Source organism: Coptis chinensis, chromosome 8 (assembly GCF_015680905.1).
Source record: "Coptis chinensis isolate HL-2020 chromosome 8, ASM1568090v1, whole genome shotgun sequence".
Classification (NCBI taxonomy): Eukaryota; Viridiplantae; Streptophyta; class Magnoliopsida; order Ranunculales; family Ranunculaceae; genus Coptis; species Coptis chinensis.
Window position 1 is genome coordinate 35,189,740 of NC_141463.1, and position 144,179 is coordinate 35,333,918.

Genomic DNA, 144,179 nt, shown 5'->3' on the forward strand with positions numbered 1-144,179 from the left:
TGTGTTGTGCTAACTGACCTCCTATTTCCACTCCTATTGCCACGATACAACTGAAATCAAAGAATCGCCCAAGTCAAGTTTCCTTTCTGGCTTTCTAAAAGCAAACAATCAAAATTCATTGGATGCAATTTTACAACATGACTTTCTTCTTCTCAAAGTTATTATCATAATTAATTGATACAAACTATTTGCAACAAGCCAACAGAAACTAACAATAAGAACCAATAGAAATCAGGTACCTCGCTAGGGAGTCCAACTAATAGTTTCTTGCGAATTGGATCGAATTAGTTTTGCACTCGAAGTGAATCATGGTGATAATTTCCATCAACATGTGTGAGAAACTTTTAGTTATGAAGTTACTACAAAATAATTTTTTACTTTTTCTCTACTTTAATATAGAGAGAGGTTATGTACCCCGAGTGTTTTATTAATTAGTACCAATTGATTACATCTTTTGGTTATTTGTTTCTTTGTTTCCGTATCCGATATTATCTCTCATTGATTTAGCCTTGGACTAATTATACTCAGACCCCCATTATTAGATTGCCTAGGGTCACAATTCAATCACGTGTGTTGTGGCAACTGACCTCCTATCTCCACTCCAATTGCCACGATACAATTGAAATCATAGAACCGCCCAAGTCAAGTTTCCTTTCTGGCTTTATAAAAGCAAACAATCAAAATTCATCGGATGCAATTTTGCAACATGACTTTTTTCTTCTCAAAGTTATCATAATTAATTGATACAAACCATTTGAAATAGGCCAACATAAACTAACAATAAGAACCATTAGAAATCAGGTACCTCATTAAAGAGTCCAACTAATAGTTTCTTGCGAATTGGATCGAAATAATTTTGTACTCAAAGTGAATCATGGTGATAATTTCCATCAACATGCGTGAGAAACTTTTAGTTATGAAGTTACTACAAAATAGTTTTTTACTTTTTCTCTACTTTAATATAGAGAGAGGTTACGTACCTCTCGAGTGTTTTATTAGGACCAATTGATTACATCTTCTGGTTATTTGTTTCTTTGTTTTCGTATCTGATATTATCTCTCATTGATTTAGTCTCGAACTAATTATACTCAGACGCCTAGGGTCATAATTCAATCACGTGCATGTGTTGTGCCAACTGACCTCCTATTTCCACTCTCATTGCCATGATACAACTGAAATCAAAGAACCGCCCAAGTCAAGTTTACTTTCTGGCTTTCTAAAAGAAAACAATCAAAATTCATTGGATGCAATTTTACAGCATGACTTTCTTCTTCTCAAAGTTATCATAATTAATTGATACAAACCATTTGCAAAAGGCTAACAGAAACTAACAATATGAACATTAAAAATCAGGTACCTCGTTAGGGAGTCCAACTAATAGTTTATTTCTTGCAAATTGGATCGAAATAATTTTGCACTCGAAGTGAATCATGGTGATAATTTCCATCAACATGGGTGAGATACTTTTAGTTATGAAGTTACTACAAAATAGTTTTTTTTTTTTTTTTTTTTTTTCTACTTTTCTCTACTTTAATATAGAGAGAGGTTTCTACTTTAATATATAGAGAGGTTACATATATAGTTTCCAAGTTCGACTTCTACAAAACACCTATTATTTGGTAAAATATGCAGGAAGTAGAAACATACTCAAACTCTCCGAAGAGATTCCACGTGGCATTGTAGGCTATTAGAAAAGGTTATATATCTTTGATATTAGAGTGCCACCTAGGAGAGAGAAAAATCTCTCTTAGAGGGCTCTGCTTTAAAACTCTCCAACGAGGTTCCACTTGGCATTGTAAGCTATTAGAAAAGGATATTTATCTTTGATATTAGAGTGCCACCTAGGAGAGAGAAAAATCTCTCTTAGAGGGTTCTGCTTTGCTTTAGTATATAGATAGTAGATATATAATGAGAAAAGCTAAACCCTAAGTCCCCAATAAATACTCTCTATGTATGTGTGATGATGAATCACCTGTGCATTTATTTGTATAATGTACGTTTGCTAGAGTTGTATGGTTGGGGCTTGGCTTGTCGGTTTTAGTTTCTTACTTTAATGTCGAAAACATGAAAGAATGGCTACAACACCTGATAAAATGTTTAGAGACTGATGTATCATCAAGAAAGTGGAACACTTGGGGATGGTCTTTGGTCCATATGGTTGGCAAGAAATGATATCAGATTCACTGGAAAAACACAACATCCTGTTGGTTGTGTGATAAAAGCTAAGAAGATGACAAAAATAATGGATGAAATTGATGGCACTAGTTCACAAAAAGGTTCGGAGAATATAGAAATAAATGTGAAGTGGGATACTCTTCCGAAAGGCTGGTTCAAGCTTAATACTAATGGATCGTCGCTTGGGAATCATGGTGCAACATGAGCTGGTTGCTTGTTCAGAGATGAAAATGGTAAGTTCATAATTGCAATAACTATTCCTATTGCTTTGTCTTTGGCTTTTTTGGCAGAGGCCATTGCATTGAAAATGGGAATCAAAGCAGTGAAAGCCTTAAACCTTACAAATGTGATGGTGGAAATGGATTGTCTTATGCTCCATGAGTTCGTGACTAAGAATTCCTATCGAATACCGGCAATAGCAAAGGATTTGATAATGGAAATTCGAGAAATGGTGAGTTAATGAAGGAAACTTTGTGCTGAAATGGAACCAAAGAGAAGCAAATTATGGGGCTGATGCATTGGCAAAATTTGCGGCTCATCAGGTAGAATCGATGGACTGGGAAACATGCAAAGACCAAGCGAATGTAGTACAAGATGGCTGGAGGCAGTGGCTCCCTAAGTTTTCTTATGTTTGGAATGTAACTCCACCTCCTTTCTTAGGATGCTGGATTAATCATGATATCATGAATGATTGTACTACGAGAATGATTTCCAGATAATACCATATCTTTACCAAAAAAAAAACCACCACAGTTAAAAAAAGATGTTCCTTATGCTTTCTCTAAACCCCCCAACAAAAAAACTATGGCTGAAAAGTTGAATAATTGATTTCTATCTCTCACTAACACTATGTGCAGCTAGCACATCTTCTGCTCTCTTCTTCCCCGATTTCCAAGGTGAGTTTGGCAATCAAAATAGGTTTTTCTCTCATCATCAATCTTTTTAAAGATTTTTTGGCTAAATCATATTTCAATATTAAATTGCTAGGTTTTGTTGTGATAAACTTGATACATATCATACCAGTTTGATTAATCTCCATATATTCCTTGCTTTGGTATTTTTTTGCGCATCCAGGTGAGTTTCCACTACTCTTTAGTGCTTAAAGCTTTATAAGTTAAGACTACTCTAATGAAAGAACAATAGGTTTGTTATTTTTTGAGTTTTGTAAGCATTGCCCATTTGCAAGGCATGCTATATTTTCTCATATAGTTAGTTATTTCTCCTGTTAACTTCAATTCGCCTCTATTATTCTCAGGATTTATACTTCCATATTTAGGTGAACCGTGAACCCCGCCAACTTCCACCACAATTACTCTCTGGAATAAGAATTTACTCTCTTGAGTTATCTCATGAATCTTATGTTTATTGTTCTGATTAATTTATTACTGCTTTGATTTTTGTTCTTTCTCATTTTTTCGGGGGCTCCTGGCATGAAAATTCTTTTTCTCAAGCAATCAAAACCAGTTGGGAATACCACTGTAAATCTTATATTTTTACAGTATTACAAGTGAAAATTTTCTTTCCATTGGTGTTGTTTTTAGTGTTGTTGATGTTGCTTTATTTGTGTTGCAGGGGTCTCAACAACAGTCTTAGCGATGATGGTGGATTTGGAGGAGGGTGTAGCGACTAGCGACTGATGCAATAGAAAAACTATAGAGTGGTTAGCTATAAATTATTTACATATTTCTTATTTGTTTAATCAAGCACAAAGTTAATTTTCTTAGTTTTTGTTGGGGAGACAAGGAATGAAATCTCTTATTGTTTTTCTTATAATGATATTGTGGTTTTAGTATTGGTTTGCTTGGTTTCATTTTTTGTACTGTCACCACCAAACTCAAGTTGCCCAGGAAAGACCCATCAGTGCTGAATTTCACATTCCTGACGCGACAACTATTAAGCAGGATGACCTTCTTATTGCTTGCTCAATCAGAGCATGCTACAGCCAATTGCAGGTGCAATTTTCTTTCCATGGGTTGCTCATTTTTTATGGGGTACACGACTGAGCAAACTTGCACCCACTATTGGAGTTTGAAGAAAGAACAATGTAGAAACAAATAGCATTTCAATGAGGTACCTGTTTTATCAATCGAGTTTGATCTTTTTTTATAGATTTAAATGGTACACTATTCTTATCAGTCCACTTTTTTCAAAAGACATTTTTATTTTTTGCAGTTTTTAAGTTTTAGTGAGACTGCATTTTGCAATAGCATTCCAATTACACTTATAACAACTTTTATTCTCTATCATTTTTGCTCTTTTAAGTCGAGGTTGGTATAGACGACCTTTCTTGGAAATAATTAGCAAAGTAATTTCACTGACACTTGGTTTCAACTCAGCCGCCACTTATACGATATTTTACAATTAAGAGTTGAAGGATGTGTTGCACACAGTGGTAATTTGTGGTAGGTGTGAGTGTGTGATGCCAAATATTAATATTTTAATTTATACAAGACTAAATAGGTTAATTAATGTTGTATCTTATTCACCTTAGTTATAATATTACAGAAAAATGAAAAAGAAAAATGTAATAAGTACACATTTGCTCCTATGCACTCTAAGATTTGTCAATTATGATTTTTTTTTTTACTTAAAGATAATTGATTAATTAATAAAATAGAAAGTTACAAAATTTCTACCTATACAAATACAATTGATCCTCACCAAGTGTCATCTTTCTTTTTAAGTAACAAATCTAAAATAAGTGAGATATGATTTTCTACTCTCAAAAACTTTGGCCTCACATCCCACCACCTATGGATTATGGATACGTAGTGTTGCACCAAACTTTGACATGCAATCTGCAACAAAGTTAACTTCTCGCCAAGTGTGAGTGATGTTTATCCATGAAGCCTCTCTCTTTAGCTGCTCCCAAGTGTCCTTCATTGACCAGTGAACCTTGTTCTGCTGAAAAGCTTGAGTCATAGCCTTCGAGTCTGTCTCTACCCAGACGGATGTCCATCCCAGCTCCAGTGCCTTCTTGATTCCTTCCAAGATCACAGCTGCCTCTGCCATTTTATTTGTTGTGATTCCTAGCCCTCCAGCTGCAACTCCCAGAATTTTGCCCATTTTGTCTCTGAATGTGTTACCCCACCCTGATCTTCCTGGGTTCCCAACTATGAATTCTCTTAATCAGTTGTATGTTCTAATCCAAGTATTTCGTAAGGTTACATAATAAAGTTATGAGATTAAAGGCAAATTTGTGGAGCCTTGACTCCTTTTGAAATGTTTTTTTTCTTGGATTTACTTTATTATTATATTTATCTTGCTTAAGACACATGTAGGCAGTATATACCAGGATACATGCAAGCTATACAGGTTTCGGTTATATGGGCATCTGCAATTAGATCAAAGACAATAGGCATTTTAGATATACATTTACAAAGGTAAGTAAATCAGTGATTAATTAGGACTGTAAGAAGGTGTCTACCTGAGAATGTATGTGTGAACGACATGACTGGAGGACATCTTTGTAAACAATTTTCTTGGTGAATGTTCCAGTATATCCATCTAGTACCCCTTTCTTAACTAAAATTTTAGTTGATCTTCTGCATACTCCCCGTTTTGGACAAGGTTATGAACTTGATATTCAATTAGTGCCACTACTTTGCAGCTCACGTGAAGATGGGTGTGAAGACGTCTCCCTTGGAATCGTTAGTTGCCTAGACAATGAATCCAAACTTTCCTACAAGAAAAAAGAGATAAAAACAGTAAGGAAATATTGTATAGAACCATGCCAATACAAAGGTCATGCCAAAACTAAATACTCCATTCATTTATTCATTGCTCAATTAAAAGTAGTGAACCCCCACACGCTAAAGGATGAACTAACAAAATAGGTAATATTCAAATGATCTGATATGATTTCGGATTTCCAATCAAACTACACAAGCCACACTCTACTTCATTATCATAATTCAAGCAAACACGACTTAACAAAGTGAAACAAATCTATGGAGCGGTCGACGGACAGCAAGTATCTTGTTGTGATCGAGCATGACCTGCACCACCAACTAAGTCAATAGAAACAAAACCAAGCACAACAGTGTCCTTGTTGTTCCAGGACTGGCTATTTTTCTTTTTAAATACTGTACTGGAAATGCATATTAGCTCTTCATCCATCATATCCTACTGGCCAGTACAACTGTATATTCATCTTAAAAATTATGTGTCACATCTACACACACTTCGTTGTGACAAATTTGGTCTTACTAATCACTTCAAAGCTATCCTGTCTAAACCAACACACATGCCATACACAAAAGAAATGGCAACCAATTAATAAAGCACACATGATATCGATAGTTTACAAAGCACACCCTTGCTTCCATTGCATTAACTTATGACACTTTAGAACGTAAGGATAGATGCACCAAACAAAACACCCTTGCTTCCATTCCATTAACATAGGACACTTTACACAAACAAATGACAGACACACAAAACAAAACTGTGATCATGCACAAGAAAATGTCATATGACTTGATTAGGGTAAAGAAAAATACAGTGAACACACATTGACTAGTGAGTGTAATGTGGGAGGTATTCAGGTATCTGCTAATGCTATTATGCATATTGTCTTTTTGTTTAGACGTTCTGTCCAAGAGAACAGGCCATATGAAACCAAATATCCGCAAACAATATATAAAATCAATCATCAGCAACATAAATTCCAAGGTCCACAAGCATGTATAACACTAGAAAGATCAAGTACAAATACTACAGCTACAAATACGGTCAAAACAAGTAAGTACAAGTTCAGCACAAAAATTCATAATCTATACCAAGCAGCAGTGAATTGTTTGTAATCAAAATCAAGATAGGTTTAGATAATGGTTCTTTTTCAAATGACTTGTACAAAGTGACATTTAATAAGTTCTAGTAGCAACAATAAAATTCTCTATTGTTTTGAAGCCCAGCTCAACAGCTGGTAGACAGAGGATTATATTTCTCCTCGTCTTTGGACCTGGAACTTACCAAAGCCATACACCCAAACAAGAAACAAACCTTCTCACTTGAGCATGAAGAAGAAATGTTGGTAGAGAAAGTGGAAGCTCGTCAAAAGTGCATAGAGTAACGATCAGTCCTGATGACATCGTCGAGCCAATCAGGACACCGTCTCTTAATGATGATAAGACAAACATCATCTACAACTGTAAGACTTAGCCGCCACGATCATCTTATTGGAACTTTGGGGGGAATGGGGACAGAAAGGCAATATACTTCCAGATGCTAGAATCAAAACCAAATGAAAAAAGGGGACCGCTACAACGAACCTAAAGAAGAATCAGGTTTTCTTTATTAGACATGAAAATATCATGGTGGCCAACATTATCTGTAATTTCTTGAATCCTATTGTCACTAACTCACTAAGGGGCCATATAACCTCTTATAAGACCTTGAGGGCTTATAACCTCTTATAACAGTTATAAGATGTGGCCTAGTGATTTTGGACATTTTTTTTTGTCTGTTTTTTGCCTTTTATAAGAGGCATTTTACTATAAATGTCTTATAAGAGGCTCCAATTCTGTAAGTACCAAAATTAGATCTACTTCAATTCTATAAGTCTTATAACTCGAAAAATGACTCAAACACCCCGGCCCATATACCCCAAATTTCATTTATCTCTTTTATTCCATTTTCATTATCTTATTTTCCAAATAACTCCATTACCCTAACCACCACCGACTACCACCACCACCACCACCACCACCACCACCACCACCACCACCACCATCATTACCCACCACCACCCATCAACTATTAAGACTATCACCACCACCACCGGCTATTTAAAACCACCACCACTACCACCGCATTTATTAAGACCAATATCATCACCTCCACTACCACCACCACCGTACTATTAAAACTATCACCACCACCGTACTATTAAAACATCTACCACTTCTACTACCACCACCATCACCATGCTATTAAAACCAATATCATCACCTCCACTACCACCACCACCGTGTTATTAAGACCACTACCACTACCACTACCATGCCAATTAAGGTAGTTTCCTAAAATTGATATTCTAATTATCAAAATTGATTTGAAACCTAAAATCAAACTATACGTTTATTTCAAATTAATATATTCAAGTTAAATGTGATGTAAAGTAGGGTTATATTTGTCAAATAACCATCTATAAGATGTCATGTATTTGTTTTTTTTATTTTTACAAGTGCTTATAAGAGGAACTTAAAATTAAAAACAAACCACTTTATAAGACCATCTTATAACACATGGTCTTATAAGACCCTCTTATAACTTAAACCAAAAAAACAAATAGCCCCTAAAAACTGAAAAAAAATGTCAGACAGGGAAGAAAGCGGAAAAATGAGGAAGAATAAGGGCCGAACTGAAATTGTTTTCAAGGACCTATTATTAGCTTTTCCAGAATCTCGTTGGGCTTTGAATAACAGATATCAAGAATAGTTGCAGCTAATTTAGTTTATCACTTATATCTTGGTCAATTTGAAAATGCCTACTTAAAAAATCATCCCAATTGCAATTATCTTTTAAAGAAAAATCCCATCAAAGTAAAAAAATAAAAAAAGTTAGTATTCAAGCAACACTTGCAACACATTTTCAAGCTACTAGTGCTATTGTAGTGTAACAAAAATGTGTCACTGCCGAGGTGAAAGGAGTTATATACACCTAGGTAAGGGGTAATATAATCTACTTTTGACTTTTTATAACAACATCAATATGAGGATACACGTGAATGGGCAAGGAGAGATCTCCCAATATATCATCAAACTAGCAACCATAATTAATATACACCTCACTTCAATTGTCGCATTTGGAGGAATCTCCTGGACTCCTTTACTTCCATAAGCTAGCTCCGGAGGAACAACCAACAACCTCTGTGCAAGTATATCATATCACAAGTTGATAAATAATTAAATATCTAGAGAGTACAAACCAGGCATGCCAAGTACAAGAGAAACCAACATTGTTCAGTGTTAATCATGCTCCCAAATACTAATGAATCGATCAACCAATCAGAAGCCAGTAAAGTTAGCTTACTTATACGCATTGACAGGATTCACAAATGACAAGTACTGTGGTCATGAAACATTGGCGAAAACCCTGTGCTTCCTTTCAGTCTCTTAGTCTCTCGGTGTCGCCATCTCTCACTGTGAAGACTCTAGCAACTTGGCTGTGCCAAATCAGAGATCCGGCACTAGCAACCTCTTTGGGAACATTAATCCTCCAATGATCTACTAGTGGACACCGATATAGGAACAAAACAAGACCAACGATAAAGTTTATATCTTACAGTTTGTAAATATCTAACATCCTCTCGGCTATCTGGAAAACATCATTGGCTCCCCAGCCTTTTGTTGTTCTATTTGATTTTGTGCACTATTAATTGAATTTAAACTATTTGGTTCTAACTTTTTAACAAAAATACATACATGGCCACTGTGATAACCAATTGTATCTGGTGACATTAAAGTCTGAGGGTTAAGAGGAAGATGGTAGAAGAAAACCAGTTGAATTGTAAGATTTCGACTGAAAACCTTGCACAAATATGCGAGAGATGTCAACTGGAGGTGTAAATGTGTAATTACAAAGTAAACAACTAGGATAGTAGGAAGTTTATTTTTAAAATGATCTAATCATTAGTAATCCATGATTCCATGGTAATTAGCAGCTCACCTGCTCTCCCACATGCATCCCTTCAACACCCACATCAAAACTTAACGACCAATTGCCACGACACATTTGAGTATCTTTCGAGTTCCAAAAAGAGACAAATATGGAACCTCGGTTCTTTTTGGGAGAGTGCCATCTGTACAAGTCTGCTTATGCCACGTGCGAGGATTAAAAGTGGCTGTCTTGTCCCTGTCAATCACAATCTTGGACTAGATAATACAAGAAATCGCTAGGATGGCATGTGGACCCTAAGCCAAGTTCACAGACCAAGGTTATCCATCCTTTACCCTTTAATTTAGGGTTATTTAGATTTTGGTACCACTTATTAGTATGATATTAGGAAATAGTACCACTTTTTAAAAAAATTAGGAAATAGTACCACTTTTTTTCTTGACCGTCAGTTGACCAAATTGACCACGGTCAAACTGGCAGTATTTTCAATATAGCAATATTACCCCTCTCGTGCCTCTCACGTGTTTGATGTAATTAGATTTTGGTACCACTTTTTAAGGTGTCTCAGACACCACGTGTTACAATCTTAGCGGTTGCGCGATGTATTGTAATCTTGGCCGTTAATTTGGTTTTTTGTTGATCCCGATGAATTAAGGAGGGAAACTCCCACTGGACATAAAATATGTTAGTTAGGCTTTGGTACCACTACCACTCTATCGGTAAACATCTTCATCGTCTCTCTCTCACTCATTCACTCACTCTCTAACACTTAGTCTATAACACTTCTCATTCACTCACTCTCTAACACTTAGTCTCCCATCATTATCCCTCTTCAAATTTCGTCATCAATTTTGAGGATGGTTATTGCGTGGGCTTCACAAACCGTTGAACAGAACTGATCGTGGTGATATTTGAACTGATCGTGGGTCTTGATCGTTGGATATCCATTATTTGTCATTATTAAAGGTTAGGTTAGTTTTAATGCTTAGCTTTTTAGTTGTTTTGGTAATAAAAATCATGTTTTTATATTATTGCATAATGTAAGATGAAAAATCGCGTTTTTATTTGAATAACGTATGTTAGATTTCATTTCATTCACTAAAACTCCAACACATGTATAAAGTAAAGGGACACATTACTTCCCTTTGTTTGTTAATCAATGCTTCCACAACTTTCCTTGTTTGTTGCATGCATGTTGTTGCACTCTTGTTGCATACGTCATAAATTTGTATTAAAAACTAAATTTATATTAAAAAGTATGACTATAACCTAATTGATAATTACCAGCATTTGGAATTTGGGGGTTCTGTTTGTGATTGTATGTGTATAACCCTTTGTTTTGCAGTGAACTATGGCTGATCCTAAATTGGTGTTAGGCTTGAAAGAATTTGTCATTCATTATGATGGTGGTTGGGGAAAACTCAAAGCTGGTGAAATTAGGGGCAGTGATTACAATGGTGGTGAGAAAATGGAAATCGAAATGGCTGGGCATGAATTTTGTTTGGAATATTTGAAGACGGATGTGGAAGAATTGGTTGGTGAAGGAGTTATATACCTGATTGATTGTATAATTGATGGGTTTATATGTAGGATAACACATGATGCACATATGACGCATGTATGGGATGAGCTTCAGCCTGAGAAAGACAAGAAATACCATTTATATGTGTCTCAACCTCCAACACCTCCAACACCCAAAACAGAAACCATAAACCCCAAATCAATTCCCACTACTTCAGTTCCCTCTCAAAACCCTAAATCAACTCCCACTCAAAAGACTAAACCAGTTGGCACTAAGAAAATAAAACCTAAACCAATGACACCTGTAAGAAGGTCTGCAAGGCTTAACAGACTAATTACTAAACCAGTGCTAGGACCTAATGGAAAGCCAATGGTCCTTGAGATTTCTGATGATGACAAGAGTGAAGAAGATGCTCATGATGAAGTAAATATCTCAGAGGACCCTATCTTAGAAGATGTTGTTCATGAAGGCAATAGTGAAGAAGATGTTGTGATGCCAGATAGTAATGTGATAGAGTCTCAGTTAGATCCCATAGATGATGACCTCTGTACTCAGAATATTCATGCCTATATTGAAGAATTGGAGGCTCATGTAGAAGATCATATGGTTGATAATACCCTTGATAATAGTGATGTAATTGAGGATTTAAATGTTGGTGATGGGGGAAATGATATACTAAAGAACCTGGATGTTGGTGGTGATAGGGGAAGTGACACTGAAGATGATCAGTATGAGTATGGTGATAAGGGAAGTGACACTGAAGATGATCAGTATGAGTATGGTGATAGGTTTGGACCTGTGTTTGGCAATAAGAAGGATACAGACTATAATAGTTGTGAAAGTGATGATGCAGATTATGATTACATTCCTACAGATAGTGATTGCTCATATAATGAGTTAGATAAAGACATTGATCCAATTGTGGTGGATGAAGAAGTTAAAAATTTGGAAGAAGAAATACAAGGTACTGAGTTGGGCAATGTTGTGAAGTTAAATAGAAACATTTATGAGGTAGAGGAGATGGCAAAAGTTGTAGACCCAGTGGTGGAAGAGTTTGGGATATGTGAGTTGAAGCCTAAGATGTCATGGGCTACTGTTGAGGTTTGTAGGGACTTCTTCAAAACAATGGCAATCAAGCATAAGTTTAGTACCAAGCAAGTGAGAAATGACAGACTTAGACTTGAGTTGATGTGTAAAGTTCCTGACTGTGATTGGGCTATAATAGCTAGTGTTACTAAAAAAGATAATCACACATTCATCCTCAGGAGTTATAATGATGAACATACATGTCAAGCAGATGAGAAGAACCTGAACACACAGGCTAGAGCACCATGGGTTGCTAAAGCACTTTTAGAAAGAATGAGAGACCATCCTGATTACAAGCCAAAGGATATAATGAAGGAGATGTTTTCACAGTTTGGAATTAACATATCCCATCGGATCGCTTGGAATGCTAGAATGCAAATGCTTGAAGCAATCCATGGAAATTATGAGAATGGTTATAAACTAGTCCCAGAAATGTGTAGGCAGATTATGAGAAGAAATCCAGGTAGTATTTCCAAATATTTTGTGAACCAAGACAGTCATAATTTGATTGGTGTTCTGGTTGCATTCAAAGCATCACTAGATGGGTGGAGGAATGGGTGTAGGCCAATAGTTGGTCTTGATGGTTGTTTTCTCAAAGGCAAGTATGGAGGGTGTTGTTTGATAGCTATAGGACTTGATGCCATGAATGGAATTTTTCCTCTTGGTATCTACATATGCAAAGCAGAGAACAAGGATACATGGAGGCAATTTTTATGTGAGATGAAGTCACATTTAGACATGCATAAGGACAAGCTGACATTCATGAATGATAGACAAAAGGGATTATTAGCTAGTGTAGCTGAGTACTTTCCAGACTCAAATCACAGGTACATGCATGCTCTTAATACATATGATGTGAAGTCTTAATACATGTTTTATGATGTAAAGTTTTATAATATTGACATAGTTTGACTGATGTGAAGTTTGATACATATATAGAGTTTGATACATAGTTTGACTGATGTAACTGATGTCTTAATACATATGATGTGAAGTTTGACTGATTGGTGCATATGTTGTTGTAGATACTGCTTCAGACACATGTACCAGAACTTTAAAAAAACTTTCCGTGGTGAGTTGTGGGAGAATCTGGCTTGGGGAGCAGCAGAGGCATACAAGGTACAAGAATTTACAAGGATATTGGGTGTCATTAACAAAACTGATAGCAAAGCTTTGGATTGGTTGGATAGGGAGCCAAGGAGTTGTTGGGCTAGGGCACACTTTGATTGGACAGCAAAGTGTGATCAATTGACAAACAATTTTAGTGAGTCTTTCAATTCATGGATACTTCACATAAGAGATAAACCCTGTGTCTGTTTTATTGACCAATACAACCTAGATTTATTGAATTTGATGTATACTAGAAGAGAGCTTTCTATGGAGTTACTTGAGGGTGATGTTGTTCCAAATGTATTATTCATGATAAAGAAAAGGGAGATGAGGTACAATTGGTATGAGGTAAGGGTTGTAAGTGATACTGAATACTTAGTAGTGAATACCAAGAAAGGGTCAAGGTACTCAGTTGACTTAGTGAAGCTTGAATGCACATGTATTGAGTGGCAACTGTCTGGAGTACCTTGTGTACATGGAATTGCTGTCATCAGACAAAGGAGAGGGGATAAGTGGGCTAGGTAAGACACTTGTTTTTCTCTTTTAATTAAATCATTTCCTATTTACAATGTTTACATTAATTTACTATTTACTATGTTGGCAGATATTGTAGTCCATACTTCAGTGTTGAGGCTTTTAGACAAACTTATTCAAATTACCTTTACCCACTTGATAACATTGCGGAATGGCCAGAAATAGTAAGTCAACTAGATTTCCTAATTTATGTACTCTTTATCCTTTATTATAAGTACACTTGATAACTTAATATTGATGTTGGTACTATTTCTCTTAACAGGAGGACCCTGAAGAGTTGGTCCTGCCTCCTGAACTAACTAGAAAGTCAGGAAGGCCAAGAAAACAGAGAATCAGGGGAGAAGATGAACTAACCAAAACAAAAAGGAAATGCAAAAAATGTGGAGAACTTGGTCACAATGCAATCACATGTGCACTAAGACAGAATGGCCAATATGGAAAGAACTCTAAGAAAAGGAAGGGTAAGTTTAATTCAATGTTTTGTGGATGTATATGTTTTGTGGATGTATATGCTATATTAATTGAACTGTCTCAGTGCAAGATGAAGCAACATCTGGACATCAAGTACCAGTGCAACAACAAGAAGCCCCAGTGCAACAACAACCTCCAAGTCCCAGAGGAAGAGCAACACAACAGCAATAAGAACAAGTTCAAGAGCAAGCAGCAGCCCAAAGCAAAAGAGGGAGAAGAGGATCAAGAGGTAAGGCTAGAGGAGGAAGAGCAAAGACAACAAAGAACAAGAACTAGTTCAAGAGCAAGTAGCAGTCCCAAAGGCAAAAGAGGCCGAGGAAGACCAAAGACCAGGGGAGGGATAGGAGCAAGGACCAGGGGAGAGAGAGGAGCAAGGACCAGGGGAGAGAGAGGAGTTAGAGGAGGAGGAGAAACACCTTCAACTCCTCCAAGAAATGCAAGTACATCAGCATCAGCCCAAGAGCCACTTAGCCAGACACAGTAGTTGGTCAGTTACTGCTTGCATATTTTGGTGTTTTTTTGCATGTTTTGCTTGTTTTGGATCATGGTTATGCTTAGGTGTTTCCCTTATGCTTATGATGTCACAAACAAATGGGATATGATGTCACAAACAAATGGTTGTGTTATGTGTACCTTATGTGTTATTGTAATCCAGTACTTGTGTTATGTGTTTATGTCCCTTATGTGTTATGGAATCCAGTACTTGTGTTTGTGTGTCCCCATCTATTTTAATGGAATCCAGTATTTAAGACACAATGAAGAAACCAAAAAAAAAACAAGAAGAATGCAAGCAGAGAAAAAAGGGAGCACATTTCGTAGTGATTATACTTGGGATCCCATTATACTTCTGTCCTGTATACGAGATGGACGCCTGGTAACAAATGCTTAACTCATTTCATTTACTTTTGCTTGTTACTTTAAATGCATTATTATATAGTTAGGCAGGTTAAGAACATAGCCAACTTGATACTACCCATGCACTAAAGTGGTAAAATATTATTATTTGATTTATTTCTAATGTTCTACTGTACCTGATATATATGATATAATGTGATGACATGAAATGGGGGTTTTTATAGACTGTGGAGGGCCCTATATAAAAGTAATATAACCATTATAGTTGTTAATATCTAGTTGTTACCCTTGTTTTAATAGGGGAGAGGGGGATGGTTTCTGTAGCATCAAAATGGAGTTTTTATGAGTAAACTTCACATTATTTTTATAACTCCTACTTTCTGTGCTAAATAAGCTAGAGTTTTATCACTTTATGTGATACATAGCATGAAAACTACTACTTTTTGGTTACATATATATGCACTTGTTTGAATATCCAGTCCTTGTACTTTGAAGTCCTTATTTGTTTGAAAAGTACACCTTGGATTCTAGCAGTATATCCTCTTATGTCTTGGTAGTTGTAGTCTTTAAGTCTGCCTAGTTGTAGTCTTTAGGGTACCCTAGTCTTTAAGACCCAGTATTTAAGTTACCCTAGTTAAACCTTCTTCAACCAACTCATTAAATGATTTAGCCTATAAAACCACAGCCCTAAACACTCAGTCCACCACACACAAGACTCAAGTACAAAACATCAATATTTGACCTAAATGGCTAGGAGAAAGCAAACATCCATGGGGAAGGGAAAAAGAAATTGCAGTAGAGTCACCTACACCTTATCCTCATTTATATAAAAGTGGGTATAACAACTTTGGGGCTCAAGGAAGAAAGATCTGCAAGGACTTCATAGATGAACATCTAGGCTGCACACAAGATGAGGTCCGCCAACATTTAAGTGCTGTGGAAGGGAGTAAGACTTTAGAGAAGAACAAAGCTATTTTAGAGAAGAGCAAAGCTGCATTGGAGAAAAGCAAGATTGCTTTGGAGAAGAATAAGAAGAGCAAGGCTGCTTTGCTGGAGCAGAACAAGAAGGCTGCAATTAGAGTCGTGGTGCAAGGTTTAAGGGTCGCCCGGCTTAAATTGTAGGGACTTCTATGTTTATTAGCTTGTTTCTGGGGTCCCTTGTTTCTGTCTTTTGGTTTAATGATTAGGTTTGGTTATGTGTTTTGCTACTTTGTTATCTAGCTAGGTTCAGGTTTGTTTATGTGTCTAGGTTCAGGTTTGCTACTCCTAAGATTAGGTTTGTTTATGTGTCGTTGAAGTATTATGGTTAGTGTTGCAGTATTATGGTTTGGTTTGAAGTATTATGGTTTGTTTAAGATGGTTAGTGCTGTAGTGGTACTGTTGAGCTGTTGATATGATTGGTTTGAAGTATTTGGATTTGTTGCAGTGTTGCAGTGTGTTGCAGTGGTACTGTTGAGGGGTTAGTGTTGCATTCAGATTTGTTGCAGATATATCTTATTAGGATTTATAGGAACTTCACTTTTATATTATTAGAAAAAAGGGACCATTACATAAAAGGTCTTATATAAACACACACCATCACTTAGGATAATCAACAACACACAGTTGATTTCCACACACTTCACAATCTAGTACAAGAGTAGTATTCTTCTCAGTAGGCACCATTGGTGGGTTGGAGAATCAGAAATCATCTCCTTATGGAAGCACCCTACCCACTCACATGAAAGCCACATTTGAACTATTTTGCCAGAATCATCAGAACCTTTGCTTAATTTCATAATGCCTCTGCACCTATTGGGAGAATAAGGGGAGCTGCTGTTGCATCTCTTATAAAGGTAGGCACAAGCTAGAGCTGTGTGGCCTTCTTGCTCACACAGCTGACATATCTGTGAAAAAAATGAACCCAAAAATGAATTAGAAACCGTCATAATGAATTAGGCTTTAATACCAATGTATTACTTGAAATTAGGCTTTAGTACCACTATTCTGCCATTACAGTTTAGTTAGTTTAGCAAATACCTCAAGTGCAACAAAACTTCTTACAGGAGCTCCACCCATGGCTTCGTTTATTTGGCTTCGTTTATAAGTTTATTTGGCAAAATACTGTTTAAAGATGATTTGCAGAAAGGGAAGAAGATGACTTGCAGGAAAAGGGAAGAAGGGTGAATATGACTTGCAGGAGAACTCGATGTTATATGGGGGTGGGTCATAAAACCCCCCAACGACTCTATTCTTTGAACCGTTGGATTAAATTGTGATTTTGACACGTGTTTTGGTTTTTTTTCAACAGTATTTTGCCTACTCACGTGATAACCACATTGAGGGTATTGTGGGCATTATGAAAATACAAACAGATTGAAACAGTTTGACCGTGGTCAACTTGGTCAACTGACAGAAGTGGTACTATTTCCTAATTTTTTTGAAAAGTGGTACTATTTCCTAATATCGTAATAAGAAGTGGTACCAAAGTCTAAATAACCCTTTAATTTACATAACCATGATCTACCAGGATTTTATATCTCATTTGTTACCAAGGAACCATCTAGCAGATTTAGAAAAGGAGGTGATGAACTTAGTGTTGAGTGGAAATACAGTCATATACCTTGCAATATGAGTGGATAATATAGTATTCTGTTACCAAATACCAAGGAACCATCTTGCAGATTAAAAAAAGGAGGTGATGAATTTAGTGCTGAAAATACTGTCATATACCTTGCAATATGAGTGAATAATATAGTATTGACTGTCATATGGAAAGAGTATGCCCATTTCTATCGATATAAAGCTAAGTGTACAAACTCTAAGATACCTACAAAGCGTAATAATCTAGTACTCACTGTTCCACCACCAACTCCAAGTCCTTGCCTACTAGTCATAAAGGTTATGCCCTTCCACTTGGCAACGTAATGGATCTACAATATAAACATCCCAAATCAATTACTTTGAAAAATGGTTATAGCAACACAGGAAAAATAACAAACTTCATAATATTCATTGGATACAATGTCATATTAAAAGAACACATTTTGCTTCTTTCTTTGTAATTGTAAATTCGCATCTCCCTCTAATGATCATACTCTTACAGAGTATTGAATCTCATGCTTCGTTTTTTAAAAGGTACAGGTAGGGACCTGCCTTATCCCATAACTTACTAGAAAAAAATAAATACAAACATGTTTTGTAGGTAAGATATGCTAAAGGGGTACTTCTATTTACTGTAAATCTCTTATGTTTTAGCAATATCTCATGACCATCTTATTCTGTTTTCTAAATGCTGTTTTTTAAAAAGAATTCACTCGCTCTTATAATGACCTCAGACTACACGCAAGATAAATTATCAGAACAGACGTGTCTGAGTGCTAGGTCACCACTTCAAAGTGGCTGACAGTACCCCGATCCCTAAGCACCACCCCCACCCCAGCCACACATACTCACAGACACACAAACTCAACGTAGTACTTAATTAAAGAAAAGTCAATACAGGAAGGAGTTGCATTTGGGACTCTCAGACATGTAGACTGAGAATGATCACTGTGAGACAGCTGAACCCTATTACAATTGTATGGCATCTATTGTCTTATGTTTAACACGTCTATGATTTATATAATTTAATGTTTTTTGTTAAATTATCAATTTCTCCAAAAACTCAAGTTTATGTGAATGGTCAATTTTATTAATATAAGAGAAGGTTCGGCAGAGAAATAGGCGGGACACACCTAGAAATTAGGGTGGAATAATCTTAACACTCCCTCATAGCGGGACACGCTGGAAATAAACACAGGTGGGCACAACATAAACTCCGATACCATGTTAAATTGTCAATTTCTCCATAAGCTCGAACTTATGTGAAGAGTCAATTCTATTAATATAAGAGGTGCTTCGGAAGAGAAATAGGTGAGACACACCTAGAAATTGGGGTGAAATAATCTCAACACTTTTCTGAGTACTAAATTATAGCCATATAGTTGAAATTTAACTGGGTAACAAGCATAGTTCGTGATTCCGAACGAAACTCCGGAATTCCGCCCGGAATTTCGATTTTTCAAAAAAACGGAATTCCAAATATAGAGTCGAAATATCCGAAATTCCGAAAATATCTGAAATTCTGAATATAACAAGGGTCGAAATTTAATAAATTTCGGTTTTTGAATTTGTCGGAATTCCAAAAATTCCGAAATTCCGAACTATGGTAACAAGTCACAACTGCACTGTAGTAGCCGTTTTCATAGATGGACCATACCATGTATTGGGCCAAGAGATATGGTCCAGACCACAGTCTATATTGGGCCAAGAGAGTGGGCCCAAGACCACACTGTGGCCCATGAAGTAAACCTAAGAGAGGGATATAAAAAGGAAGAGAAGAGAAGAGCAAAAAAGAGAAGGTGGAGGTGAACTACGGCGGCTTGATCCCGAAATAGGTACGTAGGCAACCTAATTGGTGCAGCCGATCCAAAATACAGAGGGAAGACATGTAAAGTTAGAGGTCGTGGTAATGGGTGCGACAAATGGCGCCGTCTGTGGGGATCGAAACAATTGGGCAAAACGAGAGTGGAGAAAAAGAAGACGAAATCTGCTTCAAGGAAAGAAGAAGTGGTACGTGGGTAAACTCGACCTGCTCATAGAACGTATCGATGTAAGTTTTCTAAGAAGAAAAAGAATACAAGTGAAGGCGAAAAGCAAGGTTCCAAAGAACTCAAAAGATGGTTCGAGTCAATGTGCTGATATTCCTTAGTCACTTGTCGAAAGAATTTGCATACAAGTAACACTCATGGTCTCTGCTCAGTCAGAGTTGTGTTGCTTCAATTTTGACTCTACACCAGTCAAAATTAACTACTGTTTCCATCATTCTTGATACGAATGCCTCTTAATGCGTGGATGCATTTTGATTTCACTTAAGTTGAGAACCCCATTGAGTAATACAATTGTTTCTTGTAGATGCTTAATGGTTACCACTGTTATAGTTAAAGGGTTTTCGATGGTGATAAAAACCGATTGGTTAGTAGGGTGTGGTGGTTGATTCGGTGGTGACCGACTGGGTGTTGGCGGAAGCTGTTGAGGAAGGAGAAGGAGACTACAATCCAGTGCTCCCAAAGGCTGAATAACCTTATTTAGGCAGTTGGGCTTGGTTTAGTTGGGGGCGATTCTTAAGTCGTTGTGGGCTGGGCCCTTATGATTTATTGTGAAATCTCTGTTGAGGAAAAAAAAAAAGCCGAGGCCAGAGAGAGTTTCAAGAGAGCGCCACCTTCTTCCCCGCCTGTGAGTATTCCAAAGCTAGTACCAAAGGTTGAGTTGCAATTGGGTCGGGGTGGAATCGGTTTTGGTTTGGGTTTTGAATGAGGGATGGATGTGTTGTTGGGTGTTAAAGGTCAGGAGGTTGGGGTTGATGAATATTGGTGTTGGATTGGGTGGAATAGAGATGTCGGCCTGGCTGTAAATCGAGATGAAGTAAATTGGGTCTCAAACTCCATACTTAATCATATCTCTAGAATAAGGTTGGAAGCAGTGCGGTGAGCTGAGACTTCTCCAATAATGAGAGGGAGAATATTTGTTTTAATCTTCTTTTGTTGGGCTTTTGTCGCTGTAACACTTGTTAGTTTGTCTGCCTATGCAAAGATCAGTTCCAAAGATGAAGATGGGGTACACGGCAAGGCTAGGAAAATGACGAGGAGTACATATGTAAAACAAAAGTTTGGAATTGGGGTTGAGATTAGTTGGGTTGTATGACATGGGGCTGGAAATCGGTGGTGTAGTGGGTTTGATGATTAAAGGAGGTGTGGTTAAATTGGTGGCGGTAGATTTGTTTGTGGGAGACGTTGGGTTTGTGGAAAGATTTGTTGGTGACGGTGAAATTGATTAGTGGCAATATGAGATTGCAATGGTAAATTGCATCGTTGGTTTTGTGCAGGAATAACTTGATGATTTTGGTTTGTTGGATGCTGGAAAGTTGTGTTGTTATTCAATGTTACGTACATTGAAGTCGTAGCTTTGTTCTTGTAGCTTTGTACTAGACTTTTTACGTACAGTGGTTCCTCAAGTGGTTATGCACGGAGGTTGGGACTGAGATCAACAACTTGGAGCGGCCGAATATGGATGGTAAGATGATTACAGAAAAGGGTGGCCAGAGAGACATACACTACGGCAGGTAACTCGTTTCTTTTATCGTTATGTACATAATTGACGGACGAGTAGTGACTCGGCCATCAGCCATAGTTACACTGGGGGCAAGCAAGCCTTGTCCCTGTCCTTAGCAGAGATGTATGTGGGAACAGATTGGGATTGTCCCCAGACCTCGTGGTATTCCGCGAACCTATTCGCTCTGGGAGGTCGCGGACCATGAATGAGAAACGTGGTTGTACACCTCAGGGTAAAACGAATAGTACACTGTCTGGAGCACATGATCGCCATTTTATTTATATGCAAATACATATGCAGAATTAATATTCCTCGTTAAAACTCACGTGTTACTTGTGAAAACTCAAATATGAAAGGTTTAGGTTACAGAGAAAGAGAAAGACATGCGGTACCACAACAAAATTACAACAAATGCGATTGGATATGTTGTTACACTTTCCGAAGGAGAGGGGAAGGGTTCGAGAAGACCCTTCACGGATATGTCATGGGGCTATCCGAATGAGTACGGGGGGGAAGAGCCCTCAGCGGATCCTCGTGTCCGAATCAAACATGGGGCAGGCTGAGCTGTTCCTGGATGTGCATTCCGAAGGAGAGCGGTAGGGTTCGAGAAGCCCCTTCGCGGATATGTCATGGGGTTATCCGAATGAGTGCGGGGGGATAAGCCCTCCGCAGACCCTTGTGTCCAAATCAAACATGGGGCAGGCTGAAAGCTGTTCCCGGATGTGCATTCCAAAGTAGAGCAGAGGGGTTTGAGAATACCCTTCGCGGATATGTCGCGGGGCTATCCGAATGAGTGCGGGGGGGATGAGCCCTCCGCGGACCCTCGTGTCCGAATTAAACATGGGGCAGGCTGAGTTGTCCCCGGATGTGTATGCCGAAGGAGAGCGGAGGGGTTCTAGAAGACCCTTCGCAGATATATCATGGGGTTATCCGAATGAGTGCGGAGGGGACGATCCCTCCGCGGACCCTCGTGTTCGTATCAAACATTGGGGCAAACGGAGTTGCCCCTTATAAGTCTCCACTCCAGAGCATAGACAACGAGGGGATGAGCCCTCCGTGGACATGAGATCTGAATCAAACGTGGGGGCAAGCTGAGTTGCCCCTCATTAGACTACACTCCAGAGCTTAGACAACGAGGGAGGGGGATGAGCCCTCCGCGGACATGAGATCCGAATCAAACATGGGGGAAAGCTAAGGTGCCCCTTATCAACCTCCACTCCAGAGCATAGACAACGAGGGTGATGAGCCCTCCGCAGACATGAGATCTGATTTAAACGTGGGGGCAAGCTGAGTTGCCTCTCATCAGACTACAGTCCAGAGTATAGACAACAGGGGGGATGAGCCTTCCGCGGACATGAGATCCGAATCAAACATGGGGGCAAGCTGAGTTGCCCCTCATTATCCTCCACTTCAGAGCATAGACAACGGGGGGGATGAGCCCTCCGCAGACGTGAGATCCGAATCAAACATGGGGGCAAGCTGAGTTGCCCCTCAACAGACTCCACTCCTAAGTAGAGACAGTGGGGGGAGCCCTCCGCGAGCCGGAGTTCTGAATTGCAATTGGGAGCAAGCAACATATTCAGAAGGAACAATACCATTGAGTTCTACAAAAGAGAAATAGAGGGGATGAGGCCCTTTGCGGACGGGATATCGAGTTCCATGAGTAAGTGCAAAGGGGATGAGACCTTTGGCGGATACAATGTTGAGTTCTATGAAAGGGAAATGAAAGGGTGAGACACTTCGCGGATATGGTAGTGATTTCTATGAAGGAGAGCTTATGGCTAGGCCGAGGCACTCCGCGGACATAACAGTGAGTTCTGTGAAGGAGAGCTTATGGCTGGGCTGAGACACTCCGCGGACAGGGTAGTGAGTTTCGAGAAAGAGAAACGAAGGGGACGAGACACACCGCGGATGTGGTAGTGAGTTCTATCAAAGAGAGATGGTGGCTGAGGTTAGACACCCTGCGGACATGGGGGCAAGCTGAGTTGTCCCTGGATATGCTTCGTGCTTTCCGAATGAGAGCGGAGGGGATGAGACCCTTTGCGGATACACTGCTGAGTTCTACGAAAGATAAACGAAGGGGACGAAACACTCCGCGGACATGGTAGCGAGTTCTATGAAAGAGATATGGTGGCTGAGGTTAGACACTCCACGAATATGGGGGCAAGTGGAGTTGTCCCTAGATATGCTTCGCGCTTTCCAAATGAGAGCAGAGGGGACAAGACCTTTCGCGGATCCAATGTTGAGTTCTACGAAAGAGAAATGAAGGGGACGAGACACTCCACGGACATGGTAACGAGATCTATGAAAGGGAGAAGGTGGCTAAGGTAAGACACTCCACGGACATGGTAGTGAATTTTGTAGAGGGGAATGGATAGCTGGGTTGAGACACTTCGCTGGCATGAGGATTGAGTATGAAGAGTGAGAGTGAAGGGGATGAGACCCTTCGTGGATACGCTAATGAGTTATATGAATGAGAATCGATAAATTGAGATACTTCGCGGATATGATGATTGATGTGGAAGAGTGAGTGCCAAGGGAAAGAGACCCTTCGAGGACTGATAGTGAATTTTGTAAGAAAAGCTAATAACAGAAAGAGAATGAGGATTTCGGGTCACGCGACCAAGGACGTTTAGCAGAGAAAACACTGCGAAAGTAAGACGTCTTCAGTCCCAGACTATAGAAAGGGGGATCACGGAGTAGAGTTTATTTATGGTTGACGTTCGCGGAACTATTGGAGGTTTGCATAAATAACCATAACAAAGAGGCTAGAGAGATAGAGAAAGCGTAACCAAGGAAAGGGATTAGAAGAGATGTAATGCACTTACATATAACAGAAGCTTACGGAGATCTGAGATACACATAATTTATCGACTGAGGTTGGAGAACTCGGGTAAGTAGTGGTGAAGGAAGAGCGAGACGAGGGGAGGACTATAATACAATTCGCGGCCAACAAAGTCACAGAGTCAAGAAAAATGAGAGTGCAAAGTGCAAGAGTACGCGGACAGAGAATAGGGACTGAGTACTTTACAAACATACGATCCAGTAGCACATGGGTAGGGAACGTCCCGAAGAGAAGAAGACTGCATACAATCTCAGGATACTGCGGATATCTAGAGTTCAAAGAGAGAGACAAGGAAGTTCATAGACTTCTCGGGCCCGCCGTCGTCATCGCCGCCGAACCCGAGAGGGGGCAAATGTAGTAGCCGTTTTCATAGATGGACCATAGCATGTATTGGGCCAAGAGATATGGTCCAGACCACAGTCTGTATTGGGCCAAGAGAGTGGGCCCAAGACCACACTGTGGCCCATGAAGTAAACCTAAGAGAGGGATATAAAAAGGAAGAGAAGAGAAGAGCAAAAAGGAGAAGGTGGAGGTGAACTACGGCGGCTTGATCCCGAAATGGGTACGTAGGCAACCTAATTGGTGCAGCTGATCCAAAATACAGAGGGAAGACATGTAAAGTTAGAGGTCGCGGTAATGGGTGCGACATGCACTACAACACGTGATCCTTTCACAGCTTTGGTCCCACCTCCAACCTTCAAATCATAGTACCTGATTGAAAGGATACCATCATCAGAAAAAACCAAATGTAATTGACTAAGTGCAAACCCATGTAATGGAATGCCCAATGTTCAAGCTAAACACACACACAAACACAGACACATAACACCTGTAACAAGATTGTTTTTGAATTTTCCACATAAATACTCTGCGTGATTTTTGAACCAAAATGCCCTGCCCCACTATGGAGTCAGAAACATGGAAGTTTTAAGAGTTTATCCTTCGGGAGAGACAATTACAAAGACCCAAATGTGAAAGACTAGGTTATTTGTTTTTTATATGAGGGCTTCTTCAGTGCGAGATGTACCAAAACTCTCAGTGCGCGCGATTCCTGGCCACACAATTGAAGGGTAGAACCGGAAACCACCGGGACAAAAAGTTATTAATGAACTAAAAAAAAATTGATTTCCACCTCCCGCGGATTACTGGAGTTCTCAAAAACAAACAGAGTTCGCCCTATGGGTCGTGCGATCTTTCTCTCCCGCTAAACCAACCAACAACAATTGAAATATTTGTTCTCGAATCCGATAAGTTAGTTTTTGTTCTTGTTCTATTCTGTTTAATATGGAAAGAAGAAAAGAAAGAAGAAAGAAGAAAGAGAAAAGAGAGGAGAGGACTCAAGGTCCAGAAGAGTGAAGAGAGAGTTATAGAGAAAAAGAAAAGGAGAAGAGAAGGAAAAATGGAGTGGGGAGAGAGGTGAATCCCACGGGAAAGAATTAAAAGTAATTGAGGGAGAAGATGAAGGCGATTTTGTCCAAGTTTGGAGCTCAGGAACTCTGTCGATTGAAGATTTGGGAAATTGCTATTAGGTGAGTAATCATTTCTTTCCTAAACCCATATTTTATGTGTATGGTTGACTGTTCTTAGAAATTTAGAAATTTTGAATGGTTAGAGAGTTGTTGTTCATTGATTATTGTTATGTGAATTCAATTGCATTCAATTTGTATGTATTAAGTGAACTTGGGTGAATTGGAAATTTAAGTGTATTGAAAGCTATGGATTGATTTTGGGAGGAATCCAATCAATTCGATGTTGCATAATTTAGTTCCGTTGTTTGGGGTCATCTTTGTATGGTATTTACACGTGATTGTTCATTCGATTAGGGGTTTATTGTTCTATGAATAGGTTGCGAGGAAAATACTTCAACAAGCTATTTGTATTAATTTAGAGTTTCTAGCTATGGTTATGGGAGAACTTGTAGGTCGGCGAGTGGATGGTTATATACGTGTTTTACATATTCTTAGGATTTAGTAGAAAAAGTACTAGGTGGCATGTTTCTCTACTATATTTCGAGTAGGGCTTCTTCAGTGCGCGAGATGTACCAAAACTCTTTGTGCGCACGATTCCTAGCCACACAATTGAAGGGTAGAACCGGAAACCACCGGGACAAAAAGTTATTAAGGAAGGAAAAAGAAAAAAGAAAATGATTTCCATGTTGTTTCCCCTTCCCACATACTACTTTTTGAGAGAGTTCGCCCCATGGGTCGTGCGAAATCAGCCCAACTCGAAAAAGAAAAAAGAAAATGATTTCAAACAACAATTGAAATTGAAATATTTAACCAACTCGAATCCGGTAAGTTAGTTTTTGTTCTTGTTCTATTTTGTTTAATCCGGAAAGAAGAAAAGAAAGAAGAAAGAAGAAAGAGAAAAGAAAGGAGAGAAGGACTAAAGGTCCAGAAGAGTGGAGAGAAAAAGTAAAAGAGAAGAGAAGAGAAGGAAAAATAGAGTGGGGAGAGAGGTGAATTAAAAGTAATTAATTGAGGGAGAAGATGAAGACGATTTCATCCAAGTTTGGAGCTCGGGAAGATTTGGGAAATTGTTATTAGGTGAGTAGTCTTTTCTTTCCTAAACCCATTTTTTTTGTGTATGGTTGATTATTCTTAGAAATTTAGAAATTTTGAGTGTTTAGAGAGTTGTTCATTGATTAATGTTATGTGAATTCAATTGCATTCGATTTGTATGTATTAAGTGAACTTGGGTAAAATTTTGAGAAAGCTTAATGCTGGACTGATTTCGAGCGCAATTTGGATTTAGTCTTGAACATGAAAAAATAAGATATGTGAGTATGTTTTTCAACCCAATTGGCCTGATCGCATTCCGAGGCTGGTGGAATTAGTTATGGTGTCTAGAAGTTTGGTTGGCAGAAAACCGCGTGCCAGAAATCAGTTTCTGCGCACTGTGTTCAAGCCCAGTTTTCGCATATTTAGAATTAGATTTAGAATTTTTGTAAAATATAAGAAAATAAGTTTTGTGTGTTAGCTTTTCAACACAAAAAGCCTCATTGCTTTTGGATACCTGTGGAAAGAGTTGTGTCATTCGGAAGATAGCGTGTGAAAATTTTAGTTTGCTGAAAATTAGGCTTTTTACCAAGTTTGAGCTATTTTTACTTCTAGATGGTATGACATTGGGACTTCGAGTTATGTATAAAAAAGTAAGTTTGCATATCCTAGTTTCTAAATAATCAAGTGGTGTATTATTTGGATGAATGTAGGGAAAGTTATAACATCGACAAAGTGGCTAGAAATCCTAATGTGGTATCTTTTTATATGTATGAACCCAGTTTGGGAAATATTCATAGTAATGAACAAAGCATTTTCATAAACTTTTCTTGGGGAATATATGAGATTCCGAATATGAATGTTTATATAAAGTAAGAGCTACGTAAAGTTTGATTCCAATCTTGAAAGATTGGATACGTAGGCAGCCTTAGTTGACGGTGCAGCCGCTATAATATATATTATATCTTTAGTTTTTGCGATTAATATATGTGTTTGATGGATGTTGTATCCGTTTATGATTTTGTGTTTTACTTACGGGTCAAGAACCTATATGCCTCTACTTAAACGAGAAACTATCCCGTGAGTCTCAAAAAGTAAGAGGAACTACTTGTCTTGATGCATGTAAGGGGTTAAATAGTATTGTTGTATTCTCTTGAACTATTTAAACTAAATGGTGATCATGTGGTATCATATTGATATGTGATTGTGAGCACGCTCGATTTTTAGAACTTTAATATTTATTGGTGGTGGTGTGTTACCCATGGGAACTTAGGGTTTCAAGATGATATAAGAAATTGAAATGGATGAAGCTTGTGTTGTTTATTAATAAGTGGATATTATGGTATATATCCTGAAGAGCTTTGTACTAGTGTTGGTAGTGACTTTTCATTTCCGTTTTATTTTAAAATGATTGATCGACTCCTGGGGTTTTGGATTTACAATTAGTTTGCTTAAGGGCATGGTATAAGTTGTATATTTTTCTTTTGTAAACTTTTATTTCACTTATAAGAAATATTATATGTTTATGTGTAGTCCCTAGTCCGCCATGACTCCTGGTTTATTTTGATATTGTATTTATATATTGGGTTTGGCATTAATGAGAATGTCGGATAAAATTTCTTGTTAAGTTCAAGGTGTTAGAAAAATTCTTTGGTTGATCACCAAGGTGGATAGGTATTACCCGTTAGCCTAAGAATGGTTGTTTAAATCCTCGACCTCAAGAATAGGCGAGAGATATGATATATAGCGCCAGAATGCATAGATCCAACCTTCTCAGCCGCTTTGTGTGCCTCGATCGCCTCGAGTCTATATCCCGACTAAGACGGTTGCCTTTAATCTTGAGAGTGGGGATTGGTTATGCAAGGAGACACGATGGATATATGTGTCACCAGATAGGTGACTATTGTGGCCGTGGCTAGGGATATTTGTGTGTTATATTATAATGATTTTAGACTATGTAGTTAAGTTTGAATTATTATATATATTAGCTAGTTTTACTCGTTTAAAATATGTTTTGCAGAATGGTAAGTATACTAACCTTCTTACAGGGGTGGATGATCGTATAATGATTTTGCAAAAGGTAAATTTATTTTATTTGTTAGTTAACTTTGCTAAAAGGACGCCTCACACTGTATAGAGGAACTAACAATCCTGATGTAAATTATACAAGGTTTTTAGTAGATTTTAGATGCGCAAGAGAAACTAATGCGTTCCGAAGGAAGGAACTAAATTGTCTCGAGGCGTAAAGGTTACTCAGCAATTGCTTAACGGTCAGTTACTTTAATGTTCTGGCATTTGTGGAGACGATTAAGTAGCTGGGTTGAGCAATGAGATGTATATTATTATGATTTTCAGGTTTTGACAGGATTTATGTTTATGAAATGTTGAAAATACATAGGAGACTTTGTCGAATTTTTTTTTAGAATGTGATATTTATTTTTTGTTTTAGTTTATTAGGTTATAGTTAGTGGGTATTTTAAGTTCCAGCCTGGACTCATGTGAGTCAAACCCACTCACGTCCTGGTTTATTAGATTGTTGAATATTCAGATTGAGCTCTTTTATCTAAATATTCAATTGTATGAAAAAAAAAATTAGGGCGTGACAATTATATTACTATTCTAGAACCCACCCACCCACATACACACACATACACATCTCAAGGAGCCATTCAGAAAGAGAGCACTGAGTGACCAATCTATATGACTTGACTACTAATGAGAGTTTATACCCACAAACTTGGAGTGTGTTGGGAATCAGCCTCCAACTACTGGTTACTTTTTTATGTTGTAATTGATTTGGCAAGTTGCAGGTCCTTATGGGATTCCTCCTACACAGCAAAGCGTGATCTTTTCATTGTATACCAAACTACTCTATATCTTGTAGAAAGAATCAGGTCATTTTATTTGTTTGATCTTTACACTTACCAAGGGTTATGACATAAGCCATATTATATTTAGAAACTATAATCTGGCAAGAAACCACTCAAGCTAGCAGGTGACATTCTCTCTTTTTTTTTTACTCCTTTCACTACAAGAAAATGGACTTTTTCCCATGGTTACCTGGTATTTTTTCCCACGGTCATAAACCTTTGCATATTCTCCCACAAATTTTGACCGTAGCAAATAGGTTTCTCCTTATTCTGTAACTTTAATACTTTTACCCACGGTTTAAATGTTTACTTGGACCGTTGGTGTAGCCACAAAGAGAAACCGTTGGTACTTTTTTTTAGATCTGGACGAATGTTCCATGCGTTTTGACCGTAGGAATAGGGGCTCCAAAATATTTTAACACAGAACAAAATAATTCCAACACACAGAAATTAAGTTCCCCCACTTAGCTTCGCCCCCACCGCCAATTACTTTTTATCTTTCCCCCACAGACAATTGTTTAATTTTTTTTTTTAAAAGTTAGGATTTTGATGGCTTTCTTTTCTTCTATATATGTTCTTTTTCTCTAATTGTGTTGTTGACGTGCAGATTTGAAGAGGATATTTGGGCTGATTTGAAATTCTTTTTGCAAGCCTTCTTAAATTCTCAAACCAAACGTTATGAGATCGTTTTCATCAGTTGTAATCTTCTTGTTTCGTGCTTCACAAGATCGTGTTGCTTCGCTTTTCGATTTTCATCATTCTCGTCCGTAAGAATTTGGTAAAAATTTATCGCTTATACTTCAAATTCAAAGTGTGTTTCTTTTATTACGATCTAAAGTCTATTATTTAAATTTCTCATTTTCAATTCGAAAGTTCCGTGATTTTCTCTTGTTTTGTCCATGTACAATGCGCTGGCTTCTCACTGAGTCCAACCCGACATTGTGACGCTTTAACACCTTGATAAATTGCTACTCTTATATGGGTCGGGTGGATTTCGGTTTGCTTGCTTTGGGGAATATTTTAAAATGTGGATTTCAACTCGATGCTTTTACTTTTCAGTTCTCTTCTTAAGGGGATTTCGGGTGGATTGTTTGATCCATCTGCATTCACAAATTTAGTCCAAATTTTCGGGAAATCGGTTCCAATCGAATGAGCTTGAAGTGGCTCGCACCAACCTTTGTATTCCATTTTCTTTATTTGTTTTGATTCCTTTAATCTTTGGGTGCAATTTTATGTCATTTGATGGACTTTTTATTGGATTGTCTTTGAGGTGCCCGATGCCCGATTGATCTCACATCATACCAAACACCTCTTTTTAACTCCCATAGTTTGATGGTGATTTTTTAAGCATTGTTCTTATACAGGTTGCTTGTTATCCGAGGGAGCAGGAAAGGTTTTTGTTGCTGTTAAAGTAGCTGGAAAGAATGTCATGTCGACAACATCAGTTGTGACGATTGGGCTGGTTTCTTACAAGTAGGTTTCAGTTCACTACATTGATGTTCCTTTTAAAACTTTATGTATTACAATTGAAGATATGTCCAAAAGGAGCATCTCACTGAATGTGGTAACCTTCAACATTCTGGTTTATGCTCTTTGCAAAGAGGGTAAGACCAACGAAGCACTTCAAGTTTCAGAATTGATGCTTCAAAGAGGTATAATACCTACTGTCGTTACATTTAATGCTTTGATCCATGGCCTCCTTTGCATTTATTAATGCATTGGAGTGGTGTGCTTTCCTCTGAACATCGATCTTATTTTGTCGAGTGGTGTGCTTTATTAATGCATTGGAGTCGTCCTCATGGCTTATTGCTTCCATGCTGCCAGTGGATCTAAAATCTGAAGTCTCTCACCTATTTAGCGATAATTATCCAAGTTGATAATTAATTGAATGAAGAGAAAGGAAAATGGAAGTCATGATAAAGATTGGATATCATGCTCATTTTGTTTAAGAACCGACCTCCCCGTCAGAACTATTGTGTTATCGGCTAATGCTTCAACATCTTTAGCAGCAACCTCTTCGTCTATGGCCTGTTTTTCTATGTTCTCATTTTCACCAGCTCTCTCAACTCGGTCAGGCATCGATTACAAGAGTTAAAGCTTCAAGAAGTAGATCACAAACGAAATATATAGTGGATTGACAACAACATATATCTATATTTCATTTTACCTCGTTATTTACAGTTGTAGTTAGAGTGCTGATTTATTTCCTTTTATCTTGTTTGTTAAACTTCTTGACATGTTGGGGTTTTCAAGCTTGGAAGCCTTGCATGTAAGTTTGGATGTGCACTCCTCTTGTTTGCTTGCCAAATCTCCTTGCCATTCCCTAATTTCGATCTATGGATATTGATGTGGAGTTCTCTCAAGCAAATCTCCTTGCCATTCCCTAATTTCGATCTATGGATATTGATGTGGAGTTCTCTCTCAAATTCTTGCTGCTGTAATTCTTAAATTTGCTCATCATCTTGTTGGTTTTGGAGTGGGTTTTCTTGAATAGCTCGTTGGTTGCTCAAGGTTGAGGTAGGTGCTCTACTTCTTGTTTATTTCCATCATATTAAGAGCATGCTAAGGATTTACCTTAAGACTTGATTCATGTGTTTCTTGTGTTAGACTTCACCTCATTTTATTGAGTTCTAGTGTATGTATGGTGCTGAATTTCATAAACATGTTTAATCCATGTTCTAACTAGTATGGTTTTTCGACGCATATTGAAGTATGGCTCACAAAACTTGTTTAGATTACTGTAAATCCATTTTCATTGCTTGTAGTAGTTTAGTTATTAATTGTAAATATGTATTCAGCCATAAAACTTGAACTGCAACAAGTCTTAAGATCCAAAAATTGCAAAATTTTAGTAAGAGGTTCGGATTTGGTGATTTTTAGGGTAAAAAGAGCTATACACCATTTATTGTCATAACTTTCTCGTTATGACTCTATTTGTGGAACCATTTTCACCGTTGTCTATGTGATTTCAAAGGAGCATCTTTTAGAACTACTTGAAATGCTTAGAGCTGGTAATTTAGTTCTATCAATTGGCCAGCCCTTTGTTGTTGGGTCGAATACATCGAGACTTGGTATGTTGGTTCTGAAAATGTTGAGTTTAAGGTAATAGAGAACAGAAGTTGAATTGGTATACTGGTGATTCCTATGGTGTATTAGTTTTAATCTTGTTACGCATATCTTTTGTAGGTTATTGGTTCGACTTTCCTAAAAAACACAACTAAGACTGTTTTAAAACATTAAAACACCCTAGCACTAAATATAAGATTTATGGTTGCTATGAACCCGAGCACCCTTTCTTTGCCCTCAAAAGTTGTCACATGTGTGTTTACTAATTATTTCTTTTTTGTAGTGGACACTAGGTTTTGATGGCCATGAATTTATTGCAGATGACTTTTAAGTGCTTGGATTCTTGTGTATAATTTCTTTCCTAAAGTGTATTAAATTTGTAAAGAGTAACTCTAATTCTAGTTATTTCAGTCGTAAATGCAACCTCATCTAGATTTAAGATTGATTAAAGGAATGAGAGCTTCTTGTTTTCGTATAATGTTTTTGATTTTTTTTAATCTCTTATTCAGTTAGTTTTCACTTAACAGGATGTTTCTTCACGAGTATGCAACAATGGTGATCTCGACATATTATACGTCACAACCAACGAACTATACTTCAACAATGGTGATCTCGATAGATTTAACAAGGTATCATAAGTGTTTAGTTATACGATTTCTAACCTGTACCTGTCGTACTTTTACTTTTTCTTTATTTTTTAATTACAATTATTTCTTTCATAAGGTGATCAAACTTTGATTATTCATGGCTGAATGTTCTTAGGACGAGAATGGCAACATAGAGGAGAATGTTCTTGGCCGGTGAAGTTATTGAGATTTTCATTTTTTATCTTTTGTAATTTTTTCATTGCAATATATTACAATGTAGAATACAGAACAAGATGGAATAAGTTGGTTTCGAGGTTCTTTATAATATATTGGTATTGATTATAATTTGGATTTTTGATTACTAAAGTATAATACTATAAAGACATGCACTGAAGTTAAGGGTATAGTCAATTGGACTGACCTAGCATGCTTAGCATTAACTTGCATGCATGGATGATTAATTTTTATATACCTAGCATGTTTGTTTTCGAGATCTTGGTTAATTCAATCTTTGGTTTTGCGAGTTTTCTTTTATATATCTTTTGGGATAATTAATGAGGTGTAGGATGGTTATGGTGATTGGTGGTTATTTGTAGGTGTAAGACTTTTGCTAGGTGATTCGTGGATTGCAGGTGAAAAGATCTAAGAATTAAAATATCAATTATTATTATTATTATTTTAAAATGACTGCCACGGTCTAAAGCCGTCTAAAAAAAACAGATCCCAAGAACCAAAATCGTAGGAAAAACTGACCTTTTGCCACACGCAAAGACCGTCGCTATTGGTAGGTTTTACCCACAGTCATGGTTGTGGGTAGACCATTTCCGATGCACAAAAAGCCCACGATCCTGCGACAGTCCAAATTCGTGGGAAAAGATTTTGGACCGTGGAGTAAAACCTGTTTTCTTGTAGTGTTTGTTTTAGTTGTTTTTTTTAATGGGTGTGTTTAGATTCAGACTTTGCGTTGCAGACTGTGTGATGATGTGTGACTTGCAGATTGGTGTTATGCTGTGCGATATGATGGAGATTGGTGTTGCAGACTTGCATAAACAAACTAGTATTGATAAGGCGTTGGTGGGATATATATCAAGTTTTTAGAGGTAGTTCAAGGTTTACTTGCTTGGCTAAAGTGATGGTTGTCCTTGATCGATGTTTAAGATGAAACATACATAATCTAGTATATATTTCAAGGGAGTATGATACGGTCGTCCAATTCCACCAAGGTCTTTGCAGTACTTTCATATAATTCTCCATTTCAAGACAACTACTAGTAAAGTGCAAAACTGGTATACATGGTAGTCTTAGAAGATAAGGTCGCATAGTCGTAGGAGAAGATGAGAAAATCTACTCGGGCGTCTTTAGAAATGTAATCTTGTTGCATACATGCATGAATTTTTTTCCAACGCCAAGTTTGACCCATATGCCATTTGGAATGACATATATTTTGCTATGCCATTGGAATGACATATAAAAAATTGCTAGCATTTAAAATATTTCAAATTTAACCACATAAGATTCATTATAACATTCCACAACAATATCGGACCACGATAGTCACATCTACCTTTGTTGTGGTCGACACATATATCCATCTGTCTCCTCGCGATAACCCGACCCACTCTCGATAACAAACACCCATCTCAGTTGGGATATCAACTCGAGCTCACAAAACTGAGAGAGTTGGATATATCGTTCGGCGTGCTACATATCATATCTCTCGCCTACTTTTGATGTCGAAGATTAAAATAACCACTCTTGAGTTAACGGGCTATACTTGTCCACCTTGGTGATCAGTCAAGGAATTTTTCTAACACCTTGAACTTAACAAGAAATTTTCAACAGGCATTCTCATTAATGCCAAGCCCAATAAAAATATATTAAATAAAATCAAGAGTCGTGGTGGACTAGGGACTACAAACAAGCATACAAATTATTATCTTTAGGCATATAAAAGTTTACAAAAGAAAATTATTCAACTTATACCATGGCATTAAGCAAACCACCACTAGGAAATTCTCAAGGAACCAAAACAGTATCACAACTGAAAATAAAATGAAACCAAAGTACACTAAGGCAATTACAAGCCTCTTCAGAGTATACCTTACAATACACATTTATCAATACACAATCCAAGCTTCATCAAACTTTTTTAGGTATATCATTCAATACCCATTTATAAATAATAATAATACAAGCTTAATCCATTTAAATTCTTATACCCTTTTCAGAACCCCTAAGTTCCCGTGGTAGCACCACTGCACCACCACCAATAAATATTAGATTTCCACAAAATCCGAACATGACCACCATCACATATAAATACAATACCACAAGACCACTGTTTAGTTTAAACAGTTCAAAGGAAAACAACAATACTATTTAACCCTTACGTACATCAAGACGAATAGTTCATCTTACTTTCCGAGACTCACGAGATAGTTTCTCGTTTAAGTATAGGCATATAGTTTCTTGACTCGTATATAAAACACAAGATCATATATGTAAAACACAAGATCATATACAGATACTACATCCATCGCATGCATATGTCGGTCACAAAAACAAAAACATAATATATATTATAGCAGTTGTACCTTCAACTAAGGTTGCCTACATATCCAATCTTTCAAGATTAGAATCAAGCCTTATGTAGCTCTTACTTTATATAAACATTCATATTCCGAACCTCATATATTCCCTAAGGCATATCTAACACTAGCACAGTAAAAATACTTCCAAGTTCAATCAACATTCGTTATGAATTAATTGTCATATTTCAACAAGAGAACTTATCTAGAGCTCTCTTAATAACTCTAGGGTACAAAATAGTCTCCACGACATCCAAGCATAAAATTCCTCAAGCAATAAAGCAAATCCGAAAGCAATATGCATAAATCTCATTATATTTACAAATAATAAAACCAGCGGCTTAGATCATCTAAAAATAGTTACAACAAGTTCCAAATACTCCGACAATAATATATATAAAATTTCAGCCTTAATGATGCACAATGAACCTATAAGTCAAACTTGCTCAAAAATGAATTTTACTATACCTTTGGGTCACAAAAAACTATCTTAAGAACCATGTCGTTCAAAATAAAAACCATTTGTTACAAACAGCGTACAAAACACCCAGGAATGATTTAAGAAGCTCTTAGTTCATTTCGATAAATATTCCTTAAAATAGGTTCGGGCACCTAGAAAAAGGACATTGTATGTTTTCTAGCCAACTTGCCAAAGCAAAAACTTACCCTACATTTATCCAAATGATACACCACTTGATTATTTAGAAACCAGTATATGCACACTTACTTTTTCGTGTAGAACTCGAAATCCCAATCTCATTCCTATCTAGGAATAAATATAGCTCAAACTTGCTAAAAAATCCTAATTTCAGCAAACTAAAATTCTGACGCAATATCTTCCAAAGAGCACAACTCTTTCCACAGGTATCCAAAAACAACAAGACTTTTTGCGTTGAAAAGCTAACATACAGAACTTACTTTCTTATATTTTACAAAAAATCTCAATCTCGTTCTAAATATACGAAAACTGAACTCGAACTTAGTGCGTAGAAACTGATTTCTGACGCACTATTTTCTGCCATCCAAACTTCTAGACATCATAACTAATTCCATAGGCCTCAAAATGCGATGAGGCCAATTGGGATGGAAATCAGACTCACTAAACTTACTTTTTCATGTTTTCCCGAACACCTAACTCTCATCCCAACTATATAAAAATTGGACTATAATATAGTGCACAGAAACTGTTCCTGAAGCGCAAATTTCTGACGCGCAGACTTATGGAGCTCATATCTTTCTCTACACACCCAAATGATCTGATTTTTGGATGTGTTTCTTCTACATGTCTTATATCTACCATAAAATTTTCAAATCGTTTGAATACGGGAAAGTCAGTCAACTGGCTGTTTTATATCAGCATGGCAGATTGAGAAGAAAACAAATAGTTCACTTCCTAAAACCATAGTATACATGAAATACCAAAAATATTCAAAATCAAAGTATAACCTAAGGATTTCAACAATGATTAACCAACACATACAATAAATTTGGTATATTTATCTTAAATCAATCAAAAAGAAGATAGAATAAATAAGAGAGTAGAAAATAACTCACTAAAGCATGCATTGGCTACCAAACATTGACACCCAAAGAAATTTTTTAGAACTCCACATGATTCCTTCAATTCTTATTTCTTCTTACCTAATTTGTCTTCAATTTCTTCCTACAATTGAATCCCTCCTACGTCTAATTATGTAAAAGTGTTTCTTTCTTTCCATTTCTTCTCATTATCTCTCTGAGGGTTTTAACACCATGAAAGAAGAAGCTCTCCCCTCACTTTTTGTCTCATCTCTCAGTTTATTCAAAACAAAAAAAATCAAAATTTGCAAAACAGCCCCTTCCAAAATAATATTTGTAGAAAAGTCCTTATCAGGTTAGAATTTCCAAAAAAGACCCCTAAAATTAGTTATTAGAAGAAAGTATAAACAGGGCGGGGTGTTACATATAACAACGCTATACTTGCTCATAATAGCTTCAATCAAACATAAAACTGAAAACTAAGAGAATTTTCTTTTGTCTATAATTACTTCTCTCTCTTCTTCTTAGGGCAAAGAAATTGAAACTAAATTGAATACATTAGGATTAGGTTGAACACCTAGGGTATATCATGAGTGAATAAGAAAGTATATAAACCGTTGGATCGCTAATACTTCCCTCACTTTCACCTATTTTTCCCTAGGTCTCTCTCTCTAGATTTGCCAAAAGTCCCTTTCTCTCTCTCTCTCGCTCTTTTTTTATACCCCTGGCCTTCTATCGTAGTCGTCCACCTATTCCCTCATCCCACACTCCCTCTTCTTCCACGTGTAGGGCTTCTACCGTGTACATGCGAGTCCGCAGACCGATCTTATGCTCGTGAGTTCTCCGCATATCTTACCTCGGGCCCATTCTTCTGCTAATCCTCTACACCCCGGCTTCCACTACCACAGTCTACATCAGGCCAATATTACCCCCGATCCTTTATATCACAGACCCTACCACCACAGATACCCTTTCTCAACTCCACGGCCCTATATAGGCCCAGGGTCAAGAATTCTCCTCACTTCTTTGCCTCCGCACCCAGCCTCCCTTTTCTGACTATTCATCGGTATGTGTGTGCTGCAGAGAGTACTCATCACATGCATCTTTTCATTACCTTTTCGTATTCTGAGCCTCCACATGTCACATCCATTGAACCACCTACTGACTCTTCGGTTTCTTCACCCTAGGGATTTTACCCTTTTACCCTTCCCCTACTTAAAGTCCTGCTCATTTCTTCTTCCTTACTCTCTTCGGCTCAAGCTCGCTCATTTAACTATATGAGCCGAGCTCGAGCTCAAATTAAAGCTCGTGTAACAAATGAGCTTGATGAAGCTCAACTCGTTTAGCTCAAATAGCATATTTGTAATGTAAAATAACTGAGCGGCTCGGGCTCAGCTCGGCTCGAGCTCGTTTGTTTAACTATATGAGCCGAGCTCAAGCTCGAGCTCAATTTAAAGCTTGTGTAATTAACAAGCCGAGCTTGAGCATGGCAAAGCTCAGCTCATTTAGCTCGAATTCCACCCTTATTAAGAGGAACACCTCCTGGCGAAGGTTGTGCAGCCCAATGAATCACACCCTGCATTGATGTCGAATAAATGTCTATGTTAACACCATCATAAGTTTGAATATCAACTTAACTCTTTTATCAAGAAACTAAACTTTGACTTTGAATTCTGGAATGGATCGTACTCTACTCGGATCTCAAGAACAGTCTCCTTATCATCGCCATAAATAACTTAAGTGCATCTACATCTTATAGGGAAAGCAAACATTTATACAACAAAGAAACATTGAATGCCAAAAGGTATTTCTTAATTAAGTCTGTGAGACTGACCCCCAATACAAGACAACTTATATCTATGTGACCACCAGAATTCATATTCAAATCCTATAAATTTATTGGTTTGCTTCTGGAAAGTTATGTTTTGTAGTGATTTATAACACTTCTTCAAAGGTAGGACATATATGTGCTTCTAAGGAATTGGATTATCATAATAAACAACACTAGCACATGCATATGTTAACTTCCATGAATGTAGATATGCAATATAAAGTATATACTGTCAACAACTACATACATCCACTGCAAGTGCTAAAAAATATATATCAAATGAAGAAAAAACATCAAACAAAAATGTAAAAGAGTAAGGTGGTACTAGCACACATCTTAAACAAGTTTTGATAACATTATCACAGTCAGTGATGGATCCAGGGGAGCAGGGGGACCCCAGAATTTGAAACAAATTATCAATATATAATAGAAACAATTAAACTAGTGTAAGAAATATTTGAATCAATAAGGGACTAAAGGTTTTCTCCTAAATTTTTTTGATTGATAACAAAGCCTTGACAAATCAGGGGAGACGCCCCAGATTTGGAAAAATAAATATATTTCTATATAGTGGAAGCAGTTAAACTAGTGTAAGAAATGTTTGAATCGATAAGGATTTGCCCCCAACCTTTTTCACTTCACAATAAAGCTTGACCAACCAAAAAAAATTTAAGAATTATGCTTGCAAAATGTATCAAGTGATTACAAAATATATCATAGTACTTGGTGTAGTAAAATTTCCATGCATAGTGGTAAAAGAAAAGCAATAAACCAGGGGGGTGAGTGGACATTTACATGAAACTAAAAATCCCTTCTAGGTTGGCACCCTATAAATAAAACCCACTTATTATTTGACATTCAACCCAATTCAGTTGGACAAGAATTCTGCCAAGCAAATTGTTATTTCTCAACATGTTGAACAAGTTTAAGGAGAACTAAGCATAATAATGTATTATCATAAAAACAATATTCTAAACTTGCAGATGAAAAATAATGCAGATACTTACATTGTATCAATGTTTTGTTGTTGCCCTAGTTTAACGAGTATCTTGCCAGAAAGTTTGTTAAACAACATCACTCCAAGAGTCCAACATGAATAATTTCAGTGCAAATTGATGTGTGGGCTGGTTGAAGTTTACTAACATATAGAACGTACTTTCTTATAATTTAAATGTCATAATAGAATAATATAGAGAAGATCTTGTTCAAATTAAACAAAAGATGACTTTTGGACTTACATAATCTGAATACTTAGGCATAGAGATCTTCTTTGAGTTGAGTTTATACAATTTCTAAGCCCCAACATAACCTGGTGGAACTATTGCAAGAACAAGTGCATTACTTTCTTCTAGTTCAGCAGCTACAAGAATTATTTTACTCAAACCCTGCAGAAGATGTACATAATTGTATTTAATAGGTGTTTTTCCACAACTTAATAATGAAACAGATAAAATTCATTAGCAAATCTCATGTTTCTTTAGTAGGAGCTTTGACGGTATTACCTCTTCTACGGGTTTCTCACTCTCTAGAGGAGAAGGTTCTTGATTTTGTGGGTGTGGCTTCTCTCCATGTTGTGGATCATTTTATTGTAATGGGATAAAGCTCACTAAGCCCCTCTCCTCCCCATGTCATCTTTAAAATTATAATATGGCAACCCTCATTGGAAAATAAGAGGGAAAAAAGGTCCTTTCAATCCTTTCACAATGCCCCCCCCCCCTCCTACACACTCACTACTGGGAAAAAAGACATGAAAACAATCCTTTCACAATGCCCCACCTGCAATTGGTAGATTGAAATATGGGTCATATTTAATTAAATCATTAAATGTGTTATCATTATAATCATATGTTAAAAACGAAAGTCAAAATGGTTGTAATGATAAACCTATATAACTTGCACAGCCATAAACGAATTGTATAAATTGTTTACAACGTAACTTAGGTTCAATTCCATAAAAATTGATATTACACATAATGCACATAAAAAATAGACTCACAATACTAACTTTTGTATGTAGGAAATCCAAGCCTAAATCTGACTCCTATGTCAAAATTTGCTCTTACAAAGAACGTCGTAATAGTTCCAATTCAATCATTTCTACAAGCTTCTTTCCAAACTATTGTCTTCCCCAAGCTTGTTACTAGTTGGTACGGTATCAAAACCCAAAAGTTTACACATGAATAAGAAACCTCATTGGTAATATATTAGAACCTTTAATTGTCCATTACAAAGTCCTTTATGAATCAAGTCATCTAACATCTTACCATAGCCAGCACCAAGTTCATATAAAGTATTGTTGGTTCACACAACTCCATAAATAATATTGAACCACATAGACTATATATCTAGATATAAAAGAATCCACAAATATAATATTGAAGGCGGTCAATAGATCATATATACAAACCACTGGATTGATCCCAAGTGATTTATTTGGAAAAAGTAAAAAAAAAAAAAAAATAGTTTCGAATACAACCCAACATCGCCAAATAATCCTAAGATTTCTCCCTGATAAATGTAGGAAACCAGACTCGGACAAATTATTAACCTTGTGTGGCCTAACATCTTAGGCTTAGAATCTGTAAGTCTCATCTTGACCTCATTCATTTTTCAATTATGATAATCACAATTACAACACCTTCGCCTCTCCTCTCATCTCTTTCCTATTTCATATCTCACCAATGCTCAAAAACACAATGGAGCTGGTGGTAGTGATGAATTGCAGTTTAAAATTGGATCTAGTGAAGCCTAACAGAATAACCAAACATGCGATTACCTAAAAGGCCTTGCACGAGACCCGATTTAACTTGGTGATTAAAAATGCTTTATTTTTGCCTATTATTCAAAACAAGATGAAAAGAAGCGGCACACTTAAAAAAAAAATCGAGGTTAAAATTAAAAGGGATCATGTCAAATGCCATGCACAATTGCACACTATCTAATAGTTCAGTTAAAATTAGTTCAATCTTTTACAACGTGATAGGACATTAAAGATAGACCGATAGTCATCCACAATAAAAAACTGCAAGTACATAGCTTGTAGATGTCACCTAGAGTCAGTTTTAAGAACTTAAATCTCTAATGAGTAATTTATACCTAATCGAAGTGGAGTTGGTAAAGACTACGCATTTTGTAACCTTTGACCAATTCCTTGCCTAATGAGCAATGCATTCACTTGTGATTATGCGCAATACCCGAATGGGACCTTAATCGAGTTAAGTTTATTTCTCGATTGGAACAAAATAAATATGTAAATGTCTTTCGATTCATACCATTTTTTTGTCTAACTTCATCTGAAAGGGATGATCCAATACACGACCTCGTATGTGTTGCCACTTAAAAATCAGTGCATGAAGGGGTATTAATTAATAAGATCACCCATTAGCAACCTATAAGAAAAATAACGTGATCTATGTCCGAGAAGCTATACAAACAACCTCAGAATTATGTGTACCAACACAAATGATATAATAAGAACACGTGAAAATCACGAATGTGCAGCAAATAAACACATTAGTCTAAAGAACAAATAAAATAACTTATTGTGGCAGTGCCAAATGGAATTTTAGGAACATATTAAGATCACAACCTGTTCTGCTCTCATTCAGTCTCATCTTGTATGGACATAGTCTGATTATATAGTTACATTGGCTCAAATACTAGATATTCTTCCTAAGCATTTTTTCTCCTTGTTCCGAACAAAAGAATTTGAATATACTAATAAGTTCAACAACCATTAAATTAGCAGAGGCGTTTTAGTATGTATATTCTATAATTTATTCACAAACCTTATAATCTGTTGGTAGTAACTACTAAAAGTACAAGCACCATCAAATTGTTATCAAAACCAAAATAACCAATTAATATGATCTACTATTCACCATTCAGTCAAAGTGCTTATGATGATGACAAGTGAAGCACTACAATTAGTACAAGGGGAAATACTTTGTGTACCACAATTAATAATTTAATGGTGACAAGTGAAGCAACAACAGATAAGAGTTTGACAAAAGAAAAAAAAAATTGAATAAATAAAAAGAACATTGGTTCTGGTCATGTGTTAAGATAAACTTACGTATCCATCACTGCCTAGAGTGTCACCAAATGAACTACTTTTAGAAATGAAGAAGTCGGCACACAACAAAAGTGACCATATGCCAATCAAGCAATCTGGTCACCCATCAAACGCGTGTCACAAGCATAATTAGATATAACACCATTCTCGATCAGTCTTAATTTTTCTAGGTAGTTTATGTATATTGGCTTTACATAGCTCCAAAGAACCCTTTCCATGTAGTGAACGATAATGAGAGAAATTCCCATAGCAAGGAGTATGGCAATAATAAAATTATTTAAAATGATTTTCCACCTAACGTTAAAGACCTATAGAGCTTAAACATCCGAATGAAATTCCCTCCAAATTAAACCAATGCTATGTGCTAACCACTTTGGGAAAAGAATGCATTTGATGATAAAACAATATGAGGAAAGCATATGTTTGAGACTCAAAATGGTACCATGTGTCCCAACTCCCAAATGATGGTAAAATAAACAATGCCACTCTGCCAACCCTAAAAGATACATTAGCACACACTCTAAAGTTCCCGTGTGATGAATTATCAAACCCTAGATCAATAGGTGGTAACAACACTCTTTGACACTCCCTAATCGTCATTCCACCCCAACATCAATATTACTAATAATATTAAATAAATGTCTTTTTATGCAAGTCACAAAAAATAATAATAAAAATACGAGTATCTTAAAAGCCAAAATTGAAAAATCAAAATAGCTTACGCCATCAACACCAAACTTTTGGGACATGCATATTTGTTTGATAGGTTCGCCACCTGGAAGGGTGGACCCAACTTGCCATGATTCTCTCCTCTAAGAAGGAATCAAAAATGGTAAAGTTAAGAACCTTGTCAACTTTGGTTCCTTGCTTTTCCAAAGATCTCGTCAAGCTACACAAAAGGAAGATACAAACAAGAGAAAATTTCAATAAAATGATATTCAAACCAAGAAAGATAATATGGGGCGCAAAAGAATAAATTTCTAACGATAAATGAAAAGATCGTAAACCTTTTCTACTTGAACCACAGTTCTAGGTAACCCATCAAGAATGAACCTTTCTGACATGATGGCCTCTTCATCGATTATTCCAACAACCAAGTCATCAGTTACAAGCTCCCCCTATATATAAACGAACTCCACAATCAGGAACGACAACAAATATAAACTTGTCTCATGACCAAAGAACACTTTGTAAAGTGCATACCTTCTCCATGGCTTCTTTTGCCTAGAGGTGTTTTAGTAGAAACAACAGCTCTTAGCATATCACCTGTAGCCAAGTGGCACAAACAACAGTCATCCTTGGTAATAAGAGACTGGGTTCCTTTTCCGATCCGGGTGGACCTGTCAGTCAACTAATTTTTCATTAATAGCTAGGTTTATTTATCATGGGTATTTAAATAAATCTTTACAGTCAAAGTGAAGCTTTACATTCAAAATTATAGTCAAATCAATCGATTAGGAGTATAATATAAATAAAAAAAAATCATAATGTTCGAAGCCCCAAAATGAAATACCCATTCATCTCGCCAACATTGAAAAAAAAAAAATACCGATGAGAATGAGACGCTTTATCGGGTTTGGATTGACGAAAAAAATCGACATTATATCTCGATGGTACGTTCTCCAAATCCATCTTTATTTTATTTTCTTCTCTCTCTCGTGAAGAAGGGATTGGAAAAATGAGGAGTTTTTTTGGGTTGGTGTAATTATAGGTGACCTACTACCGCCAGTTCTGAGGCGTTGGTTTCAAAGCTTAGAACTGAAATCTTTAGTCATTTAGTGGCGAGGTGGAGAGAGAGAAGAGAAAACTTTATGGACGGTCTCTAAATGTTTCAAAGGGAAATTGAAATTTGGGGCATGCTTAAATTTTTCACCGATATACAGTGGGAAGAAAATAGTTCTACATGGTTTTCGAACCCGGGACCGGTTTTGAACCCCGATCCGGTTCAAACCATCGGTTCAATTAAAAACTCGTTTGGTTCTTTGTTAAGAAAAGTATTAAACTATATATTTAAGGTTAACAAAGATTAAAGAAAAGTAATTAATATTTGGGTTGAGTCAACTCGGTTGGATTGAATAAAAATCATCGAGTTGAACTGATTTTTCTTTTTAAACCGAAGTTTAATGGTTTCTAACTTGAATTGGACCCTTCAAATCGGTGTTGAAACCGGTCTATGTTGAACCAATTCAACATAAAAAGTCAACTAGGAGCTTTGACTCTGGTTCAGTCTTGAACCAGTCGAGTCGTAAAACCATGGGCACAAGCACACATACTGGAACAAAGGCTACTAACCCTACACGTGATTTGGTTCGATTAAGCTTGACTTAGAAAATTTTGAGTTAGCAAAAGATAGGTTCAATCATATTGTCAACTAGGTGCGCTGAGTTGAGAGACTTGATAGCCATATCATAATTGATGTAGATTTCAACATTTCTGCCAACTTGGTCTATTTGAAAACAATATTACTTAACTTCTAGCTGGATGATTAAACATGAGAAAACTTTAGGTTTGCATCAGAATACATGATGTTAAAGCTTAATATGTATAACTAATGACCTTGTGTTGACTTTTGCATGGATGCCTTATTTGAATTTTGATTCCCCGGGCATAAAGTATGTAAAACGCAAGAATTAGCTAAGCCAAGCAATATCTCTAGAGATTACCACAAACGTCAAGTCAAATGTAATAAATCACATTATGTACACTGAACTGGTGTTGCTATCCTCAGTCAGTAATTACGCCTAAGCAATCACCTATAAATAGGAGAACCATAACTACTTAGACTGATTTGATCGTTATCTATCAAATCATGAGTAGGCAACTTCAATTCTATTATGGAGTGAAAAATTGTTGTCATTATACGTGTCATATTGCCAACTATCTTGTGACTAGCTATGGGATGAATTTGTAACATTTATAAATACATGTACTTAAAATTTTCGTACCCGAGTGTTTAAAAGATTACTCGGGCCATTCACTTGTTAAACTCAGTTTCATGCAAGGTTTACAATTGGACGAGATTTTTACAATGAATGAAGAATCAGTGAAAGTAAAGAGTTCTTACTGAACGAGATAACCCTAGTTGAAAAGTACCTCGATACAAATTATATTAAAACGAATACTACAACATCTCGACACTTCATTCATTTCAAAATTTCGATAGTCTCCTTTATATTTTTAACGTTTTTAAGAATGTGAAACCTGCATAATACATTTTCAACCAAATCCAATCATTTTCTAATCAATCCAACAAAAGCAAGGAAACAATTAGAGTTTACAATACATTACGTAAAATAAGATAACATCGCTCTCCCATAAGACGTTATTACATATACAAACAACACTAAATGTTACACGTACATAGGGTGCAACATGTTCCAATCTTAATGTACACGGCACGAGGAACATATTATGCCAAATCACATACCAAAATCCATTCATAAAACATGATTCAAATAGATACATTTTATTTATTCTTCATTTAAATCATATACAAACGGATTCCCGCGTATTTAACTAATTAACATGTGAAGGTAAAAGATCTGCATTAAACGACTTCATCATTTATGTATCATCTTACTTAAGGTAGTCCTGGAATTCACAGATTAATAAAGAGAGGTTAGTGCAATAAAAGATGTAGAAAAGCTTCAGGCTCCAAAACTTCAAAAGACATTCATACTAATATTACAGGAATATTTGCAAATGCCAATTTTAAATCCAAAAGTGTAGCAAATAGATAAAAGCTTAAAATTCTTGATGAGCCTAGGGCATTCTTAAAACACTAATAAAATTCAAGTTCGATCATGCAAACACCATAACAAAAAAAAAAGACAAAACCAGTTATTTCACTAGCAACAAACTCAACCATACTAACACGCAGTTCTGATTTTAACCACTTACATACCGCAGCTTAAATAGTGAGACCAGAAAAGGTCGAGAATGGTAACAAATAAATACTTGAGAACTAAATTCAAAACCCATGAACATATTTTAGGCTGTACATGTATATAAAATGTGTCACCGCTTTAATGTTTAGCATTAGTCTTAATACACTACACCATAACAGGCTATTATTAACGGCAAAAAACCATTGCGAATAATTTTCACAATGCTTAAAAAGTGTTGCAAATATGGCGTGGTTAAAGTGTTGGAAATGTTTGCAACGGTTAAAAAGCGTTGCAAACCAAATTTTCCAACGGTTATTAACCGTTGCAGAGTGACAATTACTAACTGTTTAAAAGCATTGCAAACCATATTTTATAACGGTTATTAACCGTTGTAGAGTAACAATTACTAACAGTTAAAAAGCGTTTCGTAGTTTGATTTGTAACGATTATTGATGGATGTTTTAATATTTATTTTTTGCTTTAATGTGTTGATATGGTCAACAAGATTATTTTAATTTTTTTCCTACCCTAAACCTGCACCTCCTGTTTTCATATAAAAACAAATAAAATTACCAATGTTTTTTCATACCATTTGACAAGTAAAATAAACACAAGTAAACGCCTGAAAAAAATATTATATTCATTGAACCATATATATAGCTTCAAAAGAGTTTTGAGGGTTACAAATTCATATTTACTAAGGATTACAAATTTCTATACGATTTTCCAAGCAATCCCGAACGGGCGACAGCAAAGTAGTTCCAGTTTCCCTGCAAAGTTAAAATATGATCATAAATCGGTAAAAATTGTTCAACTATTTAATTTATGAATAACTAAGACTATATTGAGATTAAAGAAGAAAAAGAAACAGTACTTGCCATAAACTATACCCACCAGAGAAAGAGCAGAATAAAAATCTTTCCCATCAGTTGTCTCTCTAGCAGCACATAATGTCTCTTTTGCCTTGAGCCAATCATCATTCTTAAGCTCCAAAGCACCAAACATCATTCTTATATATTCAACATTTGGAAGCCCAACTCCTAACCAAAACGACCTAACACTATATGACAACAATATACAAAAATAAGAAAATATAATATAAAAATAAGAAAAATAAAGAAGTAATAATATGTGCGCAAACGAAACTTGAACGGAGGTTCGGGGCACAAATCTTACAAATGGAGATTTTAAAATCCATAACCCTATTTCTGAACATGCCTTTGTGCAACACAATAAACATCCCTTTGTGCAACACTAAATCTAGTCTACCAAAAATGAAAAAGAGTGTTATTGTGTGCCAAAACATAGTTTGTACTCATAAACTTTGGAGCATCCAACTTAAAACAATTGCCTACGAGCAGAGCAGCACCAGCCCCGGGAACTATATACTATTATGCACGGCCTTCAATGTCCCATGTGGGACTATATTAAGCATCTCAATATGCCTCACATGTAGCGTTACTTAGGGCTAACATGTGGACAAACATACTTAGGTGACATGGAGTAATTAAGCCAAATACAAATGACTGCTCCGGTAGTGCGGTACCATCTTAAACTTTAGAGCGTCCAACTCAAAACCAATTTCTACTTAGTAAAGCATCTAAGGGAGGCCGGGAGTTATATACTATTGTGTAAGGCTTTCAATGTTCGAAAGGGATTTTTTTACTTTGCTTGACCAAGTAATGGGAATTTCAGATGCTCCACTAAGTCTTAAGGAAAAAATGTGGGAGCCACACAACTAATTAGGCTGATTTTTTGTGTATATTATCTCTCCGCCATGGAGATCATCTTCACGAAAAATCAGCTCATTTGAAAAGGTTCAGCCTTATCAATAGAGTTGGAAAATGTAAAACATTGGAACTCAAAGGCAACTTTTGGCGCGGTTAGAAATGTCTAAATGAGATGATTTGTGGTTAGAATGAAATCCACTAAGAGTAAAACATACCCACACAAAAGGTCAGGCGCCAATTCGTCTTCAAGCCCACCTTGTTTCAAAGGACTTGGTGGAGTATCTCAAATTCCTATTAGAATGATGATCACATCAGATGAAGATCATGGACTCCAAAAATCATATCGTTGGTAAATCTCTAACCTTGTTAAAAGGATTGAGAGTTATTCTCCAAATAACGGATGGCCCAAATATTTAGCAACTTGAATAAATATCCTCTTGTGAATATGATAAGTTCAAAAGTGTCACAAAGACTTAACTTTCGGGATGATAGTCTCTATGACATCAAATCAACGGCAGCAGAAATATAGAAACGGGAGGAGGAGGACAGTGACTTATGGAAGAAGGAAAAGATGAAGAGGTATAAATATAAGTATCTTAAGACAATCTAACTGTCTAATAGAAAGTGGCCATGTTTCCTAATCTAAAAAGGAATTAATTATTCAAGTAAACAAGTTCCATTTCCTTAAACTATTTTATAGTAACTAGTCCTATCTTTTTTTTTTGAGTAAGACCAATATTTTTCAGAAAACTGAAAGCCGGTTATTATTAAAGACACTTCACTTTATAATTAATCAAAATAAACTTATAAATACAAAAGGACTGGAAATACCTTTCAAAGCTTTCACATATTCCTCCAAACCAGTAGACCAGAAGCTCCTTGCAGATGCGGGAATGGTAGTTTTTCTGAGGATGGTGCTTTAGTAGTATTAACACATGCCTGAGAGAAACATGTTAAATTTGGGTAGTATTAACACATGCCTGCAAAAGATAAATTTGAGTAAATATAATTTCTGGGGACAGTGAGATAGGTAAATCAGGATGCTTTCTTACATTTGCGAAAGGAAGATATATTTATAAGTACCAAACCAGAACTAAGAGGGAAAAAAATTAAGGAAGTCGAGGTGGCCTACATGGCCAACATATAATAAGCAAAAAAAGGCAGAAAACACCCACATGCGCTAAAGTCAGGAAAAACTCACTCTCACCCTAAGAAAGTATCTCATATAAAACAAAGTAATCGAACGGAGTACCGTCAAGTTCCTCTACCACAATACAGCATAAGAACTTTTGCTCTTAATACTGAACTAAGAAAAAACAGACTCAACAGTCAACATGCCTCTTAACTCCACTGCAACTGATTGCCTCTGGAAGAGACTGCACGTGTACCACAGTGCTAAATGGTCTTTCACTGAACCATCTCCAACTACATTATGTTAGAGGGAGAACTGAAATACCATCAAACAATCCAAGAGGACAGACATTAGCAACATCACTCCCCATACCATAATGGTCTTCTCTAAGAATTTTTTTTATTCTGGAAGCTTGATCAGAACAATAATTAAACAAGGATCTTCCATTTCGTCTTATATGTGATGTGGCATGTCTCCCATCAGAGAACGTATCCTCAGAAGGAAACATCTCTGAGTGGTCATCCATTGTGCCACTCTCGGGTTCTTTCGGTGAGTGATCAACTTCAGGTAATGATGTGTCAAATCGGCAGTACTCATCATCACTATTGCTAGTATCACTATCTGATGATGCCAATGAATAAGATTCCACTGAGAGCTGCATAAATTCTTCCTCTAAGTTGTAGCGGCGGTGTAGTATATCCTCCTGGTAATGCGGAGGAGACCTGGGGTAAGAGGAAGATAAGTGGTGCGACTCCATCATCTCGTCAATAGCTGTCACCAGCGTTGGACTAACCTCCACATTTTTCATACCTCTTTGGGCTGTCAAAGAATCAGGAAGGGGTTCCTTTGCCAAAGGAAGACAATTAAATCCTTCTTGCGAGCAAACTTCTACTTGCACCTGTTTAAAATTAACTTCCCTATTTTCTACATGTGGTCCGGAATCTCCTTTACACTTAGTTGTTGAGGACTTTAAAGCCACCTCACCAACTAAGTCGAAGTTGTTATGGTCATGAGAACCTATAGAAATATCTTCAACAGAATTGGCAGAATCCAGAACATCTGTGCGGTTCTCCTCTCCTGAAGCTTGAACGGTGTCCACGACATCTTTTGAACTTTCCCCAAGTTGCCTATGGCCTCTTCTACTTCTTGTATAATTTTCTTTCGCAGGGCCAGTGAAACCTGAATGTTTGCTACTCACTAAACTTTCAGAAGTCTGGTCCATCCAATCCTTAAACTCCCGCAGCCAAAGAACAAAATACTCTTTCTTCATGAACTCCACTCTATTCATTAGGCCAGCTACTTCTGCTTCACTATTAGAAACGACATTTTCCTCCCTGCTTCGGATTTCACTTTCGCATGAGCCTGAATCTTGCTCAACAGCCTCGGAAAGAATAGACCTCCTCCTTGGGACAATTTTTTCAGTCATAAAGAGAAAGTTGTTAGATAGCTCAGATATTAGTGTGGATGACATGAGAGGGGGAAAAACAAGTCGCCAACATATGACCCCATATAATTGTTCACATGTTGAGAAACATGGCTTTCATGTGCTGACCCTTGTTATTCAATGAGTCAAATTAACCCAATTTCAATTAGAATAGTCACTAACCCTGTCTCTGGTGAGAGTTCCCTCATCTTCATCATTGTCTATAGCAGGGCAATAAAAACCAAATCCAGCAGGTCTTTTCAGCTTGCTTGCAATAACAATTTGCCTCTTCCAAGATTTTCTAGTTGTGATTCCTCTTTCACCTAATTTCAGCTAAGTCATTCAATCACGGAAAGGAACAAGTTACATTAGGAGCATGAGATTTGATTAAATCAAATGACCCATGCTTCAAATATTACACCCGCTCAATCCGTCAAAAATAAGTACAAAATGACTATCTGGGTTACCCATATTTGACAATGGTTAAGCAAAAGTGAGAAGTGACTAAGTGAATGATCTGATGCCCCAAAGTAGAGAGAGTAGCATGTACTTACTTTTTCAGGATGAGCAAACAAGCTAAAAACTTGCCTGTACCATGGGGCACAACAAATGGGGTTTCCTTCCAACCACAAACTTTGAAGAAATGGGAGGCTAGTGAGGATCTCCAACTCTGACACATTGGAAATAACATTGTAAGAAAGATCAAGCCCTTCAATCGACTTCAAAGTCTCAATCCCATTCAAACTAGTCAGAGCATTGTTCCGCAAAACCAGTTTAACTATTGAGCATGCAACCTGCATGATCCAACCATTTCCTAGTTGTAAATTCCAGATAACAGATGAATTGAATTTTTCTTTTACAGCAAAAGCAAAAAGATAGGGGCAAAACTGCAAACTTATATATAATGTCTTTGCTCCTTGCTCTTTATTTGGTGTTCAAGTTGACAAACTATTCTCATCTTCTCTAAATAGCTCCATACTATTTAAGTAAGATTACTCAACAGTTCTTGCCCAATGCAAAAACTGTTAAAAAATGTAAAGAAGAACTAGTGTTCGACGTTCAGAAGTTTATTAAATTGAATCCTATTCACTCCTTACTGAAAATGAAACACAATTAAGTTGCTTTCTAACCAGAAACTGTTGTTGGACAGTTTCATGAGGCGTCCATGCAAAAACTTTCTCCACCCATCTTCACTCTAGGTCACCAATGTGATATTTTATGTTTCAAAATATTATCCCTGAGTGTAGCAAAGTTTTGCGTCGGTGTGGCTGGGGATTTAAAAAATTCACTTGAGTGCCTCATTGTCTATCCTTTCTAATCTCTTCCCCCCCCCTCGTACCGTACACTTGCGAGGGTTAATATTAGTCTACATAAGTCGCTAGACAAAATTAGTATGCAACTTATATTGAATCTCTCAGAATCTCATTGCTCTAAAGATGGGAAAATAAATCACACTAGAGTATAAGATCCTACTATCCATCAGAAGTTTGATCATGGCGTATGTGTGGTCATTAGACAAACTCGAAGTCCGAAGGTTATATGAGATTCCATGCAGGGTTGATACATAAATGTGATTAAAAAAAAATGATTTCCAACACTTGAAACAGACTTAACTAGTGAGTTTGTATATGCTGCTCATTGATGATGAATGACAATTAGACTAAAACACTAAAGAGAAGTAGTAACATACCTCACTTTGGGAAGAAATAGAGTGCAAGTGATTAAACCCAAGATCCAAGTAACTTAACTTAGTACATTTCTTCAAATTATCCCCTTTGCCAAACCTATTCCTACTCTCGACATTAGGAAGCAATTGCAAAGAATCATCCATGAGTAGCTAGCAATCCATTACAAGGACAGGAAACTAAGAAAAGCCTATTCCAGACGGCAGAGTCCTTAATATCCACTATCCTACTAGCAAACACGTGGCGCAGCGCATTCTGAATTATTAAATTATTAATGAGAAACTAATAATAATAATAATAATAAAAGTTTGTATTGAATTATTAAAGAAACTTACAGTGGAATTATGAAGAATGAGTTTCTCCAAAGTATGTCTGAGTTGGAGAAGACCTTTAGCAGGTGAGGTGGAAAGATCACAACCACGGAGTTCCAAAACTTTGAGTCTGCCAAACGGTAATAAAGAAAGCGGAGTTGGATCTCTATCGGGTGGTAGGAGAACTGAAATGACTTTCAACGAAGTCAAGAGTCTCAAAATCCTACGTAATTGTTCCAACACACGATGATCACCGAGATCAGATATATATCCAGCATACACAAATCATAACTTGGGGTTTTAGACGATAGAAAATCGGAGAAGATGAGAAAAACCCAAAAAAAATTCAGAAGGAGTTAGGGTTCTTACAGTGAGAGTGTGTGTGGGCAGAGAGAGAGGGAGGAGACTGGAGAGTAGTAAATGGTGAGAGAGGGAGGAGACTGGAGAGAAAGTAAAGTTGTGTTTTATATTTCAAGATTTTAATTTGCAACACTTCTCACACAATTTTTAAGCGTTAGCAATTAATTCCAAAAATTCACCTAAATAAATTAACGCTTTATAACATTGCTAACGCTTATATAGCGTTGGCAACTTGCTAACGGTAAATAACCGTTGCAAAGCAAAAAAGGTATGTGTTGCAAATATCCTATTATGGTGTAGTGATAGTCGGTACAAATTGTCCACCCCAAACTTCACCACAAGTATTTTCAAACCTCCCAATATTGAATTCTTGATCAACACAAACACACATCATAAGATACGTTTTAATCATAAAATACCTATGAGGGCATGAGATTTATACATTAGAATTAAAATAACTTTTATTTTCTAGTAAGCAACCTTGTCCAAAGTTTACTTAGGTACATGGTGCTTAAATCAATCAACATATAAGTACTTAATGTGTCCCACATCTATCCAATAAACAAATACTAGTTATATCAAACGACACAAGAATAATGGAGGTTCACGTAAACCTTCAGCTTCTTAAATAAAGCATGACAATTTTCAGTTCCACAACATCAATGGCATCTAAAGCCTGCTATAGTTGTATCAATATAATCCTGCTATAATACAAGAAGCGCATGACAACTTTCAAGTTCCACAACGTCAATAAAGGCATCTAAAGCTTGCTATAGTTGTATCAATATAATCCTGCTATAATACAAGAAGCACGTCTGAAGCCGTAAATCCTTTATACACAGAAGAAAAACATAACACCTAGCTCAAAAACAAAAAACAGTGAATTACCTGCGACATTTTAATATGCCAAATTTCCAAAGGATGAGCTCTACTTTCATCCTCAAACTTTGCAAGAGTGTCGAAGCACCATCCAGAACTAAACTGTATGTAAAGCAAAGAATGATCTGCTAAGAGAAAAACTCAAATAAGAACACAACACTTTCGAAGTTCTAAGCATGGTTAGAGCAGAAAAACTCAGGCTAACAAATCCAAAGTGATCGGACCCTCGTGCTTTTAATTACCACTAAACTGATAAGTAGAGTATGCTAAAGTAAATTTGTGCCTAATTTAAACTCTTAAAACCCGAAACCGCATATGGGGTACTCAGTCATATATCATAGTAACGGTGAGGCTCTCAAGTAATTGTTTGCAGGCAGAATTTAAGCACTCAATCCCCTCGAAAGCACTGCATTGAACTTATGAACACATGTGTACACATGGGTGGGACAACCTTAACATGTCCAAACAAAAAAGAACTGTCTCTTGATTCGTTGATGATGAGTGCACCTAGGAAAAACCATATTTGTTGGTTTACATACAAGTGAATAACAGATTTGACATGTAAGCAATGTGTATAATGGAACTTTATCCATCTTGATGGAGAACTGGGTCCAATTACAATGAAAAACTAACCTCGAGTGTAGGACTAGGTGCCATGACAACTGCATTAAGTGGTTGACAGATCCAACTCTTTCAAAGACGTTTACAGATGCTATTGAACACTTAACAAAATATTGGTATTATATACGGTGCCTGAAAATCAAGGAAACATACCTTGTTAGAAAGAAACCAATGTATAAAACTTTGTAATTGATAAAGATTGTGAAACAGTACTTACTACTTGCCTTCTAGTTGTATAGTACTCGACTATTTGTACCCCCCATCAACCCTATTGACCAAAATTCCCAAGCATCCAACTGCTTTAGAATGGAGAAAATTATCAAAAACTGAAAACGCGGTGAAGATACGAAGATATAGAAAGAAAGAAACATAAATTATTATTATCTTATCATCCACCTCAATATATAAGTGATTAACAAGTCCACCAAAGACTATACAACAACTTCATGATGTATATCACCATACAATGCAATGATAGCCAAGGTATTAAATGAGCCTTTGAAGTTTCTCTTGTACTCAATTGGTTCTTGAACTGCAAAAGCTTCCAAAATATTTGTGGCTGATAACACTGAATGTCAAGGTGGTGGCACCTGCAAAATCAGAATACCAAATTAAAGAGAGAGAAGAGGAAAACAACTTGACATGTTAAGGGGTAGGGGAGAATGCTTTTAACATATATTCAAATTTAGGACTTTGGTCAAAAAATAAGTAAATGTACCTTCAAAACCAGATAATACCAAATAGTTAAGGGAATAGCTATCCACAGAACTCAAGACTTCCAAAGAATATGTGTCAGCATTATGCAAGATGCTACTTCCGAAAAGAAAAACTTGTGGTGCTTATCAAATCCATAAAGTATACCTTCCAAGATTTAATTGTTTTATCATTAGTAGAGAAAAGAAACAAGGAACCAAGGAACTGTTAGCTGTCTAGCACCATCTTATCTTGTTGATTTTCTCCTCTATTTCCAAGCTCTAGAGGTAGTCGAACTGAATTACAGAAAAGAAAAACATTATTAAATGGGGATCACAAAGATTAAAATCCAACAAGCACAATAGTGTGTACTCATACAGATTCTTATGAGGTGTAATTGAGAAGATAATACCTCGGGCTAGTGGCTTTGAAACTCTGTTTTATAGCGGAACTCAGGATGCACGCCTACTGATTGGGTAGACCATCCTAACATACTAATGTAAAAGCCAGTAGCTAGGATAATTTCACATGGTAGATAAAAAATATTCACAAGAGCATAAACCATCACAACATGGACTGCACCTAGCAAAGGGCTATGAAGTGCTGGTATGCAAAAAACAAGGATGATTCCCTATCCTTACCTGCAAAAAACAAAAATGATTTTAGGAATAAAGTCAAGATAGACCTTTAATGCTTACTATTCAAGATATGCTAATATGATTGTCAAAACATATTAAATGTGTAACCTCACTATATGCATGGGACCTAGTCTATTCTTGTCATGAGTGCATACAAGCTCAAAAGCAATCTAAAGGCCACTAGAATGAAAGTACCACTAAAACCAGACGCACAAAAGCTTATGCATTCAAACCAGAAATGCTTTGGTTTCAAACCAGAGAAGCTAAATACCATCAATTGTACAAAAGTTCCGCTTTTCAGCAGCTTGCAAAGTATCGGGGATGACTTTGGCATGGTATCATCATAGAAGTCCCTTTCATCGGATATTTCAATATAAATAAATAAAAGGAAGTCAGGCAGTAGAAAACAAATAGGTAAAAGGGAGACAGGCAGAGAGAGATTACCTATGCTATGCCAAGCTTAGGCATACTACAAACACGCAGGCTTGAATGGATTGCTTTCGCAGTTGCAATTTTTCTGTTTTGTACATATATGGTTTGAGTGAGTCTCAGAAACTCATTTCACGAACAGGCATTGTTTGTAGTGAATATGCTACTATTAACTCCTTAGTTGTTGTCAAAGCTAAAAACCATTTTAGCCAACCTCATGTACAGACAAAAGAGTAATCTCTAGGATTTTAACTTGCGTACATAAAGACATTCAAGGACCAAATGATTAAAAAATATACAAAAGCACAGAAAACATACTCACCACTTCACCAGTCATCATATCCTCCATGAGACCAGCATAGCCCTTTCAGAACCACCATGCTTATATAAAGTCATTACACATCTATATTGCTGGGTCTTGCTTAATTCCTACAAAATTATGAAAGAATGAATTCTTTGAAAGGCAGCATAGTTGAGAGAGAGATATTACTTGTATTATCCCGAACTCAAGCATACGAAGACCAATTCTTCACTTTACAAACATCGACGCCCATGTTTTAATTCTTCAAACTCCAAAACAAGCAATCATAGCCTGTCAATCATAGTTGTTTGTTTGGGAATAAGTTTCAAAAATACATCAGGGTGGATCATGCCCTCATTAAAAGCTCAAGGGGGTACACATTTTTAACAACAACCATTTACACATATAAAGAAGAAAGAAATCCAACATTCCTTGAGTACCTTCTTATAATTAGAATTTCACAGCCTTTAATATTTCAATCAATTCAAAGCATAATCTTATAAAACTAAGAGCGTAAGAAAGAACTAGGTTCAAATCATATAGTAGGACGGTTCACAATAAAATAGTAAACTTAGTTCAGGGATGAGCAGTGTACTAAACTAAGTTTTAACCAATAGTTCACACTAGTGAATCAATTGGTTATGAATGAGGTGAAACAAGCTTAAGGTACAAGAATCAGCAACAAGGCAAGTTCCACAAACAAAAAAAATTCTTTGAGGCTAAGGTTTACTATTTAGAAATATTTCAAGTGATAACATGCTTCCCTAATTAAGCAAATTGGATAGTCAACTACATGAGGTCAACAAATAAAATAATGCAATAAAGCAAAAAAAAAAAAACTAGAGAATGCACCTGACATGGTATCTTACATGATGATCCTAAGTTTATGTGAATGGTGTGATTCCATTTGACTCTTACCAAGAACACATGAATGACAAAGGTATAAACCTGTATTGCATGGGTACGGATACGAGTGTCCGATTTGGACACGGGTACAACAATTTGGACACGGCAAGCTGTAAATAGTCAAACGCGGGGACACGCCTAATATTTTTAATTTTATATATTTTTTAAAATTATTTGATATTGCCCGGCCATTAGTCTTTTAAAACAATTATTACTTGAATATAAGGCCCATTAACCATTTAAAATAGTTATTACTTGAATATAAAGTCCATTAGCCATTTAAAACAGTTATTACTTGAATATAAGGCCCATTAGCCCATTAGCTTTTTAGAAACCAAGGTGTAAAAGTTTAGATCTTGAATATAATACCCATTCTAGAAAGGCCCAAGTCCACTGCTCATTTAAAACTGTCCATTTTGTAATTGTCTTCCTTAACTTTAGGTCTTCTTCTCAAACTAGCACAGCCGCCATGGTAGAAAGTAGAAAGTAGAAACCCTAGACCTCTCTCTCTCCTCTTTCACAACAACCATGCCTCTCCTCATTTCTCATTTCTTCATAAGGTGAATCTCTCTCTCTCTCAGAAAACAACCACGCCTCTCAACGAATCTATATTGTGTCGGTGTCTGTGTTAACAAGACACGACACGACACGGGACACGCCACCAATATCAGCGTACCCATGCAACACAGGTGTAAACCAAAAGAGCCCTCTATACCATTCATTTTTTTTTATTATTCGATCACCATTAAAAGTGAACACTTCTCAAATTGAAGTTGACATAAAAGACATTATATAAAATAAACTTCATACAAAACTCCAATAGCAAATTCCATACAATCTTTCAGTATGTCATACAAAGCAAAGCAAAACAAAGCAAGCAATTATCTTGAACACAATTAAATCAACAAAACTCATCACTGAACCCAACATGATAAATAGATCTCTCATCTATTTCTAGCATCACCTCGCCAACAAATGATCAATCAAACGCAGACCCCATTCTTTGAAGGCATATTTCACATCAAGTATATTGTGCCTCTTCTAGACACCAACACCATTAATAAAGGATAGAAAATTATTTTCCATAACATAGCAACACTCAACCTAGGAAATTACTCCACTTTTTAAGCCTTAAATTGGTCAAGGTGCATCCATAAGGGTTGAACCCTTAAACTAAAAGTAATTGTTGTACCATTCCCTTCTTCAAATTTGCAAGAACACCCTGAGTTCGGCAAGCAAGTATCTAATCAAGCTAAAGCTTTTGATAAACTAACCCAAAAGCTAAACCTCTAGATTCTTTTGAGAATAAAAAATCATGAATCTATTCAAAGCTTTGCGATTTCCATCGATATAGATTTGAATAGACTATATTCTATCAAGCATTCAAGCCTAATTCAATCAGATCTCACAATCTCCAGCAGGGAACCATGAAACTTGTACCGAACAAAAAAAAAGAACAAAAGGAGGGAGAGAAGACGACTTACCGAAATCAAAACCCTAGTAGCAGCAGCGGCACCGACAACGAAATCAAAACCCTATTTTTATTTTTAGCATATGTGATATTTCTCTTTTTAGATTAGATTACATGGGCGCCAAAGAACTAAAAAACTCCCGATTAACTTTTCTTTTTCTTTTTCTTTTTTTTCTTTTTTTTCCTAGCATGATGTTTAGCTTTGTCACACATTACTAAGCGTCACTAAATATCCAATAAATGTTACAAAATAATTCAAGAATTTGAATATATACTTACTAACGGTTAGAAACATTGATAACGGATAATAAGTGTGAAAAATTACCTAATGAATCAATATATGTTACAAATAAGAAATCCCAAAGGTTGCAAAATCACCTAAATGGTGCAGTGCAAATGGACTAAGAATATACCAGTTGAGAAAAAGGCAAAGAGATGTAAAATTGAGATGTATATACTTGATTTGATTATGATCACCACCAGAAGTAGCATTTGATAATGCCCAAGCGACCTTTTCTTAATATCAAACTCGGTAGTTTGGAGCAAACGAACTAAGGGGCCAATAATATCTGCAGCAATTACAGTCTGTAGAATAACAACATATATTAACGTAAGAATGGATTAAATTAAATAATAAACGAATATTTTTAAGATAAGTTTTATATTCTATGCAGTTAAAAGCGCAGGCACCCCCCCAAGCCGGGAGAGCTTTTGCCGGCCTTGTTCACATCACATTTCATTTCTTTCACAACTAAATGAAGGTATAAAAGCAACAGCTGTGTTTCTTCACTTTAAAAATTCAGGTAACATTCCTAATTAGGTTTTAACCTAAACTTAGCCTAATTCAAGGATTTTATGTGCTAATTATACGACCAAAATCCTTACAAGGAAAATATAAACTCTTATAAAATTTTGCAGTCTTGAAGTGGCAGCAATGTTTTAAACTCAAATTACATCTTATTTCAAAGGATTCCGGTTGTGGAAGCACACCTACCAAGTCCTTGAACCATAATACAATATCAGGATAAAAAAAAATCCCAATTCACAGTAGCAGACAAAATAGAGTAATAATAGAATAGTGAAAGGAGAATATATTCCGTACCTATATCTAATCCTTATTTCCCGCAGTAATATTTGAAATGGTCCAGCAAGCTTCTTTCTTGATACTCTTCTTGTGATTATTTGTTAACAAGCTCAACAGGCAAGGAAGCGCTTGAAAGTTGATTATAGCCTATAAAAAGTAGAAGAAAATCATCAATAAAAACTCCAATTGCTACAAGTTGATTATGAAAACTCTCTATTTAATCACCATGTTTCGCATTTCAGGTGCATCTAGACGAGTGAGAGGGAGATAAACTGCTGGAGTCGTGCAATAAGAATAAATACGGCTATTTTTATTTTTATTGAAAGTGATATATCCTTTTTACCCTTTTTTGTAAATTTATTCTACCGGTTGCCAGTTTGCAGAATGAGTGGACAAGAATCCTGCGTATCCCATACATCTCGCGCACCATAGATTTAGCCTTTTTATATAATAGAAAGCAAAAGCAAGAATCAGAGTAACGAAGATGGCAGCAGTGCTTGCTCAAAAAGCTAGTTTTGTTTTTTTTTTGTTCTTACTGATTTTTCACCACTTGTCTTCCATTATATGTTGTGATTTCACACATAAACAGTCACTATAAATGTTTTTTTTTTTTTATTTACTCACTTAGTTACTTAAGTTTTTCAGAAGTTTTGTTCTGATCCCCAGTTCTGTGCCCTATTTAGTAAGAAATGGTTTCCAAAGAACCAAAAGGAAATAAACACTCTCAAACAAATGAAGTCCACCAGGAATTGACTCCAGAAACTTCTCTTACCACCTACCCAGTCCCAAGACTCAACCATTTTATGAATTATTTAGCAGGCCAGATAAATGAACCTTAAACCTTAAAAGTCAGAAGGAGGTAACCATTGGTTTAAGGAAAAAACAAGATGAGATTCTAAACAATCAAAGGCCTAGACAAGGTAAACCTAGGCTACACCAAGTGCTCCTAAGCGCGTGGGTTGGACGCTTTTGACTGCAAAGGATGACATTTCCATTAACGTCCTACACAAATTCACCATACTAAGGCAGACAATATAATGAAGACAAATATACAATTTTATGCAGAATCACTAACTTCAAGCCATTTGGGAGGGTTGTGACCTGGCCTTTCAGGTATCTTCGCCCCTCTAAGCTGCAAAATGAAGAGGTATCATTGTATAAGATCATATGGGAATTTGCATTCAACTGCAGAGAATGGAAGTAGAAAGAGTAAAGGATAGACAAATCTTACAGCTCTTCTACTAGTGCTTACAGCGCCAGCTACGTCACATATGAAGATGCCAGCAGCTGAATTAAAATATAAATTATCAGAGGTCAGAAAATTGATTTCACTACTGTTATATCGTCGGCCAATCAGGTAAGAAATAGTAACACCTAAAGTAAATACATAAACGCGAAAGGGACATGAAATGCATAGAAGCCACCACCAATCACTTCATCTAGTCCCAAACAGATAAAAGAGCAAAGATTGTATTAGCTCCAAATTTGACCGTTTCCAACTACCCATTCTTCTAAGTTCTATCCTTCCTTACATAAATATCAGTATTTTCATATAGCAACTTTAAGTCACAACTATGCTTCTAACCTCGGCCTTTTATATATGGAATCTCAAATAGTTGACCACTTAACTCATAAACAAGAAACTGCTTACAAGCTCGTCAGTCCAACCGAAGAGAAGGGGGTGCAACTTTTGTCGAAGAAACGTCGACAGGGAACAACTGTTAAGTTCCTCCTACTGATGGGTTTGTTTCCTGTACATACAAACAAAAGTTTCTTAGTTTGATCAGTACTCAAAGTACAGAAAAAAGTAGAAGAGTGACTTGGGTTTAGAAAGTATACTTATTTGAGGAGAAGCGAAGGATAGAGAGAGTTGGAAAGGAGTGAAGTGTAGTAATGCTTTGGGTGTGTACTATCTTGTCATCATAGTGCTGCAGTTATGATCTATAATACATTATTATTACATCAGAATCAAGAAGAAGAAAAGAAAAAAAAAAAAAAAACAAACTCGAGAATATATAAGAATAAAAGACACATTCAAGTGTAAGGTTGTAAAGCTACCAAGCGTACTGTCAAGATCTAATGCCTATGATGGAACTTCATTATATACATACAAACACTGCTTGCGCTTTTGCAACAAAAGAAAATACTGGTGAACTACAAATTCCACCTGACCACGGATTAGCTAAATGGCGCACTCAATTTCTTGACCAGAAAATAAATTTCATAGGTTTGGTGTTTCAGTTAGAGAGTGTAGATGGTTTACAGACATGCCACTGCCAATGAGCTCAAATATGAAGAGCTTGGGTTTTGGTAAAAGAATAGCATAGCAGATTACTTATGGCACTACAACTGGGAAAACAAATAAACATACAGACTGAGTACTTCGGGACGCCATGCAATACACCATCACAGAACTACAGTGTCCTTATACATGCACATCAAAATGAATATGTTTTGAGTGCACTTGTGCTACTTGCTTGCCAAATTCTCTACTTCACTTTTTAAGAAAATTAGTCATACTTCATCAAATGGGTCCAAGTGCTAGCTTTCTGCCTTTCACATTTGAATATTGTCTAATTATTTCCAACTCGGACAAATAAAAGGTTAGTTTAACACGTTAAAAGTACATGTTCAGCACAAAAATTCATAATCTATACCGAGCAGCAGTGAATTGTTTGTAATCAAAATCAAGATAGGTCTAGATAATGGTTCTTTTTCAAATGACTTGTACAAAGTGACACGTAATAAGTTCTAGTAACAACAATAAAATTCTCTAACGGACCCAACCCATTTACCAAATAATGCATTACAAATAATGCAACAATTCTAGTTTAATTTCGTCTCATGTAGGTTGCCTCCTGACCATTAAAACACTAGAAGAAATTTCGATGCGTAGTACAACACAATGAAATAATAAGCAATCCAAGTATTCTGTTGTGATTGGTCATGCTGAATGCATATGCATGAGATAAAAAAGATGAAGGCACACAACATTAAGAGTTTTCGTATTTTCATTGTGGAGACAAATAGTAACAAGAAGAGGTTAACAGTGAGTCATCTCCTCAACTAGAAACCAAATCAGTGCAATCACCACTAATTATTAACGGTTTTAAAATTTTGATATGTATAGCCAATCTTAGGATTACATACTGATATGTAAGCCCATCCCTGATCAAATCTATGTCAAGACCAAAGCTTTTGAGTTTTGGCAAACTGTGGAAGTAAGCAAGCTACCTAAACTATGCAATCACTGCAAGTGTGTAGGTCACTTAGTGACAGAATGCAAGCGACTAAAGGGAGTGATGCAGCAAGACAAAAACAAAGAGGTGGTAGTCGATACTACACCAGCTGCAGGTCCTTCAAATGTGACAAAAGATGGAAAAAAGAAAAGGAATAGGAAAGGAGGGCCACCACAAACCTGGGTCCAGAAAGCAACCTCTGTGAACCCTCATATTAACAATACAAATCAGTTCAGTGCACTAGCGGAATTACAAGAGGACGAGGACGGAAACAAAGATGGGGAACAAAATGCTGTGATTGTGGTCGTCGACGAACATATCACCACTCCACAAGAGGTTCAGCTAGCTCCTGAAGGGGATGAGGAAATTAACTTGGAAGCAGTTGTAATAGCTGATTCTGATGATCAAAACAAACGAGGCAACACTGAGGGACAGTTATCTGATTCAATAGATTCAACAGATACTGAGGAGGACTACTCTGGAGCTGAGTTTGAAGAAGAATTTTCTGATGCTCTAAATGTCCAGCCAGAATTGAATACCGTGGAAAACATGGAGAGACAAGCCAATAGTGAATCCCCTAAACAAAGAGATGATGCTCCACAAACACCTGCTTCATGTGCAAGTTCGGCATCAGTTGTTAGGTGTACTCCTAGTCGACTACAACAACTTATCAATGAGGCAACTGAAGTCATTCAGGCTATTGATCACCCAGCACAGGTTGATCAAACACCACCTAGACCACCAGACAAGGCCAAGGAGAGGTGGGCAGATATTCAAGAAGATAATACAGAAACTTCACATGCAGGAAAATTTGCTCTACTTACAGAGCTTTGTCCAGTGCAGAACATAACTTCTTCTAAGACAGCCATGTCTAAGAAGAAAAGGAGCAAAAGGTGACTTATCACCCTTTCACAAATAAAAACTTCTTTTGTTACAAAATGAAGTGCATTTTTTGGAATCTAAGAGGCATTGCAAATGCCAAAACACAAAATAGGCTCTCCAAGCTTATTAAGGAGTGGGATCCGGACTTATTGGGCATTGCTGAACCCAAAATAGACTCCAATGCCATCTCTAAGAGCTACATTCAGTCCTTGGGGCTCTGTGTTACTTTTTTTTGCAATAGTAATAATCAGCAACTGCCAAACATCTGGCTGCTATGGAAGGAAGGGTTTTCTGCTCCTAATCTCATTCATCGCTCTAATCAGCAACTTACTATTGAATGTAATGGCTCTATTGTTACTATGGTACACGCTAGTACTCTATATGTGCAACGAAGATCTTTATGGCAGGAACTGGCGCATCTTAACCCTTTAAACACTCCTTGGTCGATCATGGGAGACTTTAATGCATATTTAAGCCCATCCGAGAAGAAAGGTGGCTTGAGGCCCACCTCTCCGCATCTATGGAGGACTTCCGAGACCACGCTGAATATGAATCAACTTTTGAAGCTCCAAGCATCGGTTATATGCTCACTTGGACTAATAATCGGAAAGGTTCACGTAAGGGTCGGGGGCAAGATTGATAGAGTTTTTTCAACTCTCACCGGTGTGATAGGTATCCCGGATGGAACTACAAAATACTCAAAGAGGCTTTGCTTTCGGATCACTCTCCTCCGGTAGGGTGGTATGACAGAAATTCCAAAACCTACAAATGCTCCATTCATATTCTTTAACATGTGGACTTCTCACCCGATTTTTTGGAAGTGGTTAAAGAAAATTGAAGGTGCCTATTGAGGGACACTCCTCTTCATTCTATCACGAAAACTCAAAAGACTTAAACAAAAGTCAAGACCGAACAAATATGTCTTTGGTAACCCGGGCACAAAGATCACAGAGGCAACTCACAATCTTGAGGCTTCAACATCGGTTTGAGCAAGATGAAAATGAGATGCTAGCTATGGAAATTGCAGAACAGGAACTACAAGTTAAAAATCTCCTACAACAAGAAGCTGACTACTGGAAGCAAAGATCCAGAACTAGATGGGATAAAGAAGTGGATAGAAGCACCAAGTATTTTCACAGCTTAATAAACATGAGGAAGTCAAAAGCAATGATAAGAGAAATACAAGATGCACATGGTGTCACTTTGAAAGATCAAGAAGATATCATCAGATTCATAGTCAGCCACTATACAGAAAAGTTCAAAGAGGTGGAGCTAGAATCAGATGTGAACCTATTGAACTTGATACCAAAGCTAGTCACAGAAGACGAAAATAAAGAGCTCTCGTCTATACCTACATTCGGTGAGATCAAAAGAGCTGTCTTTGGTCTTTGTCCAGATAGTGCACCAGGGCCAGACGGATTTAATGGACATTTCTATCAAGTTTGTTTGGAACATAGTTGGTTGGGGCGTTTATAGAAGCGATGAGATACTTCTTTTTGAAAAGCGACTACCAAAAGCTACAATGCAAATTTTATTGTCTTCGATACCAAAAGAGAGGAATGCAAACCCGGCTTTAATCGGTACGCACCAATATGCCTCTCAAATTTTGCTTACAAGATTATTACAAAGATCTTGGCTTCTAGGTCGGGCTCCAAAGAGCTTCAAAAATCATCTCAAAGGCTCAAGATGGTTTCATCTCCAATCGAAACTCACATCATGCCATTGGGCTTGCTTCAAAATGATTAATGAACTCAAAGTCAAGAGACATGGAGGCAATGCACTATCAAACTTGACATCTCTCAAGCATTTGATACACTCGATTGGAAATTCCTTTGGTCATCCATGGAAAGATTTGGCTTCTCCGACATCCGGCTTCATTGGCTTCAAGGAGCTATCACAAACAATTGCATATCACCATGATCAATGGAGGGCCAAGAGGCTATTTCACAGCAAGTAGGGGACTACGACAAGGAGATCCACTATCACCTCTCCTCTTTGCCTTTGCAGAAGACTGTCTCAACAGGGGAATAGAGTACCTAGTCTCCCAAAAGAAAGTCAAAAGAATGGTAACACATACAAACTATTGTAGCCCCTCTCACCTCATGTTTGCCGATGATATTTTTATGTTCTGTAATGCTGATAAAAGATGTCTAAAGTCTCTTCTAGATTTGTTAGACAGGTATCAATGCTCAGCTGGTCAGTACATCAACAAAGACAAGTGCAAAATCTTTCTAAGCCACATGACCACATGCGAAGGGAATCTATTGTGTCTTTTTTTCGGCATAAAAGAGGGTGGCTTTCCGAGAGAAGTATCTTGGTGTGCCAATCATCACGGGAAGGTTAACTAAAGCAAACCTAGCCCCTCCGGTCGACAAGATAAGGAAGAAAGCAACTAGTCACCGGCAAGATGCTTTCATTTCAAGGAAGAGTTGTTCTTGCAAGGCATGTTCTCAATAGCATACATGTCCACAACTTGGCTATTTACAAATGGCCCGCCTACCATTAAGGAGTGTGAGAAAATTATTAGAAACTTCATTTGGTCCGAAATCCTACGAAAAAAAAATTCATGACTCGAACCGGGAGAAAACATGTAAGCCCCGTGAAGAGGGGACTTCTTGGGTTTGAGGAGACTCAAAGACATTAATCTAGCTATGCTGATGAAGTTGTCTTGGAGCTTAGAAAATGATAATAATGACTGGGCAATGTATATGAAGGGGAAATATGGTGCAAGAAGTGATGAGTGGACAAAATACAAGACTTCTACTATATGGCCAGGCATCAAATGGGCTCTCAAGGAATCAAAAGTGCATACGACCTGGGTCATCGGTACTGGAGAAGCCATAAACACATGGAAGGAAAACTGGACAGGAGGCGGAACTTTCACTCATGTATTTCAGATGACAGATGATTTTTGGGGGCATTGCAGTTCAAGACTTAGTGAATGCATACGCAATGGACAATGGAGTTTCCCTGCTGAAATGATTAAGATTCTGGATGCCACTGGTGTCAATGTTAATGACCTACAAGCCCCAAATCCCACACAAGATGATGCTAGGATCTGGATGCCATCTACCAATGGCAAATTCTCAGTCTCTACCGCACATGAAGCAATCAGAAAGAAGGCAGAAAAGGTGAGCTGGCATACATTCATTTGGAAGGCCAAGTTGCACCCAAGTACTCAAGCCATTGGCTGGAAAAAATTTCAGGGGATTATGCACACTGATGACATGCTTAAGAAGAGGAATTTTAAAATTGCATCTAGGTGTTGCCTGTGCTTGCAGCATGAAGAGACACAGGAACACATTCTCTTCAGATGAACTTTCGCACAAGAACAATGGAACTATCTAAAGGAATCATTCAAGTTGCAACCCCAAGATCTACTCGAGGACGATGTTCTCAATTCTTGTAAGTCCAGGAGCCCACTCACAAAAGACATCTGGTCTGCAGCAGCCATTGCTTGCCTTGTACATATTTGGAAGACAAGAAACCGAGTTCTTTATGATGGTGGGAATGTTGAGAAGGGGCGGTCGAATACATATCAAAGGGCTATTCTAAGAGCACATGAGCTCTCTGGTGGCACCATGGACAACACCCCTCTAGAATTGGAAGCACTTCATGCCTTGGGACTGAGGAACAAACTGAGACGAGCACCAAGGATTCTTGAGTGTTATTGGACTGCTCCATCACTTGAATACTTAAAAATCAATGCATGGTCATAGGCGTGCTTTCGAGGCAATCCCCGGTCCAAAGAGGTTGGGGAACACTATTCAGAAGTACACAGCGGTTGTTGGAGTTTACATTGGGGAATAGGCTCGGATACAAACTATGTGGTGAATCAAGAGCTATTGTTGAAGGTATTACGAAGGCGATTGAGATGGGGTTCACGAAACTATGGGTGGAGTCGGACTCCACAAAAACAATCAAAGCATTCAAAACCAACTCAAACTCGATTATCGGAAAGTTAGAGCAGATTGGGAAAGGACTAAAGGGAAGGCAAATATAGTTCTAACAAGCACATGGAGGGAGGCAAATTTCGGAGCAGACTTGTGTGCAAAGAAAGGAGCGACCCTAGCAAAAGGCCAGAAGCAATGGTGGGAGCATAGACCTAATTTTGTTTATAGGTTAGAGAACCAACACTCTACCTATTTCAGATTTATTTCTTAAAAATTTAGGAAATGTATGTTGGAGTGGTCTACCCAGGGCCTTCACAAATGTATACTGTTTTTTCTTTGCTATCTAATACAATTACCCTTTAGCAAAAAAAAAAAAAATGCTTAGATCAAGCTTTAATTGTCTACTGATCGAACACCAGTCTCAAAGGGGCCTGCATCTACTTGAGATCACAAATACCGCTACCGGAACAATTGGATCTCCTCTCTCATCTCCTTAAACTAGTTTATATTATATTCCCAAATACTAGTAATCAGGTCTCCACTTTGCAGGATATAATCTTGTAACCACGTCTCCCTTTTTATATATTACTTAACATGTACTGAAGACACTGAAAACCAAAACTCTTATAAAAGTTCTTTGACCGAAAAATACGAAAATGAGACACTTTTATTCATATAAATGAAAAGATAGAAATGGAGCATACATGAAAGATATATTTCACAATTTGCTTTTAAAATATCAAATCCATGAAAGCAGAAAATATAAACTCTTGTACAGTTGTATCCTTCTATCACTTTAGATAGCAGTCTAATGGAATACAAGTTCAGAACAACCTATATATAAGTTTCTTCTGCAATTATTAACACATTCTACAAAAGCCCCAAATTTTTGGAAAAAGATGAACCAAAAAATAACAGTTTCGTAGAGAACAAGACTTACAAATAACAAGAAATAAATAGAAGAACAAAATTGATATTTTCAGTCATAAAGAATCTTTTTTGTCAAACCCCTCATTTGAGTGTCTTGGAGGAAAAGTTAGATTTTCTGACAATAAGTCTAAGGGTATAAAGTGAAATTGAAATAAATAACTGAATTACAATTCTTAATTCAAAAATGGCGCCATCAATAACTAGAAGACTGTACATAGAATGAGATATAAGTAGACTTACATAAGGTATTGACGGTTAACCAATTACAATTCTTCATTCAAAAAGCGGAGATGGGGAATCCGGTTCCAGTCTTTGCATCTTCTATGCAGATCCGGATGGCATCTACTGATGTGAAGCTTAGAAAGCACTGGTAGGGCTAGCAGCCAGTCTGGTAATGCTCTCAAATTCTTGCAATCATAAATTGTTAGCATTTCAAGTCTAGAGGCATGTTGTATTTCCTCTGGAAAAGAGATCAACTGAGGAAAACTCGTCAACTCTAAATCTTGAAGGGCGATGAGGTGCTGATAACCAAGCGACATGATTTCCAAGTCTGGACAACCACGAAGTAACAATGTCTCAAGGGCACTTAGATGTTGCAGTGATGATTGGGATAGAGATTTTAGACTCCGACAATTATGAATAGCCAATCTCTTGAGACAAGTCAGGTTACTTAATCCTTCCGTCAGAGATTCCAAACCTCCACAATTACCAATCTCCAAGGATCGTAGTGTCATCAGGTTTTCTAGTTCCGTAGGAAGACTTTTCAGTTTATCACAATCTCTGATAATAAAAGTCTCCAGACATGTAAGGTTCTGTAGAGGTGCTTCTGGAAGAGTTTCTGCTTGAGCAAAACCTGAAATACAAAGGTAAGAAAGAATGGGGAGTTTCTTCACCGCATTCAGCATAGGATCGTTGCATTTCTCCACGGCTAAGACTTTAATAGAAGATGGCAGCTGCGACGGTAATTTCAGTTTGGGGCATCCATAAAGTTCCAATCTTCCAAGGCGAGAAGGGAGTAGAGGACACCATCCTTCCACATTAGGCATGGAAAAAAGTGAGAGAGAAATCAATGCAGCAGAAGACCCAACCCAGCTAGGCAACATCACACCTGGGTACCCATCAATAACCAACACTTGTACGTTGGGGTGAGGCTCAAGTCTTTCTAACACCTCTTTGCTGTTGTTTCCTTCAACGTCACCATCTGTCCATATTAGCCTTAGCTCAGAAAGCTTCTCCTTACTCCTTAACTTGGCTTGTTCAGCATCCCTTGGATCACACACATGCTGAAGCCCCGTTATTGTTAATTCTCCTTTAAGATGGTTCAGCTCCTCTAACTCTCGGATACCAGCAGATTCACTAACTGGACTCACTGCAAATGTGCTTAACTCCCTGAGGCAAGCCAATTGACCAATTCCGAGCGGCATGCAAGTCAACTCTGTAGCATGTTTATCAATCACCAGGCTTCTGAGGTTCCTCATGTTTCGCAAGGACTTGGGCAGCATTTTAAGTTTTAAACACTCATACAGGTTAAGGGTTCGTAAGTTTGTTAGGTTACAAATTGATTCAGGAAAAACCATGATTCCACAGCCAGAGAGGTCAAGGCACCTCAATCGTTTCAAGTTACCAATCGACGATGGCAACACTGTCAATTTTGAGTTGTAGCTTAAATTTAATATTTGCAAGTTCCTTAGGTTACAGACGGATTTAGGTAATGATGCAAGGTCCACATTACAGAGGTTGAGATACCTCAAATGTTTTAGACGCCCAAATATAGGTGGTAGAACTTTAATAGTCCATACATAGCTCAGATCTAGCACTCTTAGGTATTTAAATCTTGACAAACTTGATACACAGTGATCTAACGGGGGAGTGGTTTTCTGGTCAAGGAAAAGGACTGTACGACAGGCTGGTGGTGATTTAAAAAGCGTGTTTGAAGTTGCTGGAGATGGTGCTGATTCACATACTACAGATACATGTCGTGCCTTTTTTGAGATATTACTTATCTCATCAAACTTCATGATAGAACAATCATTCAGCATAACGGAGCATGCAAGATCATGCATGAGATTGTGCATCTTAAACCGTACTTCTTGCAATTTGTTAATTTCTTGCATGTCTTGAAAGAAAGACAGCCTTAGTAACTCACTAAAAACTTCATCACCGATGTCTTCCACCTCTGCCCAACTAGTAGATTGAATAAAACCATTTGCCATCCATTGATGGATCAATTTTTCTTTCTCCATGCTGTAATCTTTTGGGTATATGGAGCAATACGCAAAACATTGCCGCAAAATTGGAGGCAAATTGTTATAACTCAATCTCAATGCGGGTAAGATAATACTCTCTCCGTGTTCTGGTAGAGTCCAAATTTCATTGTCTCTAACAGAACTCCAAAATTCATCAGTTTTGGAATTTAACAAGCTTCCTAACGCCTTCACAGCAAGAGGCACACCCCCACACTTGCTTACAATCTCCTCGCCCATTTTTATCAAGTTTGGAGCGATCTCCTGAATCCCAATACCAAAAGCATATTGCTTAAACAGACAACAACAATCATGCTTTGATAGAAACTTGAGGTTATGTGTTGGATTAACGATACAGGTGGTATAGTCTTCAAATGTCTGGAAACATATAGAGTCTACTACTGTTTGGAGACGAGTTGTTACAATAACTGAACTCCCTTCACCTCCGCACGTTAGAAGATGTTTCATTTTAGTCCATTTCTCTATATCATCGTCCCACACATCATCTAATACAAGCAAAAACTTCTTCTTGTTTAATAATTTTTGGATATAATTTTGCATAGGATTTAAATCTGCAAGATCACAGCCTTTTTCAGAAAGAAATTCTATTATCATTTTTGTAACTCTTTTGAGACTGAAATCATCACATACACATACCCAAATTCTGGTATCAAATTGATCTACAACTCTGACATCATTATAGACCAACTGAGCAAGAGTAGTCTTTCCTAAACCACCAATTCCAAGAATGGGACAGATGGAAAGACTATTTTGACTTTTCCCATTCTCTAGTAGAATCGTCACAATATTTTCCCTGTCCTCATCCCTCCCGTAAATCAGTGGTTCAGTTAAAACCGAGCTAGTCTCTCGATCAGGACCAAATTCTGTAACACCAGTGGTGGTATCAGCTACTCCGGGAATCAAATGAAACTTGGATCTTTCACTGGCAATTTCATCAAGCTTTCCTCTTATCTCTTCAACTCTTTTTCCCATTTTGTGACGAAACAAAAGTTGTTTGACATCAAAACAAGTTGAGAGGGAGTTAGTACTTACTTGCTTCCCAAATTCCAATGCACATTCATCCAAGATGTCTTCGGCATCGTAAGCAGCATCCTTGAGCTTCCTTAGCCAAACTCTAGTCGACTTGTCTTTGATTTGTTTGGCCTCGGCGTCATCAAGGACAAGTCGAATAGTTGATAATGTGTCGGAGAGTTTCGACAAGTCCTTCTTCACACCAGACACTAGACCAAACTCGGTGCTTGTCAGAGATGTTAATTTCGAAAAAACTAGTTCAACGACTGGAGAGACTACAACTTCAGCCATTTTTTCTATTATCAAATTTGAACCACCACCACCTAGAGATGCTCTTATATATACAGATTCCAACTTGTTTTTTCTTCTGGACTTCTAGTAGTACACACGGTATCTGCACTGAAGCTTCCAACTTTGATTTTGAAAAGCATGCAGAGAGACAAGTAACTTCGTAATAAACCAAGTCAAACTGTCATTATCATAAATATAATAATATATATGATCAAGACAAAAGAGATGCATCAAACCGAAGGCATTTCAAAGATTTAACTACTCATGATTTATTTTTTTGGTATTTGGTAATGACTAGTAATAAAAAAAGAGAAAATACCTTTCCAACCACCTACATCTTTTAGATTCTCTAACACGCGGTAACGGAAAATTTGATTTATTAGTGGTTGTATTATTAGTGTTTTTCTTTTAGATTTATTTATATGAAACAATCATGACAGAAGAACATATCCATTTGATCATATCCTTCAAGTGGAAACCTGAGATAGCATACAAAATATTCCTTGCTGGACGGGACCATTAATTGCATTAAAATCCACTGGGGTCGATATTTTTTGTGAATAAGTAGATGCGTTTCGTAGTTTACATCTTCTACAAAACATAGGGTACTAAGCTGAACTACTCGTGTGATGATTATCAGTAGAACTAAACACCATACATCTTAATATGGGATGCGAAAAAGTTAGTTCATGGATGTGGGGAAACAATATCAAGCTCACTGATGTCTCACATTTACCACAAATATGCTATAGCTTACAATGCACAATCCTTTCTAGATAAGTCCACCCAAATATCTTTGATTATCTTCCGTTGCCCTCACAATGTTCAGGACTTCAAGTTGATAGTCAACAGCAACCTTAGAATAGGTCAGACTGACAGTACTGGCTCTTGGATGAAGTCAGAATGTGCGGGAACAATTGCCAGAAGCCCTTGAGCAGTGACACTTCGTACTCAATGAAGACAAACAGACCTTAACCAACTTCATCTGAATACTGGCCAGCCAAAGTTACGGCACGCATTCCCCTGTCTCAACACATCAAGATCAACACATCAAAACGGAAATCCTGAGGTTGCAAAGAACAGATCCGACTTCAAAGTTCAAGAAGTGGCACATGCTGACCGTTCATGTGCTGCAATTTCCTGCTCGATGAGTGAGTACCTTGGACTTAAATCTTCAGTTTCATATGAATGATGTATAGAGACACTAGCCAGAGGTTCTCGAGCAAAGAGTTATGAACTGCAGTTTTCATCAAGTTGCTCGTCCTTGAGATATCTGTCATTTCTACCTATTTCACAAGGGACAATTGATAGAACCCAGTTGGTTAGGGCTTCAGCATGCTGGTTCTGCTAAAAGAAGAAAACATATGAGATGAACTGACCTGAACAAACTCCATCTTCATATTGGCCTGCTGGAGTTGGATTTGGACCAATCAAAGGTGCAACTGGCACTCAGTTCATCAACGGTCGAACCTTCCAGTTTGAAAAAAAAAAATCCTTTAAAAGCAGACCCCACTTTAAACTTTAGGCTTTGGCATATACATATGGCATGGAATGGCTCAATAAATTACCCCACATTAAGGACACTAACAAACATTATAAATCACCTACTTGAAATTCAATCTAGAAGATGACATCAGCCATTTACCATTCACCCTATGCACTCAGAAAACTCCTAATCACAACTAACGTTCTGACAGCGCCTCAACAATTGGTATCATAGGTCGTAGACACAAATGGGGTGTGTCCAGAAAAGAGAGGCGTCACAAACAAGTTCTTCTATCCAAGGTGAAAAATACACACAAATGAATTGTTACAGGGCATGACCTAGGAGTTTCTTATGTAAACATACTTGATCTAAGTTTCATATACCTTGTATGTTGATGTACGTAAAAATTGTCAACATGGCACTTGAGTAGGCATTTAAAAACAACCATCATGTTCAAAATGGTCTCGGCCAACCTGAAATGTCACCATAGTGCTGCAGTTGTGATCCATAATACATTATTATTACATCAGAATCAAGAAGAAGAAAAGAAAAACAAACAAACAAACAAACAAACAAACAAACTTGAGAATATATAAGAATAAAACGCATTCAAGTGTAAGGTTGTAAAGCTACCAAGCGTACTGTCAAGATCTAATGCCTATGATGGAACTTCATTATATACATACAAACACTGTGCTTTTGCCACAAAAGAAAATACTGGTGAACTACAAATTCCACCTGGCCACGGATTAGCTAAATGGTGCACTCAATTTCTTGACCAGAAAATAAATTTCTTAGGTTTGGTGTTCCAGTTAGAGAGTGTAGATGGTTTACAGACATGCCACCGCCAATGAGCTCAAATATGAAGAGCATGGGTTTTGGTAACAGAATAGCATAGCAGATTACTTATGGCACTACAACTGGGAAAACAAATAAACATACAGACTGAGTACTTAGGGACGCCATTCAATACACCATCACAGAACTACAGCGTCCTTATACATGCACATCAAAAAGAATATGTTTTGAGTGCACTTGTGCTACTTGCTTGCCAAATACTCTAGTTCACTTTCTAAGAAAAATAGTCATACTTCATCAAATGGGTCCAAGTGCTAGCTTTCCGCCTTTCACATATTAATATTGTCCAATTATTTCCAACTCTGGACAAATAAATTGGCAATATAATTTTTCTTGAAAATGGGGGTATCCCTAATACCCCCATTTTCAAGAAAAATTGTATTGCCAATTTAACGTGTTAAACTAACCTTTTATTTGTCTAGAGTTGGAAATAATTGGACAATATATATATAGGGGAGGGATAGAGCCACTCCATCGACTTGCAAATTGAATTAAGAACCGATTTTTTGTGGATTTGTTCTTCTCACAATGGATAGCATGCCCACAAAATTTCATCCTATTTGGATATGTCTAACCTTGCAAAAACTAACATTCAATTTTGAATATTTATCTAACGGTCCATAATTGTCTGATTTTATAATAACATTTGATTAGGTTAGACATATTTGAATGACCAGAAATTTGGTGGGCATGCTACTCATGGTAGGGAGATTATATCTACAAATTATCAGCCCTTAATTCAATTGGTAGGATGAGATATGACTTTGTACGTTTTAGGAGTGTCTCGGGAGTGCCTCTATCCTCTATATATATATGTGTGTGGGGGGGGGAGGGGTTTGCTCTCTCTCTCCCCCTCCCATTTTCTTTTTGCTTGGTAAAAAGTTATGGACCCCTACCCCCATATGCATTCCCCCTCTTCCCCCCCCCCCACAAAACAGGTGAAATCTAACCACGGAAGGATTTATTTGAAGATAAAACACATGAATATGTTTTCAAAATACATTGTCATTGTTAGAACATGCACTCGGACTCAAATCCTAACATATAAGTAACTTTGGTGACAAAATCAACAATAAAATAAACTAAAGAGATCGTTATGCAGTCAAGAGATCATTATGCGGTTGATGAAAGATTAAAAAATCACATAGAGAATGAGATGAGTAACTTACCCAATCATTGGTGTTTATGGTTTCACAATTTAACCCAATTCTCGACTTGAAGGTGGGGAATCCAGTTCCAGTTCTCGCATCTTCTATGTAGCTCTGGATGACATTCGATGATGTGAAGCAAAGTTAGTGGTGGAAGCTCTAGCAGCCAGTCTGGCAACTTTCTAAAATTCTTGCAACACCTAATTTCAAGAGTTTGAAGTCTATGGGCATGTTGTATTTCCTCCGGTAGAGACGTCAATTGAGGCAACCAAGCCAATTCTAAATATCGAAGGAAATGAGGTGCTGAAAATCAACCAACATGATTTCTAAGTCTGGACAATCCCAAATCATAAACTTCAGGAGGGCTGTTAAATATTGCAATGATGATTCGGTTAGAAATTTTAGACTCTGGCATTTGAAAACCACCAAATCCTTGAGAGAAGCCAGGTTTTGTAATCCCTCCATCAGAGATTCCAAACTTCCACATCTATAAATCCTCAAACTGTGAATTGTCGAAAGATTTTCTAGTTCCGTAGGAAGCCTTTTCAATTTGTCACAATCGGTGATGATCAAATCTTGCAGATATGTAAAGGTTTGTAGAGGTGCCTCTGGAAGAGTATCCACTTCATCAAATCTTGTAATAGAAAGGAAAAAAAGATTGGGGAGTTTTTCCACTGACTTCAACAAGGGATCATTAGCTTTCCCCACATATAAACTTGTAATAGAAGACGGCAATGGTATGGGTAATTTCAGTTTGGGGCAATTATAAAGATGCAATGAAACAAGACAAGGAGGGAGTAGTAGACATCCTTCCACATTAGGCATGTCATAAATTCCGAGGTATGTCAGTTTTGGAAGTGCAGTAGAAGACCCTACCCAACCAGGCAACATCACACCTGCGTAAAATTCGATAACCAACACTTCGATGTTCGGGTGAGGTTGGAGTGCTTCTAGCACCTCTTCACTGTTGTTGCATTCAATTTCAATGTCATACTCATCAATTGGCCACAGTAGGTGTAGATCTAAAAAGTTCTCCTTACTCCTTAAGTTAGCTTGGTGAGCATCCCTTGGATCAAGCACATACTGAAGCCCTTTAATGGATAATTTTCCTTCAAGATGGTCTAGCTTTTCCAACTCCTGGATACTTGAATACACGTGATAAGTCAAGTTGTGAAAGCCTTGATACAAAGAGCTGTAAAAAGGAATTGGTTGCACAGTGGAGGAAAAGGATTGTGCGGCAGAATGATTGGGATTTAAAAAATTTAGAGTTGCTTGCGATGGTGCTGAATCACATATCACTGATACATGTCATGCCTCTTTAGGAACTTCTCTTATCTCACCAAATTTCACAGACGAACAATCATTGACCATTACTGAGCATGCAAGATCCTGCATCTTAAACCCTATTATTCGCAAAGTTACATTTTCATGCATGTCTTGGAAGAAAAAGCGCTTCAGTAACTCGTTGAAAACTTCACCACCGATGTCTTCCACCTCTACCCATCTTTAACACAATTCCAAAAGTCATCGCTTTTAGAGTGTAACAAGCTTCCTAGTGCCTTAAAAGCTTATAATCTCTTCACCGATTTGTATCAAGTTTTGAGCAATCTCTTCAATCCCTATACCAAAAGCATATTTGACAAACAAAAGCCAACAGTCACGCTCTGATAGAAAATTGAGATTATGTGTTGGATTAATGATACACGTGGTGAGCTTACAAATGTTTGGAAACATCTAGAGTCTACTACGGTTTGGAGACGAGTTGTTACAATGACTGAACTTCCATTATCCCCACATGTTAGAAGATGCATCATTTCATTCCACTTCACTCGGTCATGGTCCCAGACATCATCCAATACAAGCAAAAACTTCTTGTTCTTTAATAATATTTTGAGGTAGTTTTGCATAGAATTTAAGTCTGCAAGAACATCACAACAAGCAATACATGTTGTCCCAGACATGTAATTGTCTTATTCTAGAGTGGACATCCTTTTATTTCTCACACTCATAATTCTTGAATATGTCAATACATGTTGGCACTAGCTGCGGACCAATTATCATGAAAGGTAGATTTTGTGGTGTGTTATTTGCAAGTTATTTAGTATCTATCCATGATAAAAAGAAATTTGATATGTAAAAGACTAAAAGCTATTGATTGATGTAACCAAACTATCAAGTACATCAACACTACGCACATTACCAAGAACCTAGTGCCTTAATCATCCCAAGGACACCCTTATACTAATACACGAAGCCTATATAAGAATATTAACACTGTACATGTACTGATGTACCAAGCACTAGATACCCCATAATGGTATCAGCCTTGCAACAAAAACAAAAAAGGCCCAGAACAATCATAAATCGAGACAATTCAAACCACCAAATGCATTACAGAAGGCCGGAGATAGAACTAAAACAGAAGTAACTCCTAATGAACTGCATCATCTCCACAATCTTTGACCTGCCAGCTTAGGAATCCTCGATGTCATCAGAGAATTCCAAGTCCAACTTCGCCTTCATCATCGTCATAATCATCAGCTCCTAGATGAAGCGGACACGGTCTGTGTATATGACCACCTGTCTGATCTGTAGTTGACACGGTCCAATATATCTATGATCACCTACACAGATTAAAAGGAAAATCTTTGGGTCTTTGGTTGGCGCATAATTGGAGACATTATGAGAAGAGGGATCATGACTTTCCACAAATGATTCTTATTGTTTTTTATTGGTAAAGTTCTCTATACATCATCATCATTTATATAATAAGAGGATTACATTCATTACATACATGGCTTCAAGGAAAAGGTAGCAAGAAGCTACTTGTCGCACAAGCTCCCTAAATTACAAAAGTGCTTTCATCTTACAAGCCCATCCTAATTACACATAAGATCTTTAGATCTTACTCCCTTAAACAATGATGAGCACATGCCCATCAAAGAGAACCTCCTTAACTTCCTCCACCAACTTATAAACTCCTTTTCCTTTTCCTTTCCTTCCAATTCTCCATGGCATTCACATTTGGCTTTGGTAGAGCCATAACAATATCATTCCCCAAAGCCTCCTTCAAATCAGATGGAGGCACCAAAGGTATGTTGAAAGATGTGAAGAATAGCGTGCAAATCCCATAAGCAAAGGGGCAAGCAAGAAGAAGATGATCCATGTTTTCCTCCATATCATTGCAAGAGAGCACACAACGTTGATATTCATATCCCTCCATTCAAATTGTCGATAGTTTGACTGCTATCCAAGTAAACCCCCAACAAAAAGAAAGCCATTTTAAATGGGATAGAATTCTTCCAAACCCTCTAGTGTGGAAAAGTAGCAAGGCTCTCATTCTCTTCTAGCACAACCAAAGCATACTCACTTGCCAAGATTTGGTTAAATGACTTCATTGTGAGCACTTCCTTGTTTTCCCACAACCATATTAATCTATCTACTTCTCCAAACCTCCTAACCACTTGGTAAATAGAACTTTCAATCTCCCACTAATTAAGGCCCTTCAAAGTACAAGATCCCATTCCACATCATTAGCACCTCCTTCCTTATAATCCAAAACAAATGTTCTTTTGTTAGATGCTAATAAATAGATTCCACCTTGTTCTTTTAAGTGAGGTGTCCAAATGCTGTCCCAAAAGAGATATAACTCTTTGGTACCAGGTAGAAAAGGAACCCCTTTAACAAAGTTGCCCCACCCACCTGTGATACCCCTCCCAAAATGTAATACCAAGCGGTTCCTTAACTAACCTTTTACTTCCTCCATCTCCATACTCGTTCACCACCAAAATGGTCCTCCTCTTCCCCATATCTCCATAGCCACTTTGCCAAGAAGGTTATATTCATTGGTGATACATGCTTACAACCTAAACCACCCTCTTCTTTGGGAAGGCTACTCTATCCCATTTGACAAAGAGAATTATACCTTGTTTCCTTCACTGCCCACAAGAAACTTTTAAACAACTTTATCAAGTGCTTCACCACTCCCAAAGAAACAATGAGTGAACGATAATAATTTGGAATGTTTGATATAGTGGACTTAGTCAAGATCAACCACCCCTTTTTAGAGAGGCATTTAGCTTCCCATCCCACCAACAGAGTCGCTACTTCTTTGTCACCTTAGATTTGCTTTTGGCGACCAATGGAAGACCCATATATGTAGAAGGAAACGATTCCACACCACGCCCCAATACGCTAGCAATCTCCCCTAAGTGGTGCTTCACCTCCTTGACTTTCCAAGTGCCCCCAATTTATAGATGATTCTTTATATCAAATGATTGTTTTTCCTTTGGTGTAAGCGGTGGAAGGAATTCAATGAAATACCATTCCAGGTTTTTGCATTGGCGGTGGAGTCTATCATCCGAGAGGAGTGATAGGTGGATGGTGTCTATCTTATGCTTTTCCCTTTTAGTTTTTTCTATTTTAGTAGGACCGGCTCATCCTAACTTGCACATTCCACTTTTCTCTAATAGATTTGACAGTTTACCTCGTAGAAAGAAAAAGATATAGAAACCCAACTTTTATACAATAACTTTTCTAAAAAACAAAAGACTTTAATAGATCAGATGACATTGCAACTCTTTAGCCAATAGACTTTGATCCCATTGGTGAATTCAATTGAATGGTCCACAGACTAGAATCAGCGCTAAAGTTGAGTGGAGAACCAATGATGTAATGAAACATTGAAAAATAGACTGAAACACTGTACCTAACAGAATTCAAGTGTTTTTGTTGTCTGCTATCAGATTTTATCATAACGTAACAAGGCAACAGAAGATTCTCATGTGATACATACCTGTAAGCTTACAACACCTCCAAACATATTTCTTAGGGTGCGTCCTCCAGATACGTCACTCCTATGATTATAAGAAGGATTGCATGAAATACTTGGGAAAAAGATAACAAGAAAACCAAATAAAACTAACATCAATAAAACCAGAGCAGAAAATAGTATCGGTATTTACGCATGGAGAAACATTCCACCATCACTTAGGCACTTCACTTTTGTGCTACTAGAAAATAGCCCCCTAAACTCATCACAGTGCAGTAGTTGCTAGACCCCCAACAGAGCATCCAGAAAGAAGAGCCTGCAGCAGAAAACAACATTAGTTGATCAAAATAACAAAGAAGGCCAACAAACATTGCAATATATTCCTGAATCAAAACCTGATTGGCATAGCGCACTCCCTTTGACATTAGCTCTTCCATATCAGCTACATAGATACTTTGTCCTCGGAAATGAAGATGAGCGGCCTAGACACAGAATCTATAACCACCACATGAGCAGCATAAAAGATTTACAAATTTATGATACAGCAAAGTGAAGTTTCACCTTATTGCTCACCCAAAGATCACGTGAATAGTTGAAGCAAGTAAAATAAATGTTCAACAGATTAACAAAGAAAAAAGTATAACCAGGTATTCGTTTGATCTTCCAACCCACCCTCCCTCCCCCCCCCAAACCAAATTTCTCGAGGCACTTTAACTCCCAACACATGCAATCAGTTTCATGGCACTCATCACACTAAGTAAAACGAAATTGTTGAGCTCAGATGATGCGACCAGCCTATTAATGATGCGACCAGCCTATTAATGATGCCCCAGCAAGGAAAAATTTACCAATGAACCATGCACCAGTGTGCGTAGAATGAGTTGCGAATATTGAGGAAATATTATTAGATATCTGATGCCCACATGGTTAACAATAAATCAATAGAAAATTGGATACTTTTGGCCAATTACTTCCTATGATGGTCACAGATATGTGTTCAGCCACGCAACGGGACCATTCTTCAAGAATTGTTGCAACATAAAAGAATGTAGCTTACAGGCTGATATCGGAAGCAAAGTCATTTCTCATTCCATAAAGAAATGGCTATGAGTAGGAACAAAGCTTTAGAGTTTTCAAAACTTTCAAATGACTAAGCTTGTAGAAATTAGGACCAACAGGAAAACTGAAAGACTTCAATGTATATATATAACAAGTACATTCATAATTTATAGTCAAATGAAATTAACACAAGTACATGATATAATATGTAATAATACAATAGCAAAGACCTAGAAGTGTACTAAATTTCATAAAGCATAAGCCATGATTAAATGACGCATACAAAGGATAGAAGTGCAATAGTGGATCAAAATCACAAGCAACCTGATCTTCACTGTCACCGGTAAAAGATGCACCATCGCAGATGCATCAAGGATGTCCAATCTAGAATAAGACAATTACAAAAAGAATGATAGCATTCACTTGTATCACTGGAAATGAGGGATCTAGTTGAGAGAAAAACCAGGATTTTCTTCAGCTTTATTGCTTAATATTCCCGTGAATGGTATTTGTTTCTCCATATGCGCTGATGATCCACGACGAGTTGTTGTGCGGAAAGCACATGTTCTATGATTGTTACACCATCCTCCTCCCTGCCATCAATTGATTCAAATTTCAAAAGTGTCAAATTTCTCATGAATATAAACGTTTGCATTATCTGATAATTTCTTGTGCAGTAGAGGAAGTTTGAAAGCATCAAAAGAAGTTTACTAGACATGGGATGTTAGATTATTAGTTTCTCAAAATCCATGTGAAGAAAACTGTAAAACATAGAGAATTGTAAGTTAAATGATTACTTTATGGTACTCTGACATGAAACTATATCGAAACTGGTGATGATTAAAGTGAACCTCCATAACTCATAACTAATTTTCTCATTTGTCCTGGCACAGGAATACTGAATACAAATACAATAATATTATGGAATGAGTAATAACTGGAAACACAGGGAAATGCCTGCTGTGGGAGTAACACCTAAACATGTCTGCATCAATAGGCATGATACCAGTAACTCGCATAAGGGGTGGGGCAGAAACTTTTATTATATACATATGACTTTGGGAAACGTTTAAAGCTAAGAACTAAGGCCTTGATTAACGTAAGTTAACGGGATAAACAATTTTTATTTTTTATATTTAAACATTGGGCAAAGACCAAATCTACTTAAAAATGGCCATTTCCAAAGTATCTTCGGTGAAAAAACAGAACTCCAGAGTTAACAATAACATGGCAACCATAAATTAGAATCTAGTGTGTCTTTCATGCTGTCTTACCTCCAAATTGACAATCCAACTGTTTGCTCCGGACCCATATCCACGATGCCAATGATAACCAGGCAGTGTACCATCCAGACAAACTATAAAGATCAGTTGATTGCAAGCAAAGAGTCAATGTCATCTCTTTTGAAGAACCACACTAAAAAAAAATGTATAAGCTAGTGCTAGATATCTAACCACAAACTAACATATAGCCCACGAAGAAATCCTAATGACTCAAAATATAAAAAATATATATATATGATGGGTTGAAGCAGGAAATTCGGCTGGTCTAAGGTCCTTTATAAGGCAATCTAGAATTACAAAATAAAGTAATCCTAATTTTCCTCAGCAATAAAAATCAAAAAATGAAATTAAGTCCTCTACTGAAAAAAAGAAGTTTAAAGGCATAAAAAACTTGGCTGGGGGGGGGGGGAGGGGATTCCAATTGGAAAACCAATTCTTAGTTTAAAATTTCATGAAATAAGAAGCATGCATAAATTCCACCATCAAAAGCTTTTATTAAAAATTCTTCTATTTAAGATTCCCCAATTGCCCTCAAATTCTTCCCATTCTTGAGGATGGGGAAAATTCCCCTGCCATGATGCCTCCTATTTCCTAAAAAAAATAAACTAAAATTTGGGTTTGCCATCAGAATGTTTCCCATGTAAAATCAAATACACCACTTGTATTAAAACAGTAAAAAATTAAAATTACAAATAATAGTAATCAATAGTGTACTAGTGGATGCAGGACTAAAGAACCAAAGGGGTCAAAAACAATGTAAATGATTGGATGCACAAAGAAAGCAAGACTATAATGTAGGAAAGTATCTGAATTGAGGTAATTATGGTGACTCTAGCTACCCACACACAAAAACAAATCATATTGATATACATTGTACCTTTAAATTGTAATTATGAAAAAACAATTCAACAACAACAACAAACACAATAAAGAAAAATAAAAAAGGAAGTACCTGCTCCTTTTGCATCAGCACCTTGAATGAGAGTAAGAGGAACCATCAAAGAAGGGGCAATATTATACCCATCCAACTTTGAAACTTCAGTCACATTCAAATCCTCAAAACCATTTACCCATCTACTCAAAACAACAAAACAAACAAACCCAATTTCCCACAACACAAACTTCATTCTTTTCTTCTTCTTTCTTCTAAAAATACAAAAAAAAATGGACAAAAATGAGCTCTTTGAATGCCTTTGCCTCAAAACTCAAACTGTTTTTTTGGAAAAATAAAAGTATATATATAATCTTAATAACGCGTAATAAGCTAAATGCATAAGGCTTCCAAAAGTATCATGTGTGGTGTTGGTGTAACTAATATAAGAGCTAAATATAGGAAGAAGCATTCATTCTTGTTCCGTACATACAGAAAACTAACAAGAGGGGGTTTTTGAACTGGATCACGCATTTAAGCGTGAACTGAATGCTCGATGCAAATCTCAAAGGGTAGTCACTAGTCAGCTATCCTACCATTCGGCTTTATACCCACTGCATCTTAATGGGCAATTCAGATTACAAAACCCAATTCACATTTTTTTGAGCAAAAATGTTCTGTAATTTAAATGACTGCTGTAAACAAAACTCCAATTCTTCGGTAACTTGACGTCTACTTCAAATATCGCCTTCAGACTTGTCCTCTTTAGGCGGTGCCATTTGCCTGGTTAGGCGTGACCGAGTCCATGGATCCAGCGGTGCTTTTTGAGCTTGTAGCGGAATTGGTGGTTTTGATTGCCTGAGTTCATTCTCTCTATCGACAAACCTACACAATCAGTAAAACACAAGCTAAGTATTTAATTTTACACCAAGTAGCTTATGAATGCTCAACATACACTCACACATGCCAAGATTACCGCTAATTCCTAAACATAGGTATCATACAATAATTTACATAGCCTACTTTCCATGCAATAATAGGAAAAGAAGGAAAACTGTGATGAGCATTTCACATAAAGGATTCAAGAAAACAGTTGGATTATGCAGATTGTGCAGGCTTAACAGAATATGTCACAAAGGCTAGGAAAGATAAACACCACTGGAATAAACTTTCCAATGACATACATAACGGAACTTAGCTGCTTAAACAATGGATTTCAGATTTTATCGGGAAAAAAAAAACAATGGATTTCAGAAACTAGGTAGTTTCCAACTATTCTATTTTGGGTATCAACTAGCAACGTAGTTATTCTAGAATATAGTTGATTCTGCAATGTTAAGATACCTCATCCAGTCAACCATGATTGTGAAACTCTGTCCGCAATATGGCTTTCTTGGAATATTAAGCAACAGCAACATATATGATAAGGCTACAATTAGATAACTTAGACATAACAAAATGAGACGAAAGGATCTGGATGTTTCCTATTGAATAAGTTCTCATCCATCTTCTCCTTTTTTTTCCTTTCTTTCTGGTGAATTAAATCCCCTTAACTGTATATAATGGTAAAGCTAGTGTTGTTGTTTAGCATATTCTGTTTGAGAAACGGAGTATTTAGCAATTAAGTAAAACAGGGTCTATTTGCAGAACTAGAATCATGAAGGGAACTCAACAGCTTATAAAAGTATACATAGAACTAAGAGGAAAGTAGGCAGAATGTAAAGGGCATTGCAAAAAGGGAACAAAATATAGTTAAGTTAACGGGAAAATAAAATCCTAATCTGGATTGGCATTGCTCCCTGCCAACAGAGAAATCAGATTTATATATATTAACCAAAGAGTTCATTTCCCAACGAAATAAGGCTATGAAGATAATATATTTAGGATCGAAGCTTACTCGATATAAGCCATTGGTGCAGCGTCCCCCACACGTATGCGAGTTCTGAGAATTCTTGTGTATCCACCTGATCTGTCCCTGCATATACAGAAAGCTCTAGGACGATGAGATACACAGAATCCCAAAAAATGAGGGAAATACTTATGAAAGGCATACTTGTAGCGGTAAGCCAGCTCAGTAAATAACTTGTGAATGACATCATCTCCCCGCACAAAAGCAGCAGCACGCCTTGCAGCACAGAGAGTGCCCTGGAATGATCTAGTGTTTATGCCGTGGACTATGGAGCACATATAAACCTACCAGTACACATACCTCTTTTCCAAGTTGCACCATGTTATCAGCGAGACGGCGAACTTCCTTGGCCTGAAGGAAAAATAAACATTAATTTCATAAAAATTTGAATAAAATGATAAAATAAATAACCATTCACCTTTGTAATAGTTGTTTCAATGCGTTCATGCTTGACCAATTGAGAAACCATTGTCCTAGACAAAAAATAGTAAAAACTTAAATAAGGAGGAAAATAATAATAATAATATAAAGATTTCGAATTCAACCTGAACATGGACATACGATGACCGGTGGGCCGATTGAGCTTCCTCATTTCGAATAACTAGAACAAGATTCTGGTTCAGAAAGGCTTTTCATAAAACCCTACTGCTACTACTAGTGCTGTCCAAAGTCAAAACAAAGCCCACATTGGTAAGGGCCTAGACTTCAAATCTTAAGCCCAGCCCACAACCCGGCCCTCATCTATAATTACCTATTTACCTTATTACCATATTAAAATTTTGTTTTACTGATAATACCCTTAGGGTTATAATATCTGCCCTTTTAGAAATTGGGTAAAGTTGTCATTGTACTTAATATAAAAAGTACTAAACAACTAACCCTATTTTCCCAGCCCCTCATTTTCACCATGGTTGCCTACAGGTTGAATCTCTCAAGATTAGTTTTCATTCTTTTTATACTTCAATTATTTTATGTTTTAAACCTCATTAATTAATTGATAACATTAATTTGCAATGGTGAAACGCCGTCCTTTACAAACTGCAAGTGCACAAACGTGATCTGCATAGTATAGATGTCTCATGATGTTTTCCATGATATCTAGTGGGAGATCGGGCCATGGTCTCTCTGTCACCTGTTGTTTTGTGTTAGATCTTCCACTTTTGTATTTCTTGGCCACTCGATTCTTCATCTCTCACGTTCCTTTAGTTTGGGGGAGCAATAAATACAATTACTTTTTATAACTCTTGCAAAGAGATATCTCTTTACTTTAGATTTCCATCTTTCACTAAATCTTTCTAAACAAAATTCCATATTTATAGGAAGTTATGTAACTGTTGAAGTTGTGGGCTTCTTCATCTCTCACGTTCCTTTATTTTGGGGGAGCAATAAATACAATTACTTTTTATAACTTGCAAAGAGATATCTCTTTACTTTAGATTTCCGCATCTTTCACTAAATCTTTCTAAACGAAATTCCATCTTTATAGGAAGTTATGTAACTATTGAAGTTGTGGGCGGAGATTTTATAGCCCAATCAAGTCAAGTTTAAGCTTCATATGCTTGTTTTTTTTTTTTTTTTTTTTTTTTTCCAGGTTGTTGTTTTGGTAGTGGTGGAGAACCAAGCTATAAGAAGTCCTTGAATCACATCAAAGTGTCTTTGTCAAGGTAAAATGATTTTCAATCAATCATCCTCAAATTAGTTACTTCTCTCATCGATCAAAATAAATACTAATATTCTATTATATACTCATTTGTTTTTAAATGCAGAGTTGACGCTGCGACGCTGCGTTACAAATTATTATTTCCTTAGGTTTGCTTCCTTCAGCTTGTTATATTTTCTTTACTAGATGGATAACATATTGGATTGTGATTCTGAGGTAGAATCTCCAGTTGAACCTTCAGTTGCTGTAGAGTCAGTTGGTTCTCAGCCCCCTACTAGTACAGTTACTTCAGTATCCATTGGTCAAAAACGCCCAAGATCTTCTGTTTGGAACCATTTTAATGTTAAGGCTGATAAGAATGACGATGGTAGTGAAGTAAAAAAACCTGATGGGTCTGTTAAATATAGTGCTGTTTGTAAAATTTGTGAAACTCCTCTTTCTACTAGGGGTAGGGGAGGGACTAGTCACCTTCGTAGGCATGCAGAATCTTGTGTTATTAGAACTTCAACTGAGAAGGGTCAAACAATAATTGGTAGAACTGAGAATGGTGTGGTTTATTCCTTTAAGTTTAATCAGATAATTCCCCGTCGAGAAATTGTTAGGTATTTTGTCGTTGAGGAATTACCATTTGTGAAAGTTGAGAAACCAACCTTTCATAGATGGATTAAGATGGCATTTGGTCCATGATTTAAACCTCCTTGTCGCTTAACAATGAGAAGTGATGTGATGTTGAGTTTTCAAGAAGAACGGTCCCGCTTTGAAAGATATCTTGAGAAGTGTTCCCGGTAAAGTTTGTTTAACATCGATTTGTGGACGCCAAATCGGAAGCTAGGATATATGTGTATAACGCCCACTTTATAACTAAAGACTGGAAACTTCATAAACGAAGTCCTTAGCTTCCCGCTTCCCCGCACCTCACACCGGAAGAAGCGATTAGTGATGCAATGTATGCCAACTTGTTGAGTTAGGGGATATGTGATAGGATAGGAACTATAACTTTGGATAATCGTCTAACAATGATAGTGATGTGTCTCGGTTGAAAGATAAATTTTTGGTGATGCTACATTAAGTAGAGAGTCAGGTCATCTTCGTTGTGCATTACATGTCATGAATCGATAGTAAAAGCGAGGATTAAAGCATGTTGAGGTGTCCCTTAATAACATTAGAGAGAGTGTGAAACATCTCAAGTCTTCTCAAGGTAAACCGGAAAAGTTTTTTTGAGAACTGTAAATCTTTGAACATGAAGACAAAAAAGATTGCCCGTTGACATTCCGACTTCGGTGGAATTCCTTCCACCTTTATAATGTTGAGAGATGCAATACCGCATACCAAAAAGTTATTGATCTCTTCTTTTTATGGTGAGGAGTATGCAAATACTCCTACTCTTGCTGATTGGAAAAATGTTGTTGCTATTAGAGATCTTTTCAAGGTTTACCAGGATGCGACTAAGTTGTTTTCAGGGAGTCGGTATGTCACAATCTAGTGCCTTTTGTTATCAGTTGAGTAAAATCTTGTTGGTCTTGAAAAAATGTGATAGTGAACCTGCTTTCAAACCTATATATACTAGCATGAGAAAAAAAATATGATAGATATTGGAAAGATGTTCCTTTGGTTCTTGGGTTGGCTTCATGCATGGATCCCCGATACAAGTTTACGATTCTTGAGTTGTGTGTGGATCTGAATTATGAATATGAGCCTCAAGTTGTACCAAACTCAGAACTTACATTTAATCAGTTGAAAATGAAGACTTATAAAACCAAATTGGCTGAGCTCTTTGAAGAATATGAAAAGAAAATGGGTAATACTGAATTTGGTTTGAATCACCGTTCCTAATTAAGTGATGATGTTGACATTGTATTTGACTTGTTGTTACAGTGGAGAGCATCTTCTAGTAATACTAACAAGTCTGGTTTGCAACATTATTTGGAGCAGCCAGTCATTAAAGTCGACAAAGAGCCACCATTTAACGTTTTGGATTGGTGGAAAACTTAGGAAGGTATTTATCCAATTCTGTCGGTAATGGCTCGAGATTTACTAACTTCACCTGTTTCTACAGTTCCATCGGAATCAGCTTTTAGCGCTAGTGCAAGGGTGGTCAGCAAGTACCGCAGCTCTTTGTTGCCGAAGACTATTGAGGCTTTGATGTGCTTGAAGGATTGGTTTCAAAATGAAGAAGGGCTCCAAGATCATGGTGTGAAGCTGATGGAAGAGCTGATGTAGGATCTCGAGTTGTAACTCCGATGTCTATTTTGGACAAGGGGATAAAATTTTGGTTACATTTTGCGTTCCATTATCAAACAAGTATTAAGTACATGCTTCATTTTCCTAATTCAGACTTGTAGGTAATTTTGGATAAATTTTTGGTGGGGAGATGAATGGTCTGACTAGTGACTAGGCCATTTATTGGAAGGGTACGATTAGTTTTTTCAATATCTTTTTTATAATAATTATTATTCTTTAAGTATTACTATGTCTTACTAAGTTTAATTTTATGTTTGCTGATTGTGGTGGTATAGGTATCACATTGCATATTCAGGTCATATATTTGTGTAGTGCTATGGTGGGTCGGTGACTCGGTGTTACCTTTCAAGAATAGTTGATGGTGTACAGGTGATTTCTGATATTTGCTTAGACACTACTTAGAGTTTTGAACTCTCTAAATTGGTGAAAAAGCAATCAAGGTTCCTTACTCACGATCTTCGTTTCGTAGAGTTGGAATAAAGATTCGAACTAAACTAAAGCTTAGAACAACTACAAATTAGAATTTACAATAAGGGAACTAAAGAGTAAGGAGTAATTATTAATGCTAGATTTTTCCTTCCTATTAATAAAAACATTAAAATGAAAACATGCACTTAATAATCTAAATGGAAATTTGAAAGAGAAATTGGAGAGTTAATCCTCCTCATGTGAACTACCATTAGTGTTGATTTGAAATAGGTTTTGATTCTTCCTAAACTCATAGACAAGTCCCTAATGGAAAAATAGTTTTGATCCCTAGCATGCATGGCTCACTAAAGAACTCATACATGCTAGCAAGTGAAACCAAACAATGACTTATCTCTAAGCTCATTGATTGATTTCTAACTAAACTCTACACCAACTACCATTTTGGGGTAGGATGTAGAGTTAGTTGTTCTTCCTAAACCTACCAAACCAACAATTGGTTTACCCTCACATGAGTTAGACTAACTCCCCAAAAGGGAAGTTAGCTCATGATCCTTGGGACAAGGACTTATGAACTAATAAAAACTCAAAAGAGAAAGAGAGAGAGAGAGAGAGAGAAGAAAATCCACAACCAACTCACTTCTATTATTTCTTAGAAGAAAAAGTGTTCCTCCATTAAAACTATTACAAGCTTTTTAATAAAATCAAAAACTAACTTCTCATTTTCACTAAGGAACTAAAATAATGTCATGTGAGGAAAATAAGTCAAGGGAGTAATTGGAGTGTCCCCACATTTGTCTAATTTCTTCTCCATTTGAGAGAAATCTCATTTCCTCCCACGTGAATTATCAAACCACATTGATTCATTTTTATCTACCACATTAAAACAAAGTGACACCTTGCCTTTTTTTTTTCACTATTAACACCTAATCTAATTTATTACATGCAAGGTGTCAACTTTGCACCAATAATTTGTTATCTTTGTCTTGACATGCTTCATGATTGATGACTCATCCAATCTTGTGGCCCTCAATAGTGGGTCCATGTGCGATCCATGTAGCGCCCGGTATTTTGGGCGGTTTTACAACTTCCCGCCTATTAAGTAGAGTTCATCATACTGATTATCCGAAAGCAGCTCTCTTATCGCATTCGAGTCCCGGGTTCGGAGGTAGGAGCTTTGGAAGTTTGATGCTTCAACGTGGATTTGGGAGAATTCATATATCGCCGCCTCCTCGCTTTATTGCGGGTTTAACCAATATTTCCATGTTTACCGCAAATACCGCAAAAGTATGAAAACATATTTATTTTATGATTATTAAACACATAATGAACCAAATTTATATGTCTCAATGGGGTTTCATAATACACTTTTGGGTGCTTATCACACTACCCCCAAAAGAACAAAGACTTTGCTTGTCCTCCGAAGCAAAGAAGAGACACTAAAATAGATAAGTGGCCAAAAATGTGTAGTCCTAAACTAATTCTCGCTCAGAGTCGCGATTGCATTGACCATATGCAACAAGGCCTTAAACCACTAGGAATTCCCTAGTGGGCCGAGTTATAGCCTCGCGAGAGTTTTCCGAGAAAAAGATACTCACAAACTTTATTTATACTACAACGACTTCGACAAACTTGTTTCCTAAATTAATCTCGGATATCCATACATCTCCTTAGCAGGAACGAGGATTTATTTCTTTGAAACTCAAGTTAATATGTATTCAATAATTAAAACATCTACATATGATTATTCATGCGGTGAACTTTTCATTGAAATATACTAGCAGGGTTGTTTCTGGATCCTTGGAGAGCATACCTAAATGGGTTCTCACAGGTATGTGTTGAAACACATATTCACTCAAAATTTTTCCACTCAGGTTTTGTTCACTCAAAACGTGTGCAGTGAGCACACGCGTTCCTTACATCTCAATGACAAATCGAGGAGGAGCCGATGTCGATCAATCACGTCTACTACTTATTATCACACCACCCTACTCCTAATTGAGCTAGAGGTCTTTATTAGGTATTGTGGGGCTTAGGTGATAGTGTACAAGAAAATGGAAATGGATAATCAAAATTTACGAGTATGAGAGAATAGGGTCTTCATATATTTATACTAGAGAAATCCTTTTTTTCCTTTCCTTCTTCTAACTGAATTTTTCCAACCTTGTTCTTAAGCCTCTAGATACTAAGAATTTTTTTTTTTTTTTTATTTATTTTTATAAGGCTTAAGAACATGATTCTATTTTCCTTTTCTGAAGCAAGTAACTGACTTAAATTTGGGACAAGTCTTTCTCTTTATTCTTTCCACATTTCATCCTCTTTCTCATACTCATCACTTAGGTAGGTTCTTTTATTTGGTTTAATAGATGGGTAAGGAATTTTTGTGGTGAAAGTGAAAGGTTTGATGAATGGTTCAATTGGAGTGACTAGCGGTAATATTTGTAACGGTAAGAATTTTTAGCTATGTCGATCCAAAGAAGGCCTAAATTCTACCTAGGGTTGGGTGGTGATCAAGTAAGTAGATGCGTAATTTCCTCTAATCGAAAAACTACTCCTTTGTGTCATCACACACAAATCACTCATATCAAGGCTTTTGGTTAGATTCTCCGCGGGGTTTATAGTTTAAGTAACTAACCGTTGTTTTCGAAACTTATTGCTATGTACAATCAATGATACTCAAGACATGAATATTCATGAAAAGATGTATAAAACTATTGCGTACGTTATTATCTAAAATTTCTTAAAAACAAATCCTAATTCGGATACTAATGTGAGATTTCTAGACAATTTTCATCATTGAAAAGGAAACAAGACTTTGTCACTAAGTACAATTATTAATATGAAAATAAAAACTATATATAGGCTACAAGATGCCTAATTCTTGCTATAGGTTTAAAGCACCCCCAAACAGAATGATGCTTAGTCCTCGAAGGATCAATAATTAAAGAGAGAAAGTACCTGAGAACCGTGAGCAAAATTAGGGCTAGATTGCTGGAACCGAGAGGTTGGAGATCATAATATATTATTCAGAAAGAACAAGAAAATGTTCAATAACACACTAAACATAGCACACGATATAATAAACCACAGCATACGAAACATGAAAAACAATAGCACACCAAACAAAAGGTTTAGCTAGATATATGTACAATGGCAAACTCAAGTTTACCATCCAAACAGATCGTGAGGTCTCAAGCCCTCTTTAAGGAAATGCATTTCCTTAGCATCACGCCAATAGATAATAGTCTGCCAAATTTCTGCCCATTCTTTGTCTCCGGATTCCCTCAAATTGGTCTTCATCTTTTCGTCCTTTGGGTAACATCGAACATGCCTCAGGTATCGAGCGGGACGCTTCCATTGACGAAACCTTAATGAGCGAATGATTCTGTTTGCTGGGCACATGGAATCCACCTTGACCCAGTCATGAAAAGTAGCTGCAAACTGTGGGAAATGTGTCTTCATGATTCGGCAAGCGGTGACTGGTAAAAGTATATACTTATCCCGAAAAGTCGCGAGCTCGTTTTCAGCCGAGACAACACAACCTAAAATGTTAAATAATGCATGACCACGAGCTAGTGAATCAATACAACGCGACCTAAATTCATCGCCAGAAAAAAAATGCCAATCTCCCATAATGTTTAGGAGTACAAATAACATGGCAGTCCCATGTTCATGGTCATGCTTGCTAATGGAATGGTGATGTTACGCCATGGCACATGGCCATCTCCTTCTCGTTTGATCTCAAGACCATCACCATAAAGTCGCGAAATGCTTGCCACCGAAAAGAACGGTAAGAATTATGATAGATGTAATGCCAAGATGCAGCAGGTTAAGTGATATGGAAGGTCCAAAGTTAGAGCAAGTTGTTGTTCGAAAAAGATATGAGGTGTGTCACCAACTCGGATTGTGAATCCGTCTAAGTAGAAACCATGCGATGGTTGAATCTTTGGTGTGTCATCCATATTAGCATAAAAGTATGCAGCCAAACTAGGAGAATAAGTTTGGTCGTTGAAGAATTAGGGAAGACCACCCAATGTTTGTGATGTAATCATGGAAGAGATGGCCATAGGCATTGGAATCCATCATAGACCGAAAAGGATTGCTTTCGGGAATGATTTTGGGAGGGACCATGGATGATGAAGATGTCATGTTTGATGAAGATGCCATAGTGGATGAAGTAATAAACTAGGTACGCGGCAACCGGATGGAAAAATGAGTATGTAAGAAAATAGACCCCCTCAGAAGACATGTTAAAATTATATTAGTCACAATGGAAATGATGACAATCCTACTAAGCATTTCATACAAAATAAAACAAAAAGATAAGATAAAATACATAGTACGACGGAAAAATGTAATAACATATATGATTATATACTTATTGACTTAGTAATATCATGGATTCTGATATTGATCTAGAAGATGCATATTTTGCACCGCATTTTTTCATATATTTGTTGGCCGAGTTGCATCCCTGAATGTCCCCTTTGGTCGGCAGAGAGTACAGTTTGATTTTCCATTAGGAGAGCATGATTTTGCAAGAATTGAGAATGATTTTCCAAGATCTCCTCCCTGTTCAACATCATGCGTTTGACGATCTTGGAAATCCTCAAGAGTTGTGATGATGATATTCGACGAAGCGTGTAGTTCCCCAAACCCCGATGAAGAAGTTTAATGCCTTCCATGGGATTAATAATATTCAAGATGGCATTTTCATCAAATAAACCGCCGAATTTGAGCTTGAGGTGTTCTCGCTTCATCTATCGAGCATCGGGGTCCAAAACCAACAGAGTAGTCCGTTTGAAGTACCTTTATATATGCTCTTTGAAGGGTGTGTCTCGGAGATATTATTGGATAACCCCAACGAATCATAATCTGCGTACCAAAGTGGGTAGAACTGGCGACGCCTTGTTTTCTTGGTGATTACGCGTCGAGGTGTTGGATCGGACAAAAGTCATCTCTTTGAGTTTGCAAAATCCAAAGTAGGTGAAGTTGAGGCTTTGTGACTTCAGATTGGTGTGATGTACCTACCACATTATGTCCTAAACAGTGGAGGACAATCGCGTTGATTCTGTTTCAAAGAAGCTTGAAGAACCATGTGATGTGTATGTTCGACGTCGCCATGAGATACGGTAGCTCGCAGTAAAGTTTTTGCGGAATCGAATGATGACTCTTGAACAAGGGACTCTTGGGTTTTTAGTGGGATTTGAAGTATGTCGGAGATCATTTCCTTATTCAATTCCAATCGTTGTCCATAGGCATTGAAGTAGAATTTTCCATCTTCATAACCGCTAAATTGGTAGAACATCAAAACCAATTCTCGGGAATAACTAGCTGCTGAATGATATAGAAGAGGCGTCCATCCTCGACGTATGATTTCAGTGTCAAAATAAGGAGAAAACGCCTTCTTCGAAAGTTTTTAGGTAGTCTTTCTCTGCCGCTATTTTTCTTGGTTGAGCCATTGCTGAGGGAAGGATAGTGAAAATTGTATGAATAAGAATGGCTTTAAAAAGAAGAGATTTATAGGCAATCTATGAGGCTATACCAATCTGGAGTCCAAGTGTATTTAATGACCCATGTGATTATGAACAAAGATCATGGGGATCCACAGTAAGTCTTTTGTCATGTCAGATATCCAAATACAATTAATGAGATGGTTTAATGTTTAGAAAATACGGAGGAAAGTTTCACAGGGTAGTTAGACTTACACGTAATTTCAGAAATGATGATCATAACTTCGAGAATAGAATATGGATAGAATAATCGAAATGCATGTGTGACAAGTGTTATGTGTACCTTGTAGCGTCTGCGATTTTCTCCCGAACACTATGTGTATCCATTAATTATTTCGGTGAGTTCTGGATGGCCTTTCTTTGTTATGGTTTGTTTATTATTTTTTTTACTTATTATTATTATTTTTATTTTTTTTTATATATATATATATTTTTTTATATTTTATATTTTATATTTTATATTTTATTTTTATATTTAATTTTTATTGTTATATATATATATATATATATATATATATATATATATATATATATATATATATTTTTTATTAGAGAGGAAAAGACAACTAATATACACAACTAATTAATACGTAACCGCATACAAATGTGTGAGAATTATTTAACACACCATACTAATATACAAAATGAAAAACAGAAAAAGGGAGGGTTACATAGATCTAGATGTTCGGATCAAGTTATGCATGAGTGACAAGAGAATAATGATAAACACCTTGTTATCACGATTAATGTGATAGCCCATTCTCGCGCTCCTTTTCCCATCGCCTCTAGTTTATTCATTATTGTCAAGAAATTGAAAATTTGTGAAGAAGAAGTTGTGAAGATTGAGAGAAGGGAATGAGTGAAAGAGGAAAGGAGAGTAGTATTTATAACTTGGTTTCGACCGTTTGGATCGATCCGTTTGGTTCGACCGACCGTTGGGCTTTGAGAGTAGGCCCAATGAATCAAGGAGCAAACTCATATTTTTGAAAGTACTATATTCGCATAACATAAATAATTTCTCATTTAAACCGTCTGGAGATACAAAATTATGAGAAATCAACCGATATATAATAATTTAGCACTAAAAAATAAAAAAAACAATGCATTAGGGAAATAAATGACATAGTCATTTCTAAACCAAAGAAAATAAACATCTATCGAATCCTCGGGTTAGCGTAAGAAGAACGAGGTTTCTACGCCTTCGCCACGGCGAACTTCAGCCGAAATGACCGGGCGTGAATGTGGCCTATAGGATCAAAGTAACCGATATTGAATTGCTGGCTGATTAGCCATCATCATTCTCGAATTGGCCTTGGCGATTTCTCATTTCTTCTGGAATTCATTCAGGGAAGTAATCATCTCTTCCTGGCGAAGAAACATCATCCTGGCATACTAGAATTCATGTTCCTCAAGGCATCCATAGGAGTATTGATTCGGGCGATGGTATCTTCATTAAAACACGATCGGTGGTGAAGGAGGAGGAGGAGGTAATGTTATCATGCTCAATGTCATCTCTAGCTACCGGTCCCAATGGTCTAAAACACAAGTCCCAAAATTCCAAAATTCTCGAAAGACCTTGTTTCAATGAAAGGAGTAGCGGATGGAACCCTAAGTTAAGCATAAGCTGACCCTATTTGACGCTGGTCGTAAGAATATGGCCTAGGAAGTGGACCATACAGAAAGTGTGCTTCCTCTCCTGTAGGATCCACAGTAGGTGCAAGAAAGTCTTGTTCACGTCAGACGTCTTTGAAGTTCCAATGACGTTGTGCGCCAACCATTGAGTGGCGGCTAATTGGTTACGCCTCGGCGAATGCCGGTACACGCCAGCTTTGAGCGATGTTGTACTCCCCTCGAAGCGTGTCAAACATCAAATCCTCGTGGTCGGATACTCGACAATAACGTGGTCGGGCTATCGAGTTAATCGAATCGCGGTATTCAAATCAACTCCGGCATGAGTTCACGTTCCATCCCATCCGTAATCCAAAATTCGTCACCCCGAAACCTCCATTATTATAAAATTTCAACACCAATTCTTCAGAATATTGAGCTGGATTCGATGCAATAGATATTCCCACTCTACTTTCAATTTCCTCATCAAAAATGGGTGAAACATCCCTAATTATAGAGATTTGTGAAATTTCTCTCGACTGTAATTCGTCTTCGTGCTGCCATAGCGCGGTATAATTTAGATTTTGATGGTGCAAATATCAAGAGGAGGTGGAGGAGGTGGTGCTGGAGGAAGGGGGTTGAGGTTGGTGGAGTTTGGCCGCGTCTTGGCGTCCGAATTCTCTCATTTGGTATGCCGCTAAGTGGAGTGGATAGTGAGGGGACCAAGATCCGTTTTTTGTGGAAGAAGAAGTGAGGTGGACGGACGGGGCTTTGTACCCGGATCTTGGGTTTTGGGTCGGGTCAAAATTTTGGCCCAAGTACAAATGAATTACAGAAATTCCTCTTTATGTCCCTAAAAGTTCGGAATTTCAAAGCGTGGAAATTGATTCGTTTCAACTCGAATTTAACGGATGAGATATCGAAACGATCGATATTAAAATGTCATCCACTAGAATATGAAAAATCACATTCAAACATCATTTTTTTTTTTTTTTTAACAATCTTTGGTTTTATTTATTTATCCTTTATATACAAATGTACAAGTCGAGAAGAACGCGGTCGACAACACCGAAATCCAAATAAAACAACACATCACAAACAAACCTTAACTCGGGCAACTTTCATGTCGGCTGGGTGAACCCAATCCAGCCGACCGCGGGCTTATCCTTTATGTTTTGGGGGCCTGGGGTTTAGGATCGTACCATCCTTGACCAACGCAATGGTCTAATAATAATATTACCCTTAGTACATATGGTATAGCCTCAAACCGCCCAAAACAAATCCATAGAAAACCGAATGGGGTTGGCACAGGGGAATCCATTGCCCGTCACGAACTATGAAATATCCGATGGTGCATATCACGACTCTCTTTGGGCACCATCTTTGGGTGCTAATAAAACAAAACGTGTATATACATGTTGAGTCTTTTAACGCCGATCCTCAAGACGAATGTGAGTCTTTTAACGCCGATTCTCAAGGCGAATGTGAGTCTTTTAACGCCGGATCCTCAAAGACGAATGTGAGTCTTTTTAACGTCGATCCTCAAGACGAATCCCAACCCGTGGAGCAACGGACGACGACGAAGTTTATCATGTTGAGCTGGTGTCGACAATAATATACCTTATACCGCTCATCTCGGATAAAAGATCAAGACCGGACAGAAAAGGAGTTTGATGGGTTCATACACCACCCCATCCTTTTAAACAAATTAAACTTTAAAAAAAAGTACTACCACCATTACCAATTCGAGATGGGTGAGATTTGGACCAAATGATGAGTTGGAGTTCATGGGAAGAGAATAGAAAAGGGAGGAGAAAGAAGGAGTTGAAATTTTTGGTACCCATTGTTTTCCGGAGGCACGCTTTGCTCTATTATCGGAAGACATTTATACTTTCGGTTCTGAATTAGAGTTTTTTTGTGGACTAAGGTTCCGCTTTGCAACCACACACTCTCTAGGAATTTTAGAAAAGAAAATAGAAGAGGGCGGCTACCCTAATGGCATACTTTTCCCCGCTTAAATACATGGAAAGAAGTACACCAAATGAATCTATTAGTCTGGTAGACCGGATCATTGAAAGAGTCTCTTCGACATCCGGAGAGCGAACTCATGATAATGTTTAAAGCGCTACCGCCATTTACTTGGAATTCGCTTACCATCATTTTCGTTTTTCGAGAGATAGCCCCATAAAGGGTGTGACAGAGAGACGATGAAAAGGACCGGACCATCGAGTTTTAATTTTTCTAGAAAAATGTGTAATCTTGAGTTGTACATCAAAACTTTTGACCGACTTTGAACTCTTTTCGCAATATGTGCTTGTCATGCACTCTTTTCATGTTGGCTTTATAGGATTTGGAGATCATAGGCATCATCCGAATTTCCTCAAGCTCATTTAACCCGATTTTCTTTTTAGCCGCCATGTTAGTGTTATAATTGGGGCTTTTGATGGCCCATAGAGCGGTGCTCAAGTTCAACCGGCGGATGACAAGGTTTTCCAAAACGAGGGCGATCACGGAGACATCCCTATAGGTGTCTTAAAAGGCATTCAGATGCCCACAAGGCATCGATAATCGTAGAGACCAGGTCTTTCCTAGAAGGATTAGCGGTTTTTCCAAAATAGATTTTATTTCTCGATTAGAGACTTCTACTTGACCAACGGTTTGAGGATGATACGGAGTTGCCACTTTGTGTGTGACTCCATATTTCTTTACTAATGATTCAAAATTTTATTGCGTAAATGTTTTCCCCTCACTAATTATAGCTTTTGGAACACCAAATCGAGAGAAAATATTTTCTTTTACAAACAAAACCACCGCTTTTATGATCGTTAGCCGCGACATGCCAATGCCTCAATCCATTTTGACACATAGTCAACTGCTACAAGTATGTATAGGAAGCCATGAGAATTTGGAAATGGGCCCATGAAGTCGATGCCCCATACATCAAAGATTTCCACAATTAGAATTGGATTTAAGGGCATCATATTACGTTGAGTAATGCGACCTAATTCATTGGCGGCGACAGCATGCTTTGCAATGCTCATGTGCATCTCTAAACAGTGTTGGCCAATAAAACCACATTGTAGAACCTTGGCGCAGTTTTCTTACCACTAAAATGACCACCACAAGATTGTTCATGGCGGAAGGATAACACATCGCGTTGTGTTCCCGGTCGAGGAATGCAACTACGATTAGATAGTGTCGAACAATACTTGAAGAGGTAGGGGATCATCCCGAAATAGAATTTCACGATGGATAAAAACTTTTTCCGGTCATTCTGAAGACCAAGATAAAGGAACTTCCTCGGTAACTAAGTAATTTACTATGTCAACGTACGCGGGGCGAAAAAATAGAGTACAAGTGTTCATCCGGAAAGGAATCACAGATATAGGTTCAAGATCGATATCAACGTCCACACGACAAGTCTTGATAAATGGTCTGCAACCACATTTTAAGCTACTTTTTTCTCTAATTTCGAGAGTAAACTCTTGCAAAGGAGAATCCATCGGATCAACCTTTGTTTTGCATCTTTTTTTAAGCTAATAGATAACGGCGTGCCGCATGGTCGATGTGAATAATAGTTGGAGAACCCACTAGGTAAGGACGAAACTTATCTAACGATATACAATGGCGAAAAACTCTTTCTCGGTGGTGGTATAGTTTCGTTGAGCTTCATTAAGGGTTTTACTCGCATAGTAAATGACAACCGGGCTTATCTTCTACTGTTGCCCTAAAGATAGCTCAATAGCATAATTAAGATCGCGTCACACATTAATTCAAAAGGTTTAGACCAATCAGTGGTTGAATTATGGGAGCGGTAGTTAATCGCGGTTTTAATACCTCAAAGGCTTGTTTGCAACTGAAACTGAAATCAAAAGCGGCATCTTTAAGCGGAGGAGATTGGTTAAAGGTCTAGCAACCTTTGAGAAATCTTGAATAAATCTCATATAGAAACCTCAAATTGTCCTAAGAATCTTGCGAATGTCTCGAACTGTTTTTTGGTATAGGAAGTGAATCAATTTTTTCTATCTTAGCTTTGTCGACTTCCGATTCCGTCCTTTGAAACGATATGTCCTAAAACTATTCCTTTAGTAACCATGAAATGACATTTTTCCCATTAAGAACAAGGTTTTCTCTTCACAACGTGTAAATACTTTTTTCAAGATTTGATAAAACGCGACTATCGAAAGAATCTCCATAAATTGAGAAGTCGTCCATGAATACCTCCATAAAACCTTTCAACCATATCATCGAAAATATATGAAGCATGCGGCGTTGGAAAGTACCAGTGCATTGCAAAGGCCAAAAAGGCGATCGTCCTATATGCAAATGTACCAAATGGACAGTGAACGTTGTCTTTTTTCTTGATCAGCCGTGGTCTATTACTATCTGAAAATAACGGAATAACCATCAAGAAAGCGAAGTAGGCATGACCGGCTAAGCGTTGAGCATCCGATCGATGAATGGAAGTGGAAAGTGATCTTTACGAGTGGCGGCATTAAGTTTCGCGATAGTCGATGCATATTAAGCCATTTCTTTGGGATACGGCGGAAATGCATTCATCTTTATCATTTCGCACAACCTGTAATGCCGATTTCTTTGGAACTACGTGTACAGGACTCACCCAAACACTATCGGAGATAGGGTAAATAATACCAGCATCTAGTAATTTTAACACTTCCTCTCTCGACCACATCTTTCATGGTAGGGTTTAGGTTTGGCGTAGTTCACGCCACGCCTTTTGCATTTTCTTCCGTGTATGCGATGGGTGCACACATTAGGTTCAATGCCTTTAATGTCATCTAGGGACCATCCAATAGCGAGCGATGTTGTTGAATGACATTAATTAAACGAGCTTCCCCGATCGTCGAGTTAATTGTGAAGAAATAATAACTGGGTGGCGACCACCATCACGCATCAAAGTCAGACGTATTTTAATTCGAAGGAAGTGGTTTTAATTCAGGGGCTGAGGGGTGGGTATTAAAGATTCTTGAGGAAGATCATCATCCATGTAGTAAAACAGATTGATGATCATCCAAGTTACTTGACATCAACATTTTGTAGGGTCAAATAATGGTAATTGACTCTAATAACTCATTTACTTCTTGTGTATAATCATCGCCCTCAAACTCAAAGTCGCTAAAGGAAAGAAATCGGTACACTTCATCTTCGTGGAAAAGAGTTTGTAAAATACTCTTTGCGGAATGTTTGTCAACCCCTGCTAACCCTACCATCAATGTCGCTCGAAGTTGTTTCATCAACTTGAACACATTCACCTCGACCGAAGATTTCGAGCGACATGGTCATGGAACCATCTCGACAATTAATAAGAGCATTAGCAAGTGGCAAGGAACGGACGTCCTAAGATGATAGGAATGAAATCACATGCAACCTCTCGTATCCAAAATAACAAAGTCTACCGGGATAGAAGAAATCTTGGACTTTACAAGGGCGTTTTCACAATTCCTTTTGGATACTTTATGGAACGATCGCTAACCGTAGAGTCATGGTGGTAGGTTTAAGTTCATGAAGACCTAGTTGTTTAAATAAATAATATGGAAGTAAGTTCACACTAGCTCCCAGGTCTAGTAGAGTAGTAGCCGTGTATTTGTCACCTAAGGTGCATGGAACCGTTGGGTCTACCGGGTCTTTGTATTTTACTATACCATTGTGTTCCTGTAAATGGATGGAAACCTGTCGAGAGAACGCTTGTTGAGGAACATTAGTTCTTCTTTTTGTGGTGCATATCTTTCGAAATTTTGCATGTTTTGGTAATAATTTTAAGGCATCGAAAAAGGTAAGTTTATTGTTAAATTTTGAAAAGTCTCTCGAATTTCAAAGAAAATTGTCATCGGGTTTATTCTTTGCTAAAGCGTCTTTGAAACGGTGCCTTAGGGCTGAATTTGGCAAAGGGTCTACTTGCTTGTTTCCTACATTCGGAGGTGTTGACTTTGTTGTATCCGGGGAATCTTCCGTAGGTTCATTATTAGAAATAGATTCCTTGGAACCCTCCCCGCTTCTTTTGGTTGATTATCCGCATAATGATCGATTGTCGGCACGTTTTCCAGATCGTTAGAGTAGTGATTGCATGCACCTCACCTTGGTTGGTGGTGCTTGTACTGTGGCATTGGGGTCGGTTCAAAGGCCGTGTTTTGTTGGTTTAGGGTTTGGAACCGCTTGTGCAGGAAACACCTCTCGACTCTTTTCTTTTCAATTGCTGAAGTGATTGTTGGATAGACGTTAAAATTTGAGGCTGTTGTTGTTCATGTAAGCCAGAAAGTCTCATTTGTCCTATCCGTAATGGTTGGCGAGGTCAGGCAAATGTAGTAGTAGTTCTCGATTATTGCTTAGAAGTTGTTGATTATAGTTGGGATTTGGATTAAAATTTGAACAAGGTCGGTTTGGTCCGATAATTAGCATTAGAATTATTTTGAAATTGACCTTGTTGGTATTGTTTGATTATTTCCTTGGCGGTATGGAATAAAATTATTGGTAGGTCGAAACAGGTTGATTAATAAAACCAGGAGGAGCCCCCATTTGTTAGTTATTTTTGACGCCAAAAGCGAAATTGATGTTGTCTCCATGGTGCATTGGGAATGTTGAATGCACATGCCTCCTCCGCTTGTTGAAGTAGGGGAAACATATAACAAAGGACAATATGCATCGGGATGATCGGGACTAAGACAAAGGACACAAGGAGGGTGTCAACGCTCATGACCGGTTTTTGGTAGTTGATCGCTTACTTGAACTGCAAGGGCATCTACTTTTAGTTAGGGATTCTATCAAATTTTTTATTTCAGATCGGGTTTTACCTCAAAATAGATGTGGCTTTTGTAACGATCCTTTGATGATCTAGGACGCTCGTTACCCCCCGTGTACCTTTTTTTAGCTTGTTTTTCAAGAAAAGTATAAAGCTTCAAGAGCTCCTTTGTCCATGAAGCAACCTCCGCTCATTATATCAAGAGTTTCTTTTGATGATCGCACAGACCATTAAAGAATGAGCGAACAAGGACAAAATTTTTCTAGTTTGTGGTGAGGACATTCTAACAAAGATCAAAAACGACTCCATGCTTCCGTAAAGGATTCATGAGGATTTTGACTAAGAATCAATTTTCTAGATTTCGTTGTTTTCTTCTCGAAAGTGTAAAACCGGCATAAAAGCTTGAACTAGTTTATTCCATGTAATACATGGATTGTGATTGTTGTCCCCGCTTAGCCGATTGATGCTTTTTCCGCTAAAAGTGAATGGAAACAAACCCGGCAAAGAGTTGTTCCTTAGAAACTGGATGATGAAATGTTGTTGCCAATTTTGGAAGTCTACGAAGATGATTGACGGGTTTTTTCGGCTCCAAACCATGATATATTGGTAACAAACTGAGAAGACGTTTGGTGGGATACTGAAAACCACCGACAATGTCCTCGCTTTGATCGCAGAAGAAGGTCCTTCCCCGTCAAGATATAGAAGTCCGAGAGGGCTTCTCTGGTGGAGGATCGTCGGCCATAATGACGGTTGATGGCGACGGCGATTGTGATGAAGGTAATTAGCGTAAGAAAAACAATTTTTATGTGAGAACTTACGCGAATTGCTTATCGATTTTTTTTCGACGATAGGTTTGTTCAATTTCTTTAGTGGAACCCGCATCTTTAATCTCATGCAAGCATAAAATTAGATCTAACTTACAAGGAATGAATTAGGGACTCGAATTTTATTATTATCTTAAGCATTAGGGTTGAACAACATATGCTAAAGCCGCCGCTAACGAAAGCAAAGTGGAGCTAGGAATACGTGTGCATAAACCAACAGCAGTCACAAGATAGATATGAAGGAGGATTTCCGTGCAAGCACGGGCCTCTAATTAAGTAACCTCAATCTTTCAAGTTTCCTAGACACCATTGGAATATGATTAAGATTTATGGAATTAAAATTTATGCAAAGGTGGTATTAAATTAAATTAATTAATTAATTAATTAATTAATTAATTTATTATTACTTTTTTTTTTAAGATTTATGCAAGGTTTAAAATACAAACATACAAATACGATCTACTCATACAATACTAGGTGCGAGTAGCGTGAAGGTACTTTACTCATAATGATAGCTATAAATAGGCAAACTTGTGTCATCGATAAATATTTCCATAATGACAAAATGCAAATATACATCGCTAATAATGTGATATGTACGCTAATTTGTAAATCGATATTACGTGAAATGTATATCAACAGAATAACAGGCGAATTTGAATCAATCACTCATGATCTACATACATTAGCATACCAATACAAGATACATAATGCTGAGAATAGATGACAAAACTAAACATGCAAAGTTTTATACCTAAACTAAAATATTTACTCTTGTATTGCATAATAAATCGATTTCGACAATACTCATTGAGATTGCGAATGTCCTATAGAGCAGCTTTTTTACCCCGTAGGTTTAAAAACAACTTACCCAACTAAGATTTTAACCAATCTTTGGGTCTTTGGTTGGCGATAGTTGGAACATTATGAGAAGAGGGATCATGACTTTCCACAAATGATTCTTATTGTTTTTATTGGTAAAAGTTCTCTATACATCATCATCATTTATAACAATAAGAGGGATTACATTCATTACATACATGGCTTCAAGGAAAAGGTAGCAAGAAGCTACTTGTCGCACAAGCTCCCTAAATTACAAAAGTGCTTTCATCTTTACAAGCCATCCTAATTACACATAAGATCTTTAGATCTTACTCCCTTAAACAATGATGAGCACATGCCCATCAAAGAGAACCTCCTTAACTTCCTCCCACCAACTTATAAACTCCTTTTCCTTTTCCTTTCCTTCCAATTCTCCATGGCATTCACATTTGGCTTTGGTAGAGCCATAACAATATCATTCCCCAAAGCCTCCTTCAAATCAGATGGAGGCACCAAAGGTATGTTGAAAGATGTGAAGAATAGCTAGCAAATCCATAAGCAAAGGGCAAGCAAGAAGAAGATGATCCATGTTTTCCTCCATATCATTGCAAGAGAGCACACAACGTTGATATTCATATCCCTCCATTCAAATTGTATGATAGTTTGACTGCTATCCAAGTAAAACCCCCAACAAAAGAAAGCCATTTTAAATGGGATAGAATTCTTCAAACCCTCTAGTGTGGAAAAGTAGCAAGGCTCTCATTCTCTTCTAGCACAACCAAAGCATACTCACTTGCCAAGATTTGGTTAAATGACTTCATTGTGAGCACTTCCTTGTTTTCCCACAACCATATTAATCTATCTACTTCTCTAAACCTCCTAACCACTTGGTAAATAGAACTTTCAATCTCCCACTAATTAAGGCCCCTTCAAAGTACAAGATCCCATTCCACATCATTAGCACCTCCTTCCTTATAATCCAAAACAAATGTTCTTTTTGTTAGATGCTAATAAATAGATTCCACCTTTGTTCTTTTAAGTGAGGTGTCCAAATGTCTTGTCCCAAAAGAGATATAACTCTTTGGTACTGGTAGAAAAGGAACCCTTTAACAAAGTTGCCCCACCCACTGTGATACCCCTCCCAAAATGTAATACCAAGCTGGTTCCTTAACTAACCTTTACTTCCTCCATCTCCATACTGCGTTCACCACCAAAATGGTCCTCCTCTCTTACCATATCTCCATAGCCACTTTGCCAAGAAGGTTATATTCATTGGTGATACATGCTTACAACCTAAACCACCCTCTTTTGGGAAGGCTACTCTATCCCCATTTGACAAAGAGAATTATACCTTGTTTCCTTCACTGCCCACAAGAAACTTTTAAACAACTTTATCAAGTGCTTCACCACTCCCAAAGAAACAATGAGTGAACGATAATAATTTGGAATGTTTGATATAGTGGACTTAGTCAAGAACTCAAGATCAACCACCCCTTTTTAGAGAGGCATTTAGCTTCCCATCCCACCAACAGAGTCGCTACTTCTTTATCACCTTAGATTTGCTTTTTGGCTTTTACCAATGGAAGACCCATATATGTGAAGGAAACGATTCCACACCACGCCCCAATACGCTAGCAATCTCCCCTAAGTGGTGCTTCACCTCCTTGACTTTCCAAGTGCCCCCAATTTATAGATGATTCTTTATATCAAATGATTGTTTTTCCTTTGGTGTAAGCGGTGGAAGGAATTCAATGAAATACCATTCCAGGTTTTTGCATTGGCGGTGGAGTCTATCATCCGAGAGGAGTGATAGGTGGATGGTGTCTATCTTATGCTTTTCCCTTTTAGTTTTTTCTATTTTAGTAGGATCGGCTCATCCTAACTTGCACATTCCACTTTTCTCTAATAGATTTGACAGTTTTACCTCAGAGAAAGAAAAAGATATAGAAACCCAACTTTTATACAATAACTTTTCTAAAAACAAAAGACTTTAATAGATCAGATGACATTGCAACTCTTTAGCCAATAGACTTTGATCCCATTGGTGAATTCAATTGAACGGTCCACAGACTAGAATCACGCTAAAGTTGAGTGGAGAACCAATGATGTAATGAAACATTGAAAATAGACTGAAACACTGTACCTAACAGAATTCAAGTGTTTTGTTGTCTGCTATCAGATTTTATCATAACGTGAATAACAAGGCAACAGAAGATTCTCATGTGATACATACCTGTAAGCTTTACAACACCTCCAAACATATTTCTTAGGGTAAAGTCCTCCAGATACGCCTCCCTATGATTATAAGAAGGATTGCATGAAATACTTGGGGAAAAAGATAACAAGAAAACCAAATAAAACTAACATCAATAAAACCAGAGCAGAAAATAGTATCGGGTATTTCACGCATGGAGAAACATTCCACCATCACTTAGGCACTTCACTTTTGTGCTACTAGAAAATAGCCCCTAAACTCATCACAGTGCAGTAGTTGCTAGACCCCCAACAGAGCATCCAGAAAGAAGAGCCTGCAGCAGAAAACAACATTAGTTGATCAAAATAACAAAGAAAGGCCAACAAACATTGCAATATATTCCTGAATCAAAACCTGATTGGCATAGCACTCCCCGCTGATATTAGCTCTTCCATATCAGCTACATAGATACTTTGTCCTCGAAATGAAGATGAGCTGCCTAGACACAGAATCTATAACCACCACATGAGCAGCATAAAAGATTTACAAATTTATGATACAGCAAAGTGAAGTTTCACCTTATTGCTCACCCAAAGATCACGTGAATAGTTGAAGCAAGTAAAATAAATGTTCAACAGATTAACAAAGAAAAAAGTATAACCAGGTATTCGTTTGATCTTCCAACCCACCCTCCCTCCCCAAACCAAATTTTCTCGAGGCACTTTTAACTCCCAACACATGCAATCAGTTTCATGGCACTCATCACACTAAGTAAAACGAAATTGTTGAGCTCAGATGATGCGACCAGCCTATTAATGATGCCCCAGCAAGGAAAAATTTACCAACGAACCATGCACCAGTGTGCGTAGAATGAGTTGCAAATATTGAGGAAATATTATTAGATATCTGATGCCCACATGGTTAACAATAAATCAATAGAAAATTGGATACTTTTGGCCAATTACTTCCTATGATGGTCACAGATATGTGTTCAGCCACGCAACGGGACCATTCTTCAAGAATTGTTGCAACATAAAAGAATGTAGCTTACAGGCTGATATCTGAAGCAAAGTCATTTCTCATTCCATAAAGAAATGGCTATGAGTAGGAACAAAGCTTTAGAGTTTTCAAAACTTTCAAATGACTAAGCTTGTAGAAATTAGGACCAACAGGAAAACTGAAAGACTTCAATGTATATAACAAGTACATTCATAATTTATAGTCAAATGAAATTAACACAAGTACATGATATAATATGTAATAATACAATAGCAAAGACCTAGAAGTATACTAAATTTCATAAAGCATAAGCCATGATTAAATGACGCATACAAAGGATAGAAGTGCAATAGTGGATCAAAATCACAAGCAACCTGATCTTCACTGTCACCGGTAAAAGATGCACCATCGCAGATGCATCAAGGATGTCCAATCTAGAATAAGACAATTACAAAAAAGAATGATAGCATTCACTTGTATCACTGGAAATGAGGGGATCTAGTTGAGAGAAAAACCAGGATTTTCTTCAGCTTTATTGCTTAATATTCCGTGAATGGTATTTGTTTCTCCATATCGCTGATGATCCACGACGAAGTTGTTGTCTTGGAAAGCACATGTTCTATGATTGTTACACCATCCTCCTCCCTGCCATCAATTGATTCAAATTTCAAAAAGTGTCAAATTTCTCATGAATATAAACGTTTGCATTATCTGATAATTTCTTGTGCAGTAGAGGAAGTTTGAAAGCATCAAAAAGAAGTTTACTAGACATGGGATGTTAGATTATTAGTTTCTCAAAATCCATGTGAAGAAAACTGTAAAACATAGAGAATTGTAAGTTAAATGATTACTTTATGGTACTCTGACATGAAACTATATCGAAACTGGTGATGATTAAAGTGAACCTCCATAACTCATAACTAATTTTCTCATTTGTCCTGGCACAGGAATACTGAATACAAATACAATAATATTATGGAATGAGTAATAACTGGAAACACAGGGAAATGCCTGCTGTGGGAGTAACACCTAAACATGTCTGCATCAATAGGCATGATACCAGTAACTCGCATAAGGGGTGGGGCAGAAACTTTTATTATATACATATGACTTTGGGAAACGTTTAAAGCTAAGAACTAAGGCCTTGATTAACGTAAGTTAACGGGATAAACAATTTTTATTTTTTATATTTAAACATTGGGCAAAGACCAAATCTACTTAAAAATGGCCATTTCCAAAGTATCTTCGGTGAAAAAACAGAACTCCAGAGTTAACAATAACATGGCAACCATAAATTAGAATCTAGTGTGTCTTTCATGTTGTCTTACCTCCAAATTGACAATCCAACTGTTTGCTCCGGACCCATATCCACGATGCCAATGATAACCAGGCAGTGTACCATCCAGACAAACTATAAAGATCAGTTGATTGCAAGCAAAGAGTCAATGTCATCTCTTTTTGAAGAACCACACTAAAAAAAATGTATAAGCTAGTGCTAGATATCTAACCACAAACTAACATATAGCCCACGAAGAAATCCTAATGACTCAAAATATAAAAATATATATATATGATGGGTTGAAGCAGGAAATTCGGCTGGTCTAAGGTCCTTTATAAGGCAATCTAGAATTACAAAATAAAGTAATCCTAATTTTCCTCAGCAATAAAAATCAAAAAATGAAATTAAGTCCTCTACTGAAAAAAAGAAGTTTAAAGGCATAAAAAACTTGGCTGGGGAGGGATTCCAATTGGAAAACCAATTCTTAGTTTAAAATTTCATGAAATAAGAAGCATGCATAAATTCCACCATCAAAAGCTTTTATTAAAAATTCTTCTATTTAAGATTCCCCAATTGCCCTCAAATTCTTCCCATTCTTGAGGATGGGGAAAATTCCCCTGCCATGATGCCTCCTATTTCCTAAAAAAAATAAACTAAAATTTGGGTTTGCCATCAGAATGTTTCCCATGTAAAATCAAATACACCACTTGTATTAAAACAGTAAAAAATTAAAATTACAAATAATAGTAATCAATAGTGTACTAGTGGATGCAGGACTAAAGAACCAAAGGGGTCAAAAACAATGTAAATGATTGGATGCACAAAGAAAGCAAGACTATAATGTAGGAAAGTATCTGAATTGAGGTAATTATGGTGACTCTAGCTACCCACACACAAAAACAAATCATATTGATATACATTGTACCTTTAAATTGTAATTATGAAAAAACAATTCAACAACAACAACAAACACAATAAAGAAAAAATAAAAAAGGAAGTACCTGCTCCTTTTTGCATCAGCACCTTGAATGAGAGTAAGAGGAACCATCAAAGAAGGGGCAATATTATACCCATCCAACTTTGAAACTTCAGTCACATTCAAATCCTCAAAACCATTTACCCATCTACTCAAAACAACAAAACAAACAAACCCAATTTCCCACAACACAAACTTCATTCTTTTCTTCTTCTTTCTTCTAAAAATACAAAAAAAAATGGACAAAAATGAGCTCTTTGAATGCCTTTGCCTCAAAACTCAAACTGTTTTTTTGGAAAAATAAAAGTATATATATAATCTTAATAATGCGTAATAAGCTAAATGCATAAGGCTTCCAAAAGTATCATGTGTGGTGTTGGTGTAACTAATATAAGAGCTAAATATAGGAAGAAGCATTCATTCTTGTTCCGTACATACAGAAAACTAACAAGAGGGGGTTTTTGAACTGGATCACGCATTTAAGCGTGAACTGAATGCTCGATGCAAATCTCAAAGGGTAGTCACTAGTCAGCTATCCTACCATTCGGCTTTATACCCACTTCATCTTAATGGGCAATTCAGATTACAAAACCCAATTCACATTTTTTTGAGCAAAAATGTTCTGTAATTTAAATGACTGCTGTAAACAAAACTCCAATTCTTGGTAACTTGACGCCTACTTCAAATATAAGCCTTCAGACTTGTCCTCTTTAGGGCGTGCCATTTGCCTGGTTAGGCGTGGACCGAGTCCATGGATCCAGCGGTGCTCTTTGAGCTTGTAGCGGAATTGGTGGTTTTGATTGCCTGAGTTCATTCTCTCTATCGACAAACCTACACAATCAGTAAAACACAAGCTAAGTATTTAATTTTACACCAAGTAGCTTATGAATGCTCAACATACACTCACACATGCCAAGATTACTGCTAATTCCTAAACATAGGTATCATACAATAATTTACATAGCCTACTTTCCATGCAATAATAGGAAAAGAAGGAAAACTGTGATGAGCATTTCACATAAAGGATTCAAGAAAACAGTTGGATTATGCAGATTGTGCAGGCTTAACAGAATATGTCACAAAGGCTAGGAAAGATAAACACCACTGGAATAAACTTTCCAATGACATACATAACGGAACTTAGCTGCTTAAACAATGGATTTCAGATTTTATCGGAAAAAAAAAAAAATGGATTTCAGAAACTAGGTAGTTTCCAACTATTCTATTTTGGGTATCAACTAGCAACGTAGTTATTCTAGAATATAGTTGATTCTGCAATGTTAAGATACCTCATCCAGTCAACCATGATTGTGAAACTCTGTCCATCGAATATGGCTTTCTTGGAATATTAAGCAACAGCAACATATATGATAAGGCTACAATTAGATAACTTAGACATAACAAAATGAGACGAAAGGATCTGGATGTTTCCTATTGAATAAGTTCTCATCCATCTTCTCCTTTTTTTTCCTTTCTTTCTGGTGAATTAAATCCCCTTAACTGTATATAATGGTAAAGCTAGTGTTGTTGTTTAGCATATTCTGTTTGAGAAACGGAGTATTTAGCAATTAAGCAAAACAGGGTCTATTTGCAGAACTAGAATCATGAAGGGAACTCAACAGCTTATAAAAGTATACATAGAACTAAGAGGAAAGTAGGCAGAATGTAAAGGGCATTGCAAAAAGGGAACAAAATATAGTTAAGTTAACGGGAAAATAAAATCCTAATCTGGATTGGCATTGCTCCCTGCCAACAGAGAAATCAGATTTATATATATTAACCAAAGAGTTCATTTCCCAACGAAATAAGGCTATGAAGATAATATATTTAGGATCGAAGCTTACTCGATATAAGCCATTGGTGCAGCGTCCCCCACACGTATGCGAGTTCTGAGAATTCTTGTGTATCCACCTGATCTGTCCCTGCATATACAGAAAGCTCTAGGACGATGAGATACACAGAATCCCAAAAAATGAGGGAAATACTTATGAAAGGCATACTTGTAGCGGTAAGCCAGCTCAGTAAATAACTTGTGAATGACATCATCTCCCCGCACAAAAAGCAGCAGCACGCCTTGCAGCACAGAGAGTGCCCTGGAATGATCTAGTGTTTATGCCGTGGACTATGGAGCACATATAAACCTACCAGTACACATACCTCTTTTCCAAGTTGCACCATGTTATCAGCGAGACGGCGAACTTCCTTGGCCTGAAGGAAAAATAAACATTAATTTCATAAAAATTTGAATAAAATGATAAAATAAATAACCATTCACCTTTGTAATAGTTGTTTCAATGCGTTCATGCTTGACCAATTGAGAAACCATTGTCCTAGACAAAAAATAGTAAAAACTTAAATAAGGAGGAAAATAATAATAATAATATAAAGATTTCGAATTCAACCTGAACATGGACATACGATGACCGGTGGGCCGATTGAGCTTCCTCATTTCGAATAACTAGAACAAGATTCTGGTTCAGACTTCAGAAAGGCTTTTCATAAAACCCTACTGCTACTACTAGTGCTGTCAAAAGTCAAAACAAAGCCCACATTGGTAAGGGCCTAGACTTCAAATCTTAAGCCCAGCCCACAACCCGGCCCTCATCTATAATTACCTATTTACCTTATTACCATATTAAAATTTTTGTTTTCTTGATAATACCCTTAGGGTTATAATATCTGCCCTTTTAGAAATTGGGTAAAGTTGTCATTGTACTTAATATAAAAGTACTAAACAACTAACCCTATTTTCCCAAAATTCTCATTTTCACCATGGTTGCCTCTGGGTTGAATCTCTCAAGATTAGTTTTCATTCTTTTTATACTTCAATTATTTTATGTTTTAAACCTCATTAATTAATTGATAACATTAATTTGCAATGGTGGAACGCCTCTTACAAACTGCAAGTGCACAAACGTGATCTGCATAGTATAGATGTCTCATGATGTTTTCCATGATATCTAGTGGGAGATCGGGCCATGGTCTCTCTGTCACCTGTTGTTTTGTGTTAGATCTTCCACTTTTGTATTTCTTGGCCACTCGATTCTTCATCTCTCACGTTCCTTTAGTTTGGGGGAGCAATAAATACAATTACTTTTTATAACTCTTGCAAAGAGATATCTCTTTACTTTAGATTTCCATCTTTCACTAAATCTTTCTAAACAAAATTCCATATTTATAGGAAGTTATGTAATCTGTTGAAGTTGTGGGCTTCTTCATCTCTCACGCTCCTTTATTTTGGGGAGCAATAAATACAATTACTTTTATAACTTGCAAAGAGATATCTCTTTACTTTAGATTTCCGCATCTTTCACTAAATCTTTCTAAACGAAATTCCATCTTTATAGGAAGTTATGTAACTATTGAAGTTGTGAGTGGAGAGATTTTATAGCCCAATCAAGTCAAGTTTAAGCTTCATATGTTTTTTTTTTTTTTTTTTTTTGTTGTTTTTTGGTAGTGGTGGAGAACCAAGCTATAAGAAGTCCTTGAATCACATCAAAGTGTCTTTGTCAAGGTAAAATGATTTTCAATACTGTCCTCAAATTAGTTACTTCTCTCATCGATCAAAATAAATACTAATATTCTATTATATACTCATTTGTTTTTAAATGCAGAGTTGTCGCTGCGACGCTGCGTTACAAATTATTATTTCCTTAGGTTTGCTTCCTTCAGTTTGTTATATTTTCTTTACTAGATGGATAACATATTGGATTGTGATTATGAGGTAGAATCTCCAGTTGAACCTTCAGTTGCCGTAGAGTCAATTGGTTCTAATCCCCCTACTAGTACAGTTACTTCAGTATCCATTGGTCAAAAACGCCCAAGATCTTCTGTTTGGAACCATTTTAATGTTAAGGCTGATAAGAATGACGATGGTAGTGAAGTAAAAAAACCTGATGGGTCTGTTAAATATAGTGCTGTTTGTAAAATTTGTGAAACTCCTCTTTCTACTAGGGGTAGGGGAGGGACTAGTCACCTTCGTAGGCATGCAGAATCTTGTGTTATTAGAACTTCAACTGAGAAGGGTCAAACAATAATTGGTAGAACTGAGAATGGTGTGGTTTATTCCTTTAAGTTTAATCAGATAATTCCCCGTCGAGAAACTGTTAGGTATTTTGTCGTTGAGGAATTACCATTTGTGAAAGTTGAGAAACCAACCTTTCATAGATGGATTAAGATGGCATTTGGTCCGCAGTTTAAACCTCCTTGTCGTTTAACAATGAGAAGTGATGTGATGTTGAGTTTTCAAGAAGAACGGTCTGCTTTGAAAGATATCTTGAGAAGTGTTCCTGGTAAAGTTTGTTTAACATCAGATTTGTGGACGTCAAATCGAGAAGATAGGATATATGTATAACTGCCCACTTTATAACTAAAAGACTGAAACTTCATAAAGCGAGTCCTTAGCTTCCCCGTGCTTCCTGCACCTCACACTGGAAGAGCGATTAGTGATGCAATGTATGCCAACTTGTTGAGTTAGGGGATATGTGATAGGATAGGAACTATAACTTTGGATAATGCGTCTAACAATGATAGTGATGTGTCTCAGTTGAAAGATAAATTTTTGGTGATGCTACATTAAGTAGAGCTGTGTCATCTTCGTTATGCGAGACATGTCATGAATCATGATAGTAAAAGCGTGATTAAAGCATGTTGAGGTGTCCCTTAATAACATTAGAGAGTGTGAAACATCTCAAGTCTTCTCAAGGTAAACCGGAAAAGTTTTTGAGAACCTGTAAATCTTTGAACATGAAGACAAAAAGATTGCCCGCTGACATTCCGACTTCGGTGGAATTCCACCTTTATAATGTTGAGAGATGCAATACCGCACCAAAAAGTTATTGATCTCTTCTTTTATGGTGAGGAGTATGCAAATACTCCTACTCTTTGCCGATTGGAAAAATGTTGTTGCTATTAGAGATCTTTTCAAGGTTTACCGGATCGACTAAGTTGTTTTCGTGGAGTCGGTATGTCACAATCTAGTGCCTTTTGTTATCAGTTGAGTAAAATCTTGTTGGTCTTGAAAAAATGTGATAGTGAACCTGCTTTCAAACCTATATATACTAGCATGAGAAAAAAAATATGATAGATATTGGAAAGATGTTCCTTTGGTTCTTGGGTTGGCTTCATGCATGGATCCCCGATACAAGTTTACGATTCTTGAGTTGTGTGAATTATGAATATGAGCCTCAAGTTGTACCAAACTCAGAACTTACATTTAATCAGTTGAAAATGAAGACTTATAAAACCAAATTGGCTGAGCTCTTTGAAGAATATGAAAAGAAAATGGGTAATACTGAATTTGGTTTGAATCAGCCGGTTCCTAATTCTGGTGATGATGTTGACATTGTATTTGACTTGTTGTTACAGTGGAGAGCATCTTCTAGTAATACTAACAAGTCTGATTTGCAACATTATTTGGAGCAGCCAGTCATTAAAGTCGACAAAGAGCCACCATTTAACGTTTTGGATTGGTGGAAAACTTAGGAAGGTATTTATCCAATTCTGTCGGTAATGGCTCGAGATTTACTAACTTCACCTGTTTCTACAGTTCCATCGGAATCAGCTTTTAGCGCTAGTGCAAGGGTGGTCAGCAAGTACCGCAGCTCTTTGTTGCCGAAGACTATTGAGGCTTTGATGTGCTTGAAGGATTGGTTTCAAAATGAAGAAGGGCTCCAAGATCATGGTGTGAAGCTGATGGAAGAGCTGATGTAGGATCTCGAGTTGTAACTCCGATGTCTATTTTGGACAAGGGGATAAAATTTTGGTTACATTTTGCGTTCCATTATCAAACAAGTATTAAGTACATGCTTCATTTTCCTAATTCAGACTTGTAGGTAATTTTGGATAAATTTTTGGTGGGGAGATGAATGGTCTGACTAGTGACTAGGCCATTTATTGGAAGGGTACGATTAGTTTTTTCAATATCTTTTTTATAATAATTATTATTCTTTAAGTATTACTATGTCTTACTAAGTTTAATTTTATGTTTGCTTGATTGTGGTGGTATAGGTATCACATTGCATATTCAGTCATATATTTGTGTAGTGCTATGGTGGGTCGGTGACTCGGTGTTACCTTTCAAGAATAGTTGATGGTGTATGGTGATTTCTATGTTATTTTGCTTAGTTATGTACTTATGTAGCTTAATTTCCTTGTCCCGATACTTGAGATTGCCTTCACATTTTTTAGACTTGCAATGTAAATTTTGCATATTTGGTAGTGATACAATTGGTTTATGCCATCTGAGTTGGCTGCTCAAATCAGTGTATTTTACACGCAAAATTCTTTGAGTGCATTATGGCTTTTGACTTAATTTGGCTGATCAATTAGCTTTTCAGTCTACAAGCTTGTCTAACCATATATTAGTTTTCTTCTTATGCAGTTATCTTTCATTTCTAGTAGCACTGGTCACTTGAAGAACACTGAACTCAAAAAGGTACGCCAAGTTCTGTTATTTGTTAATGTGTATGAAGTTTATTGTAACAAGTTGGTTACAGACCACATTTTTCTTAAAAGGCATGTATATTGTCGTTGACTCGTTGTCTTTGCATGTTCAGTATGCCTTGAAGTCATGACCGATTCTTTGAATCATGACATGGATGGGGCCATAAACCACTTGAGACTTAAACTATGTATTTGTTCCTCATTTTGTATGGTTGGATCCCAAACATTATACATGTATTTGTAACCATAAATCAACACTCTATTTTGGGTCTAAGTGTTTGTATTGTAGTATGGGATAAGATCGATTTTTCAATATTGAATGAAGACGCTAGTCTCTTGAAGTTTAGTATTTTGCACTTCCGCAGCCTTTGGTTATCTTCATGTTAGGCGAGCCAAATGGTATGTACCCATGTTACCCCTTATTATGGTTAATATGCACACTTTTCGCTCTGCTGATAGGACATCGTCTGCCATTGATAGGTGCTTTCTTACAATTCCAATGTGTTTTGCTTACAAATTTTTTCTATTACAAAAGTGTCTCTTTGAGCAAGCCATCAGATAATTTTGTAGAAGCTCATCCTGTTGTTTCCCAACAACATCAAATAGTTCTGCGCATTTAAGCTTCTTGTAAGTCTTTTGTCGGACTTGTCACCCATTGAGGAGCAACAAAGTTCAAAATCAAGTTAGAGGGTATCCCGAAAATGGAATAGAGTAGTCTTATCGTTGTACTACCATATAAAATTTAACTTACTAGAGATACTTGTTACTTGTACTTCCTAGATATTATTATGTGTATCAATTCTAATGTTGTCGTAAACTTCGGAATGCATCTTATTATCTGTTTGCTTTATTTAACGATAATTCTTTACCCGTAGTAAGGAGTGAAAATTGTTCAACATGGAAGCCCAAATAGTTTATCCTAGCTGCTGGATTCTTCCGAACACCATTTTCAGAAATTTGAATGGCATAATATTAGCCCAGTTTGCTAAATTATAGGAATATTAGTTTGTTTTAAATTGTTCTGTACCAAGCCTCTTTATATATTGGTTTTTATGTGTTTGATGCTGATGGGGAGCACCTAATTTTCTATGTTTCTGACAGGGGGAGTGTGGATTGGGAATATTGCGACAAGCCGACAAAACTATGAGAGGTGAGTAGGTAACTCATCGAGACTTAAATATCAAAAACAATCTCACAAAATTGCTGTGGTGCTCCTCTATGGGCTACACTCTCGACTCTCCCGAGAGTATTTTTTTTAGACATCCTCCAAGCAATAGTCCCCAACTGTCATGGATGAAAGCTTTTTTCAGTTAGAAGCGATAATTGAACGATAAGTTGATGGCCGTGTGGATTGACATGTTTTTTATGCACGCCCACAAATTCATTATGTAGGTTTGTTGAAGCGAGGAAGTAGAGTATTGTTACGTGCAATGTGACATACACGGTCTTTTTGACCTAGTAGTCCACGAATAAAGAAAGTTTAGGATGTGGTGTGGGTGGTGGCTAAGTTTGAGTATCACAGCACTAGTGTTCTTTTCAAATGTGGTGTACACTTGTACTAATTGGACATGTACATTTTTTATTTCCTGAATTTGCTGGAGTCTGAAGTCCTTGTCTGTCTTTTGCTAACCACACCCAAAGATTACAGTGAGTAAAAAAAGCTCCTAACCCAGCCCTCAGCCCAACTCTCTAACCTGGCCCTCAACCCTCTATAATGGGCTGAAGGACGGGCAAGGGCTTCATACATTTTCTATTAGCCCGTTTTGGCCTGACCCTCAATGTGTGAGGGTTGTAAGTTTTGAGGGCCGGGCTGGCCCGACCCGGCCCATTTGACAGCACTAGCTACTAGCCTACTACTACTACTCAAGTTTAAGGATTTTTTTTTAAAGCCCAACACCGTAAGCCCGATGGACCTTCTTTATGGGCTACTTTATATGGAAAGAACGTAACTTTGGCTTAGCGCATTTTTGCAATGCTTAGTTTGTTTCAGGACGAATCCGAAAGTGTCACATGGTCATTCAAAATTCATTTCTCTCGTGATAGTGAGTCAACGACAGGTTTTACTTTGTCAGTATACACTTGTCTTGCTAACTTATACATACCACCAGGCCCCACCATAAAAGACAAATGTTTTAATATGAAGTTATTAAACTAGAAAATAACAAATGGGGAATGGCTTGGGGGGTTGATTGGGGAGCCTACTTTGCGTAGGAACTCACTGAGATGTTGAGTGAGGGAAGAAAGAAATACTTAAGTCGTATTCTCTTTCCATCTTCAATTTTCATCTATCTTTTTTGGTTTTGTCTTACTTTGGTTTCAATTTATGTCTAGCTAGATTCATGTAAAGAAGCATTGAAGACGACAATGCCCTTAAATAATTTCCTCTTGCAATATGAAAACACCATACCCTTAAATAATTTTTGCAATGCTTAGTTTGTTTCAGGACGAATCCGAAAGTGTCACATGATCAACTCCCCAAGCCATTCCCCATTTGTTCCATTCTAGTTTAATAACTTCCTGTTAAAACATTTGTCTTTTAAGGTGGGGTCTAGTGGTATGTATAAGTTAGCATTACAACTATATGCTGACAAAATAAAACTTGTCATTGACTCATTATCATGAGAGAAACATATTCAAATTTTTGCTTCCGTTTTGAATGATCATTTGGCACTTTCGGATTCGTCCAGAAGCAAAATTGCAGCAAAAATATGCTCATTTCCCACTAACTACCCATTTACTGGTGTTTGGCCCACTAATGCAAAGTGGCAGTTATTCAAAAATGTTACACTCATGTGCACCATATAAATAGGTCAGGAGTCACCCAGTTGCAGCAAAAAAAGCCTTGCAACTATTTGCAAGTTTCTTCTTTCTCCTCTTTCGTAGCTCCATCAATGTCTTTTCGTAGGTCCATAAAATAAAAGTTTCGATCCATCTCAATCTCCTCTCTATGAAGATTTAAACCAACTCAAATCAACTAATTAATTTTGTTGAATCTCCGTCGAAATTAGATAAAAAAAATTGAAGGAAAAAAAATATTTTAGGTAGTTTTAATGGATGAGATTTGAAAATAAATTGTTCAGTACTTACATGGAACTGTTAATTTAAAGATTTGTTTTAATCTTAAAGTGGGTATTTAGAATTTTGAATTATGGAGAGGAGAAAATCATCTGGTTATTTAATTATGTATTTGTGAAGAAGATGAAAAAAATAAAAATAAAATAAAAACATGTAAAAGATGACGTAGGGTGCTTTTGCACTACTCTAACCAAGACAAGTGAAGTGAATTGTTATTGCAATTTATTGTCGTGCATTACGATGTAATTGCACCCATTTGCTATTTGCACTTGTTTGCATTGAACCAAACAAAGCATTTAGGGATCCAATTATATGTCTTTGTTACAGATTCCTTGCCTTTTCCATACATCACACATTCGTAACTAAAGAAAGATCTTTTGTAAAATTAGACAACTAAATTTGAAAATGCATTTTCTTTTTATAAGCATAAATGCGTCAAAAAAACAAAACTTTCTAATACTTTTTCAGTATTTCGATCCACCAACTAGCAACAAATGTTTAAGGGAATCACGATTTAACATGTAAAAAAGTCAAAAATTCAACTCAGCATAAATAGCAACCGTCATGACTGTTGGCTTCAGAAGTCATAAATCCAGCCTAGATTTGGAAGTGTACGATATTTTGCCCATAATTGTGTACCGTATATTGCAGGTATCCCCCCATTTTGACCCTAACAAAAGTTTGTTTGTTTCCAACTCTTTTAAGGTGGTGTAAAATGTAAATAAAGGGATTTGATCTCTACAAGGCTTGATGGAATAGATATACAAATTAAAATAAGTAATACTATATGAGATGCAAATTGGAAATTAAACAAATCAATGTACTTTGCTACCAACCAGTATGTTTCCAATTCTTATTGGGTCAATATGATATTTCTTTCTAATTTTTTTCTCTATATAAATCTTTCTTTTGTCTCAAAATTAAAAATATATATTGTTTCTACTTTGACATCTTTCTTCTATACAACCACTTGATCTAAATTTTTTAAGAAATAAGAAGATATTTTTTATTTCGATGATTCAGAAATTGGAGGATATATTGTTTTGGATTTATTTTATTCCATCATTCATATGATTCATAATTTCATATCTACATCCAAACCTTTGTTTGGATACAAAAATAATGAATACTAGTAAGGTGCACATGCTACTCACGGTTTTTTTGATGGCTTGGGATTTGAAACAAATAAAACATACGGTTTTTGTTTTTATGGTTTGGTGGGGCCGCAAGAGAGTGCAAAATAAATAAAGGAAAAAAAAATGAGAAAACAACAAAGTTGTGCGGACAGCAACCATGATAGCACTTTCCGTATGACAAACCTTTACACATATACTCTATATGAACAATAATATTTCTTAAGTATCACATTTTTTAATACAATTAATGCTCAACCTAATTTTACTTTATGCATATATAAAACCATAGAACTTTAAATTAAGTCTTTCATCTTTCTAATTTATCTTTTTTTTTCCCAAATAATTGGATGAATAAGTCTAATAGATGTACAATTGTACCTATATTAGAGAGAACAAATATTATATTGTTAAAAGCCAGATAATGTCCAATCATTTCATGTTTAATTTCAACCTGGTTGAAGGTCTTCCCATTGTAAACCCCAATTATGCTCCCAATCATCTCAGGTACTATGATCAAGTTTCGAATGTGAGTCCTCACTAGTTTTGGTTTTATTTCACCTGCTAGCGCACCCTTTTTCTGTTTTGAATCACTATAACAAAACATAATCAAATGCTAAAACATGTGAACTCTGAAAAACCACTAAAAATGGATTTCCAAATTCAAAAGCAATATATGAACAACAAACAATTTCCTATTATAATGAATGCCTAATTAAAAAGTGTATATAGCATTCTTATAGCATGCTTATAACTATTTGCTTCCAAAATGCCTACTGCCTAGACCAGGTAGGCCTGCTTCCACTATAAGTGAATCATAGTTGCCTACCTTGCTAAGTTACCAACCTGTATATGTCATGACTCATGAGCAAACATTTACTCCACGCCATGACCAATGGAAACATTGGATTTGGCAAAGGTATATATGGCGTAAAATTGAAATGTTGAGGATTCACTATAGTTTAGGTTTTAAGTAATTCTGAACATTGGTTTGGAACATATTACAATAACAATGGAAAAAATGCACAATATCCACCGATGTTCATACTATTTACAGTACTATAGTAACCAAAAAGCACTGAAGACCGTACCGTTTGCCCACTGAGACAAGATCTAGAGAAAGAATGGTTTTAGATAGGATTTACAATCAACCACAGGAACGTTTAGAGGAAAGAGTCTTACTAGCGCTCAGATGCCAAGAATAAACAAATAAATTTAAAAAAAATGAATGAGTTACATGATTAAGTGGAGTATCGAAACCCTCGCCTTCATGCTAGCTACATCTATGAAACAGACGGGTGGAGGAAAATCACTAAATCTAGGTGAAGGGGACATTATGCAAGCGATCTACGAATAATTTTGGGATAGCTCATAGAGGGAAGACCCATAAAAGTGTTGGCATTCCGTGTTGCCAAGAATAAGGGATGATACTTAACCAATGAGATATAATAAGAGCCTAATACTTTTTAGGCAAACAAGATAGGGGGTTCATGGATGCCATTGCACAAGACTACCGAGTATCGACCCACCATAACATTTACAATTAGGCTGTGTTTGGTTCATGAAAAATGATGGAAAAGAAAATGCTTTCAAGGAATTTGAAAACTCAAGTGTGTTTGGTAATTTAAGGAAAGTGGAAAAATGGAAAACATAATCTTCAAGTATGTTAGAATGGAAGAATCCAACTTCCTCTAAAATAAAAAAAGAAATTGTTTTCTTTTCTTCCATTCTCTCTTGATTAAAAAAATTTCAAGCACATTGATTAGCTCTCAAATGTGAGTTTTATTAACTTTACATTACTGCATTACAACTCTTCTTACGCATAATAAACAGACAACTTATAGCTTTTACTGCCTTTAGCAGGTTACATGCCATTTCAGACCACTTATCATAAAATATGCATTTTAGCGCAAAAAAAAACTTTATTAATGCCTCTTATGAAGACTCAAGATGCTATGAAAAAGTGTTGAAAAAGTCAAATGTCAATGTCAAAGTCAAAGTCAAAGATCAAAGACTCAAACCTAAAAAACTGAAAGTTATGTCCTTAACTCAGAAGACTGGAGATGGATGACCTTGTCACAAAAGAAAACTTGCTCAAAACCTAGCTTAATCAAGAAGATAGAGAAAAAACAAAAGCGAAAGCATAAAGGAAAAGTAAAAAACAACATAGTGAGGTGTCTTGATTGTAGAGGGAGAGGGCAAATTAGTCTTTGTAAAAGTAAGAGTATAAAAACAAAAAGTAGGGAGAGAAAGCATTATCCAATTTTTGGTTTGGACAACCCAAAAATTGAGATCAATTTTATCATGCTTTCTTAGGTGGATTTACATTATTGCATTTTATTTTTTGTATTGTTATTTCCTTATTTCAATATATCTTGTTTTCTTGTTTACTCATTTTCATTTCATTCAATCCTTGTTTTCAATACTTGTTGTTTTCAATCTTTTCATTCCAATCACTTGTCTCTACATTAAATATCAAGAACACTAGTTGCACTCATTAAAGTTATCAATGAGTGTAACTTAGTGATAAAACTATTTCCATTCTTTTTTTTTTTTTTCTTCATGTTTTAATCCTACAACATCATGTTTTAAATGTTAACCTCTCTTTAAACACTAGTATTTCCATAGTCATTAGAAAAAGAAGAAAAAAATGAATAAGAAAATTGTTAAATAAGAAATAGAAGTTCTTGTTTTCATTCATCAATCATTCCTCCCATCTTAAGATTTATAATGAATTTCAACTCATAAAACACACACTCATCACTAAATATCAACATCAAATGGCGCCGCCATCATGGATCTAAGCTTGGGAAGAAAATGAACAAAGACAACCATTTCTAAACTTTTCTCCTTCATTTTTTTCATTTAATTTCAAGTTCTTTTAAAGTTTATTGTCTTTATATTTACTTGTGTCTTTTTGTTTCACTTCATATTCAATCAAACGGAACCCACCACTGGAACACCGCGAAGGAGCGAGAGAAGCTGCCGGAAGCTCAGAGCAAACGGGAAAAATCGACCCGCATCTGCGCCCCTACGTGACGCGCCTCCACACTCCAGCGACCAAGCCTCCTTTTCCACAAAATAAGATTTTGTAGGTACAAATTCTTTTTCATGTTTTGTAGATTAATTTTGTAGGATTAGTTTAATCAAACTGTTAGCCATTTGAAACTAGTTAGGTTTTAAATGTTTAATGTTTTGAAAAACCAAAAAAAATATAGATATAAATATTTTAAAAATATTAAAAAATAAGTTTATTTTCAGTCTTAGATAAATAATAGTTTTAGGATAATATCATGTTTTTACTTTACCATTATTATATTTCAAAAATATTAAAAAAAATGATAATATCAACTTAGATAAGGATGACTCACCAATGAATCGAGCTCTGGCTGCTAGACTAGGACTATAGCTTAACTTTACTGTTCATGAGCAAGTCGGTTGCACTTGGAGGATCCCAGAGGAAGATTATTATATGCTCAACACAGATGGTTCAGTGCAGCAATCAGGTAATAGGTATGAAGGTACTATCAGAGACTCTCAGGGGAATGTTCTTTTGGGATTTGTGGGAAGTTCATCTAATTAAGCCTTCTGTCATCTTCCAAGAACTCTTTGCTATTGTTGTGGGCCTTAAACATGCCTAATTCTTAAGTATAGCTAAACTGGAAATAAATTTTGACTCTTTAGGTGCTATCAACATCATCAATGGCCTTGCTCGAAGTTCGTGGTACTGCACCAATATAGTGGCCCAGATAATATCCCTTAAAAGTTCTTTTGTGGATTGTATTTTTAAGCATGTGTATAGAGAGGGTAATCAGGCAGCTGACTACCTTTCGAAGTTATATAGATCATCAGTTGATTAGGTTATTTCCTTCTCCCCTCCTCTGGACTTTAAGTTACACTCTATTGTAGAAGAGGACAGGAAAGGAACTATGTACTTCAGAGATTATCTTAATACAGGTTGAGGTCGGCCATAACCTCTAAACTTTTATAAAAAAAAAGTGATAACTAGGATAAGGTTTAGGGTAATACCAACCTTTTTCCTAAAGTAAAAGTCATTTGTCTTTTGGTTAAAGTTTAATAACTTACCAAGTGTTAGAAGTTTGATTTACTTGGACCATTTGGGTGTGTGAGGCGAGTAGTGCAACAATACGCCCACGCATCTCAAATCAACTTGAAGATTAATTTCTAATCATTGACATTGTTATTTTCATTAATCTTGTTAAGTACTTATATAGTTATGTAGTTAGTCTTTTATTTACATTATGCAAGTTAAGCCCACGAAGGAAAATTGTAAATTATAGGTTGTGCCACATTTTCAACCCGACTTGTGGGTTTAGATAGTCAAAATTTGTAACTGGACAAAACGCTCGAACAATTGGGCTTGATCCTCATATCACACGCCAACCAATGTTGACTACACCTCAAACAGCGTGTAAACATGGCTTGAGAGGTAAACTCTCAACCTCCTCGCAACTCCTAGTCAGAGGATACTTGGTGTTTATAAAAGCATGCTTGTGTGACTTTGTGTTTAACTTTTGCACTGTATTTACTTTAACGCATATAAGGCTAAACCCGAGCAACATAACAACCATTGGGAAGTCATTACCCAATGTAGATAAATCGGACGTTGCTTGTTATTTGAGGCCCAACCAAATAAATAATTAAAATCAATCAAATAAAGCCAAAGTAGTCATGCTCCTCTAGAAAATGACATAAATATAACCACGAGGATTTAGAGTAATCAATTACTATAGTCCAGTAGACCAACTACCTTCCTCATTCCCCTCCCCCAGATTCGCCGTGAGTGAGTTTCTTGGTAGCACATGATAAGAATAAATTTGATGTTACTCCAACTCACACTTATATCAAGTACCTTGCTATCAAGTCATATGCATGCATGTTCTAATTAGCTTGAGTAAGGGTTCGTCCCATGCTTATCATTGAAGCACTTGTTCACAACTTCACTCAAATAACCACATGAAACCTTAATGAGCAAAGGATTTTGATGTTCTTATACTACACTTGAATCACTTTTATTTTATCTTAAACCTACGTAAACTTGATTTTGGAGTTAATGTTGAAAACAAGCTTGTGAAAAACTAAGCAATGAAAGACTCTATTAATGGAGCTTCTCCTCACATGAGCATCATTAACCCTCCACAAGGGAGGATTTTAGCTCATAATCTTTGGAGGTATGAACTAAAAACAAGAAGAATAAGGAAGAAGAAAATCAGGTTGAGAAGAAGAAGAAGTTTTTATTTCTACAACTATGGAGATGACTCCCTTAAAGACTTACAAGCTTTCTCTCTAAAAACTAAAACTAAAACTAAAACATGGAATGAATTATTTTACTTTGCTTTTTACATTTGTCTCATGGAATAGAATGATTACCAAACATGAGTGCTCACTCCAATTCCCTTAAACAAATAGGTAAGTGCTCCACTTTGTCTTCCACTTGCCTTTTTCTCCATCATTCTTATCTCCACTCATCTTGTCTCCAATTATGAACAAAATAATGAAGATTCTACATCAGTGATGGTGGCCACGTGCTTTGACCTGTGGTGGGTCTATATGGGCCCACATTGACTTTTACAATTTCATGTCTTCCTGTAGATCTCGCCGCACTGATCGTTTTTGTAACACCCGCATTTTTCATATTGATATAATTGTTTAAATAAAATTTATGTCGTTGTAATATGTTTAAAACCCAGTATTTTTAGCCCACATTAGTGAGAAAACCCAAATAATGTTGGTATATGGACTTTGCTCCCTTTTTTGACCATTTGGAGGTCCATAATGACAAGAAAAAATGTTTTAATATTTAGGCTTTAATTAAATTTGAAAATATATTTTATTTTTTGAAAACCCTAGCCTCCAAGAACAAAAAAAATAGGAAGAAAAAGAAGGAAGATAAAAGATTATTTTTATTATCTTTGTTTCGTATTTCTTCAACAAGGTGAGTTAGAATTTATGTTTTAAGTAGAAACATGATATGTTGTGCTTTTGTGCTGTTCATATGATGGTAAGTAGAGATTAGATGTTAAAGAGATTTGAATAACGACAATTCATGCGTAGGTTTATATACTAAGTTATTAGATTAAGTTAACATGCTTTCTTTTGATGATTTGGTGATGATAGGTGTTTTATATAATGTGTAACTATTTTTATATGAAAAACTAAGACTAGGAAGCCATTATCAGTTGTGTAGAATCATTAGAGAAGAGGTGAACAATAAAATGGTAAATAGAAAACTGCACTGCACAGTCACAAATGTCGTATTAGATGGACGTCGATCCATTATTGGATGGATCTAAAATTTAATTTGAAGTTTTATAAGACTATGTAGTTGGACATATTCGAATTATAGACAGATCCAACGGTTGGATATCTGTCGGGCATGCATAAGCGTGACTAGTCGAAGTATAAACTATGTCAGAAAACTGCACTACACAGTCATAGGTTTAGGCGTAGATGAAGGATTCTCCAGTCATGGATTTTCCTCAAATTTGATCTTTATATTCAGCACACATAATAGTCATACCTAGTAAGATTTCAGGCCTATCCGACGGTGGGATGTTAGTAGAGGTATGGAAAGACGAGCATCTTGGTATTGGTTAAGTAGTAAATGGAAAATGGTTTATTTTTGCTTTCAGTTATTGTGGATGATTTTATACAACCTGGAATTTTTTATGTATCTATATCAAGTGTGATTTTGATAATATTGGCATGTTGGCATGACAATTGAGTTAGTTTGTGAAAAGCGTAGCTCTTTGGAGTGAAATAAGAAATATTGGACGGGAAGACTTTTGATCTTGGATAATTTAATAGCTACATAAGGCATGATTCCAAACCTTAAAGGATTTGGATACGTAGGCAGTTTTGTAGTAAAGTGCAGCCTTTATATTAGATATTATGTAATTAGTGTATTTACTGGTGTAACTAATGCTTATGATAGTTAGACATTTACAAATATGATGTAAAATATTATGCTTACGTGGCAAGAAACTACATGCTTCTATTTAAGCGAGAAACTATCTAGTGAGTCTCGAAAGGTAAGAGGAACTACACGTCTTGATGCATGTTAGTGGTTCAATAACATTAATGACTTATTTTGTTGAAATTAAACTGGGACCATGTGATAAGCACCCAAAACTATATTATAAAACCCCGTAGAGACGTAACATTTCAGTTAATTATGTGCTTAATAATCAGGAAATAATCGTATTTTCGTACTTTTGCAGGTTGGGGCAACCAACGTAAAAATGATGATAAAACCAGTATTTAAACATGGAATAGGGAGTATACATAAAGCTTTTTGATTAAACCCATGCGAAGCCCAACAAATCTGGACTAAAGCCCAAAGACTCAAACATGACATAATCAAGTCAGAAATGGGATTATGTGCATAGAAGCATCAAGCTTCCGAAGCTCATATCTCTCGAACTAGGACTCCGAATTCAGCAAGTGAGCTGCTTAGACGATCAGTGCGACGAACTTTATGCAAAGGTAGGAAATTGTAAAAATGCCAAAAAACCAACCCGCCACTGGACGCAACACGTGGACCCACTTTACAGGCCCGCAATATTGGATGAGTCATCATGTCCCAAGTCAAGCTCATAAGTCAAACAAATAATTGGCACCACACATGACACCTTGCATATCATTAATTAGGAAGACTTGAATTTGGATTGTTGGAATAGTGATTATTTTGGCTTGATTTGGTTTTAGATAGGATTGAATTTAAGAGGGGAGGTGGTTTTCACGTGGAAGAGTGGAGAAAGCTCTCATATGTATTGAAGGGGGACTAATTTTAGCATTCAACTCCCTTGACTCCTTTTCATTCCTTGTCTTGTATTTTACTTTTAGTTTTGTTTTATATTAAAAAGCTTGTAATAGTTTTAATGATGGCAACACTTATGTTCTTCTAAATTAAATTTACATTTCCTTAAGGCAAAGTTAGTTTCTTCTCTTATTTTTCTTCTTGCTTTTTCATAATAGCATAACACATAACATATGAGCATTGTAATCCCATGATCATGAGCTAAAACCTTCATTTGTGGAAGGTTAATGAAGCTCATGTGAGAAATAACTTTTGTTATTTATTTCTAGTTATTTGTTTAGGACAAATAAACTAGACCTTATATCTACCCGAAAATGGTAGTTGGTGTAAAGTCTAGTTAGGAATTGAGGTGATTTCTTAGAGATAAGTCATTGCTTTTGTTTCTCATGCTAGCAATATGATCTTAGAGATGAGTTATATTGTTAGGGATCAAAACTCTAATCTTTATTAAGATTTGTCTATGAATTCTAAGAAAGATTAAAGATGCAATAAACTAGATTCAATCAATAGAGGTTTGTCTTCACATGAGTAGATTTAACTCTCCACCCCTTTCTATCTATCCATTTCTTTTTTTTAGTGGTACATGTTTACGTAACCTTAATTTAAGAATCTAAAAGTAAGCTAAGTAGTCTTAGTATAACTCAATCATCAAAAAATCCTTCTTACTAGTTTTCCTTAAACAATTCTAGTTGTAATGACATCCTTGTCTTAAGTTGGAATGAACCCTTACTCTAACAATACACACGAAGAACGTGAGTAAGGAACTTGAGTGTTGGTACGAAACCGGATAAAGAAACTTCAAATCTTTACCCCGCAAAAGTGCTAACATCACCATGCCGTGTTATTTATGTCGAAATGGTACTTAATGTTTATATATTGCTAGTGGTGGTGATACCCAGAGAAACTACGGGTTTCCAAAGTGGACATGGAGAATGAAATTGGAGAAAGTTATATTCTGTTTGAATAATGTTTTATTGTTTATGATTCTATTTGTATTGTATAAGACATGTATTAGGGTATATGGGATGTTGTTTATATATAAATCGTTCATTTTGATTCGAGGATTAGCAACTTTATTTAACTGACATTTGTCAAGATGGTTAAGTAGCCGATTCCACAAATCAATATATCATTTAGTAGTTGGGTTTACGACTGAGGTTTTAATATATTAAATAGAAGTATAGTATTTGATTTTCAGGTGATGACAGATTTTAAATTTATGAAATGTTTGAAATACAGAGGAAACTTTGCCAATTTTTTTTTAGAATGTGATGTTCAAATGTTGTTTTATATTTTAGTTCTAGTTTGGACTCATGTGAGTCAAACCAACTTACGTCTTAGTTTATTAGATTGTTGAATATTCAGATCGAGCTCTTTTATTTGAATATTCAATTGTCTGAAAAATTGGGGCGTGACAGTTTGGTATTGGAGATTAGGTTAGCCTAGATTTGGAAGGTCTAGGTGATTCTCAAAATGTGGTGATTGGGAGTGTTTGAGTTTAAGATGTTTGGAGTTCTAATAGAAGTCTATTTTGTTTTAAAGTAATGGCTAGAGATGACAATGACATTAATGATACTAGAAGTAATACCATATCCGTTGATTTGGGAGCAATATTAACTCAGTTAGTGCAATCTGTTCAGAGTGGTCTACATGCTAATCTAGGGGATCCTTTTTCTAGGAGAAACAAGGATTTTGCAACTTTAGGAGGCCAGAAGTTTAATGGAGAGAAAAGGGCCATTGATGCTGAGAAATGGGTCACTATGTGTGAGTCCGTGTTTGCTAAGATGCAACTCACTGAGATGTAGAAACAGGAGTTGGCTTCTCACTAGTTGGAGGGGTAAGCTTTATTTTGGTGGGGGTCTATCAAGGATAGTGTGGATGTAGGAACTATGACTTGGGAGGATTTCCAGGTAAGATTTGAGGGCCGGAAGGTTTGTTCCTAATGCTGTTAAGGAGCAATTAACTGAGCAATTTTTTAATCTGACCCAAGGAGGGAAAACTGTTACAGAGTATGTGACTAAGTTCAATGAACTATCAAGGTATGCTCCTTATCTAGTGGATACCCAAGTAAAGAAGAACTAGAAGTTCATCTGTGGACTAGAGCCATATCTATCGAGTTATTTGATACCCTTTGATTCATAAACTTTCGATTGCGCGTTAGATTTGGCATTAAAATATGAACATCTGGATAATGAATCCCATGAAAAGATCTTTAAAGAGATTGAGAATGCCCCAAAATAAGCTAGCTTGCATCTTATTTCGAGTCAACCACGTCAAAGGCAGAGACAAAGTCGGCATCACCCTTATAATAGGCAAATATGTAAGCACGTGAAGAAGGACGCAAGTACTTCGCTAAAGAAATTTGATAGTAATTGTCTAAACTGTGGGGAAGTTGGGCATACTGTTCGAAGGTGTCCTAAACCAAATGAACTGGTAAGCAAGTGCTATAAATGTGGACAGTTGGGACACTATGTTAAGAACTGCACTGGTTAATGTTAGGTGTGTCTGAACTTATTATTTACTAGTTTCTTTATTGGTACTTAGCTTGTATGAATTTTTGGTTTAATTTTATGATTTTATAAAAAAAAAACAAATAAATAAAATACTTGTTGTTTTACCGGTTATCTTCTTATGAAATTTATACTCGAAATTGTTCAACATGTTATAGTATTGTTTTCCTAATAGAGTTTTCTATTTAAAGTAAGTATTGGCTGAAAAAGAAAATGTTATTATAAAATTTCATATTTGAGTGATTTGGAATTATCTAAGGAATAAAGAAACCCTTTTGGCTAAGGTTGGATTTGTAATTGTTGATATTGTCCAAGTTATGTATATCGTTGGTGTGTGATCCAATATACATAACACATCTCTGTATGCATCGTTGGTGTTTGATCTAGTGTATGTACACCGTTGGAGTGTGATCCAGTGTACATACCACACATCGTTGGTGTTTTAACCTATGTGATGGTAGAGGCCTTGTATGCATCGTTGGTGTGTGAACCAGTGTATACTTGCATATCGTTGGTGTGTGAGCCAATATGCATATATCACATTGTAGGTGTTTGATCATATGTGATAGTGGACATAGTATATGTCGTTGATAATATGAATCAGCTTATACAATTTATTTTTGAACATGTGTTGTTCGTGAGACACTAAGAGAAATTTTGATATATTTGTAAACATCAAGATGGTAGATGAAACTTGTGAGTTTTTAAACGAAAAGTTTTGACTGGGAAGATCATTGAGAAGGAAATTATTATATATATATATTTATTGTTAAAAGTCTTGGACTGGTGGGGAAATACTAAAAGATGAACTAACTGCCTCAGTATGTGTGAGAGGAACTACCTTGCCTTCTTAGTTTGATTTAACTCGAAGAATATGAGTTCTGTTGAACTGAGGAAGAATGATTCTAATTGAGAGTTCGCAATTGAAGAAACTAATTACGTTTATTTTTTTGAGTTGTGTATACTAGCGTATACACGTGCTTTTAGGGTTATATATATTTATGGATACACTTTCAAAGTTAGTATATATACGCACCTGATGTTATATATGTTACACTAATGGAGTATGTATGTCACTGATCGAATTTTCTTTTTGAATTGCAGGTCATTCCTACTATACAACTAAGTTGCTATGATAATACTAATTATTTGCTTGTTTTTATCTACTTCGAATCTCGGGACAAGATTCTTTTTGAGTTGTGTATATTGTAATACCCGCATTTTTCATATTGATATAATTGTTTAAATAAAATATATGTCGTTGTAATATGTTTAAAAACCAGTATTTTTAGCCCACATTAGTGAGAAAACCCAAATAATGTTGGTATATGGACTTTGGGCCATTTTTGGACCATTTGGAGGTCTATAATGACAAGAAAAAGTGTTTTAATATTTAAGTTTTAATTAAATTCGAAAATATATTTTATTTTTTGAAAACCCTAGCCTCCAAAAACGAAAAAAAAAAAAGAAGAAGAAGAAGGAAGATAAAAGATTATTTTTATTGTCTTTGTTCCGTATCTCTTCAACAAGGTTAGTTAGAATTTATGTTTTCAGTAGAAACATGATATGTTGTGCTTTTGTGCTGTTCATATGATGGTAAGTAGAGACTAGATGTTAAAGAGATTTGAATTACGATGATTCATGCATAGGTTTATGTACTAAGTTATTAGATTAAGTTAACATGCTTTCTTTTGATGATTTAGTGATGCTAGGTGTTTTATATCATGTGTAACTGTTTTGATATGAAAAACTAAGACTAGGAAGCTTATAAATATCTAAAATTGTGTTTTAAACCTCGTAGAGATATTATATTTGGGGTCAATTATGTGTTTAATAAATGTAAATTAATTGTATTTTTATGTTTTCACTGGTTTCAACAGACAACGATAAAATATACACAAAACTTGCATTTTAGCACGAAATACAGACGAATAAGGCTTGGACTTGAAATCTTCAGTATTAGCTCAGTTAAAGCTCCAAACTGCCAACAAAGCTCATTGACTCAGAGAACCATGAAACAAGTTGAAGAATCCAAACTTAAGTCTCTAAGCTAGCTAGAGGAGAGATTTTTGGGTAAAAAACTTGGTCAGATTGACCTAAATCAGCTCGAAAGACAGGAGAAAACTTCAAACGGCGATATCTTCAGTCTCCTAACTCTGATTGAAGCATATGACCTATTAAAATGGTCAACGCAGAAAACTCTCCGCAACGGTATATTGCTTCTACAAAATAGACGTATGGTTTAAAATCGTAGATAAAGCCAAGCACGTCACTATTTATCAAAGACGACGTAGATATTTTAGATTTTTTATTATTTAACTTTTTGTAAAGTCAAAAGATGAATAGTTCAGAATAGTGTCAAATAGTGATTAATATTCCTTAAAGTCAAAAAGTTGAATAGTGATCAAATCTCAGTTGTTGGATCAAATTTCTGAGATTCGATCACGACCGTCCATTCAATTATAAATAGAAGGGTCTAGTTTTAGGTTTTCTCATTGAATGGTTAGCATTCAATCATAGGAGTAGAATAGTTTACTGCTTTTCTAGTGTAATGAATAATTTAATTTCCAGTTTTTAGTTAAAATGTTTTTAATTCAGTTTTATTTTTTGTTAATTAGAATAACACCTTAGTTTTTCAGTTTAATTCAGTTTTAATACAATTTTATTTTCATAATTTTCTCATCTAAATTCAATTTCACAAATTCACGTGATCATATTAGTTTTGTTAATAAATAACGTTTTACAATTTTATTGAAATGTGAACGAAATGACAAAATCGACCGCTGTTTTACAAACAAATTAATGGCGCCGCTGTCGGGGAGAAACATTTTTATTACTCTAAAAAATCATATTGCCCCGGCAGCGGTACCATTTGATATTTGTTATTTTGTATGTGTATAGGTTTTACTCTTATACACTCGAGAACATTTGTCAAGTTACATTGCTTATATTCACGTTGAAGTATATTTCAAGCAAGGGAATCGTTCCAAACCTTAGGACTAGAACACTGAATTTCAACTAACCGAAATTTATTCTCTAGGAAATTTGTAAAAGGATTTGATTGGTGATTTGATTAAGCCAATTGCTACGTTATTTGAAGTGCAAGTTACTAAAGCTTAGATTTCACTATATTTATTAAATTTTAATGCATGAAGAAATAAAAATGGACAGAGATATTTTGAGAGTTAAACTCATGATTAGAATTTGGATATCTAATAGATTAGAAGAAGTGAAAGTAGAAGAAGAGAAGAATCCTAATTTTACAAGAAGTCATTTTATTAGAGTGACAAAGAAAGATATTACAATTATAGATTACAAACTAGAAAGCTAGAAATGAAAAAACGTGGAAGTTATTTTTTTTCTTTGTTTTAAGAAAATGTGGAATACTCTAATGGAGTCTAAAAAATGAAAATGAAAACATGCATGAATGTGAGAATGAATGCTCTCCTTTCCTCCCTCTATACATATTAAGAGAATTCTCTCCTTGCCCACGTGAAACCACCTCCTTTATTTACTTCTCATTAATTTAATCTTATCACAACACAAATCAAGCCAAAACTAAACACTATTCTTGCACAAAAGTCTAGTCAAGAAATTTAAAGACATGCAAGCCACTACAAGAAAAAAAGGCTTTATATCACTGTTAAAAACAGTGATAAAAAGTCTTTTGTCACTGTTTTTTTTTTCTAAAACCGTGACGGAGTGGGGGTCATTTATTTTTTTCCCAAAACCGTGACAAATATTTCTTCTGGATAACCTATTTCCACCATATAAAAGAGTAACAAATATATAAAAGCCGTCACAAAAAATAAACTCTTTTGTGACGTTTTTGACAAAACAGGTATTCATTTGATAACAGTCATAAATAGGTTAACTATTCATGACGGTTTTGTCAAAACCGTGAACTATGTTTTTATTTTTATTTTTTTTAAAAATAATAAAATAGTGCTAATAAATGAAAACATTTCCCAGTAATAAACTACACACCTTAATATAATCAATTAAACTTTAAGTAGTATTCATAAAGTACTAATTCCATTCCCTTGGATAACGGATAACCAATATATATTTGTACTTAATCATAAAACATAATAAAATAAATAACACGTTTCCAATCTAATACATAAAAATTTAATCAGCCTAATCCAAATCCAAATCCAAATGAAAAAACAAAATAACCTAATCTCGCCAAAATCGATCACCCACGTGAATGTTTTCAGCTTTATCGTTCATCTTCATCTTAAAGATAGTTCATAATACATTCTTGGATAAACTTAACAAAGTCCATTCGAACTTCATCTACCTCCTTGTCGGTGAAAGCCTTTTTATTGCTAAGATTTTTTATCTGAAATATAAGATACAACATTATTAATATTTTGCAAAATAGAGAAAAAGAAAGATAAAACACGGTCGCTAAAGAGTAAAGATATCATGCATAAATTAATTTAAAATGAGAGAGATAGTTTATTTACTTTCAATTGCAATGGAGAAGAATTATACATTATGTCTCGCATGAAGTGTATTGCATGAATACCACATTGTTTACTTTCTGGTTGTATAGGCCCTGCAAAAATATGAAATTAAGAGTGGAAAATAAAAGTTCAATCATTTGGGTAGAACTTAAATGAGGCAAACAAGTCAATAAAAAGCAACAAAGGAAACATCGCTATCAGCAAAATAGGGCTAGTGAATCTTAAAGTTCATGCTAGCAATCAAGAGAAAAACCCCAGATTGACAATATCACTTATTTATATCCTATCGGCAGATACCCAGACCAAATAAAGAAAACAACAAAATAGGTAACCCCAGATTGAAACCAATTTTAGTTCCAAGGGGATTGCAAACAGGTATTGACTCCCCTTTATTTCTTCCGAGATCTTGGTCACCTACACGTAATGCCACTACTGACTCTAGGTGCAGATCATAACTTGCTTCCTAGCATATAAGGCTGATTTGGTCTTAACTGACACAGAGATTCCTAGCTTATCTGACACTGGCATATCTCTATCGGTCCTATCTGTCTGTGTGAAGGATCCTTTCCTCCTTCTACTATGGCTCATCCATCTGCGAGAGATTGGTTCTTTGATCATCAGATTCACTCCGTCTTCCTAGCTGATAGGGTCAGCCCAAAAGAACATATACGTCTCTTTTTGGTGATCCTACTTTGTTGTGGACTGTAAACCAATGGGGACCAAAAAAGGGGACCTTGGTAGCGACATAACATAACCTACTTTGGTGATCCTGTGCTCCCTTTCTTTACTGCTTTTAGTAAAAAATAGTAGGTGAATAGCACATATCCTTTCTACATCCCGTTTTCCCTCCTTTTCAGGAAACAAAATAGTGATATCGAGCTCTTCACCTTCTCGTTTGTGACTTGCGCTTTCCCGGTGAAATCCCACTCTCCCTTAGAGTGCGCGTTCGGGAAGGCCTTTTGTTTAGCTATTTTTGGCTGGTAAAATCCTTCACTACTTCACAGTGTAAGTTCACCCAAGATAGCTACCCCTCTCTTGGTTTCCTTCACGGTAAAATCCTCCACTTCTGAAAGTGTGAGTTCGCAAGGTACCAAGAATGAATCTCTATAAACTAGAAAATCCCAGTGTGCAAATGCCTGTGGTTTCAGGTACAGTTCCAGCTGCTCCACAAGATAATCTACTTGGAAGTAACACAGCAGCTCCCTTGATGAGCACAAACAAAATATCATATGCTGAGGTTGCAACTTAACATATCCAACAACCAATGGAAATGACGAAGCTTCCAAATCTAGAGAGGATGGGGGAGTACCCTGCAATCACAATATCGGATACAACTTATGAAAAAAGGTCTTCTCTTTTGCAAACATTGTCTGGTGGGGAGGATTGACTTACAAAAGGTGACACTGGAACGGGTGTGTATCCTAGCTAAGAAACTATGGCAGACGTCCAGTGAATGTCTCATTACCCCTATAGGAAAGGGTTATCCTTTTTTGAGATTTTCGAAAGCTGAGGATTTGAACAGGGTTTGGGGGAAGGGATCATGGGAGTTTGACAAAATTCCTATGAGAATTAGTCAGTGGACGCCAAACTTCAATCCGGACAGCCAACGTCAATCTCACACACTTTTGTGCGGATCGGATCACCTCGGGCTCGGGCAGAATACTTGGGAGCCAGAATCTCTTAGGTCTATTGCCCGGGGAGTGGGTTATCCTATGGAGATTGATGAGAAAACTCTGAATAGGGAATATGGATACTACGCCAAGATTTTGGTGGATGTTGATCTGTCGAAACCTATTCCCGATCAAATCTATGTCAGGACTAAGAACGTCCAATTTTGGCAAACGGTAGAGGTTGGGAAACTACCGAAAATGTGCACCCACTGCAAAATTGTGGGCCACTTGGTTACGGAATGTCGGAAGCTTTGTAGTGATATGCAAAGAAACAATGGGCAAGGAAACAAGGATAAGGAGGTGGTAGTGGATGTCAATACAGCCACCGAACCAATGGGAGAGAAATTTGTCCGGAGGCGTGGGAAAAAAAAGCATGCCGGAGAGACTAGTAGACAAGGGGCGAAGACCTGGCAGAGAAAAAACTCCAAGAAAGCTCCAGATTTGCCGGTTCAGAACAGGTTTGCGGGTTTGGCGGGGGACAAGGACCAACTGATGAGGCCAATGATAGAGCAGTCAATATCAGAGACAGAGCAACTAATAGTAAATATAGATGCTGAGGCCGAGGGCACCATGGGCTCAGTAGCAAGCCAGAACGCAATGGATCAAGGTAACCTAGACCCAATGATCCACTCTGCCATTTCTGAACAGCGTCATGGCAAGGAGGTAGCTGTCCAAGGCCGACAAGAAGCTCTACCAACCATCTCGGCTGAAGTGGCTGCCCGAGAACATTGTGTAGTTGGTTTTGTTGAGAGTGGGATTAGGTCGGTTGTAAGAGCTGTGGCTCTACACCTCCATGATGCCCAGACTGACTCCATAGCAGGTGATATAGCAACTATGAATGGGGATGGACGTTTTGAGCATCGCAACCAGGAAATAGATGAATCAATCATAGCTAAAACATCGGCGACAGCTATAGAGGTTTTGCTTTCCCCTTTGGCGTTGGATGAACCTGATGTCGCCAAGGCCAAGGAGACCACTACACCTGACCCACAGGTTAGAGTGCATCAAGATTCTGAAGAATATAACTTGGCCTCTCCAAATAGGTTTCGGGTCCTTGAGGAAGCTCATTTTCTGCTACAAGGGAATTGGGTGGATCAGGATGAGGCACAAGCCAGTTCAAAGAAAGGATATAAGCCTAAGTGGCAGGTGCAAAATCTGTCGGCACCGAGCACCAGGGCGAAGGAAAATTCATCAACCCGTAAATGAATACATTGTATTGGAATGCTAGGGGAGTTAAAAGACAGGAACCTTGGTACCATATTGAGGAGCTTGTCTTATCTCACCACCCCGACTTTCTCTGTATAGCGGAACCTCTTATCAAGCCACCAAACGTACTTCTGCCATTGTTGAGTAAACATGGTTTCAGTGCGATTTTCTATCACAATAACACCCCTCACAGGGTAGGCAATATATGGTTATTTTGGAGGGAGGGTATGACTCCTACCCTCGTAAATTTATCCCAGCAGCAGATTACAGTAAAAGTGGAAAATTTTCTTCTGACTTTTGCGCATGCAAGCAGTTGTTATGGTATTCGTTGTCAGCTTTGGCAGGAGCTTTCTCTGCTGGGTACTAGCGGACAAGCTTGGGCAGTGATAGGGGATTTCAATATTGTTACCTCAATAGCCGAAAGGAAAGGGGGTGGAACTCCATGTATATCGGCTATGGATGACTTCAATCATTTTATCCACTCGAATGTTCTCATTGATTCCACCAACTCGGGGTTTAAATACTCTTGGTGTAATAAAAGATGGGGTAGCAAACGTATGCTTCAGAAGATAGATAGAATGTTGGGGAACCAAGATTGGTTGAAAGGAAATGTAAGATGGAGGAGCAAAATTCTCAAACGAAAGCTCTCAGATCATAGTCCAATTGTGGGCTGGAACACTCGCATTCCTAAGCCCCACAACATACCATTTCGGTTCAGAAAGGCTTGGCTCTCTCATGATACTCTCAGGGAGGTGGTAGCGGACAGCTGGAACGAGCCCCTATATGATGTGCCCATCAGGAAAGTTGTAAAAAAATTGAAATGGCTGAAGCAAAAGTTGAAAAGCTAGAGTTTTGAAGTCTTTGGTAATCAATCCCAGCATCTTAAGCGCCTGGAAGAGGAAATGGATCAGATTCTGCTAGATCAGGAGCATGACCCTACAGATCCCACCTTACAACAAATGGAATTTGATAAGGCATAAGAAATTGAGGAAGTTACAAATGTTCTTACTACCATGGCAAAGGAGAAATCCAGAGTCTCAGATGCTTTACACGGTGAACGAAACTCAGCCTACTTTCACACCACCATCAAAATGCGACAGGCAAGAGCACAAATCACTGAAATAAAGAACAGAGAAGGTACCTTTCTTACATAACAAGACCATATAAAGGGGTTTATTGTGGAGGAATATCAGGAAAAGTACAAGCACCAACCAGTAGAGATGGATGAAGCTATGATGAATTTGATTCCGAACCTGGTTACAGTGGAAGATAATGCTACTCTTTCAGCCATGCCAACCAAAGATGAGGTCAAAGATGCTGTGTTCGCTATGGATTCAAACAGTGCCCCAGGGCCCGACGGCTTCCAAGGCATTTTCTATCACACCTTCTGGAGTATCATTGGACAGGACGTCAGTCATGCGGTCATTTCTTTCTTTAGAGATAATGTTCTCCCCAAGGGGATGAACTCTAGCTTTCTTGTCCTAGTGCCAAAAGTTACGAATGCTGTTGAAGTTAATCATTTCCGACCTATCTACCTTAGCAATTTCTTATTCAAGATTATTACTAAGATTCTTTCATTGCGGATTAAATCCATTGTGAGTAAGATCATTAGCGGAGAACAGCTGGCTTTTATTCAAGGCAGAACATGTACTGTGGGCATTGCTCTTGCCTCAGAAATGGTGAATGAGTTGGACAAGAAGACTAGAGGTGGAACCGTCGGCATCAAGCTTGACATTACTCAAGCTTTTGATTCTATCAGTTGGGAGTTCCTGCTAGAAGTTCTTAGAAGGTTTGGCTTCTGCAACCAATGGTGCTCCTGGATTTCCACTCTTCTCAAAAGTGCCAATATCTCTGTTATTATCAACGGTGGTCCATGTGGTTTCTTTGAGACTGTTAGAGGTCTCAGGCAGGGGGATCCCCTTTCCCCCATCCTCTTTGATATAGCGAAAGATGTCTTCAGTAGAGCATTAAATGGGTTATTTCACTCTGGCAAGATAAAACATATGCCACTAGCGGGCAAGTGCCCTAGCCCCACCCACATTTTGTTCACGGACGACATTTTCATATTCACTAATGGAGGCATACGGGGCCTTAGGCTTCTTAAACAGTTGCTTAACAGCTATGAGCAGTCCGCCGGCCAATATTTCAACCAGTCTAAAAGCAAGTTGTTCCTTGGTGCTATGAATAGGAACAAGAAAGCTAAAGTTATAGATCTTCTTGATATCTCTGAAGGTTCTCTCCCTGAGAAATACCTGGGCGCTCCACTTTTTAAAGGTAGAATAACTCGAGCTAGTATACAACTCTTGGTGGATAAAGTGAAGAGAAGAGCAAGTGGTTGGGCAGGAAGAATGCTTTCTTTTCAGGGCAGGGTGGTAGTGGCCCAATCAATTCTCAATAGTCTCCCAGTGTATAACATGTCCGTATACAAATGACCCTCAAAGTGTATCAAAGACTGTGAAGCAGCTATACGGAATTTTGTTTTGTCGGGGGATCCCACGGTTAGGAAAGGTATTACTCTTAAATGGGAAAAGGTTTGCAAACCTCTCAAGGAAGGAGGGCTAGGGCTCAGGAAACTTCGGGAGCTGAATCTAGCCCTACTCATGAAACTTGCTTGGATTTTTCTCACTAGGAAAAGTGAATGGAGCTTGTATATGCAGGCTAAATTCACCATGGTTTCAGGAGAATGGTTTTCTTATTTCAAAAGTTCCTCAATATGGCCTGGTATTAGATGGGCCCTTAGAGAGATGTCTCCGCATCTGGGGTGGCTTGTGGGTTAGGGATAGGGAAATAGGTTGTGGCAGGAGAATTGGGCTGGAATTTCTCTAGTAGATCAGGTTCAAGGCATCAACTGGAAGCACCTCAAAGCTAAGGTATCGGACATCATTTATGTGGGCGATTGGTCTATCCCTGATCAAGTGAAGCAAGTCTTTGCAAGAGGCGGTATTGATCTTAATTTGTTACTGCCACCTACGGGAGAAAATGAAGATGTTAGAATCTGGAAACCTGCGAAAGACAATAGATTCATTGTAAAGGAGGCTTTTAAGACTGTAAGGAGCAAGGAACAAGCTGTGGGGTGGCACCGTATGGTCTGGAATAAATACTTGCACCCTAAGACCGCAAGTACTGTTTGTAAGCTTATTCACAAGGCTGTCCCTACTGATGATAGGGTCAGGAAGAAAGGAATTCACATGGTATCGAAATGTCGTCTTTGCAAACAAGAGGAGGAGACAACCAACCATATTATATGGGATTGCCCTATCGCTAAGGAGTTATGGGTTTGGCTATTTGGAGTCCACAAGGTAAAGCCAGCCATAAGTCTTCAAGGTATTCTTGCTGCCCCCCAAACTCTTAGCCCAATCAGTAAAGAGTTATGGAATTCTGCAGCTGCCCACCTGATGTCTCAAATTTGGAAGACGAGGAATCGCATATTCTTCGAGGACAGGAAGTTAAGCAAGTCGCACATCAAAAATGAAGTCATAAAGGGAGTTTCAGCTTCGGGTAAGGTAGCTTCAGGTTACATGTTCAATATTCCAGATGACTTAGCCGTGCTGCATGCCTTCAAAATTAAGGGGAGACCGCGTCCAAGCCGCATACAAGAGGTAAGTTGGATTCCTCCAGAATTGGGTACTATGAAAGTGAACACCGATGGCTCCTCCATCGGGAATCCAGGGATTGGTGGCGCAGGCATTGTCTTTCGGAACC

General features: G+C 36.9%; 7 protein-coding genes, 3 long non-coding RNA genes and 2 pseudogenes across 34 annotated transcripts in view; 3 read left to right on the forward strand and 9 right to left on the reverse strand.

Annotated features, from left to right (window-relative positions):
* Nucleotides 1–4,779: 4,779 nt before the first annotated feature.
* Nucleotides 4,780–9,993, reverse strand: LOC147481276 (uncharacterized). Of its 10 annotated transcripts, none has more exons than XR_015205882.1 (5): nt 9,211–9,840; nt 8,965–9,047; nt 5,603–5,857; nt 5,476–5,509; nt 4,780–5,317 (listed from the first exon to the last, which is right to left on the reverse strand). XR_015205882.1 is itself a non-coding variant. In XM_086580329.1 (5 exons), exons 3-5 carry the CDS (start codon nt 5,625–5,627, stop codon nt 4,927–4,929), a joined length of 429 nt encoding a protein of 142 aa, XP_086436455.1. In that variant the 5' UTR covers nt 5,628–5,857; nt 8,970–9,047; nt 9,847–9,970; the 3' UTR covers nt 4,780–4,926. The 10 variants fall into 10 exon arrangements, 8 of the variants coding, with proteins under 8 accessions (XP_086436455.1, XP_086436457.1, XP_086436452.1 ...); XM_086580329.1 differs by lacking the exon at nt 9,211–9,840 and adding an exon at nt 9,847–9,970 and having other exon boundaries at nt 4,780–5,288; nt 5,468–5,509; nt 8,970–9,047; XM_086580331.1 differs by lacking the exon at nt 9,211–9,840 and adding an exon at nt 9,847–9,970 and having other exon boundaries at nt 4,780–5,288; nt 5,468–5,509.
* A 21,058-nt stretch (nt 9,994–31,051) lies between these two features.
* LOC147481277 (uncharacterized) lies at nt 31,052–33,581 on the forward strand. The gene is made up of 3 exons (XR_015205911.1): nt 31,052–31,370; nt 31,728–32,235; nt 33,312–33,581. It is a non-coding gene; the product is annotated as an uncharacterized LOC147481277 (long non-coding RNA).
* A 6,861-nt stretch (nt 33,582–40,442) lies between these two features.
* Nucleotides 40,443–41,000, reverse strand: LOC147481278 (uncharacterized). Its single transcript, XR_015205075.1, has 2 exons — nt 40,811–41,000; nt 40,443–40,693 (listed from the first exon to the last, which is right to left on the reverse strand). It is a non-coding gene; the product is annotated as an uncharacterized LOC147481278 (long non-coding RNA).
* Nucleotides 41,001–44,109: 3,109 nt separating this feature from the next.
* On the reverse strand, nt 44,110–44,984 carry LOC147481279 (adenylate kinase 4-like; annotated as a pseudogene).
* Nucleotides 44,985–47,890: 2,906 nt separating this feature from the next.
* LOC147481280 (uncharacterized) lies at nt 47,891–49,601 on the reverse strand. The gene is made up of 4 exons (XR_015205657.1): nt 49,363–49,601; nt 49,216–49,291; nt 48,165–48,330; nt 47,891–48,040 (listed from the first exon to the last, which is right to left on the reverse strand). It is a non-coding gene; the product is annotated as an uncharacterized LOC147481280 (long non-coding RNA).
* Nucleotides 49,602–50,053: 452 nt separating this feature from the next.
* On the reverse strand, nt 50,054–62,440 carry LOC147481281 (uncharacterized). Its single transcript, XM_086578887.1, is given in 11 exon segments — nt 50,054–51,579; nt 51,739–51,888; nt 52,110–52,349; nt 53,246–53,392; nt 53,394–53,495; nt 53,576–53,774; nt 54,800–54,915; nt 60,327–60,434; nt 62,009–62,065; nt 62,165–62,220; nt 62,437–62,440. Coding segments are annotated over 11 exon segments (2,328 nt in total). The 3' UTR covers nt 50,054–50,430.
* Nucleotides 54,886–73,631, reverse strand: LOC147481282 (putative disease resistance protein RGA4). 10 transcript variants are annotated; one of them, XM_086579972.1, is made up of 15 exons: nt 70,118–73,631; nt 62,773–62,874; nt 62,585–62,684; nt 62,165–62,220; nt 62,009–62,065; nt 60,952–61,080; nt 60,308–60,434; nt 57,662–57,763; nt 57,494–57,600; nt 57,187–57,259; nt 56,517–56,745; nt 55,808–56,400; nt 55,629–55,707; nt 55,424–55,543; nt 54,886–54,915 (listed from the first exon to the last, which is right to left on the reverse strand). In XM_086579972.1, the coding sequence occupies exon 1, from the start codon at nt 73,441–73,443 to the stop codon at nt 70,141–70,143; it is 3,303 nt and encodes a 1,100-aa protein (XP_086436098.1). In that variant the 5' UTR covers nt 73,444–73,631; the 3' UTR covers nt 54,886–54,915; nt 55,424–55,543; nt 55,629–55,707; nt 55,808–56,400; nt 56,517–56,745; nt 57,187–57,259; nt 57,494–57,600; nt 57,662–57,763; nt 60,308–60,434; nt 60,952–61,080; nt 62,009–62,065; nt 62,165–62,220; nt 62,585–62,684; nt 62,773–62,874; nt 70,118–70,140. The 10 variants fall into 10 exon arrangements, with proteins under 10 accessions (XP_086436098.1, XP_086436100.1, XP_086436099.1 ...); XM_086579974.1 differs by lacking the exon at nt 60,308–60,434; XM_086579973.1 differs by lacking the exon at nt 57,662–57,763.
* Nucleotides 73,632–74,052: 421 nt separating this feature from the next.
* LOC147481283 (pectin acetylesterase 12-like) lies at nt 74,053–85,194 on the reverse strand. Of its 6 annotated transcripts, XM_086579982.1 has the most exons (11): nt 85,001–85,194; nt 84,040–84,122; nt 83,229–83,358; nt 83,090–83,149; nt 82,102–82,201; nt 81,900–82,022; nt 81,731–81,791; nt 76,957–78,554; nt 75,313–75,421; nt 74,823–74,913; nt 74,053–74,729 (listed from the first exon to the last, which is right to left on the reverse strand). In XM_086579982.1, the coding sequence occupies exons 1-4, from the start codon at nt 85,173–85,175 to the stop codon at nt 83,103–83,105; spliced, it is 435 nt and encodes a 144-aa protein (XP_086436108.1). In that variant the 5' UTR covers nt 85,176–85,194; the 3' UTR covers nt 74,053–74,729; nt 74,823–74,913; nt 75,313–75,421; nt 76,957–78,554; nt 81,731–81,791; nt 81,900–82,022; nt 82,102–82,201; nt 83,090–83,102. The 6 variants fall into 6 exon arrangements, with proteins under 6 accessions (XP_086436108.1, XP_086436102.1, XP_086436104.1 ...); XM_086579976.1 differs by lacking the exon at nt 83,090–83,149; XM_086579978.1 differs by lacking the exons at nt 76,957–78,554; nt 83,090–83,149 and having other exon boundaries at nt 74,053–74,725.
* Nucleotides 85,195–85,345: 151 nt separating this feature from the next.
* LOC147481284 (uncharacterized) lies at nt 85,346–87,480 on the reverse strand. The gene is made up of 6 exons (XM_086579975.1): nt 87,374–87,480; nt 87,247–87,301; nt 87,129–87,179; nt 86,973–87,064; nt 86,817–86,894; nt 85,346–85,804 (listed from the first exon to the last, which is right to left on the reverse strand). Exons 1-6 carry the CDS (start codon nt 87,418–87,420, stop codon nt 85,657–85,659), a joined length of 471 nt encoding a protein of 156 aa, XP_086436101.1. The 5' UTR covers nt 87,421–87,480; the 3' UTR covers nt 85,346–85,656.
* A 1,118-nt stretch (nt 87,481–88,598) lies between these two features.
* On the forward strand, nt 88,599–118,570 carry LOC147481285 (uncharacterized). Its single transcript, XM_086578888.1, has 6 exons — nt 88,599–89,040; nt 89,855–89,955; nt 90,364–90,397; nt 90,481–90,899; nt 91,005–91,098; nt 118,510–118,570. Exons 1-4 carry the CDS (start codon nt 88,675–88,677, stop codon nt 90,706–90,708), a joined length of 729 nt encoding a protein of 242 aa, XP_086435014.1. The 5' UTR covers nt 88,599–88,674; the 3' UTR covers nt 90,709–90,899; nt 91,005–91,098; nt 118,510–118,570.
* LOC147481286 (uncharacterized) lies at nt 112,031–114,640 on the reverse strand (annotated as a pseudogene). The gene is made up of 8 exons (XR_015205459.1): nt 114,530–114,640; nt 114,403–114,457; nt 114,285–114,335; nt 114,128–114,220; nt 113,972–114,049; nt 112,808–112,958; nt 112,153–112,275; nt 112,031–112,034 (listed from the first exon to the last, which is right to left on the reverse strand). The product of XR_015205459.1 is annotated as an uncharacterized LOC147481286 (transcript).
* A 22,920-nt stretch (nt 118,571–141,490) lies between the features above and the next one.
* LOC147481287 (uncharacterized) overlaps nt 141,491–144,179 on the forward strand; it is a 2,904-nt gene continuing 215 nt past the window's right edge. The window contains exons 1-4 of the mRNA XM_086578889.1: nt 141,491–141,577; nt 141,671–142,893; nt 143,135–143,198; nt 143,279–144,179. The exon at nt 143,279–144,179 is cut by the window's right edge and continues 215 nt beyond it. Coding sequence (XP_086435015.1) covers nt 141,491–141,577; nt 141,671–142,893; nt 143,135–143,198; nt 143,279–144,179 — 2,275 coding nt within the window. The remainder of the gene's footprint in view (nt 141,578–141,670; nt 142,894–143,134; nt 143,199–143,278) is intronic.

Coding starts and splice junctions, on each gene's coding strand:
- LOC147481276 (XM_086580332.1), bottom strand. CDS start 5,627: ATGTCGTTCACACATACATTCTCAG. Junction 5,510..5,602: donor GTTCACACATACATTCTCAG/GTAGACACCTTC, acceptor ATCTAATTGCAG/ATGCCCATATAACCGAAACC. Junction 5,289..5,467: donor TATAGCTTGCATGTATCCTG/GTATATACTGCC, acceptor GAGAATTCATAG/TTGGGAACCCAGGAAGATCA.
- LOC147481282 (XM_086579974.1), bottom strand. CDS start 73,443: ATGGCTGAAGTTGTAGTCTCTCCAGTCGTTGAACTAGTTTTTTCGAAA.
- LOC147481283 (XM_086579978.1), bottom strand. CDS start 85,175: ATGAAGTTTGTGTTGTGGGAAATTGGGTTTGTTTGTTTTGTTGTTTTG. Junction 83,359..84,039: donor GTTGGATTGTCAATTTGGAG/GTAAGACAGCAT, acceptor AATTGATGGCAG/GGAGGAGGATGGTGTAACAA. Junction 82,202..83,228: donor TAAAGCTGAAGAAAATCCTG/GTTTTTCTCTCA, acceptor TGGTGGTTATAG/ATTCTGTGTCTAGGCCGCTC.
- LOC147481284 (XM_086579975.1), bottom strand. CDS start 87,420: ATGAGGAAGCTCAATCGGCCCACCGGTCATCGTATGTCCATGTTCAG. Junction 87,302..87,373: donor CATCGTATGTCCATGTTCAG/GTTGAATTCGAA, acceptor TTTTTTGTCTAG/GACAATGGTTTCTCAATTGG. Junction 87,065..87,128: donor TGGTGCAACTTGGAAAAGAG/GTATGTGTACTG, acceptor AGATCATTCCAG/GGCACTCTCTGTGCTGCAAG.
- LOC147481285 (XM_086578888.1), top strand. CDS start 88,675: ATGGATAACATATTGGATTGTGATTCTGAGGTAGAATCTCCAGTTGAA. Junction 89,956..90,363: donor AAGTTGTTTTCAGGGAGTCG/GTATGTCACAAT, acceptor TTGTTGTTACAG/TGGAGAGCATCTTCTAGTAA. Junction 90,398..90,480: donor TAGTAATACTAACAAGTCTG/GTTTGCAACATT, acceptor TGGAAAACTTAG/GAAGGTATTTATCCAATTCT.